Here is a 144,179-nt window from a genome sequence, read left to right as displayed (position 1 = left end):
ACCATTGCATACACTAGCAAGATTTTGCTGAAAGGACCCAGATATAGCTGTCTCTTGTGAGACAATTCCGGGGCCTAGCAAACACAGAAGTGGATGCTCACAGTCAGCTATTGGATGGATCACAGGGCCCCCAATGGAGGAGCTAGAGAAAGTACCCAAGGAGCTAAAGGGAACTGCAACCCCATAGGTGGATCATTATTATGAACTAACCAGTACCCCAGAGCTCTTGACTCTAGCTGCATTTGTATCAAAAGATGGCCTAGTCGGCCATCACTGGAAAGAGAGGCCCATTGGACTTGCCAACTTTATATGCCCCAGTACTGGGGAATGCCAGGGCCAAAGGGTGGGGGTGGGTGGGTGAGGGACTGGGGGGGTGTATTGGGGACTTTTTGGATAGCATTGGAAATGTTTTGAGGAAAATACCTAATTAAAAATAATAAATAAAAAAAGAAAATAAAAAAAAAAAGAAATCATTCCCAAATTATTTCTAAATATGCAGTAGGGTCTGAATAATAACCTACAATTAAATGTCGACACCATTTCATAAACTGCCAAATGTAGGATATTTGATCCAGAATCACAAGGTGCCATTTTCTTAGTCTGGTAGTTTTAAGACAATCTGCTGCAGTTTTGTGGAAACACCCTCAGTGATTCTAAGTCAACTGCAAGCAAATGTTTGAGAAAAAAATAATTTAAAAAGTATGGGCTTATTTTGTCCCACAGTTTAGAGGGATATAGTCCATCATAGTAGCAGGAGTGGCTTTTGCTCTGTTGGTCAATACAATCTCTTTTCTGCTGCCCTGTTTTCACTTCTGGTTAGGCTTATGAGAAGAACCATGCCTTTTATATCCCACAGTTCATACTATGAATAACAAAGAATCACAATGGCATATTTCTTTAGTTTTATTCAAGGTATCTAATGCAGAAAACAAATGAGAGGCAGAGGAAGGCCATGTCTGTGGCTGGGTACATGGTACATATTTAGAGAACTTAAATCTCCTTCCTTTCTCTGAAGAAGGCTTGACTTTCCACTGTGGTTTTTTTTTCCCCCCTTTATTTACCCCGTATTTCTTGTTTACCCATCAATCTGAGCTAATATGCAATTCTATAACAATATCACAGAAGGGGTAATTTGGTAAAAAGTGATGAACTCATCATAGTCTAGAGGCTGGAAAACTTGAGATCAAGGCATCAGCAAGATTGATGGTGAGGGCTGGTAAGAAATGCACTCTGCTAAAGGGGCCAGGGAAAGGATCCAGGGAGCTGAAGGGGTCCGAAGCCCCATAGCAGGAACCTCAACATGAACTAACCAGTATCCCCAGAGCTCCTTGGAACTATACCACCAGTCAAAGAAAACACATGGTGGAACTTGTGGCTCTAGCTATATATGTAGCAGAGGATGGCCTAGTTGGTCATTAATAGGAGGAGAGACCCTGATCCTGTGAAGGCTCTATACCCCAGTCTAGGGAAATGCCAGGGAGTGGGTGGGTTAGGGAGCAGGGGGAAGGGATAAGGGATAGGGGATTTTTGGAGGGGAAATTAGGAAAGGGGATAAGATTTGAAATATAAATAAAGAAAATAGCTTTAAAAAATGTAAATGAAAATATTTAATAAAAAATTAAAAAAAAAAGGAACTGCTTTCTGCTGCTGAGGCAATGCCTTGTTACAGTGCTGTCTAGAAGGCTGTGTGTTAACATGATGGAACCGATTGAACAGGTACAAGAAACAAATTTCCTCAAGCTCATTTATAAGGGAAACTAACTATGCTCATCAATGAGGGAAGGCAGAGGCCTCATGACTCAGCCATCACCTACATACAGAACTCTTTAAAAATTAACATTACGTTTCCACATGAGTTTGTGGGTAGAAAAACAGCACTATCTGCTTCGCCAGCTAGGACAGGAAGTCATTGATTTAGAAGCTCTGCCTTCTTCCTCTTAGACTCTGCAGTATATCCTACAAAGTGGTACATTGTAGCGTGAAATATTAAAAAACAATCCACTCTATAGCTGGCATGGCACTAGCGTGTTCTCATCTCGTGGAGACTCTCTGACCCTGAGCTCTGAAATCTCTCCACCCAGCTCACTAAGTTCCTACTGGCGGGTCTCTATCATGCCAGCCCCACACTTCCAAATTTTCATGGCTTTTGGGGTGTACTTCTTGCAAACCCATGCTTTGCCTCTACCTTTCTCCTTGGAACCCAGTTGAGTTGCCACATGAAAGAAAACACCATACACACCTAATTCAGAATCAACTGGTAACTCAGTTGTTGGGCGCAGCAACTAGCATCCCAATTTGTACGCTATACTAAACTACTCTGGTGGGGAATCCTGGGGATCCTCCATCTAAACCGAGAGCCTCTTGTTAGTTATGTTAGCTACATACTGTCCTCCAAGCTCTCCTCATCCAAAAGCCTCTCCTCTTCCCCTCTCTGACCTAGAAGTCCTGCCTACTCCTCGCCCAGTGATTGATTCCTAGATATCTTGATTTACTAGGGGAAGGTTCACAGGAAGTCATCTGAGAATGCAATTCACTCTTCCTCCCAGGAAGCCCCTCTTGGGGAAGCAGAATTAGCATCAAAATACAAACAGCCCCAGAGCTAGCCACAACACTTCCCCCTTTCTGTCCAATTAAAAGGCTCTTTTATCTCAGATATAAATTGAACATAACTACTACCATTCTGTAATTTATAAAGTACAAAATACACCTAGTCCATCATTTTTGTCAATTAAATAGAGCATTCTGTTATCTATCCTAATGTAAAAAAAGGCTTGTAAATTCATGTTATACCCTGGTTTAGCTTGTATACTATCTGAAAACTATCTTCTCAACTATATTTTCTCAATGTTAAATAGCCTATGTTGGCTATGAGACTATAGTCTTTCAACCCCATCAGAAATCCAAGAACGACCAATATTATCTGAAAATATAGGCAGCCTAACACAGCTTCCATAACTGAGAAATATTATAGAGATAGCTGCCTACCTATACAGCTCCAGTATGTCAGGAAGTTGGAGCATCAGCCTTCAGTCTTCTCGGGATATTCTGAGAGACTCTGAAAAACAGAAATTATTAAGAACTAGCTTATTCTGTCTCGGCAGAACTAAGATGTCCTAACCTGTAACTTGTGTCCTCTCCCGGAAGATACAGGATAGATAGGCAATTTCTGCCCAGTGGCCACCTAACCACAATGCACAGCCTCACCTGGAGGTAGAGATGCTCAGCTGCTTCTTTGAATCCACAAATGGGGAGCTGTTACGAGCAGATATGTCTCAACAACAAGTGAATAAATGTCATATACTGTGGATTTCTGACTGTTGTCCTTTAACCACTTTCAGCTATTTCTAATTAAATTATCTTGAAAACACCCTAACAACTCAAAGCCATAATAATCTCAGATCAGTTTGTAATGGCATTTAGAGAAGGACTGGGTCCATTTGGAAGCATGGGGCTCGCGTGGCAGTGACCCTCTATGAAAACCACAAGATGGGCAGTCACTTGCATGGGGCTAGCCATGGAGGCTGCGAGACTGCCAGGGCTAGAGAGTAGCCGATGTTAGCATGGGATGGTGCCCATTTAATATTTCATGCTACAGTACATAGTTTTCAGTATATTGAAAGAATAAAAAAATAAATAGTCCTTAATTAGAGAACATTTTTCAGGATAGCAAGATGAAGCAAATCATTAAGTAATTGTACCATGCCTTTTACTGATGTAAAAGTTAAGAAACAAAATGGATAGGCATAATTATTTCCCCCAGGAATGAAGTATAAGTAGAAATAATTTATCACAATAGTATTTTGTTCTTACTTCTAGAAACCAGAGTTATTTCTTTTGCAAAGAATGTTCAGTCTCAGTGCAAATTATTGTAATTAAAAAGGTGCATAATGTATATAATTTTTTTAGCATTGTAAATGTTCTGATGCCTCAAAATGCCTTTGGAAGAAAAATCTGGGAAGGTTTTCTGGGGTAGTATGTTTTAATTTGCCAAACAAAATATTGTGTTACCTTGTCAGACTGTGCTAGAACAAGAGTTTTTGTTGGGGTTAAGATATGCCAGCTTCTAGAGAATCTCCTCATATGGTTGCTATCTGGTATCTATCACACACTCAGGCTACTGAGTTGTATACAGGAATGTTACTGGTCATTGGGCACCTTGTACAAAAATAGGTGATTATAGAGGTGATACATATTTATGAAAGTAGGATTTTTAGAGAAGGTACATCTCAAATTGCAATGACTACTTTCTGAAACAAACCACCTATTTTATTAAGTTATAATCAGCAAGTTTGAGTTAGTTTGTGGAATCTTTGCCTACATTATATGTTTCCACCTTACCATTTTATGTCTTACTAGAAAGGAAGGAGTGGGCATAAAGTGCTGTCTTCAACAGCATAGGTCAGGGAACATGAGGGAAATTAATTTACAGCAATTAATTACTTCTTGTAATTTTAGGATAGAGCCTTTCAGACTTCAGGTAACAATTCTAAGGTGTTTTGTTTTGATTTACATTACAATTGTATTTTTCAAACTTCAAGTATTTCCCTGTCTCTCAGTATTTTAATTGAGTTTCAAAGGTAGAAACAAAAATTAAAGTAACAGGCCTCAGCATCGGCGGCAGACATCTTGGTTCCGGGACTCCCCCAAGAGTATTCTGCACAGGTGAGAGTGAGGACCATAGAAGCTAACAGTTTCTGGGACAGGTGAGAGCCACAGAAATTCTGAGGCAGTCCCCTTTTCACACCCCAGACAGCCGGACACCTTCCCGGCCAGTGGATAGATGTCCGCCTGGCCCAGGAGCACTCTGCCTCAGCATTGGCGGCAGACATCTTGGTTCTGGGACTCCACCGAGAGTATTCTGCACAGGTGAGTGTGGACTACAGAAGCTAACAGCTTCTGTGACAGGCCGAAGCAACCCAGCTTCTATGACAGGTCCGCTTTTGGGCCTTCATCTTCAGCCAGGAGGGAGGTCCGAATGCCAGATATCTGTTCACCTTCCCTGTAAGAGGAGAGCTTGCATGCAGAGAGTACTCTGACCACTGAAACTCAGAGGAGAGAGCTAGTCTCCCAGGTCTACTGATAGAGGCTAACAGAATCACTAGAGGAACAATCTCTAACCAGAGACAGCTAAATTAACTAACTCGAGAGATTACCAGATGGCAAAAGGCAAATGTAAGAATCTTACTAACAGAAACCAAGAGCACTCACCATCATCAGAACCCAGCACTCCCACCTCGCCAGTCCAGGACACCCCAACACACCCGAAAAGCTAGACCCAGATTTAAAAGCATATCTTATGATGATAGAGGACATCAAGAAGGACTTTAATAACTCACTCAAAGAAATACAGGAAAACACTGCTAAACAGATAGAAGACCTAAAAGAGGAAGCACAAAAATTGCTTAAAGAATTGCAGGAAAACACGACCAAACAGGTGATGGAATTGAATAAAACCATCCAAGACCTAAAAAGGGAAGTAGACACAATAAAGAAAACCCAAAGTGAGACAACGCTGGTGATAGAAACCCTAGGAAAAAAATCTGGAAACATAGTCGCGAGCATCAGCAACAGAATACAAGAGATGGAAGAGAGAATCTCAGGTGCAGAAGATTCCATAAAGAACATCGGCACAACAATCAAAGAAAATGGAAAATGCAAAAAGATCCTAACTCAAAACATCCAGGAAATCCAGGACACAATGAGAAGACCAAACCTACGGATAATAGGAGTAGATGAGAATGAAGATTTTCAACTCAAAGGACCAGCAAATATCTTCAACAAAATTATAGAAGAAAACTTCCCAAACCTAAAGAAAGAGATGCCCATGAACATATAAGAAGACTACAGAACTCCAAATAGACTGGACCAGAAAGGAAATTCCTCCAGACACATAATAATCAGAACAACAAATGCACTAAATAAAGATAGAATATTAAAAGCAGTAAGGGAAAAAGACCAAGTAACATATAAAAGCAAGCCTATCAGAATTACACCAGATTTTTCACCAGAGACTATGAAATCCAGAAGAGCCTGGACAGATGTTATACAGACACTAAGAGAACAGGCTACTACACCCAGCCAAATTCTCAATTACCTGAGATGGAGAAACAAAAGTATTCCACAACAGAACCAAATCCACACATTATCTTTCCATGAATCCCGCCCTTCAAAGGATAATCACAGAAAAAATCCAATACAAGGAAGGAAACCAAATCCTAGAAAAATCAAGAAGATAACCCCTCAACAAACCTAAAAGAAGACAGCCACAAGAACAGAATGCCAACTTTAACAACAAAAACTAATAGGAAGCAACAATTACTTTTGCTTAATATCTCTTAATATCAATGGACTAAACTCCCCAATAAAAAGACATAGACTAACAGACTGGCTACACAAAAAACCCAACATTTTGCTGCTTAAAGGAAATTCATCTGAGAGAAAAAGATAGACACTACCTCAGAATGAAAGGCTGGAAAACAATTTTCCAAACAAATGGTAGAAAGAAACAAGCTGGAGTAGCCATTCTAATATTTAATAAAATCGACTTCCAACCCAAAGTCATCAAAAAAGACAGGGAGGGGCACTTCATACTCATCAAAGGTAAAATCTTCCAAGAGGAACTCTCAATTCTCAATATCTGTGCTCCAAATAAAAGGGCAGCCACATTCATTAAAGAAACTTTAGTAAAGCTCAAAGCACACATTGCACCTCACACAATAATAGTGGGAGACTTCAACACACCACTTTCACCAATGGACAGACCATGGAAACAGAAACTAAACAGGGACACAGTGAAACTAACAGAAGATATGAAACAAATGGATCTAACAGATATCTACAGAACATTTTATGCTAAGACAAAAGGATATACCTTCTTCTCAGCACCACATGGTACCTTCTCCAAAACTGACCACATAATTGGTCACAAAACAAGCCTCAACATATACAAAAATATTGAAATTGTCCCATGCACCCTATCAGATCACCATGGACTAAGGCTGATCTTCAATAACAAAATAAATAATAGAAAGCCAACATTCATGTGGAAACTGAACAACACTCTTCTCAATGATACCTTGGTTAAGGAAGGAAAAAAGAAAGAAATTAAAGACTTTTTGGAGTTTAATGAAAATGAACCCACAACATACCCAAACTTATGTGACACAATGAAAGCATTTCTAAGAGGAAAACTCATAGCTCTGAGTGCCTCCAAAAAGAAACTAGAGAGAGCACACATTAGTAGCTTGACAACACACCTAAAAGCTATAGAACAAATAGCAGATTCACCCACGAGGAGTAGATGGCAGGAAATAATCAATCTCGGGGGCAAAATCAAACAAGTGGAAACAAGAATAACTATTCAAAGAATCAACAAAAGCTGGTTCTTTGAGAAAATCAACAAGATAGATAAGCCATTAGCCAGACTCACTAGAGGGCACAGGGAAAGCATCCTAATTAACAAAATCAGAAATGAAAAGGGAGACATAACAACAGATCCTGAAGAAATCCAAAACACCATAAGATCCTTCTACAAAAGGCTATACTCAACAAAACTGGAGAACCTGGATGAAATGGACAAGTTTCTAGACAGATACCAGGTACCAAAGTTGAATCAAGATCAGGTTAATGATCTAAACAGTCCCATATCCTCTAAAGAAATAGAAGCAGTCATTAATAGTCTCCCAACCAAAAAAAGCCCAGGACCAGATGGGTTTAGTGCAGAGTTCTATCAGACCTCCAGAGAAGATCTAATCCCAGTTCTTCACAAACTATTCCCCAAATAGAAACAGAAGGTACTCTACCCAACTCATTCTATGAAGCCACAATTACTCTCATACCTAAACCACAAAAAGACCCAACAAAGAGAACTTCAGACCAATTTCCCTTATGAATAGCGATGCAAAAATACTCAATAAAGTTCTCACTAACCTAATCCAAGAACACATCAAAATAATCATCCATCCTAACCAAGTAGGTTTCATCCTAGGGATGCAGGGATGGTTCAATATACAGAAATCCATCAACGTAATCCAGTATATAAACAAACTCAAAGACAAAAACCACATAATCATCTCATTAGATGCTGAGAAAGCACTTGACAAAATCCAACACCCATTTATGATAAAAGTCTTGGAAAGATCAGAAATTCAAGGCCCATACCTAAACATGATAAAAGCAATCTACAGCAAACCAATACCCAACATCAAAGTAAATGGGGAGAAGCTGGAAGCAATCCCACTAAAATCAGGGACTAGACAAGGCTGCCCACTTTCTCCCTACCTATTCAACATTGTACTTGAAGTCCTAGCCAGAGTAATTCGACAAAAAAGGAGATCAAGGGGATACAAATTGGGTAGGAAGAAGTCAAAATATCAGTTTTTGCAGATGATATAATAGTATATATAAGTGACCCTAAAAATTCCACCAGAGAACTCCTAAGCCTGATAATCAGCTTCAATGAAGTAGCTGGGTATAAAATTAATTCAAACAAGGCAATGGCCTTTCTGTACACAAAGGATAAACAGGCTGAGAAAGAAATTAGGGAAACAACAGCCTTCTCAATAGTCACAAATATTATAAAATACCTTGGTGTGACTTTAACTAAGGAAGTGAAAGATCTGTATGATAAGAACTTCAAGTCTCTGAAGAATGAAATTTAAAAAGATCTCAGAAGATGGAAGGATCTCCCATGCTTATGGATTGGCAGGATCAATATAGTAAAAATGGCTATCTTGTCAAGAGCAATCTACAGATTCAACTCAATCCCCATCAAAATTTCAACTCAATTCTAAAACGAATTAGAGAGGGCAATTTGCAAATTCATCTGGAATACCAAAAAACCTAGGATAGCAAAAACTCTTCTCAAGGATAAAAGAACCTCTGGTGGAATCACCATGCCTGACCTAAAGCTGTACTGCAGAGCAATTGTGATAAAAACTGCATGGTACTGGTATAGAAAAAGACAAGTAGACCAATGGAATAGAATTGAAGACCCAGAAATGAACCCACACACCTATGGACACTTGATCTTTGACAAGGGAGCAAAAACCATCCAGTGGAAAAAAGACAGCATCTTCAACAAATGGTGCTGGCACAACGGGCAGTTATCATGTAGAAGAATGCGAATTGATCCATTCCTATGTCCTTGTTCTAAGGTTAAATCTAAGTGGATTAAGGAACTCCACATAAAACCAGAGACACTGAAACTTATTGAGGAGAAAGTAGGGAAAACCCTCGAACATATGGGTACAGGGGAAAAATTCCTGAATAGAACAGCAATGGCTTGTGCTGTAAGATCGAGAATCTACAAATGAGACCTAATAAAATTGCAAAGCTTCTGCAAGGCTAAAGACACCGTCAATAAAACAAAAAGGCCACCAACAGATTGGGAAATGATCTTTACCTATCCTAAATCAGATAGGGGACTAATATCCAATATATATAAAGAACTCAAGAAGGTGGACTCCAGAAAAATCAAATAACCCCATTAAAAAAAATGGGGCTTAGAGCTGAACAATGAATTCTCACCTGAGGAATATGGAATGGCTGAGAAGCACCTGAAAAAATGTTCAACATCCTTAATCATCAGGGAAATGCAAATCAAAACAACCCTGAGATTCCACCTCATACCAGTCAGAATGACTAAGATGAAAAATTCAGGTGACAGCAGATGCTGGCGAGGATGTGGAGAAAGAGGAACAATCCTCCATTGCTGGTGGGATTGCAAGCTTTTACAACCACTCTGGAAATCAGTCTGGCGGTTCCTCAAAACATTGGACATAGTACTACTGGATGATTCCGCAATACCTTTCCTGGGCATATATCCAGAAGATGTTCCAACCGATAAGAAGGACACATGCTCCACTATGTTCATAGCAGCCTTATTTATAATAGCCAGAAGCTGGAAAGAACCCAGACTCCCCTCAACAGAGGAATGGATACAGAAAATGTGGTACATTTACACAATGGAGTACTACTCAGCTATTTAAAAGAATGAATTTATGAAATTCCTAGGCAAATGGATGGATCTGGAGGGCATCATCCTGAGTGAGGTAACCCAATCACAAAAGAACTCTCACAATATGTACTCACTGATAAGTGGATATTAACCCAGAAATTTAGAATACCCAAGATATAAGATACAATTTGTGAAATTCATGAAACTCAAGAAGAACGAAGACCAAAGTGTGGACAGTTTGCCCCTTCTTAGAATTGGGAACAAAACACCCATGGAAGGAGTTACAGAGACAAAGTTTGGAGCTGAGAAGAAAGGATGGACCATCTAGAGACTACCATATCCAGGGTTCCATCCCATAATCAGCTTCCAAACGCTGACACCATTGCATATACTAGCAAGATTTTGCTGAAACGACCCAGATATAGCTGTCTCTTGTGAGACTATGCCGGGGCCTGGCAAACACAAAAGTGGATTCTCACAGTCATCTATTGGATGGATCACAGGGCCCCCAATGGAGGAGCTAGAGAAAGTACCCAAGGAGCTGAAGGGATCTGCAATCCTGTAGGTGGAACAAAAATATGAACTAACCAATACCTCCCCGGAGTTCGTGTCTCTAGCTGCATATGAATCAGAAGATCACCTAGTCGGCCATCCGTGGAAAGAGAGTCCCATTGGTCGTGCAAACTTTATATGCCTCAGTACAGGGGAACGCCAGGGCCAAGAAGTGGGAGTGGGTGGGGGATCATGTGGGGGACTTTTGGGATATCATTGGAAATTTAAATGAAATAAATACCCAATTAAAAATAAATAAAGTAACATGCTGGGTGTGGTGGTGCATGCCTTTAATCCCAGCCCTCAGGAGGCAGAGGCAGGCGGATTTCTGAGTTTGAGGCCAGCCAGGTCTACAGAGTGAGATCCAGGACAGCCAGGGCTACACAGAGAAACCCTGTCTCAAAAAACCAAAAAAAAAAAAAAAAAAAAAAAAAAAAAAAAAATTACACTGTTAACATTGACTGTGATGATTAATTTTATGCTAATCTATATCAACTTAGTAAAATGTCACTCTAGATGTTTCTGTGGAAGTGTTGTTTTAGATGAGAGTAACAGTGAAATAGATCAACTTTGAGTAAAGTAGATTACCTTCCACAAGGGAGGTAAGTCTCACTCAGTCCATTGAAGGCCCCTAGTCTTCCACAGAGGGAATTCTGTTAGTAGATGCCCTTAAAACTCAATATGATGCTTCTTTGAGTCTGTAGCTGCCAGACTACTCGGTAGTTTTTAGACGTCCCCATATCTCCAATCATATAATGTAGTTCCTTAATAAAAATCTGTGTCTATCTCTCACAATACATATATCAAGCATATAGTTGGTTATATTCCTGTGTCAGAACATGGTAAATGGAGTCATGTGAGGAGAATTCTGAGTGCTTGCGAGAAAACTCAAAGAAAACAACACATGTGACTTCCTGTGAGTTTAGTTTCTTCAAAATAAGAAACTGTTCTTGGGATGTTTTCATGCTTTCTCCAGGTGTAGCAGATAGGAGTGTGTTTACTTTGTATTACTCATCATTGCTTGTTGATGTTATTCAATTAAATGTTTATACTTTATATGCCTCTATGGAAAAACATGTTTTTGCCATTTGAAGCTTGTCCTTGTGATTGTATACAGCTTGAATTCATGAGAACTTTCCTCATGTGACCGTTTTTAAATCTTTGAGTGTAAATAAATTGTCTGATGCTCTGAATAAAGTTGGCTATTGCATGATCCTTTAGTCTGCCTCATTTATTGATTCCATTCTCCCAGTTCCCATCGGCTGCTAAAGCACTGACACTCTTAGAGTTCTCCTGATTAATGCAATGGTTACTGGAATCTGAATATCATTAGGAGACGATATCCCAGGGAGATTTGAATTTTATTGATCTGCTTTAATGGCATATACAATACACTAAATATCAAAAATTGAAAAGCTTGCATAAAGCCAGTATCTTAGGAAATTTTATGCTAGAGTAGAATATCACTTACTAGATACACTATAATGAATAGATATTTATTTCTCACAGGTCTAGAGGCAAAGATGTCTATGATTAAAATGCTGCGGATTTGTTGTATAGGTAGAGGTACTCAGTACTTCAAGATGCCATCCCTTGATATGTGCTCAACATGGAGGAATGGAAAGAAAAGGAGACAGACACTGCCATTACATGATATAAGCACTAAAAAAGAAAAAAAAAGAAAACATTAAAGTGCTCCTTTCTGTCCCTTTTAGAGCAAGAGTCAGTTTCTAAGGATAGAGACCTTTTGGACTAATTACTTCCCAGGGCTCAAACTCAACACTTTCACATTGAGAGTTAAATTTCAGCATGAATTTTAGAAGTAAAACATATATTCTCAAACCATTGCATCCAGGAACTATTTTCATTTATTTCTAAAATAAGGCATCTCAGGTCCAAGGAAATTTACCTACACCCCTGCACTGTAGTTACTGGTGTGCTCCAAGAAGAGCAGAAGTAGATGGAAAACTGGCCCTGCATCATTGATGTGATGTCAGGAAGCTACACATCTTAGATACCATGAAGTCATATGAACACTTACTTCCTCTCCCATGAGGAAGAGATGTGATGAAACAGGCAGCAGAGTCAGCAAAGAGAGCTTCTGATTTTCTTTTACCTCTTCGTCAGCCGTGCCCATTCATCACTATTTACATACACAAAAACCTGAGTTCCTTCCTAGATCCAGATCCTCTGGTTGGTAGAAACCATTGCTAAAAAGACAATGGATCATAAATTAATCAATTATTTAATAGTTTTCAGGCATTTGATGAGTTGCCATTATGTTGATCCCTTCTTTTGTGTATATGTAATAGTACCTGCAAAAATACAGGTTATTTGTAGAATGAGCAGATATTTTATCATCAGTATTTTATTATCAGTACAGTAAGTGAAAAGAGACACAATAATTACACATATTGACCCTATATACAGATAGCTAGTCATTAGGCATGTCTTCCTCCTTGATGGGCCTAGTTTCCCATAAGTATGAGTAACAGGGCCCTGTGCTGTTTTACATCTGAGTATCTGTCTTTTGTTCAGAATCAAAAACAAGAATGTAATAATACCATGCCTACATATGCAGCATGCTCTAAGGAGGGAGTGGGATGTACAGGCCAGTCTGTATTTCTCATCCAGGAGGCAGTCTTTGGTTAATTAAATTCAAATAGAAGAAAGAAATACTTCAACAAAATTATGTCTGGATCGGGGAGGAATCATGGGGACCCCCCATACAGGGGTTGGCTTCTCTCCAAGCATCTGTCCCACATCTGCCCCAGGAAATGACTTTCTGTAAGGAGATATTCTAGTGCAGAAATGAAGTCAAAGGGGGCACTGTGGGATGTTTAAAAAAGAAAACGAATTCCTTTAATTTCCTCAGAAAGCAATAGTATACTACCCTTCCAAAAGTAATGGGACCAGTAGAGGAGAGGATTCTGGGAGATGCTGGGAGTCTTTGTCATCAGTGGAGGAACAAGGGGAAGAATGAGGACTGTGCCCTTTTTCAACCTTTGCTTTCCTTCATGAGAACTAGGGGTGGGGGTAGGATTGTTTAACTTGCAAGCTGCCTTTTAAACAATCTGCTTGGAAGGCATTTTGTTTATAACCTGTAACTGTGCCAGCTTCCATGAATTCTTTTTCTTTCTTTCTTTTTTTTTTTAAAGGCTTGACGTGAAATACTGGCTGTTCCTCATCTCAATAACCTCTGTTCACTCCTTCAACTTCTGTTTCTTCCTAGCTTAGATTCTCACAGTCAATTACAAGACAAACTGATCAAACATCTGTTTGTATAATGCTAATGAGATAAAGTTTTTATCCTCTATATTGGGTATAAGGACAAGTTTTTTCAGCACTTTGTTAAAAATATCTGTTAAGAAAAAAGTTCTGAAAGATTTGGGGAATTTTCAGCAATGAAATCCAGAGTTTGGGGCAGTACAATAATGATTTTTTTAAATTAAAAATTAGGAATCTGCTATTTAATTTAATTAGTTCTTAATGTTAGTCTTTCTCTTGCTGATTATTATTGTCTCTGTGAGCAGTGTCAGTCAGCTAAGCTGGGCAGATGTTTTTGTTCCTTCAGCTAATATGTTAATCCATAGTCCTTGCTGTTTACAGCAAATACACTAAAAATGTATTTCTTTTTAAAGATTTATTTATTTATTATATGTAAGTACACTGTAGCTGTCTTCAGACACTCCAGAAGAGGGCGCCAGATCTTGTTACGGATGGTTGTGAGCCACCATGTGGTTGCTGGGATTTGAACTCTGGACCTTCGGAAGAGCAGTCGGGTGCTCTTACCCACTGAGCCATCTCACCAGCCCAAAATGTATTTTAATACTTGCAAGAAAAATCTTTTGTGATTTTAAAACAATGTTTTTTTCTGTAGAAACAAGACAAATATGCCATTTCTTTCTTTTTTTTTTTGTTTTTTTTTTTTTTGTTTTTTTTTTTTTTTGTTTTTTCGAGACAGGGTTTCTCTGTATAGCCCTGGCTATCTTGGAACTCACTTTGTAGACCAGGCTGGCCTCGAACTCAGAAATCCACCTGCCTCTGCCTCCCGAGTGCTGGGATTAAAGGCGTGCGCCACCACGCCCGGCTGCCATTTCTTTCTAATAGCATCATAAAACATCCCACAAATGTGTGAAAAAATTTTAGTATTAATATTTTTTGAGAATTATTACATAATTTTCCTGTATTTATGTCATTTCTATTCTTTCCAACTATCCCTATTGATGACCCCTTTTGCATAATTATTGTTACTTATACACATACATTCATATGTATTCACACATACACACAAAACCTACTGAGTTCACTTAGTGTTTGTATATACATGTTTTTAAAGCTGAATACTTGAAAAATTGATCTCTCTCCTTCTCTGTGTGTGCCTGTGAGCATGCACAGGAATACTTGTTTGCTTGCTTACTTTTATGTTCATGCTCACATCTGGGAATGTGCATGGAGAATGTGTCAGAGGTTAAGAATGAATGCTTTCCTTTATTGCTTTCCACCTTATTTTATCATCTTGTGTTTTAAATTTACTTTTTGGTGCTTTAGTTGAAGTAGAATTACATTATTTCTTCCTTCTTTACCTTCCATCAAATCCCTCAATGTCTCAAGTTGACAGCCTCTTAAAAAATATTTAGACTATCAAAAAGGACTTTCTTTAAACAAACATGGTATGTATTCACTTATCTATCAGCCATAAAGTATAGGATAACCAGATCCAAAGAAACTAAGGAACAAGGAAGGCCCAAAGGAGGATTCGAGAATCCACTGAAAAAGGGAAATAAAAAATAGACATGAGGGGGTAAAGGGAGGGGAGGAGCTGGGTGGGAGAGTGAAGTAGAAACTTAAGGGTTCTTTGAAAAGTCAGTTGTGTTGGATGATGTTTTGCTGGGACAAACATGGGAAAGAGCGTTCTAATGTATCGGACACAGGTAAAAGGCTAAGGCAGACTTGTGAAGGAATGTTTCATTTCACCGAAGTGGACATAAGTGAAAGAATGTTCTGCTAAAGCAAGCATGTGAAAGAACACATGGTGGAGGATTCTTCACTATGGATACACATGTATTGGTCTGCCTTATATTGTGTAGTTGAGCTCCATTCATCAGGACTTTGTAGAGAGAATGTTACCCCAACACTACTGAATTGGGCTTTGGGTATATACGTGTTTACAAATAGACCCAGGGCCACTGATGACCTGCTGATTTCCTGACAATGCAGATGGGAGTTGTCCAAAGAACCATTTCTAAGCAGGTCCACTTCCCCCATATCTTTTCGTTTCCACTACCTTTGGTGGGTGATGGGCTAGAAGGGAGGTTAAAACATTTAAGAACCATCATTAAGAATGGGTTAAGTTTTTTAAAATTTAACTTAGAGGGGAGGGGAGGGAAACAGGAGGAATCAAATGTGGGGAGGATTAAGGGAGGGAGGGAGAGCTGGAATTGGTGGTGGTGGTCATCTCTGGGAAAAGCTAGAAATTTAGGACAATGGAAACACCTAGGAATCTATGAGAGTGATCTTAAGATTCCTAACAATAAGGCCTATGGAACCGGAAATGGCCACCTCCTGTAACCAGCCAAGGCTTCCAATGGAGAGATAGGGACATAACCACAAAACTTTCAACCCACAATTTTTCCTGCCTACAAGATTTGCAGGGATAAAAAGGGAGCAGAAGTTGAAGGAATGGCCAATCAATGACTGGCCTAACTTGAGATCCATTCCATGAGAGAGAGCCCACTCCTGACACTATTAATGACAGTCTGTTATGTTTGAAGACAGGATCCTAGCATAACTGTCATCTGAGAGGCTTCACCCAGGACAGCTGATAGAAACAAATACAGGGACCCACAGCCAAACATTAGGTGGATCTTGGAGAATCTTGTGGAAAAAGGAGAGAAAGAACTGAAGAAGCCAGAGAGGTCAAGGACACCACAAGAAAACTTACAGAATCAACTAACCTCCATGCTTGGAAACTGGCAACCTCAGGAGGTTGGGGAGTGGGGGGCATCTTGAATGTACCAGGGACCTGGGAGGTGAGAGACTCTCAGAAATCAAAGGGAGAGAACTTAGATGAAATGCAATGGGGAGAGGGGACTTGTAGAGTCTACCTCCAGTAGAAAGACAGGGTATCAAGTGAGGGACGGATGGGGCTGCCATCCCACAGTCAAAACTCTGACCCAGAATTGTTCCTCTCTGTTAGAACTGCAGGGGAATAAATGCCTGAGGAAAAGAAGGTCCAGTTACAGGCCCAAATTGGATCCAGCTCAAGGGGAGGTCCCAAGGCCTGAGACTATTACTGATACTATAGTGTACTTACAAACAGGAGCCTAGCATGGCTGCCCTTTGAAAGGCCCAACAAGTCGCTGAAAGAGTCAGATGCAGATACTTACACCCAACCAAATGGGCAGAAGCCTGGGACCCCTGCGTCTGAATTAGGGAAAAGCTGGAAGAGGCTGAGGAGGATGGCGACCCTCTAGGAAGACCAGCAGTCTCGACTAACCTGGACCCCTAGGATCTCTCAGACACTGAGCCACCAGCCAGGCAACATGTACCAGGTGACTCGTATACAAGCAGAGGACTGCCTGGTCTGCCCTCAGTGAGAGAAGATGTACCTAACCCTCAAGAGACTTGAGGCTTCAGGGAATGGGGAGGCCTGGTGGGGTGGGGACATGCTCTTGAAGACCAGGCAGGGGAGGAGGTATAGGATGAGGAACAGTCAAAGGGCAGACTGGGAGGACGATAAAGACTGGACTGTAAATAAAAAATTAAAGAATAATTTTTAAAAGTTATCAATGAATTAAAATGTTAATCATTAATAAAAATATTCAATAATTTAAAAAAGTAAACTTTTGTTTTTTGTTTGTTTTGTTTTGTTTTGTTTTTCGAAACAGGGTTTCTCTGGGCAGCCCTGGCTGTCCTGGAACTCACTCTGTAGACATGGCTGGCCTCGAACTCAGAAATTCGCCTGCCTCAGCCTCAAAAGTAAACTTTTTGTTCTAAGAACAGTTATCAATCATGGTTATCTTTCTCTTCACTGAAAAGTTATAGGAAAGTACTTTCCAGTTGTAAGCCTTGTTGATGAGGAGCTAGGCAAAAGTAACTCGGAGACTGAGGAGGAAAGCACAAGGCATTACAAGTGACCCAGATCAAGTGACAAGAGACCAAAGGCAAAAATGTCTTAAAAAGTCAAAAAAAGTCTTAAATTCTGGGATCATATAATCTAGTCCTCTCTATTTAATTTGGAAAACATGTTATTTTTATGATTGATGGCATCTGTTTGTGTATTTTCCTAATTTTGAAGATAAATCTGTGTTCAAGTCATAACACATGAACGATGTGAAGATATAAAATTTTGATAACATAGAATGTTAAATTTCTGAGACAACCAATGTAAGTTTTCCATTGTACTCCAATTTGCTGCCTAAAAATTACCCAATCTAACGAGTGTTACATCATCTTTTTCATAATGGCAGGTCGAATGGGCTGTGTGAAGCCACACTAGTGAGAGGAAGCAGTAAGAACAGTAAGGAAACATAGCATATGAGAATGGCTGTAAGGCCGGAAGTACCACATTTAGTTGCACATTAAGACAGCAGCATATGAACTGGAACCCTGACAAAGAGTGGGAATTAGCCAGATGTGGAGGAGAAGGGACACCGGGTGAAAGGGAAAGAGACTTCAAAAAGCTCCCAGAGGCAAAAACAAAAACAAAACAGATGGTTTTAAGGTTAAGAGTAAAGTTTGGGTGAATGAGAACAGATTACAGAAAAAGGCAGGTAAGTAAGTTGACAGGTAAGTAGAACCATAGCATGAGATAAAGATGCGTTCCCTGAACCTTAGTTTCCAAACACTCTTTCATATATATTCCAAATCTCCATTTTACCTTTACAGATACTAAACTGGCTGGTTTTTATGTCAATTTGGCACAAGCTTTTGTCTTCAGAAAGGAGACTCAACTGAGAAACCACCTCCATCAGATCAGACTGTAGGCAAGCCTGTGAGCATTTTTAAAATTAAGGATTGATGGAGGAGGGCCCAGACCATTCTAGGTAGTGCCATCCCTGGGCTGTGGTTCTGGGTTCTATAAGAATGAAGGCTGAGCAAGCCATGATGAGCAAGGCAGTAAGCAACACCCCTCTGTGGCCTCTGCATCAGCTTCTGCCTCCCGTTTCTGCCCTGTTTTAAGTTCCTGTCCTGACTTCCTTCAATGATGAACAGTGATATGGAAGCCAAAGACAAGTAAATCCATCCCTCCCCAGCTTGCTTTTGGTCATGGTATAGTAACTCAACCCAAGACAGATACACGTGCCCATAGAGAACTGATAATCTCAGCCTTAACTAGAGAAGCTACTTTCTTACAATGAACTGTGGTAAAGGTAGAAAATTGCAGCTGCTTAAGGTGATGATAATAAATATAGCTAAGTACTCAGTCCTAAACAGAACATTCATATCAGTACTTCTAAGGTTCACAGAACACTGAGGGCAAGGGGGTGGAAAGATAGACAAACAAGGGAGCTGTAAAATAGCATTTTCTGGGCATGACACAGTCATGGTCACAGCAGCTGTGGTTGTCTGCATTGGGCCTGCACAAGATGCTCTGAAAGCAGTCAACCATAAATGAAGGGTATCACATGGACTTAACGCTCACCTGAACTAATGGTTACTGGTAGATTCTGGGGGTAGGGCAGTTGTTTTCAGTTGTATGAGCTTACCAGGCTCCAATGGGTAGTTCAAAATCCATGGTTACTAGATGGTTCTAGTTAAACTTAGTAGGTTGTGGGGCATTGGGCTATACATAGTCAGGCTGGTCTCTAGTCGAGCTGAGGTCTGAACCCCAGAATGGTGATAATTCACCTACATGGCACAGTAGGTGTTCCCTCATGCTTCTGGAACTCTGGCTCCTGCCTAAGTTACCGCCCCTCGCCCCCAGCTCCCACAAGAGAAGCATGGCTAGAAGTCACATGGGCAATGGCCCAAGCTTCTGACCTTCAGGCTAAACTCCTCCCCAGTTACCTAGCAGTAAGATAAGACAGCATACTTTAAAAGGGGCTGTTTGGCCTCTCCTCGCTCTCTCACTTCTCTCATTCCTTTGTTCTCTTACCGCTCACTTCTCTCACCCCTCTCTCTTTGTCTTCTCTCCTCTCCCCCTCCCCCTCTCTCCTCCCCCTCCCCCTCCCCCTATCCTCTCCCCCTTCCCCTCTCCCTCTCCTCTCCCCCTCTCCCCTCCCCCTCTTACTCTTTTTTTTTTTTTTTTTTTGGTTTTTCGAGACAGGGTTTCTCTGTGTAGCCCTGGCTGTCCTGGCACACTTTGTAGACCAGGCTGGCCTCGAACTCAGAAATCCGCCTGCCTCTGCCTCCCGAGTGCTGGGACTAAAGGCGTGCGCCACCACGCCCGGCCCCCTCTTACTCTTTCTCTCTAGCCTTCCCCCCCCCCCACCTTCTCTCTTTCTCCCTGCCTTTCTTTACTAAAGCTCTAAAACCATAGAATGTCTCTGCTCATCAAGGCCCACTGCACTTGGAGGATGGGATAGGCTTTCTCCTAATGAGCCGTTTCTAGTCTCCTGATGGAAGGCCTTCCTGTGCTCCAGTCAAGATCTGCTGTGCTCACTCTCGCTGGTGTGGGAACCTCTCATCCCTCTCTTTCATAACCCGGGGCTTTAGGAAAGTAGCCCTGGGGCTCCCAGGTTGGGCTGCCCCTGGCCACCAACCCCCCCACCCCCTCCCCCAAACAGTGGGTCAGAGGCTTGGATACCCACCCGGGGCTGCATGGAAAGTGTATGGCAGCCCTCCCATGCCTGCCTGACCAGAGCATAGGTGGAACTCTGGCGGGACCATGGGCCTTACCCCCTTCCCCCTCTTCCCCAGGGCCCCCTTTTTTAGTTCCCAACAGTGGGTCACAAGAACCAAACAAAAAAGATATGTACAGGAAATGGATTTGTTAGGGAGGAGGAGAAAGTGATGGAGGTGTAAGGGAGATGAGAGATGTTGGGGAGGTGAGAGTAATCACAATGGATTACATACATATATGTGTTGGCTTGAATAGGCTTGGCCTCTATACACTCATTCAAGTGTCTGTATGTTTGGCCTATGAGGAGTGGCACAATTAAGAGATATGGCCTTATTGGAGGATGTGTGGCCTTGTTGGAGGAGGTGTGTCACTGTGTAGGTAGGCTTTGAGGTCTCCTATGCCCAGGCTCCAGCCAGTGGTAAAGATGGCCTCTTTCTGGCTGCCTGGGGAAGACAATCCCTCTGCTGCCTGTGAATCAAGAAGTAGAACTATTGGCTCCTCCAGCCATCATGTCTGCCTGTATGTTGCCATGCTTTCTGCCATGAAGATAATGGATTGAACCTCGACATCTGTAAGTCAGCCCCAATTAAATATTTGACTTTATAAGTGTTGCCTCGGCCATGTTGTCCCGTCACATAAATGAAACCCTATCTAAGACAATGTATGACACCATCAAAGAACAGATTTAGTAAGTTATAAAACACATGTGTAGAAGTGTGTCATTTTTGTGAAAAGCAGACAGAGGCTTAAGATAAAGGGATTTGCTAGTATTTCTTAACTGTGCTCTGCCTGTGCTCTTATGTCTGTCCTGTTAGGACTAAAATGCCTTGGTGGTTGGCAAGGAATAGCCACAGCAAGAAAACTCACAAGCTGCTCCTAAGCCACAGATTTCCACACCCTTCTATATAACCCATTAGGAAATTCATCCATGGCTCTTATAGGATATAAGCCTTAGCCTTGTTCCCCAGGGGTCGTTGGCAAAAATAAGAAGTGACTCATTTGACAGAATTAGGATCCTAGGTTTTTTGCTTCTATTTTTAATGATATTAGATCCAGAGTATTTAAGTTATTAATGACAAACTTCTGAGTAAGTTACCACAGGAAGAATACCCAACCACAGTTTCTCTGGAGTATAAACTGCACAAAGCTTGCCCAGGTTAGGGGCAAAGTATATATAACAGTTGAGTAGGGTTAGTGACCTAGCCATCCTCTACATGGAAGAGAATGGCCATGCAATATGGCATGTGCTAAGCTAACTCCAAATTAAAGAAGCTTTTAAGAAACACAAATCCACATTGTAATTTGATCCTTTGTCAAGGGAGCCTTGTTACAGATAGATGGAACTGTTCCTTGGACACTGAAAGACAGTACAAAGACAGTGGGAGTCTATCTGATTTTTGATCAGATACAGTCAATAATTTTAAGTCTTTAAATTTGTTTCTTGTTGCCTGTAGTGGTTTGAATAGGTTTGGCCCTCATAGATTCAAGTGTTTCAAGGCTTGGCCATAGTGAGGACACTATTAGGAAGTGCGGCCTTATTGGAGAAGGTCTGGCCTTATTGGAGGAAGTGTGTCATTTAGCTCAAGCTTGACATAGTGTGGAATTAGAGCCTCTTCTCTGCTGCATGCTGAACACAGTCTCCTCCTGGCTGCCTTCAGATCAAAATGTTGAACTTTTGGTTTCCCCACTACCATGTCTGCTGCCATGCTTCCTGCCATGATAATGGACCAAACCTCTGAAACTGTAAACCAGCACCAATGAAATGTTTTCCTTTACTAGAGTTGCCTTAGTCATGGTGTCTCGTCATCGCAATGAAACCCTAAGATACTGCCTTTGTGTTGGGAAAGTGCTACTGAAAAAGTGAGGGAGGAAAAAAAATCTACAAAACAAACCTGGAACTCAGCCATGTTGACTTTCTATAGTGACCAAAACTCTACAGTGTGGTTCAAATGTATCATGCAAAAGGAAATAGAATCAGATTCTACCTTAGGAAAATATAAGGCTGTGTGGCAGTGCATTTCAGTATAAGAAGAATAAGCATTTTAGAACTTTCTCAAAGTTTTGCAGCTCAAAATCTCTTGAATCACCTCGAGCAAGCCAATGTAAATGAGAGATTACGTCATCTTAAACACCTAGTGTGTTGAGGGCCAGGTAGGAACAGATGGAGGGCAACATGCACTGTCATTAAGCTCTTGTCTCTGTGTTCAGGCCTGCTTGCCTTTGCCTGTTCTTCATGATATATTTGTCTAGGCTCCAGTGTCTTCTAGTTGCACATTTCTGTAAAAGCAAGAAGATATAAATGGTATTCAACAACTTGGCTTAAACTACTGCCCATCTTTGATCACTCTGGTAGAAAAGTAAGACGTCTCTTGATTCACCTGACTTAAATATACACCCACTGTAACCAAACACAATAGGCTTGCATCTTGGTGTCGGCAAAGCCTAAACGAGCACAGACAGGTTAGAAGAGCACAGAAGATGTTTCCAAACAATGCTCTCATTAAGCAAAGAAAGCATGGGTTCTGATTCTGCCAGCCTACACATATATAGGAAACTACTTCATGGGCGGAGACATTCCTGAGTGTGCTCAGTCATGTAATACATTTCTGAGCATGCTCAACTCAAGGTCATAGTTTTTAAAAGATGACAGATTTGGGTATGTTGAGTTCAAGATGATGGGAGTACAGGGTAGAAAGGTTGAGGCAGAAGGCAGAGTATACAGAAATGCTTTCATCACAAACTTTTAGCTAGAAAAAGGAAAGGGCACCCTGCAGTATTTGGTATAAAATATTTCCCTCAAAGGTAACTTTCTCCCTTAGGGAGAAACACCATGGCAAAAAGCACTTGCATATAACAGTTCATCATTGAAAGTTGTGAGGGAAAGAACTTAAGCAGATCAGGAACCTAGAGTCAAAAGCTGCTACAGAGGCCATGATACAATGCTGCTTACTGCCTTGCTCTCCATCACTTGCTCAGCCTGCTTTCTTATAGAACCCAAGACCACCAGCCCAGGGATGGATCCATCCACTCTAGGCTAGGCCCTCCCCCATTAATTACTAATTAAGAAAATGTGCTATAGGCTTGCTGAAAGCCCTATATTATGGAGGTGTTTTCTCAGATGAGGCTCCCTCCTTTCAAATGACTCTAGTCTGTGTCAAATTGATGTAAACTGTGTCAAGTTAACATAAAGCAGAGGCTAACATCACCATCCAGAACTTGGTTGACCTGTAAAAAGGAAGTGATGTGATCCTCCAGAAAAAAAAAAAAACTAATCAAGTAATCATGAGTTTTAATGAATTAATAACTAATCAATTAAAGATAACATCTCAGGAAAATAAAACATTAAAGTCTTTTTCATGAATGTATTTATTTACTTTGCATCCTGATCTTAGCTTCCCCTCCATGGTATCTTCCCAGTGCCCCCCTCTCCCCTCACTTTCCTACATACCACTCCCTTTCTCCTTAGAGAAGAAGAGGCCTCCCATGGATATGCCTTGGCATATCAAGTTGCAGTAGGACTAGGTGCATCTTCTATTGAGGCCAAACTAAGCAGCCCAGTTAAGGGAAAGGGATCCAAAGGCAGGCAACAGAGTCAGAGACAGCCCCTGCTCCTGCTGTTAGAGCTCTCACACAAAGACCAAGCTATATATACATCTGTTACATATGTGTAGGGGACCTTGGTCCAGCTCATACATGTGCTCTGGTTGGTGGTTCAGTCTCAGTGGACCCCTAATAGGGGTAGCACACAGAAAGTTTACTTTTAAAAATGGAATAATTTGGAGTTAACTTGTGCACAGTTTGGGTAGTATTTTTTCAATAAATGATAAGGAATAACTTGAAAATAATAAAATCAGTATTGATAGTGGCTTACTAATACTCCCTAAATAGACAAATGAGTTCTAACAAGGTGGACAAATTTCCTATTTTTTGTAACTTTGACCACTTAACAAAACCCCAATACTAGACATGAGACTGTGCAAGGGACTCCCCAAACATACAGCTTATTGTTGTTCCCCTTGGCTGCTTGCGTCTACCCCCCACCCTGGAGGTAGAAGGTAAATCCCTATTGCTGAAGACACCACGCACTTCAGAAACAGGGCCCGAGGGCCCCTAAGCTGTAGTTAAATGCCTATCCCTGAAGAGCAGTTTTTATGGTACTAGAAGGCGCCATCCAAGCTTCCAAAGGAGGGAGCCAATCAGCAGGCCTACCCAGCTATGCTGTCTATGAACCACATCAATGACCAGCAAGGCATATTAGCTCTGGGGGAGCAGTAATGGCATGCTTACTTTGGTCCAAACCAACAACTCTCTAAGTGGACTTAAGACCTATTCAACAAGAGGGTAACAATGGTTGGCACTGGAATCTTACTTAACTACCCATTGCTAGTGAAGTCTTATTTATGAAATAAGAATCTTGAAAAGAATCTTGTTTAGCTTTATACATTTTATAATGCCTTCGGGGTGTTATGATTTAATACCAATACCAAATAAAATCCAAGCTTCCATGGGTTGATTAGATCTAACTGAAGTAAAAATATAAGTAGCAGAATACTTGCATTGTTCCTACAACTAGCAAAAGAATTTTAGAGAAAATTGCATTGGAAGATGAATTTAGATTTATTCTTATGTTGAACCTAAGCGTAATTCATGTAGCTTTCTTCCAAAAGATCAATTCCAGAATAGTTTTTAAATTCAAATCTGCATTGGGTTAAATGAAAGCATACGTTATGAGACAGAGTCACAAGTATCTCCCAGATTTATATGGATTTCTCTTTATTTTTTCCTATCGTCATAACTCAAAAGCCCTGGTTGTCCTCATCAACACAGAACTATTCAGTTCTACACTGCTGGTTGTCATAATGGAGCATGACCTAGCACGTATCTTATTTTTTGGTGCTGGTGGGGTCAAGGAGAATAATTGGCAGTAACTAAATTTACCTCTGTTTCCAGAAAAGCGTTCCATGTAAAACAAATGTTTTTAATAAAAATAAATGGAAATGAGTAGACAAAATACATTTATATTTAGTAGACTATTTCAGTCTAATGGTGAGTGGAGACTGTGTGGAGATAAGGCCTATGTTTACATGGGCCTGAGTCCTGTTTCTAAGTTTGTATATAATTTCATCAGTTCAGGTATTCCAAGGAAAAGGCACCACAGTGTAATAAGAAGTACACTGGGACTAATGTCAGTGATAGAAAAGAAAACCCAAAGCCAATCAACAAATGTAATAAAAGTGTATGAGAATCAGGAGAAAGGCCCAGGCTGTGATTCAGGTCTGCCCCTGTGAAAGAAGACTAGAAAGGGTTAGGTGGACACAACCTCAGAGGAATCGAAGTATAAATATATTGACTTAGCCAGAAGGAGGATGTGGCACAAAGACCCACCAAAGAGCAGGCCTGCATTAGGAAGAGATGCCCGTTAGGAGGCCATGTGTAGGTTTCAGATGGGCATGGCCTGGGCTTCTGAAGACCCTGCAGCTTGAGGCTGTCAGCTAAGCTACCACATGATAAGTAGCTGTTAAGTAGCTTTTTGTGTAACAATCATCCTTTTAAAATTGAAATTAAAATTCTATGTGACAATGTAATTGAGGAAAATATGTAATAAAAATATTAAAAATTAAAAAAAATTCTATGTGACTATAGCTACCTATTTTGCTGAAACTGGAATTTATGATTAGCATACTAATAGTGTACTTCTCAACACTAGTATTAGACTCAATTTAGAAAGGTAAAAACAAAAGACAAGGATATCCACTTGTACCACTTCTATTACACATGGTGTGAGAAGTACTGCCTATGGTGATTAGAAAAGAAACATGACTAAATGGCATCCAGATTGGAAAAGATTAAGTAAAACCATCGTTCTTTACATGATTGTAATATCTAAAAGTTAGGTGCACTTCTATACACAAACAATGATCTATATCACAAAGGGAAATTAAGAAACTTTCACTTATTTTTTGTTTTGTTTTGTTTTGAAACAGGGGCTTTCTGTGTACCCCTCACTGTTTCCAAACTCACAGGTCCCCTACCCCTGCCTCCTAAGTGCTGGGACCATATGTGGCTTGAAAATCCCACTTAGCATAAGAAAGACTGAAGTACTTAAGAATAAAGAACTGATAACACTTTTTAAAAGATGAAAGTAAATAAAAGGATACCCCATGTTCATTTATTAGAAAACCTAATAGTATTCAAATATTCATACTTCCCAAAGTGACTTACAGATTCAGCGCAACACCTACCAAAATCCCAATGACATTTTACAAGTATAGGAAAAAAAAATCTAAAATTTACTGGTAACTACAGTGTGATTCTGAGCAGAGAGAGAAATGCTTGAGAAAGCACACTTTATGATTTCAAGACAGTAATCCAAATACACTCTGACCATGACACTAGCACAGACCAGTGGTACGGGAGAGGAAGAGGGAGCAGACAGACCCTAAGAGCCAGAGATGTTGGGTGACTGAGGAAAGTGTGTTATGAGCACAGCAGGTAGTTGCACATATAAACTCAGAACACTTGTGCCAGCATGCACATATGCAAACTTAGGCTAGAAAAAAAAATTCATCATGGTGAGGGGGTGGGAAGGATGAAGTCCCACCACTAGCTGAGGAGCAATTGGCCAATGAGAGTTGCTAGGAAAGTGAGACTTAACTTTCCATTAATAGTATAGCCCCTGGTAGATTGAGCCAGTACCAGTGGATGGCCTCAACCCCAAGAATACATGGGAAGCAAAACTTGGATCTGATGGGCTTTAAAAAAGTAAATAAAGAGGGCAGAGTGTTTGGGGAGTAGGGAAGGGCATGGCAAGACTGGGTGAGGAGACATGCATATGATCACATCTCTGTTGTCCTTGAACAAAGAGGACACCAATAGATGCACTAATGCAGAATGAGGCAAACTCCCAAGGCCTCACCTATAGATAATTACTTGCAACTGGAGTGCTGAGAGCAGCAGAAATACTTTTCACCAGGGAAGAGGACACCAAGGGGTTATCAATATCAGATGGTCAGCCCTGAAAGCAACATATATATAAACATTATTACAGAATGAGCAGGTTATATTTATATAGTTAGGAACTATATGTTCAATTTAAGAAATAAAGGCCATGACTTTGAATAAGAATGGGGGAGGGTTTGAAGGGAAAAAAAGAAAGGGGGAATGATGTAATTATAATTTCAAAAAATATATTTAAAAATCACATTGTATGACATTTTCCAAGACTAATAAGAATGAGATAAATAAAAACAAACAAACAACAAAAAGACAGTAACTTTGGAAAAATGAATTGGATAATTTTATCAGGTGATGATGTGATGATGGTTACTGGGTATACAACACACACACACACACAAAATCTGTGTGCTTTGCTGGAAAGTGGTGACACATGCCTTTAATCCCATCATTCATGAGGCAGAGGCAGGTGGATCTCTGAGTTTGAGGCCAGCCTGGTTTACATAAGGTGTTTCAGGACAGCCAGGGCTACACAGAGAAACCCTGTTTAATAAAAAGGAAAACAAGACCACTGTGTGTGTGTGTGTGTGTATGTGTGTGTGTGCGCACGCGCACGCTTCATGGCAGCTACTTTGCCACTTACATAGTACTGGCGATCATTTGACTGTGTTTCAATCATAGTCTTGTTATGAACTTGAGGTGCTTCCATCTCTAAAACAGTGTTGTCCTGTGAAGTGAGGTTATCTGCATAAGACTATTGATAATATTTTCTTATTAAATCGTAAAGTCTTATGAAACACTTCAGGTAACATCAAGTTATAAGAAGGGTTCTTTTTCCTAGATCTCATTGGTAGGCAGTTTTAGTGTCTGTTGTCCTGAAGTCTGGCCTACAGTAGGGGCCTACTTAATGTTTGATGAAAGAATAACTGACTGCATAGCAGCAGGCTCTTGTATAATGCAGACTCATTGAATTGCAGTTTGGATATTGAACAACAACAATCTATGATGCTTTATGTTAGTCTTGAGCTACTAAGATGAAAATCTTTATTCATCCTGAAAGAAGTAGGCCTTTATAGGTGCTGGAATCAATGGATAAATAATGATTATGAAAAGAAAAAAACAGGTAAGAGAGAGACAGGTGTTGAGACAAAAAAAAAAAAATGCCCTTTCTGTGTTTTCCTCTATGTGCACAACTCATCTTTTTTTTTTTTTTTTTTTTTTGTTACCAAGCTAGATCACCTCTCTAATGGTTTGTGTTACCTGTCAACTTTACATGATCTATAACCAGGGAGATGGGATGATGGGCATGCCTGTGGGGAATTACCTTGTAACTTGATGTGGGAATATCCATCCTGATTGTGAGTGGGTCATTTCCCTGGGCCGGTAATGTTGAACTGTATAATGGAGAAAGGGGAACTACGTAGTGTGCTTGAATCTGTTCTTTGCTTTTGGATTGAATGCAGGAGGACCAGCTTCTTCAAGCTCCTGTTGCTCCCATCACTTTGCCATGGTAGAGTATACCTTAAACTGTGAGATAAAACATCCTTTCTCTCTCTACGGTTGCCTTGGTCAGAAACAATTGTTTTACAGAGTCCAAGACAATCTCTTCTCCTCCTCCTGGTTGCTAAAACTCTAGGTAAGTTCTGTAAGATTACTATTTGTAGTCTTATTTCATTTCCTTCCTTTATTTAATTTAGGCCTAAATTTGGAAATCTTCACATTTATTCCTTAGGGACACTTGCTGTCTAATAAGTTCCACTTATATTTGGGCCAAGCACACTGTTAAGATTCTGAATAAAAATGTATTTTACTTCTTGGTGACTAGTGCAAAGAGGAGAATGTTTTTGTAAGTCACTCAGTTTAAGAATAAGATACAGCTTATTGACATGATTTGAAAATATTTTAAGAATTATGACAAGATTTAACACACACACACACACACACACACACACACACACACACACACACACACAGTATTCATCCCAAGAAAAAGCCCAGGGGGACCAAGGCTGGATGATGCCCTAGATTTTTCGGACAGCCTACACTGAAACAATTATTTCTTTTGAGCTGCCACATTTGTAGGTCATTAGTAGTAAACAAATTTGTTAATGTTACAAAGTATCAATGTCCTTATCAAATAACACTTAAAATATGGTGAATGTTGAGTCCAGTATCTTTCCTTCTAATGCAGAATAGTCAGGGCCATGAATTGTTGCAAGATTATAAACTGCAATAGTTTACAACATCAGTGTTCTGGCTGATTATTTTCTTTCCAAGCACTGGTCATGTTTGGCTTCTGGTTTAATTCCTTGACTGAGTTCATATATTTGGAGTGCTGTGGAATGACTGATGTCCCTTTACAATTCACACATTGAAGCCTTCCACTCACAGTGAGATGGGCTGTTGAACACAGGATTCCTTGGGAAACAGGTTTTGAACAGGTGGTGAAGGTAGAGCCTTTGTGGTAGGCTCAGTGCCTCAGAAGAGTTGTGAAGAGTTTTCATTTCCTCCTCCCCATGAGGGGCCACGTGAGAAGGTAGAAGAGATTTTGGACTTGCAGCCTCTAGAGCTATGACAAATAAATTCCTATAAATAAAGCCTTCCTGTCTGAGATAACATGCTGTGACAGCATTAGCTAAGTGCCATTGCGATGAACTAAGTGTTGATGTGATTCCTGTAAAATCAGATATCCTAATCCAAATGACCATTCCAAGAGCAGGGAGGACCTAGGCGCATTGGAACAAGGTCTGAGGCTAGGTAATTTCAGGAGCTGGGCCTCAGCATAAACATGGGTATGTGGAGTGGCTTCAGAGCTGGGCTCAGCTTAACCATTTTCCATCAGTCTCAGTGTGCATTTCAAGACGAGACAAAAAGCAGATCTTTCTGTGAATAGCTGAACACTTACTTCTGTTTTCTGTTTTGCTTTTATTGGTAGCACGATTTGATATAATAAAATCTATATCTTTGATAACTCATTGATATAATCAAGGAGATAAGAGAGTACTTAGAAGTTGGACAAACTCCAGACTGTGTTGCTTACACATCTTCAGTTTATCTGATTGCTTGGCAGCTAGATTACAGCTTTAAACTGCACTGACGAGTTCAAGATTAGTGCCTCTCTCAATCCCACGGGGAGCGACTTCCACTTGCTATTAACTTTAACATTCCTTTACACCATGTACATTGGGGCATCTTTGCTCCTCCCTTGACAACTGTTTTCCTTGAAACAAAATCATGTGTTCAATTTTAAATGTCATGTTTTTGCAATTTTTATGAATGTGACCGTTTAACACTTAAGTTCCCCAGTCAGACATGGGGATAACAATAATTCCCTCATCTTATTCTCTCCTTATATTTTTAAGATTACATGAGTCGGCCGGGCGTGGTGGCGCACGCCTTTAGTCCCAGCACTCGGGAGGCAGAGGCAGGCGGATTTCTGAGTTCGAGGCCAGCCTGGTCTACAAAGTGAGTGCCAGGACAGCCAGGGCTACACAGAGAAACCCTGTCTCGAAAAAACCAAAAAAAAAAAAAAAAAAAAAAAGATTACATGAGTCACAGTCAACAGGGCTGCTCCTTAAAGACTGTGTGTCTTACTTTTGTGTTCTTAATGCACTGAAAGAACTGTCTTCAAGGTCGTTGTATTCTAAACGACTAGACTACTTAGAGTTTTCTTAGTACTACCAAACATTACTAATAATACAGGAACCACAACCTGTGACATCATTTCAAAATGGCCAAACAGTTCACGTTAGGTAGCATTTGAAAGAGGCAAAGGTGCAGAAGTCACATGCTGTGCAAATGAGGACATGAGCCCTGTGCCTTGGTTTCTGGTTCCAGGGAAGAGGCCTCCTGTGGAACAGAAAGGCTAAAAGAGACTCCAGAAGTTGCCTCTTTCTTTCTAGGCCCCGTGCCACCAGGGATTTAGAGGTCAAAAGTGCTTTCTTCACACAAACATTAGCTTGTCTAAAACACAATCAACTTGCCTCTTGTCCTGGCCTTTGTGCTGTCTAAGGTAAGACGGACAGAGGCAGGGAGAAAATAGCATTTCTAGGATATAACATCTTACAGAGAATATAAAGGTTTGTTAAAACACTTCGATTCCCAACTCTGATTGGCTAAATATGTATTCTACTTTTTATGATCAAAACACTCCAGTTCCCAAATACAAAACCCAACTTTAAAAACAGGAAGCTAAAATTTCCAATTGAGGTCACTGTTCATTTTTCCCTGCTGCTAAAATAAGCTATAATGAAACATTACTAATAAGGTATATCAGCAGCCAAATCTGAATTCTTTCACCTCTCTTTTTTTTTTTTTTTCTTTTTAAAAAAAAACTATTTTAATGTTATTCTTGATAATCCATTTTTCATGTTTTAACAGCTGTTTTTTACAGTGATCAGATAGATATTTAATACTTTTAGTTAGACTAATGCTTAAATATAGAGTATCAATGTATGCAATTTAAAGTTTTTTTTTTTTTTTTTTTTTTATTACATATTTTCCTCAATTACGTTTCCAATGCTATCCCAAAAGTCCCCCATAGCGCCCCCCCACTTCCCTATCCACCCATTCCCATTCTTTTGGCCCTGGCATTCCCCTATATTGGGGCATATAAAGTTTGCAAGTCCAATGGGCCTCTCTTTCCATTGATGGCTGACTAGGCCATCTTTCGATACATATGCAGCTAGAGACAAGAGCTCCGGGGTTCTAGTTAGTACATCATGTTGTTCCAACAATAGGGTTGCAGATCCCTTTAGCTCCTTGGGTCCTTACTCTAGCTTCTCCATTGGGAGCCCTGTGATACATCCAATAGCTGACTGTGAACATCCACTCCTGTGTTTGCTAGGCCCCAGCATCGTCTCACAAGAGACAGCTATATTTGGGTCCTTTCAGCAAAATCTTGCTAGTGTATGCAATGGTGTCAGCATTTAGAAGTTGATTATGGGATGGATCCCTGGGTACGGCAGTCTCTAAATGGTCCATCCTTTCATCACCGCTACGAACTTTGTCTCTGTAACTCCTTCCCTGGGTGTTTTGTTCCCAATTCTGAGAAGGTGCACAGTGTCCACACTTTGGTCTTCATTCTTCTTGAGTTTCATGCGTTTAGCAAATTGTATCTTAAATCTTGGGTATCCTAAGTTTTGGGCTAATATCCACTTATCAGTGAATACATATTGTGTGAGTTCTTTTGTGATTGTGTTACTTCACTCAAGATGATGCCCTCCAGGTCCATCCATTTGGCTAGGAATTTCATAAATTCATTCTTTTTAATAGCTGAGTAGTACTCCATTGTGTAAATGTACCATAATTTCTGTATCCATTCCTCTGTTGAGGGACATCTGGGTTCTTTCCAGCTTCTGGCTATTATAAATAGGGCTGCTATGAACATAGTGGAACATGTGTCCTTTTTACCGGTTGGGACATCTTCTGGATATATGCCCAGAAGAGGTATTGCTGGATCCTCTGGTAGTACTATGTCCAATTTTCTGAGAAACCGCCAGACTGATTTCCAGAGTGGTTGTACAAGCTTGCAATCCCACCAACAATGGAGGAGTGTTCCTCTTTCTCCACATCCTCGCCAGCAACTGCTGTCACCTGAATTTTTGATCTTAGCCATTCTGACTGGTGTGAGGTGGAATCTCAGGGTTGTTTTGATTTGCATTTCCCTGATGATTAAGGATGTTGAACATTTTTTCAGGTGTTTCTCTGCCATTCGGTATTCCTCAGGCGAGAATTCTTTGTTCAGTTCTGAGCCCCATTTTTTAATGGGGTTATTTGACTTTCTGGAGTCCACCTTCTTGAGTTCTTTATATATATTGGATATTAGTCCCTTATCTGATTTAGGATAGGTGAAGATCCTTTCCCAATCTGTTGGTGGTTTTTTTGTCTTATTGATGGTGTCTTTAGCCTTGCAGAAGCTTTGTAGTTTCATGAGGTCCCACTTGTCAATTCTCGATCTTACAGCACAAGCCATTACTGTTCTATTCAGGAATTTTTCCCCTGTGCCCATATCTTCAAGGCTTTTCCCCACTTTCTCCTCTATAAGTTTCAGTGTCTCTGGTTTTATGTGAAGTTCCTTGATCCACTTAGACTTGACCTTAGTACAAGGAGATAGGAATGGATCGATTCGCATTCTTCTACATGTTAACAACCAGTTGTGCCAGCACCATTTGTTGAAAATGCTGTCTTTCTTCCACTGGATGTTTTTAGCTCCCTTGTCGAAGATCAAGTGACCGTAGGTGTGTGGGTTCATTTCTGGGTCTTCCATTCTATTCCATTGGTCTATTTGTCTGTCACTATACCAGTACCATGCAGTTTTTATCACAATTGCTCTGTAGTAGAGCTTTAGGTCCGGCATGGTGATTCCACCAGAGGTTCTTTTATCCTTGAGAAGAGTTTTTGCTATCCTAGGTTTTTTGTTATTCCAGATGAATTTGCAGATTGCACTTTCTAATTCGTTGAAGAATTGAGTTGGAATTTTGATGGGGATTGCATTGAATCTGTAGATTGCTTTTGGCAAGATAGCCATTTTTACAATGTTGATCCTGCCAATCCATGAGCATGGGAGATCTTTCCATCTTCTGAGATCTTCTATAATTTCTTTCTTCAGAGACTTGAAGTTTTTATTATACAGATCTTTCACTTCCTTAGTTAGAGTCACGCCAAGATATTTTATATTATTTGTGACTATTGAGAAGGGTGTTGTTTCCCTAATTTCTTTCTCAGCCTGTTTATTCTTTGTGTAGAGAAAGGCCATTGATTTGTTTGAGTTAATTTTATATCCAGCTACTTCACCGAAGCTGTTTATCAGGCTTAGGAGTTCTCTGGTGGAATTTTTAGGGTCACTTATATATACTATCATATCATCTGCAAAAAGTGATATTTTGACTTCATCTTTTCCAATTTGTATCCCTTTGATCTCCTTTTGTTGTCGAATTGCTCTGGCTAGGACTTCAAGTACAATGTTGAATAGGTATGGAGAAAGTGGACAGCCTTGTCTAGTCCCTGATTTTAGAGGGATTGCTTCAAGCTTCTCACCATTTACTTTGATGTTGGCTACTGGTTTGCTGTAGATTGCTTTTATCATGTTTAGGTATGGGCCTTGAATTCCTGATCTTTCCAAGACTTTTATCATGAATGGGTGTTGGATCTTGTCAAATGCTTTTTCCGCATCTAACGAGATGACCATGTGGTTTTTGTCTTTGAGTTTGTTTATATACTGGATTACGTTGATGGATTTCCGTATATTGAACCATTCCTGCATCCCTGGGATGAAACCTACTTGGTCAGGATGGATGATTGTTTTGATGTGTTCTTGGATTCGGTTAGCAAGAATTTTATTGAGGATTTTTGCATCAATATTCATAAGGGATATTGGTCTGAAGTTTTCTATCCTTGTTGGGTCTTTTTGTGGTTTAGGTATCAGAGTAATTGTGGCTTCATAGAATGAGTTGGGTAGAGTACCTTCTGTTTCTATTTTGTGGAATAGTTTGTGAAGAACTGGGATTAGATCTTCTTTGAAGGTCTGATAGAACTCTGCACTAAACCCATCTGGTCCTGGGCTTTTTTTGGTTGGGAGACTATTAATGACTGCTTCTATTTCTTTGGGGGATATAGGGCTGTTTAGATCATTAACCTGATCTTGATTCAACTTTGGTACCTGGTATCTGTCTAGGAACTTCTCCATTTCATCCAGGTTCTCCAGTTTTGTTGAGTATAGCCTTTGGTAGAAGGATCTGATGGTGTTTTGGATGTCTTCAGGATCTGTTGTTATATCTCCTTTTTCATTTCTGATTTTGTTAATTAGGATGCTTTCCCTGTGCCCTCTAGTGAGTCTGGCTAAGGGTTTATCTATCTTGTTGATTTTCTCAAAGAACCAGCTCCTTGATTGGTTGATTCTTTGAATAGTTTTTCTTGTTTCCACTTGGTTGATTTCACCCCCGAGTTTGATTATTTCCTGCCGTCTACTCCTCTTGGGTGAATTTGCTTCCTTTTGTTCTAGTGCTTTTAGGTGTGTTGTCAAGCTGCTAATGTGTGCTCTTTCTAGTTTCCTTTTGGAGGCACTCAGAGCTATGAGTTTTCCTCTTAGAAATGCTTTCATTGCGTCCCATAAGTTTGGGTATGTTGTGGCTTCATTTTCATTGAACTCTAAAAAGTCCTTAATTTCTTTCTTTATTCCTTCCTTGACCAAGGTATCATTGAGAAGAGTGTTGTTCAGTTTCCACGTGAAGGTTGGCTTTCTATTATTTATTTTGTTATTGAAGATCAGCCTTAGTCCATGGTGATCTGATAGGATGCATGGGACAATTTCAATGTTTTTGTATCTGTTGAGTCCTGTTTTGTGCCCAATTACGTGGTCAATTTTGGAGAAGGTACCATGAGGTGCTGAGAAGAAGGTGTATCCTTTTGTTTTAGGGTAAAATGTTCTGTAGATATCTGCCAGATCCATTTGATCCATAACTTCTGTTAGTTTCACTGTGTCCCTGTTTAGTTTCTGTTTCCATGATCTGTCCATTGGTGAAAGTGGTGTGTTGAAGTCTCCCACTATTATTGTATGAGGTGCAATGTGTGCTTTGAGATTTACTAAAGTTTCTTTAATGAATGAGGCTGCCTTTGTATTTGGAGCATAGATATTCAGGATTGATAGTTCCTCTTGGAGGATTTTACCTTTGATGAGTATGAAGTGCCCCTCCCTGTCTTTTTTGATGACTTTGGGTTGGAAGTCAATCTTATCTGATATTAGAATGGCTACTCCAGCTTGTTTCTTCAGATCATTTGCTTGGAAAATTGTTTTCCAGCCTTTCATTCTGAGGTAGTGTCTATCTTTTTCTCTGAGATGAGTTTCTTGTAAGCAGCAAAATGTTGGGTCTTGTTTGTGTAGCCAGTTTGTTAGTCTATGTCTTTTTATCGGGGAGTTGAGTCCATTGATATTAAGAGATATTAAGGAAAAGTAATTGTTGTTTCCTTTTATTTTTGTTGTTAAAGTTGGCATTCTGTTCTTGTGGCTGTCTTCTTTTAGGTTTGTTGAGGGATTACCTTCTTGTTGTTTCTAGGGCGTGGTTCCTGTCCTTGTATTGGTTTTTTTCTGTTATTATCCTTTGAAGGGCTGGATTCGTGGAGAGATAATGTGTGAATTTGGCTTTGTCGTGGAATACTTTGGTTTCTCCATCTATGTTAATTGAGAGTTTGGCTGGGTATAGTAGCTTGGGCTGGAATTTGTGTTCTTTTAGTGTCTGTATAACATCTGTCCAGGATCTTCTAGCTTTCATAGTCTCTGGTGAAAAATCTGGTGTAATTCTGATAGGCTTGCCTTTATATGTTACTTGGCCTTTTTCTCTTACTGCTTTTAGTATTCTATCTTTATTTAGTGCATTTGTTGTTCTGATTATTATGTGTCGGGAGGTATTTCTTTTCTGGTCCAGCCTATTTGGAGTTCTGTAGGCTTCTTGTATGTTCATGGGCATCTCTTTCTTTAGATTTGGGAAGTTTTCTTCTATAATTTTGTTGAAGATGTTTGCTGGTCCTTTGAGTTGAAAATCTTCATTCTCATCCACTCCTATTATCCGTAGGTTTGGTCTTCTCATTGTGTCCTGTATTTCCTGGATGTTTTGAGTTAGGATCTTTTTGCATTTTCCATTTTCCTTGATTGTTGTGCCCATGTTCTCTATGGAATCTTCTGCACCTGAGATTCTCTCTTCCATCTCTTGTATTCTGTTGCTGATGCTGGTATCTATGGTTCCAGATTTCTTTCCTAGGGTTTCTATCTCCAGTGTTGCCTCATTTTGGGTTTTCTTTATTGTGTCTACTTCCCTTTTTAGGTCTAGTATGGTTTTGTTCATTTCCATCATCTGATTGGATGTGTTTTCCTGTTTCTCTTTAAGGACTTCTACCAGTTTGGTTGTGTTTTCCTGTTTTTCTTTAAGGACTTGTAACTCTTTAGCCATGTTCTCCTGTAGTTCTTTAAAGTCCTTCTTGATGTCCTCTACCATCATCATGAGATATGCTTTTAAATCCAGGTCTAGTTTTTCAGGTGTGTTGGGGTGCCCTGGACTGGGCGAAGTGGGAGTGCTGGGTCCTGATGATGGTGAGTGGTCTTGGTTTCTGTTAGTAAGATTCTTACCTTTACCTCTCGCCATCTGGTAATCTCTGGAGTTGTTATAGTTGTCTCTGTTCAGAGGTTGTTCTTCTGGGGATTCTGAGTATCCTCTGTCAGCAGACCTGTACAGACTAAGTTCGGCGGAGTCCCGGAGCCAAGATGGCGCTCCCTGCAGGGCAGGTCACTGTTCTCCGGCTGGGAGGGTGTCGGATGTCTGCGGCCCCAAAAGGGTGCTGCCTCAGCGGTTCTGTGGCTCCCGCCTGTCCCAGAAGCCGTCTGCCCCCGTGGTCCCCACTCTGACCTGTAGAGACTAAGCTCGGAGGAGTCCCGGAGCCAAGATGGCGTTCCCTGCAGGGCAGGTCACTGTTCTCCGACTGGGAGGGTGCCGGATGTCTGCGGCCCCAAAAGGGTGCTGCCTCAGCGGCTCTGTGGCTCCCGCCTGTCCCAGAAGCTGTCTGCCTCTGTGGTCCTCACTCTAACCTGTAGACTAAGTTCGGCGGAGTCCCGGAGCCAAGATGGCGCTCCCTGCAGGGCAGGTCACTGTCCTCCGACTGTCTTTCACCTCTCTTAATGTGGTGGTCATAACCCCAAAGACATCAGTTCAGTGTTATAACTTGCATATGAAATGTATTCCCTCAGGCTCAAATATTTGAATGCTTGGTCTCCAGGTTGGTGGCGGGAGCACAGGTTTGGGTGATCATAGAGCCTTTGAAATTGAAGGTATTGCTTGCCTTGAGGTATGTCCTGAGAACAAGCATTAGAGGGTTTTAATCTGACTCTGCTTTGAGACAGATCTTGTTTGTCTTGTTTATACCAAAGATGAGCTCTTGCTGTCCTGAGCCCACCCATTCCAGTAGCTATGCTTTCTCTGCCATGGTGGAATGCTGACTCTGAATGGATAGCCTCATTATACTTGCCTTCTCTAGAATTGTTTCTTTCAGTTTTCATTTTTTTCAGTGATAAAATAGAATACAAATAGATTTCCATGATTATAACAAATGTTAGAGATATAACCTATAAAAGGGGGAAAGGTTTATTTCAATTCACAACTTTGGAGCCTTCAGCCCATGATTGGCCTGTTACTTTGTGGCTGTGGTAAAGAATCGTATGGTGGGATCATGGTACAGCAAAATGCTCTTAGGAAATTACAGAAAGAAGAGAAAATATATTCTACTCTCACCTTCACATGCAAGATCCTACTGACCCAAGACCCCCAGCTAGGTCAAAGGTTTTTCTACTGTCCAGTAGAACCAAGCTCAAAATTTAGTCTTTAGTCATGGAACCTCTAATTGTTATATATAGAGAGGGTCATATAAAAGAGATTAAGGGAAAGATTTGAGAGTGTATCTTTGATGAATTTGGCAGGCCCTGACCTGAATATACTCACAAATGCCATTATATAGGGCAACAGAGAGAGAGAGAGAGAGAGGAGGGGGTAGAGAGAGAGGGGGAGGGGGAGGGGGAGAGGGAGAGAGATCAGACACAAATAGAAAAAAGATACTGTGAAAACAGACACTGGTTGGTATGATATGGCCCAAAACTAAGCGTTTCAATAATATCTGAAGATGGGGGAGACAGAGGAAGCCACTTTCCCACAGAGCATACTGGAGAATTAGAGATGTGCTAGAACCAAGTGAAACATTCCATAATTCTAGCTTTGAGAACATGATACAGTTCTTGAAGTCAACTCCTTTCATGGCAACAATCAAATATAGATCCTTCCATAGAAATCTGCATCTGTTTTCTAAAAACAAGAGGATAAATTTGCTAACTGCATATGACCACTTGTCATTATGGGATGTTGCAAACAGTATGGGTAAACCACAGAACTGACTTACATAACGGAGGCTAGTAGCTGCACATCAAGGCCAGCCACATTGGTTATTTTAGTTTGTCAATGGCCATCCTTTCCCCGAGCCTTCCCTGCACCTGTCTGTGTCCTGACTTCTTTCCCTAAGCACAGCCATGCTGTTGGTTCAGGTCCATGTGAGGTTATACCTAAATTCCTTCTTTTAACTATCTTTAAAACACTGGGTTGTGAGACAATTTGAATTAAGTTCTGCACGTAAACTAACCCATACTTCTCAGGGAACCTTTTCCTTGACTTCCAAGTGTATTTGCCTGTGTCACTGATCTCCTTTATTCTGCCCTGTTAGAAACTGAGTTCCTGGACACTTTGAAGTTGCATTTATTTTGATGGCAATGAAAGATGAATGTATTAATCCTTTAAAGTGCTTGGCCAACAAATGAAACTTTTGTGTTTATCCACCATCATATAACGGAGTACTAGAACGTGGGCATATCACATTTCTGGCCTACCTCAGGCATTTACAACTAAGAGTAAACAAACCATTATAGAACGTTTTATTTTTAGAACAGGAATTCAGTTTGTCCCTCTGGACAATGTTTACTAACTTAATGTTTCAGTTAGTAAAAATGCTTTTCGCCACACATACATGAAGAGCTAAGGTCAGGTCTTCAGCACTCAAGAAAAAAAAAAGCTACACATCAGAGATCCAGTTCTGGGGAGACAGAGATAGGAGGATGAGTCAGCTAAACATCGAACTCTTGGAAGTCTGATGCAAATGAGAGCTCAAGAAAAAGGCAGCGGTACAGACATTTACATTTTCTTTCATCTTGGTTAACTTCTTGGCTTTTCAGAGTCAGAAACTGACTGAGTTCTTTCAGAGGAAAAGTGGTTTAAATAGACAGGGGGAAATGAGACTATCTTTGTAGGAGCAGCAGTTTTAGAAAAAGTTCCTGGAGTCAGGAAATAATGTACTATAGCATGTTACCAAAGGGAAAGGTTAAATGAGACCATCATACCTGCTTCTCAGAGAAGTGTTAGTTTAATCAGATGTCGAGCGTCCCTTCAGGTTTTACAGCAGAGAGAGAAATGATCCACAAAAAGACAAGAATAAAACTCAGTTACATTTTTAGGTACAGGTGTTAGGCCAGGACTTTTAAAGTCTGGCATCAGCTCATATATTTTTGCCATATTTAAGTATTTCACAATTTTAGAAAAACGTTTTTGATAACAACTCAGCCTCATTAAAGCTCAAGACATGTTTATACTAAAGCTGTTTATAAAGTAAATATGGCATCTGTATTTTTGTTGTTGACTTACAGACAATGCTTGACATAAGGGTCTAGGGAAAATGACTGAGGTAAATACAATCCCTGTGGGAATGAGGATTTGTCCTGGTCCTAAGATAACCTAACACTGACTGTTGTAAAGTACAAATGACATCTCTCACAAGGATTAGTTTAGTTGTCTAGAAGTAACGTTCAATAAAAGTTTTAGAATTAAAGGGTATGGACAAGTAAAGCATAAATTCTGGAAGATAAGGGCAGAGTCTGGCTCATCAGAGCAAAGGATCACGAGGTGGTAAACTGTATCTGTTCCCAGCATTCCAGGAGAACAGGCTAAACATCTCATTCCTTTGATGGTATCTGTGAGTTTAACTTTCTTGGCTTCTCCACTGCTTATCTGTGTATACAAACATCTTTTACCTTCTATATAATGACATGCTATTAGCTACATAACCAGATGCCTAAGACTTAAACAAGCCACAATTAGTTAATATTTAAGACCTATAATAAATATTTATTGAACTGTACGGAATTATTTGCTATGCCAAAACTTACTGCTTCCTCTTGGGATAGTAAAAATAATGGTTGTGGAAAAGCTGTATATGTAGTTTTAATTAATGTACAGTTCCATAAAATGTCAAAAGTAAAAAACAAATCCCCCAATACATGGAAAAGCAAATGGAATAGTTACCAATTATACCCAAGGTTCAGGGAGGAAGGACTTAGAAGGCTCTTCTCACCTCCCTTTTATTCAAGATTCTGGCTTTTTATAAATCTCATCACTTCTCATTCCTTAAATTCTATTAATTGCATGTATAGCTCTTGAAAAATTATTTAAATTCAAATCTTCCTTCTTTCTCATTTTAGCTTCCTCAATTATTCTGAAGGTCTGCTCAGAGTATGGAAAAGGCTTTAGTTAAGCATAGTTCTTGTCTAATTTGAACTCTTTTCCACAAATGATGAAGTATGCTAATAGTTTTTGGAGTTGCTCATATAGCAACTATGTTTATTTTACATGAGGAGGTCCAGAGACAAACTGACTTATTTAACAAGACCCAGATTACTAATAAAGTCAGAACTCAGGTGTTCTTCCTTCAAACTTAGTTGTGCTAGATATATTCAAAAGAGTAAAAAATTAAGGCCTAAGTTTGGGAAAGGAGAGAAGAGGTATAGAGATGACAATGAGATGTATTATAGATCAAGCAGAAGCTGAAGTCTTGCTTATATGAAGTCTTAATTAGAAACAACTTGCATAAATAACTGGGCTTAACAGGTACATAAAATGTATCTCCTACCCTGGTTTATAGAAAAATGAGATATATTGAAGAAGTAAAATGTAAAAACAAAATTCTAGGCCTTTGGGCCCAGGCTTGGGAGTGGGGCCTTTGTGGCTCTGTGCTCTGAGGTGTGCTGGTCATAAAACAGATAGTGACATTCCTCCACCCACCTGCTTCCTGGGTTCAAAGAGTGTTCTTTTAAAGAAAGTCACCCTGACCCACCCTGACCATTGCTGGAACCTGCAATGCAAATGTGCTATTGTTAGGGGCTCTTAGATTGTTAGGGGCTCTTAGAAACTGTCTTGAGAAATAACCCTCACAATTACCAGGTATTCCTCGTGACACTTGTGACTTTGCACTTCCTTGTGACTCTTAAGTGGTATTTTTGGTATTTTCCAACAACACCCTCCCCACCTCCTTGAATTGTGGTTTCTTCCTTTAAATACCCCCTTATCCAGCTACTCGGGGCACCAAGGTCCTCTACCCCTGCGTGGTTTATGACTGTGGGCCCGAGAGCGCTCTTGAATAAAAATCCTCTTGCAGTTTGCAGCAAGACCGTTTCTTGTTGATTTTGGGGTGTCGCCTCGCCTGAATCAGAATGTGGGGGAGTCCTCACGTTATGTGTCTTTCATTATCACAATTTAACATTAAGGATATTTGAGTAGTCTATTAAAAGTCTTTGGAACACTAGCAATCCTCCCTCCAAACATAACAGTGTCCAACATTACCTCTTGAGCCTCTACTGTGTACTATGTAATACATTACAGCTGAGAACAAAATTCTAGCTTTCAGTGTTTAATTTCTGCAGGAAGCTGAGAAAGATTTATAAAGTGAATATATCCGACCTCAGTAGAATAAAACCAAACGACAAAGAGGCTTAAGGGTTACAGGAAGAGGATGAAAGGTTCAGTTTTGTGCAGAATGACTGAAATGGCCTCACTGATAAGCTGTTGTTGGGCAGAGACTAGAAAGAAAGTGGAAGAAGGCACAGCATGTGTCTGGGGAGAGTTACAGGCATAAGGGACAATTAAAAGACCTTGTGGAAGTGTGCTTGGTGTCTGCGGCACAGTAACACACATTCTGACGATGGAGCAGACAAGTGGATATGTGGAAGAAGACTAGTAGATTTGCACAATGGAAGGCTGCATCATGTAGGGCCTTCTAGCCCTTATAAGGATTTAGGGTTCTCTTTAGTGAGTGGGAGGATTTTATACTGATGTATGACATGATCTGATTATCTGCCATGTGTCTTGAAACTGATGACTATTCTGGAAAAAGTAGGAGGCTGTCACAATCCTGTGAACAATTAGGATGTCTGTTACAAAGTAGTAGCTGGCAAGATGATGAAAGGTAGTTGGGGTACAACTGTATACTGAGGGCTGATGGATGGGTGCTGAGGGATGAGAGAACAGGCAGTTCCACAGTTGAGTAACAGAACAAGAATGTGGTGACATTTAATAAAATACAGAATATAGCCAGGGGCTTTATTCTAATACTAGTAATTAACAAAACTCGGATAAAGACATTTTGTTGTTGTTTCTTTTGAGACAGGGTTTCTCTGTGTAGCCCTGGCTGTCCTGGAACTCACTTTGTACACCAGGCTGGCCTCGAACTCAGAAATCCGCCTGCCTCTGCCTCCCAAGTGCTGGGATCAAAGGCATGTGCCACCACCACCTGGCGACTATTTTATTTTTTAAAAGTTCAGAGAGAAGGCTTGAGTGCTTATGACATTATACTCCTTTATAATGGCAGGCTGTTTGTTTCTTTAGAAGCTTGCAAGTGCCAGATATCTAGAGCACTAATGAGAGTGCTTAAAAGTTAATTGTCTGACTTGCTTCATGCCTAAGAACTTCATCTGCACATTGCTTGGTCATTTTAACTGTATGACAAGAGAGTTCAGTTGAGGTGACTATTAGCAATTTCAGACATAACAGGCTTGCAACCATGGCTGCCAGTTATAAATTGAGAGGCTTCAGGTACAATATTTTCTACAACATGGGTATCATATTTTGATATTTTATTAAACGTCTTATTTTCATCTTCAACTAGCTAGTGAGATTAAGTCAAGAATGATAATCAAACAGCTATTCCTACACCTATTTGTGTAACACACAGAACATTAACAGAAAAAAAAAAGAGAACACAAAATTGAGTTTCTAAAAATATAATATTTATTGCTGGATCCATTATCTTAAAAGAATCATCCTGGGAAGACTACCATAAACACTAGTTGGAAAAAATCATCCATAATTAGGAATAAATTAGGTTAAGCACTTCTAGAAATGAACTTTTTAATAATACAGGACAGAAATATGATACTCAGCATGATTTGTCTATATTTTTCCCATACAACTTTGATCTGAGAGAGCAACTGTAAGATTAAAACAGAAAACGAAACCTGAATAATTCCAATCACAATTGACATCCCAACATAAATAGGGGAAATCTCACAGGGCTCCACTCCTCAATGAAGAGCTACAAACAGTTGCTGAGAAGAATTGGTCTTCCTGAGAGATGAGCCCCCAAATGGTTATCCAATACCAAGCAGTACTGGATATTGGATAACCAGCCCTAGAAACATTTACATGAGGACAAGCAACACTGGATAGAACTCAGCAGGCATATTTATGTTATTCACTTATATGTATCAACAATGTTTAATGAGGAGAAGGCTGTGAATTTGGGAGCAGACTTGAACATGAATGGGTAGGACAGAGGAGAGGGAGAGGGAAATAATATAGACTTTAATTAAATTAAGAGAAATTAAAAAGGTTGACAGTCACATGGTTCACAGCCGGGACACAGGTAATTCCTTTCCTTGCTAGGTAGCACGCACAGCACCGTAACAAGGAAGAAGCTTCTAGGTCAGTGGCAGTTCCATGTTTTATGACTCAGGTATGCAGTGTCTTCAGCAATAGGTTCTTACAGTCAAATCCTATAGCATAAACAGGAGCACTGGCAATAACCTGTAACGTAAGGATGTGTAGGATCTCTATAGCCAACAACTGCAAAAGAGGTAACTAGTTCCTGTTACAGGGTTTTTTGTTAGTCTGTGGTATCTCATAGAAATGTAACCTAGGAAAGAACCTACTACAATTTTTCTACTAAATGGATATTAAACTGATTTTTTTGTTTGTTTGTTTGTTGTTTTTTAGAGACAGAGTTTCTCTGTGTGGCCCTGGGATTAAAGGCCCGAGCCACCATGGCCTGGCTAAACTGACTCTTATACTTATTAATTAATGCATCTGAATCCTCATCAGAGAAACGTATTCAGTAGATGATTAACACAAAGACTCACAACCAGTTCAGTGCAGATAATAACAGACTGCAGAATACTCATCATCAAACAGGACATCTGCCATTACCTCCACCCCCAATGTTGAGGGATCCAGGATGAAAAGACTCCAAGAGCCAGAAGCAATGGACAACTAGGAGGAAACTACCTGGACACAGCAAAGTGGTTGCATATATAAAATGGCATGCTATGCTTGGAATTCTGATTAATGCTACAAAAACCAAGTATGTCTTAGAGTCCTTTTACGTAGAAGTGTAGTTTCTGCATTTCTAATAAGGTATCTGCAAGTTTAATGAACAGACAACTCAATCATACTGATTTTGGGAAGGGTTAGTAAATGAGAGAAGAGTTGGAAAGACATTTTGGCTTTTGCCCTTGGAAGAGGTTTTCAGCTGATGATTAGTCACAACCTGCTGGATATTTATAAGTAGTGTTTTTGTTAGGAACTAGTATTGCTTGTTGAGCACTGGTTCTATGTTGAGATTATTAATGCTATTAAAGACGTGAAAGGGATTGAGGGGTCTGAAATCCAGAGATTTATACATACTAAGCATTTAAAAAGACTGAGTTATATTTCCCAAAAGGACCAATTTCTAAAACTGGTCCTTTACCTACCTTAAGATCATATAGAAAGAGAAATATTGATGCAATAGACACAGTAAAGTTACTTGGATTTTAAGCCCAGTTTGTGGGATGTTTACAATTCACAATCTATGTAAATTTAGATTTATCTAAATCTTCAGTCCTAGTAAATTCATCTGGAGTTACTTGAAAAACAATTCCCTAAATAGAAATACATTTAAACTGTAAGGACTGGGCATTTAACTTACCCTCAGTGGTTTGCTAGCACAGTACCATACTGTGGTATTTCAGAGAATATAAAATTATTGACAAAGGAATCCAAAACTTCTTTTGTTTGTAGCCAAGATGTGGGTATTTATTATATATGTGGACTCATTAGTTCTGAAGTAGTAGAATTATCATAATTGCTTAGAATGACAAATGTAAATAAAATATGGAATAGTGTAGAATTGGCAATTTGATACTATCTGTTGAGTCAATAAAAACCAAAGTTCATAAGATCTAAACCTTAGAAATAAAAATAATCCATAATTTCATTTTCCACTAAAATATTTATTTAATTGAGGTATCTTATTGAAATAAATAAGCATAGTTTTCCTCTAATACTAATCAGTGTAGATATCTATGTTACTGTCTAATGGAAGCCTATCAAATTGTTTGTCCTAGAACAGCACATGAAATATTCGGAAACAAAATTAAGTTCTTACACAACCCCATCCTAAAATCAGACCACAGGGCTTCTGAACCTCAGTACGGCACACACTTGGAGGAAGAACAGTAGAGATGAAGCCAGGGGGCCTGGACTACTTTGTCTATTTGCTACATATCATAGGCGAGTTTCCTCCTGAGCATTAGATCTTTACCTTCAAAATAGGAATATCATTAATCATATCCATTTCACAGGACTGTTGTGAATATTAACTACATGAATACACAGACAAGCTCTTAGTGAATGTAAAAGAGCTGTAAAAATATTATGTTTAATTTCATATAAAAGAATCAATGTATATCTCCCTTCAACTAAAGAATAAGCACCCAAAAATGTGTCTCCTTCAGCTGACCTGTCACCTATAAACCTGGATAAGAAAATGCACCTTGGCTTAAGCACCAGAGCTCACAGGATAAAGGAGACCCAGGAACTATTTCTAGTACAGTTTTATGGACAGTTAGGTAGGAGCTAAAGAATCTTGAGGGTCACTTGATTTCAACAGCTAAAGGGAAGGAAACAAGAACGTTTATATTCCAACACAAGGCTAGGATACAACAAGCTACTTCTTATTTTGTAATTTCAAAGTCATCTATGAATTCTTCACAGAAGAGAGTTTAACCACTTACGTTTATGCATGTGTGAACACAGCATTTTCTTGTAGTAAGATCAAATACTAGTTAGTTTCTAAGGACAGAGTAACTGAAATGAATAAACTCTATAGTAGGTTTAGATAACTAGTGGCTAAAATGACTAGTTACAGGAACACAGGAAATTAATTCAGTACAATGGTGATTTTTAAAAAGCCGTATTTACAGATACATCATCTTAAAACACACACAAAAAAAATTACTAAAAAGATTAAAGAGATCATTGTAGGTAAATGTTAATACACTTAAAAATGTTAACAATGATACCACTTAAACATAATAGAAAAATGAATTTTTCAGTATTTTAACATTTAGTAACAAAACACAATATAACCACCTAGCGATTTATTATTAGGAGCTAATGACAGTGTTACAGTTTAAACTCATGCAAATAACTACTTATTATATAGTTTAGCATTTTCTTAAAACATTACTGAGAAGATAATGGTGACTCCTATGCTAAAGATGCTGAAGGCCCTTTCAAAAATGTCATTTACACTGGCTGTACACATCAGGTCATACAAAACTAGACTAAGTAACCTTTTATATACTCTGTTTGTTATAACAAACATCTATCTACTAATGGAAAATTATTTAATACCCTTTTTTCTTAATTCCCCTGCCTTATCAGTAATAGATATACAAATGGAGCAAAAAATTAATGTTCCATTAGGAGTATAAAGTTAAAATTCATTGTAAATGGTGTGAAATCGGTATACTGAAAAGGAACCAATTGCCAATTATTACTAGGCTAGAGTATAACAAAATAAATTCATTCAACTTAAAATAGTATTTACTAATATTTACTGATTTTTTGTTTTTAATTTGTAACTCTGCTTTACATCTATGAAAGTTAAGTTCTATCTTAAAATTTTGTGGAATGATTTGATGGCACTTCACTCAAGCTCCTCATTTTCTTTGGTAAACAGGTCTGCCAGGTCAGCCACAGTCAACACAGAGGCTTCAGAATGCTTTCCGGATGAGCTTGTGTGGCTGCAAGATTTTCAGAGGCACAGAGAGAAGATATGGCCAGGAGTTAGAGACTATATGCATGACAATAAAGTGAGGCACAAATCTGCCATATGTGGTCATCACTGAGCCACAAGTAGACAGTAATTGTTACATCTTATCAAAATCAGTGAAAATGCCTAAATAATTCTGAAGCTTTGTCAGAAAATGCTTTCTATGAACAATTAATAAAAAATCAAAACAAATAAAAAACAGAAGATAAAACATCTGACAACTGTTGTCAAGCAGGTTCTAAACTCGCCATTTACAAAGAAGTTCAGTATCATTGTAACTGAAATTAAAATCACTATGTCTGCAGCATGTGACAACAAGAACAAAAATCTTTCAGGTTTAGATGAAAAGCCCTTCGGATGGCTGGCATCTTTCTTGTTACATCAGAGTATGGAATTTCTGGTTTGAGAAGGTTTGTGTTACAAAATACCCTGGAGATGCCCTCCCTTTGAAAGAGCTATCATAGCATCTCTCTTTGGGTGACTTCCAATCCTCCCATTTCACGGGGAGGAGGAAGATACTGGTTTATTTCAAGATGACTTTAAAGGAAAATTACCGTGCAAATGTTAGAAGTTTCCTAATTCAGACTGCTCTGATCATTCTACTACTCTGATGTCTATGGATTTGACACAAATCACCAGCCAAGACTGTAAATTCAGACATGCCTATTGACCCGTGACTGGTAAGCATAAACTATAAAACATTAATGCATGTTTAGTTTCAGACATATCAGACAAAAGGTTAGGTAAGACAGAATAATACATTTCATTTAAAAAGTAATCGAATATAGCAAAGATAAGTCAGCTAATTTGCATATTGTAATCTATTAAATTATCTTAAGCCAAATATAGACTGTCCAAAACATTAACTGGGGCATGCTTTGGATAAAATGCTTTTCTTTGGTTTTTAGAAAAAGTATTTAGTGTTTACATCATTTGTTGTCATCCAGAAGATCTCAAACTCTCAAGTGATGGGAAATCCCACTTGTAAGTTGTTACCTACCTCCTCTCAGCAGTTTTTAGCATTGCCTGCATCCGTTCTTCTATTGTTGCTTTAATTAAGAATCTATGTACAATAGTAGGTCTAGAAGGCAAATAATAATTTTAAGTTTAAAGACCATCTTAAGACAAATGAGTAGAAAATGACCTTATATGCACATGCTACATCCATTAGTCCACTGGTGCCCACTTGTGGCAGGTCTTTATGAGTGTGCTCAGGGACAGGTCAACAGCACATACTGCCAATGTGATCTTCATGAACCAACACTCTCACGAGGGAGACAAGAAACACATAAGAAAATCAGTTGCATGCACAGATTATGTATGGCAAGTTCAGTTGAGAGAAGGGAATTAGGCACTAAGCACAGGAGGAACAGGAAGAGCATGCAGACAGAAAACAAATGTTCATATATATTACTGGGATGAGTACATGGTTGGGAAAAGCTAAAATTATTTCCGGGGCCAACAGCAGACTAGCATGGCACAAGTGTGTTATAAATGCAACAGGTCAACATGAGGTTACAGGCGGGCAGGGTTCAGATCATAAATGGTAGTCCTGCAGGATTTGATCAGGAACTGGATTTTGTAGTTATAAAGAAATGTGCTCTAGTAGTTATACATATTTTGATTTACACTAGACTGTGCTTTGGAAATGCTTTGGCTGCTATGGAGGAAGAGAAGAGATATAATTTGAGGTCATCCTGGCAAGAGGAGATGGATTGTGCTTTTTTTTGTCAGCGGGATAAGAATTAGTCAAAAGATGAGGAATATCTTTGAAATACAAGAATCAAGACTAAAATAATTTGAATATAAGATACAGAAAAGTCCTAGATTCCTGTCTGAGCAAGTATAGATGACAAAAGTCACATTAAAATATGAGGAAAGCTTGGGCTGGCTGAGAGTAGCACAGATGTAGTTTTGCTCTACCTGTGCCAAACTTGAGCTATCTAGTCGATATCCTAGGGGAAATATAAAGTTCCTAGATACATGTACAGATAATAGCTAGCTATACAAAGCTGGTATTGTCGAGGCTCAGGGATACTCCCATGAAGGTTGTCCACCTACGCATACTACTTAATGTCATGGCACTGGGTAAACTAGCAACTAGGGGAGTAAATAAAGGAACCACTAGACCACAGCAAGGAATAGGCCACCAGTCAAACTCTAAGCCTCATTTCAGTGGTACACTCAGGGGCAGCCACCAAAATAGAAAGGGTGACAGAAGAGGACATCAAGTGGGTGGAGGTAGACTGTAAAGGAGTGTCACTTTAAAAACGATTAACACCCAGACATATTCATGTGATATATTTCAAGATGAAGCCTCTTGAGAATATGAAAAGAGGTGGGATTTAGGACAAATCGGATGAAAAAAAGACACTCTTCCACCGTAATAAAGGGACAAACACTATGCTATGCTCTCTTAACCATTACCAGAGCCACATTCTTCTCGCTTGAAAACAATCAGTGTTATTAGGTCCCGTATCCTCTTGCCTAGGCATGGAAAATGTTCAGCACACTTCTTCCATATTTTCCTAGTTTTTCTATTTCTAAAAGAATCATTCTCTAATTAATTTTTTAATTTAAAAAAGGAAATAATTTTTAAACTTATTCTCTTCTTCTTTTACTCTGCAATAAAATTTCTCAAAATCCTATTCCTATGGGCTGCACAGTAAGAGTAGGGAGCCATGGTTACATCAGGGACAGGCAGGCAGCAGGGATGCACCTGCCACTGTTTACCTAGCCGTGTCACTACATAAGCTATGTAATCCTATTTGTGTTTGTTGAACAAAAACTCCTTATAAGTAGTTGCCTATACTGCTCCATTTAAACTGCTTTGGATAAAATAAAATTAATGGTCAAAACTCTAATAGGAAGATTTCTATTTTGACATTTTTGCAGCAGGTAACAGCTAAGCATGTAGGTGTCTTTCCTTTTCCCAGGGCTTTGTAGCTTACATGTGCCAGAATTTATTTAGTTCATGACCCATCACTATTTTTCTCTCCTTTATGATTCCATTCATGCTCATAGCTCAAAAATACCATCACATGCTCCTGATGTCTAAGTGTGCGCCTCCAGCCCTGGCTTCTCTCCCAGTTTCTGAACATACATATCTTGGATAGCTAATAAAATCTCAAACGTATCTAAAGCAGACCTTTGTTCTTGCCACTGAATCTGTTCTATCTCATAGTCTTCCTCCACTCAGCCAAAGGCTTTCTATCCTCCTAGCTGTCTAGGCCAAAGCCCACAGTGTTGCTCACCCACTAACCACTATCAGTTCTACTCCAGAATAAACCCAGAGCCTCAAAACTTCTCACTGATTGTACTGCCATTACCATACAAGCTGCCTCCTATTGTCATCAGGACTACATGGCCTACCTGCTCCCCTTACTCCCTAGCCTGCACACAGTACTCAGAATGATTGCTTCAAAGCTGAAGTGAGATGTGTCCTTCCTCTGCTCACAGCTTCCCAATTAAGGCCCAGTATGATTCCCAAGCCCCACTGAGCTTCTTTCCTACCTATTTCAGTGTAGCATCTGTGGATCCTTTATTTCTCTTTTTCTTTTTAGCATGTTAACAAGTATAGCTCTTTATTATTAAATCGTGTAATTAAGATTTACATGGGTATACAATTTAGAAAATAATTTTAATGGTAAAGAGTGATTTTAAGTTGATGGAAATCTGTTTTTACATGAATTCAAGTATATTATACACACTGTTTTGTTTCTTAAATACAAAAATTCCAAAGAAGTATGCTTAGTCTATAAATCAGATATTCAAATCTACTCTACATACACATCAAAAGAAGTCTCTGGTGTTGTTTCTTTGATTGTTTGTTTGTTTGTTTTTACTTTCACTCACACCCGAAGTATCTGCACTTACTAGATGATGTGATTTTGCTGAGACATCCACCATGTTAGGATTTAAGGATGAGTCTAAATACGATATAACAGCATAAAGATTACCAAAATGTCCTAAAGGATCATTTTTTAAAAAACCAAACCAAACCCAACCCCGGGACACTCTTGACTTACAGATGTCACACTGATTGTTACTGTGTGCTTAGTCATTCTGTCTTAAGATATTAGTATGAGTATAGCTCCCGTCTCTTTCATGCTTTGCTTAGATGTTACCTTCTCAGTGTGGCTGGCTTCCAAGTCATCTGCGTTCTTTACTCTCCCACCAGCTTGAAGTTTGGTCCTAACACAATATACTCTACTTCCTCAATCTATTGCATATTAACTTTTAATACATTATCCTGCATACAACTAGATTAGAAGTTGCATAAGGTTATCTCAAATGCTTAAAACTACACATGGCACATAGAAAGTACCTAGCAAAAGACCACTGAAAGAAGCACGTGGAGACTGATGAACACCAACTATGTAAGTGATAATGGAATGATAAGGCACTCTGAACTGGAGGAGGCTAGAGTGTCACTGGAGAACAACGATACAAACACTAAGGTAGTCTCTTGAAGAAGAAAAGGAAGGCTATATCCTGGGAAGCAACAGCCTTATGGCCTTAGCCTTCTAAGTCTAAGACAAGTCCGCCTATGTTTTAGGAAAAAGCTGGTATAACAAGAGTCAGTGTTGGGGGTGGGCAAGATGACTCAACTAGTAAAAGTAAACGTCAACCAACAACCTGAGTTTGATCCTTAGCACTCACATATTTACTTGTTTGTTTGTTTGTTTACTTATGTTATGTATGCGTGCTCTCCTGCATGCACACCTGTATGCCGGAAGAGGGCATCAGATCCCTTTCTAGACGGCTGTAAACCACCATGTGGCACTGGGAACTGAACTCAGGAGGAAGAGCAGCCAAGTGCTCTTAACCACTAAGCTCAGTCTCCAACCTAGTACCCACATTTAAAAACAAAAGTCAGATGCAGTGGATCAGAGGCCAGTCAATCACTGAAGTTTATCAACAATCCATATTTCTGACTCTGGCATGTAAAACTTCATTTACTACTTCTCATGTTTTACCTCAGCAGTTCCAAACTCTTCACAATCCTAGGAAATGTCAGCTTATCTGCCCTTTAATTCTACATATGCAACTCTTCCACACTTGTTTTCTGGCCTAACTTTAAAATAATCAATCCTCAGCCTAATGTGTTTCTTCAGGACACACATTAGCATACTGTGTTTGTTCATAAAACTTTAAATTTTCTTGTACTTGTACTACACAATGGCCTTTTATGTATGCTTCTAGATGGGATTATGTCATATGATTGGAATCTCCAGTACGTAGCATAATGCCTGACACAGTTTAGATGCTCAGTAAGACTAAATAAGCACTTAGTGTGTGGTTATGTGTGCTTGTGTGTGTGTCTGTATGTCTTCAAACATTCAAGGCCTCTAATACTCCTAAAAATTTAAGTAAGAAACTGAGTTACAGAAATAATCTGGTATTTGAATAAAAAAAAGTACCTATCACATAAAAATGACTATTGGTTCAGATACTGCACTAAATCAAACTATTTTTAACTACACTTAACTAACTTAACTAAACTTCTTGGGTCATTCACTGTGTGTGTGCACATGCCACAGAGCATGCAGACATGTAACAAAGTGGAAATGTGATGGGCTATAGTTAAAATACATACTAAATATCATATATAAAATTATTTTCAGACTATGTATGAGGTAAAAGAAACATAAATCAATCTTATATTTAAATATAGACCCTTTCCTCAAACAGTCCAGGGTGTAAAAACAACCAACCAACCAACCAACCAACCAAACAAAAAGCAAAAACCAAAAAACCCTAAACAATTTCTGGTTCCAAACATTTTAGGTGAGGGAGACAGAATGTGTACTTAAAAAACAGACAGGGTATGATAAACATAAATAAAGAATTTAAACGTTGAATTAGTTTCCCATAACCTGAAGGAAGGTAACAAATGCCAATTTTCGTCCTTACTTGGTCTGTCCAATTCGGTGCACTCTCCCAATGGCCTGCAGCTCATGGGCAGGGTTCAGTATGGGCTCCACCAGGAGGACATGGGTGGCTTCAATGATAGTTAATCCATTAGAGCCTGTGTGCAGGGGCAGCAGCAGAATATTGATGTGGGGATCGTATTTAAATGCTGAGAGGTTCTCCTGAAAGAAGAAAGGTACATTTTAATTTTAGCTGGATGGATTAGAATTAGAGCACTTAGGTTACAGCTCAAGATGAACATGGTAGTGAAGATTAAACGCTAATTCACCAATTTTAGGAACTGGAATGTTGTTATTTTTCCTGATTTTGAAGAGAATCATACGAACACTTTTGCTTTTATAGCATGTAGTGGAAACTACATCATAGATATATGCGATACATGAAAACTGAACTGTATGAATGCAGAGAAAAATGAGGGAAAGGAAAACTATGCAAAGCTCATGTGAGGTAAGATAGGGAGCTACTGCATTTTCACTTATTCTTGTAGGTGGTGTATCTCAGGTTATAGGTCAGACTGTACTGAATTTGATATAAACAAAATTTTAACCACATATACTTTTTTTCTGAGTGTGTGTGTGTGTGTGTGTGTGTATACACAGAAAACAATTCCTGGGTGCAAGGACCCCTTCAAAAGAAATACTGCAAGACCATTTCTTCCTATATTAAAGAAAAAGATCTAAAGACAAAAACGTTTTTTAAAAGACTGTCTTTTAGACAATCTTTAGTTTGTCTAAATCAAAAATATCTACAGTTTTTTTTTTTTTATTTTGTTTTAAGATGTTAATTTCATAGATAATCAAGAACTTAAAACCTTCTTATTGGGTTCAGGACAAAAGATAAACAAAGTCAACCAGAAAACAGCAGTTTCAGTTTGCAACTGATCTGTTAAAAATATGAGCAAAATTTTGACACACCTGGAATGTCTTAATACGACTGATTTGTGTAAATTCCATGTTGTTGTCCGTGAGAGCTTTTGAAATAATATCTAATACATCTTGCCACTAGAACATAAAAGTGAGAAAAAAGTGTTTACACACAGCATTTAGCCAAAGAGATTTGAGAAGGTAATAAATCATAACTAAACCACAGTAACTTTTATACTTCAGTTAAATGAGCAAAACCAAACAAACCCCTCAGATGGAGAATCAACAACACTAGCTCTGTTGGTGTGATGGTTTGTATATTCTTAGACAAGGGAGTGGCACCATTTGAAGGTGTGGCCTTATTGGAATAGGTGTGACCTTGTTGAAATAGGTGTGACCTGTGTCACTGTGGGTGTGGATATAAAATCCTCACCCTAGTTGCCTGGAAGTCAGTCTTCCACTAGCAGCCTTTGGATGAAGATGTAGAACTCTCAGCTCTGCCTGTGCCATGCCTGAATGGATACTGCCATGCTCCCACCTTGATGATAATGGACTGAACCTCTGAACCTGTAAGCCAGCCCCAATTAAATGTTGTTTTTATAAGACTTGCCTTGGTCATGGTGTCTGCTCACAGCAGTAAAACCCTAACTAAGACAGTTAGGAAACGACATTTTCTTTTCCCATCAAATACTAGTTGAACGATAATATAAAAAAAAAAATACAAGCATCACTGAAAATAATTAAAATATAAATAAAAAACAATGGTGTATTTAATGTATATAGTTCAACTTTCTAAATGTAAAACTAGTATTTTACTATATTTATAAATAATACTTTTTTATAGTACATTAACTACTTTTTCTTAAATAGGACATTTCATTTATGAATGAATCTTTGAAGGTTATAAATTCTACTTTTTCAAATCTCAAAATATCTCTAAACGACATTAACATAAAATATAATACATGATAGGAACTGCCTTTATAAAGTATTATCACAGTTCTCTCTATATAAACATAAATGACAGTAATTCCGAGTCTTAGCTCTACTTCAGTATTTATAAGTAGTTCTGAGTTAGTCACTAAGTAGAGGTGGAAGACCAGCAGACTGAAGCAGAAAGTCTTGATTATACCGTTGAGAAAACGAGCGCTTTGGCCCCTGGATCTCTAAGTTGTATTTTCATCAGAGTTCTGACCACAGCTTCCACTTTTGTAGAATGGCTACCCTTTGAACACAAAGAGGAAAATACATTAGAACCAAACAAAACCTAGTTAAGGAAAGAAAATTGGTATAAAACACTTCATTCAAACTATATATAACAGAGCATACAAACATACATACATACACACATAACTAAGCAAATATACATGTGCTTAATTAGTCTTTTTATTTTGTGTTTACTGGGAACTTTCTTTAGTGTCTAATTGCAGAAATGAATGAGTTTATCACCAAGGTGTTTAATAGACAGCTCAATGGGTAAGCAGCATCCTTGGATGAGCCTGATGACCCTGAATTTCATTTCCAAGCCTACAGCATGGAGACACTCATTATCTACATGGTGTCCCCCGACTCTGCACACGTGCCATATCATGTACTTTCTCTCCCCTGTCCCCCAAATCTAAGAATAAGGATTTCCTAAAAGAATTTACATCTAGTTAATTGAACATAAATGCACTCTAGAAAGTCATACAGTATTGATACCAAACACTTTGTTTTATATCTACTAAAATCTGTTACAATAAGGAAGCAGAATGTATATTTAAAAACATTCCTTAGCCGGGCGTGGTGGCGCACGCCTCTAATCCCAGCACTTGGGAGGCAGAGGCAGGCGGATTTCTGAGTTCGAGGCCAGCCTGGTCTACAAAGTGAGTGCCAGGACAGCCAGGGCTACACAGAGAAACCCTGTCTCGAAAAACCAAAAAAAAAAAAAAAAAAAAAAAAAAAAAAAAAAAAACATTCCTCACTACTCCATTCATTTCAGATATTTTAATATTAGAAGTGTAAGGATACAAAGAATAAAAACTCAAGGCACCTTGAAAACTGAAGGATTCAACAATGAATAAAATTTCTTTTGCAGTGGCATGATCATGGACAATGACATATATACAAGATGTGGACTAACACACAGGCATAGAGTCACTTTTCAAGAATTTAATTTCTTTTTTTTTTCATCTTTCAAAACTGTTCCATCACAGGAATATGGAAATAGAAAAGTGGTTTAAAACCTGAGGAATAAACAAATGATGAACCTACCATCAGTGTGTTTAACCTAACCCGTAGTAAATAAACAATCAAGTAACAGCTTTTCAGACCTTAAACATGACCACTACCATGACCTAAATGGAGGTGTGGGGAGGATACCAACCAAATATAAATGGATTCCCACAGCAGCACTTGACCTTTCCTCAAAGCTTTCAATACACTTATTACAGGGAAAAGTACAAGACAGCCAGGGCTACACAGAGAAACCCTGTCTCAAAAAACCAAAAAACAAACAAACAAACGAAAACCACCAAAACAGGTAAACAAGGAAGAAAATTACTCTAATTTAATGGGAGGACAAGATTAAAAAAAAAAAAAGGCTAAAAATCTGCATGCTAAAATAAGGATCTTATATTTATTTCTTTAGACATACAGCCTCTCAATTATATATACAAGGTTTAAAAAAATGTAAAGGGGACCATACTATCTCATACTACTGATTTAAAATAATAATAAAGAGAAACCAGGAAAAGAATACAAGTGATAATTCAGACCTTCAGATAGAGCCACTCATATACCCTGTAACATTACACCTTTTGTTTTTCCACTCAAAAGATGATATCAGCAGGCAAAATAGTAAAATAGTTAATAATAAAGAAATGACCTCAAACCTTTCTATTAAGTATAATAGAGAATAAGCTAGAGTTTTGATAGGAAGTAAACATATAAAAAAATTAACAAAAGTATATCACCATTGAAGGATCTTCAACTCCTTTTAAATTTTTGTTGACTGCAACAAACATCTTTCCCCTGAGCTGGTTCCACTCAGTTAGCAGCATTCCTCAGAAGGTATCCCAAGGCTCTAGCATCTTTAACATCTTGGGGTCTCCAAGTCATCTTCAACTTTACAGCTTCTTGTTTCATGCATGATCTTCTGAGCTCCTCCAAAGGGACTGGGTTACTTCTCCAGACAATCTGTAGCACTTTAGGATTTGTGTGACTTCACTCTGCTGCTGCTTTTCTTGGTAGTTAGCCCATGGTACTGGCATCTCTAATATGCTGGGGTCTTCTGCAGCAACTAGGCTTCACCAATAGGCTCTCTTCATGGTGCCAAGCCCCAAATTCATTGCATGACCCCTTCAGTTCTGACCCTTCAACTGCAACTGAGGCTGCATCTTCCCCATTGGCCTTTCATGGCTTCTCACATGACCCATTCATGTAGGTCTTCAAAACCTACCAAGTTCAGATGCAGTACAAGGTACAACCTTGGCTATCTCTGGAACACAGTTTCTTTGTGCTCTCAGAAAACACTTCCCAGAAGATTTCACTTAAGTGATACTGGTCTCAATCACTGCTAATTTCTTAACTCCAGTTAACCAGCATCAATTGTCCCAGTAGTTCCTTCTATTCCTGACTCTAAAGTCAGGACCACATGGCTGAAGCTGCTGTGTTCTGTTACCTGCTGGGGCTGGAACATGGCCTCCATTATTCTATTACCAGCTTTCTGTTTCCCAGCTCCCTCACTGCCAAAGCTTGGCTATCCTGGAACTTGCTCTGTAGATTGACCTTGAACTCAGAGATCTGCAAGGCTCTGTCTCCTGGGATTAAAGGTGTGTAGCACCAGGCCGTGACTTAAATTTAGGTAGGTGAGATCTTGCCCCAAGGTCACCACTTCCTTAATTCAATTTAATATCCTTGAACACAGGATTCAGCTATGTTCACTTTCTGGTGTCCTTTTAATACTCAAACAATACATTTTATATTTTTCCTTCCCAAGTTTGCTATGCTTATGCAAAATGCTCTTCATCAGATTTAAGCAGAGAATACAGTCTGTGATGGTGTTTCTGAGACTTCCTTTGTCAATGCAATTAATCTGAGTTTCTTCGCCTTAGCCTCAAGCAGACTCTTCAGACAAGGGCAAAAGGCAGCCACATTCTTCATCCACAAAAACAGCTTCTAGGTCACATACTGAAATTCTTCTCCACTGAAACTTCTCAGGCCAGGTCTGTACAGTCAAATCACTCACAGCAACAAAGTCTTCCATATTCCTACTAGGATGGCTCATTAAGTCTCTCCTAAAATATTCCATGGCTTTCCAAATCAAAAGTCCCCAAATCCACATTCTTTCAAACAAAAGCATGGTCAGGCCTATCACAGCAATAATCCAGTCCCTGATACCAACTTCTGTCTTAGGGTTTTACTGCTGTGAACAGATACCATGACCAAGGCAACTCTTATAAAACATTTAATTGGGGCTGGCTTATAGGTTCAGAGGTTCAGTCCAGTTTCATCAAGGTGGGAACATGGCAGCATCCAGGAAGGCATGGTGCAGCAGGAGCTGGGAGTTCTACATCTTCATCCAAAGGCAAAAAGGAAAAGACTAGCTTCCAGGCAGCTAGGAAGAGGGTCTTAAAGCCCACACCCACAGCGACACACCTACTCCAACAGGGCTACACCTCCAAATAGTGCCACTCCCTGGACCAAACATATTCAAACACTACATGCATGAAATGGAAAGACACATCATAGTTGACTTAACTCTGGTCCCTTCATATCTGCTCCTGGCTGCTAAGGTCCCTTATTAAAAGAGAGGCAAGGAAGTAGATATTCAAGATCTCCTTATTGCAGTATCGATACTACTTGATTTGTCTACTTGATTTGAATAAATAAAATTACTCAAATAGAAAAATATTATTGCTTTGTATTTTTAATAACTTCTAATAAAAGTAAATAATGTGGGGGACACACAGTTGGAAGTAGGGCATGCCAGTTCATGATGCTAAACAGTTACATTGAGCAGCATAGCCTATTGTATCCAGCCTTTCTGTTTACAACACCAGGGCGGAAGGAGAGAGTAGGGAGAGGGAGAGGGAGAGGGAGAGGGAGAGGGAGAGGGAGAGGGAGAGGGAGAGGGAGAGGGAGAGGGAGAGGGAGAGGGAGAGGGAGAGGGAGAGGGAGAGGGAGAGGGAGAGAATGAATATGAGAATGTGTGTAAGTTTATGGTCTATTCATTTCCTCCCCTGGGGATTCCAATGTCTCTGCTAACTCCACTTGTAGAATTATAGGTTAAAAGTCCTCAAGAACACCAGAGAAAGCCAACATGATCTATTCACAAACAGAACAAATGACATTTGTGTTTAGACTTCTAACATAAATAAGGAAGCCATATTTTTAGAGATTTTATACCTACTACATATTAATAGATATTTTATGCATGTAAAATAAATGTACAGTGCAGTGTGTCAGAAACACATCTAGTCAAGTTCTATTGTAGAGGAAATATCGCCTTAAAGGCAAAATGAATTCATGATAAAAGGCTGAGAATTCTAAAACTGATCATTCATATTTCTTGGCAAATTTCTTGAAGCCATCTAATAGAGAATGAAGAATGTTAATGATGATTTCATGGATAAATAAATACTGAGTAAAGTTGCCTTAGAAAGCAGCAAGATAATTAGAAAGAAAATTAGATTTAGATGCTTAGAAAATTCTGTGAAGGGGATGAGTAGGAATGGGAGGAGGACAAGAGAGAATTGGGGTTGAATATGATCAAATACATTATACACGCCTATAAAAACTGTTACAAGAATCCCATTACACACTTAATATACTGGAAACCTACTGAAGGCAGAGCTCAGTGGTAGCAGACTAGGGAGATAGTCTCTGATGTGTAGCTTCAGTCTTTCTACTTGTTTCTATGATGAAGAGTTTACATTATAATACTGCACATACTACGGTTCTTTTTTCTGGATATAGATATATCTACAATTACATAATAAAACATGGCTCTCATGCATACTATATGAAGACCACTGACTGCTCTTCCAGAGATCCTGAGTTCAATTTCCAGAAACCACATGGTGGCTCACAACCACCTGTAATGGGGTCTGACGCTCTTTTCTGGTGTGTCTGAAGACAGCTACAGTGTACTTACATAAATAAAATAAATAAATAAATCTTTTTTTAAAAAAAAAATATATATATGTACACATATATTTAAAAATTAAGCATGTTAAAGAGGAATGAGAGAGAAGAATACTTATACTAATTTCTTCATATTTTAAAAAGAAAAGCCAGTAGATTCTGACCACTGCTAGTACTCAAGAAAAAAAATTGTATGTATTGAAGGTCATACAGGTTCTCCCTGGAACTAAAATCAGAAACTGTTCACAGTAATAGAGCAAAATAAGAATGGAGGTAAAGATCAGTTTTTACTTTATGACATTTTCAAGATACTTATTTTTCCATTATTTTATTAATTACTTCTACTAAACATTTAAGAACCATTTTCCTATATTTTTTATCAACTATAAATTGGGTTTTTAGGGGAGAAAGTGGGAGGTCTGTAATTCTAGGACTTTAAATGCATTACTCCAGTGATAAAATTAGGTGTCCATTTACCAGAGTGAGCTGCCTCAGAACCAACAAACTATCTCCTACCATGGGCTACTGTGCGTACAGTACTTTATACTGCCCATGGATGCCCAATCAGTACCACAGAAGAGAAGTTTACCTTTACCAGATATGGGGCATTCACATCTGGAACAGCACAGTAACATTTTATTCTTGTAGTCCTTACTTAGAGTAACTTTTGAAAACTTATATGCATACTATTAGAATTAAAGGCCCTAGGCTACTGTTTTTGAAAATTTCCTGTGAGAAATATAATTTCAATGATGACATATTCACGCAGCTTAGTTTCCTCTACTTTCCAATAAGGAAAAGGATGTTCTTTAGTCAGTAATTTGACCAACTGCGATAGTAACATATTTTTCTATAGCTTTCCTCAGAAGTTTGTAACTTGCACAGGATGTGCAAAAGCTCCTGTGATTGTTCAGGACAAAGTCCGTTCCTATTTTGGTATTTTCTGACTTTCATCCCGTACTTCCCCATTTGGAATAAGGCTAGCTCTTTTTAGAGCCAAGTTGTCATGTCTTTTCCGTTCACACCCATTCACCAAGGTAAAACCCATGCTGCTTCAAACAGCACAGCATAGTGGAGGTTTGAAGTGGTTTGACAGCCCTCACACAGCAGGGGTGCTTGAGAAGCACGCCAGGAACAATGGCTGCCTTCTTCACTCACTTATGCGTTACCTTACGAAGCACAATGGAAACTCTCTCCAGGCTGTGCACAATCTTATTTATATAATTAGGCCTCAAAATTATTATCCAGCTTTTAAAACAATTTGCAGAATTATTTTAGAAGTAAGTTACTACCTGTAAAAAAAATCTAAAAATCATATTTGGATCACAGATAATTTCATAACCATTTTTACTAAGTGCCTATCGCACACCAGGTGCCATGCTTAGGATACAGAAGAGAATCTCAAGAACAATGTCTCTTTACAGTCTAATAGTGTTAATGGTCCAGAAAGGACTGTTGTACTTGAATATGCTTGGCCCTTGAAAAGTGGTACTATTAGGAGGTGTGGCCTTGTTGGGGGAAGTGTGTCACTGTGGAGGTGGGCTTTGAGGGATCCTAGTGTTAAATCTTGGCCCAGTAAGGAAGAATAAGTCTCCTGCTGGCTGCCTTCCTATCAAGATGCAGAACTCTGAGCTTCTTCTCCAGTACCACTTCTACCTGGATGCTGACATGCTTTCTGCCATGAAGATAACAGACTGAACCTCTGAAAATGTAAGCCAGCTCCAATTAAATGTGGTCCTTTATAAGAGTAGCTTTGGTCATGGTGTCTCTTCACAGCAATAAAACCCTAACTAAGACAGAAGTAGGACTATGTTTTTCAAAAAGATAATAAAAGTAATTTACACTTTACATCTTCAGTCTCTATTGTGTGTTCAATTTGTTGTATAGCATGGCCAACTTTCAGCATGACTAAGAGAACTACCCACTCATCATTCAGAACTACAACTGTTAACTGGGTCAATGAATACAAACTTCCTTTTCTCTTTTGACAATTAGAATTTTATCTACATATACTCATTTAAACAAAAAATCAGTACTATTTTCAATTTATCAGTTAACACTGATATATAACATATATGGTAGCTCATATAGGGATATTTAGATGTACACATTTAAATACAATTAAGTATAGATTTGATTTCTGAAGTTATTGTACAATTACTTTAAGCAAACTCACAATTTTATAATTAGTTTTTTTCTACCCAGATGTTTAATGACATATTAGAAAGTATGAACAAGCCAACTTTTGATACCTTGAGGAGAGGTGGAAGGAAAGAAAATGCACTGTGATGCTATACCCAGAATTCTATACATCTTATTGCTGTACTGATTGTCTTGGAATTAGAATATAAATACAATGCTTTCTCTATAAAGTTGCATAAGACTTCTCTAGAATTAGTAGATATGCTTTGTCAAAACCCAAGATAATGAATCATATCCTATCTGCAATGAGCCCAATCTCATTGAGACAGAGTCTGAAAAGCCTATTTCTAAAAGCACACTGGCTGATTATGAGGTACTCACTGTAAGATGATAAAGTAATAGTGCATGTGTGGTGGATGGCTGGCGAGGGAGCTGTTTTGCTACGTCTACCTATGCATAATATTTTGTATTGAATAGAAACTTATGAACTAAGAATCCTGTTCAGTATTGGGGCTGGGTTTATTCCAGCAAAAGTGCTTTGTTTGAAACCTTGCCAAACACAGGACACATGGAACAAGCCACATGGCACTATTTTCTGCCAGGAGGTCTGATTCACCACATCCAAATGCCTTGCAGTTGTTGGAACTTGCAAGGGGAATTTTGTTTACTTTGTAACATGCCCAGTAGGTTCCAAGGTCACTTAGGAATACTGTCACTGTTTCTGTGGATGATACAACTTTTATTTAAGTGCATACACCAAAGGGATACTAGTGATATCAGTATCTTATTTCTATGTTTAATCCACAGGATGCCTTAATCTGTGAAATCTCAAGTTCCAAAAATATCTTTAGAAACAAAATACCAAAGACTATTTATTTCTATTTTTGCATTCTCTGAATACCTTTTATATGATCTCAAGTTATATGATTAAGCACTATGTAAGCCATCATACTGTCTGCTACGTACAGAAGTCTTGTCATGAATACTTAAGAGTGAAATTAAAAAAAAAAACCCTTAAGGTTATAGAAACTTACATAGTCATATTTTCATTAAGTACCAAAATTTGACAATAAAAAACCCTTCAGGTTTAGGAGCTGTAAGGACCAAGTCAGAAGAGTAGAGTAGCCTCTGAAAACATATTAAGTAGATGTTTGAAAGAGCGAGTGACAGACAGTAGAGGATAAATGTGACAGTGTCAACGAGGTGACAGGTAACAACAGGTAGAAGTGGCAGACAGGAATGGTGACAGAAAAGGTAGACAGAAACAAACACAAATGTGGTAGGAATTACAGTGAGGAAGTAGAAGAGGATGAGATTGGCTTATATAATATGTAAAATATTTAATCATGTTTGATAAAGAAGAAATGTAAGCATGTCTGAGTCAATGGTAGGAAAAGCTATCTTTACTAAAGTCTCTAATCTTTTAGTTTTCTGAATAAGACAGTTTAATACATGTGTTCAGACATCCATGAAAGATACATAGCAGCAAGAGTATTTAGTAATATTTCAATACTGACATCTCCTTCCCAGCAGGGCTACACACCTAACTGTACTGGGTATAGGAAAGCTGCCATACAGGAACAGGTGTGTGGGTCTGATGGCTCAGTGACTCAGAGCCACAGCCACGCAGTTTACTGGCAACTAGACCAGCCTCCTTCTAACCCTCCAGCACAGGGCATGGCGGCAGCTCTGCCTCATCTTATTCATCAATACCACTTGTGGCTGTTGGCATACCTGCAACTCCAGCAGAAAGAAGAGAAAAGAAGAGTAAACAGACAGCATCTTTACAAGAGGGAGAGAAACACAAAGTGGAGAACATGGGAGAGACTGGGAAGGACAATTCTAGGAACAGAACACTGACCACCAAGTCTCAAGGCTGGCCGGCCTCTGGGCTGCTCCAATCACACACTTTACTTTGCAACTTCTTAACACATGTTTTTAAAACACATTCATCCAAGGAATTCAGAGACAGACGACATTATCCTTAGATCATGATCCTCTCCTCACTTCTTCCCAAACTGTCCTGTAATTCACACTGTGTATTCATCCTCCCATTTACCTCCTTACAGTCTTCAATGTTTTACTGGCAGAGTAAGTGCTTTAAGATCATCATTATTGGGGGCTGCAGAGATGGCTCAGTGGTTAAGAGCACTGGCTGCTCTTCCAGAGGTCCTGAGTTCAATTCCCAGCAACCGCATGGTGGCTCACAACCATCTGTAATGGTATCTAATGCCATCTTTGGTGTGTGTGTGAAGGTAGCAACAATGTACTCAGAGACATAACTAAAGAATTCTTAAAAAAAAAATACCATCATCATCATCAATCATTTTCCTTTGTGTTCTGCATTTGAATATCAACATTACTTTCTTTGGTCTCGAACACAAATAAATTTGCATTCTCTCCTCACGAGACTCAATTCCCCTCTAACTCTTTTCTTGGTATCATATAGTAACACTATCTTTCATTTGTTCAGCACTTGGGTACCTAATTTAAAATCATTATATACCTCAAATTGAGACATTCATCATATGCTACATATGCATTGTGAGTCTCATCTAGCATTATTTTCTTTTACCTCACTTAAACTATCCCATTCCAGATAAAGATACACACTCACTTACAGTTTGTTTGCTCAATAGCTCAACCTATAACTATTTGAATTTAATGAGATCTCTACTTTTTTTTTTTTTTTTGGTTTTTCGAGACAGGGTTTCTCTGTGTAGCCTTGGCTGTCCTGGAACTCACTTTGTAGACCAGGCTGGCCTCGAACTCAGAAATCCGCCTGCCTCTGCCTCCCGAGTGCTGGGATTAAAGGCGTGCGCCACCACGCCCGGCTGAGATCTCTACTTTTTATAAGCTAATACTCTATTTTTTTCAAGGGTCTAATACAACAGTTTAGTTTTCTTTCCTATATCTTCAGGTTACCCTTTTATTTTTGTGAGTGTGTGCATGTGTGCACACACACATGCCACAGTGCGCATATGGTCAGAGGACAGCTTGGGGTGTCCTCTCCTTCCACCATGTAGGTCTCAGAAAAGAACTCAGGTTCTTGGGCTAGCAGCACGTGCCTTTGCCTGCCGAGTGGTCTCACTGACTCCTGTCTAGTCTTTATTGGAGCTTAAACATGCTTTAGAATCTTTTATCTTGAATACAATGAAACAACAGAGAACTTACTTTCTACACTAGCCTCTGGTTTCAAGTCTTGGTTTATCTGATTTTTCACATCAGAATTCAGGGTATTTCCCTGCTATACCTGCTAATGCTCAGTTATATTAGTGGCCCTTGAACATACCCACCTCTTTCCAACTCCACTGTCTCCACCCTAAATACACCTTAGCCAACTGTGTGGCCTCCTAAACTACACCTACATTTTTTCCACTTTTGTTCTTGTTTCTTTTTCTTTTGCTAACTGATTTTCTTCATTGTAGCAAGGAAGATCTTGGCAAGATTTAGAGCCTGAGTGCCTGCCTTGCCTGCCCTTCCATTTTATTTTCAGTTTTGCCTACTGCTCTGCAGCCACTCACTTCTGTGTTAGGCTTGTCTGTCTTGGTCTGATCACATATTGTGAGTTCTTTTTCAGTCTGGGAACATCCTCTTGGCAAGATCAGTTCTACCTTCTTTCCATGTTGGCCAATCCACTAATTTTTGACATTGTGTTTCTTAACAGTCATTTCCTCAGAAAAGCTCAGATTGGCTTTAATTTTATAATATTTATAATTATAAAAAAAAAAATCATTGTTTAATGTCTTTACTTTTTGCCGTAACTCAAACTCCTCTACATTCCTAGCACCAAACTGTAACATCAGAGAGATCAGCAACCACATCTTGACTGTGTATTATATCTGCAAGGCCTAGAGCACTGCCTGGGCATAGGAAGCATCTAGTAAATATGCATGGAAAGAATGAATGGAAATTCATTCCAACTCTGCAAACAGCAATGTGACTGACACTTTAAATTTACTAAAACTGAAACTGAACTGCTGGTTTCTTAGGAGGGAGAACACTCTAACAAATACCTACTTCTGTCAGTAATTTCAACTTGCTCTCAAATCTACTCAGAAAACACATTCTTAAAATATAAGAATGTCAAGGAATCTGAGGATGAGTCCTCTTCCTGCTTAAGCACTAGTACTACCGCTGCCTACTCTATACAGCTAGCCCCTAATGCCTATTAAATTTACTATTAATTTACCTTTTGACCAAGTCTGATTAGAAAAGAAATTTAAAAGCACATGTAAGAAAAATAAAGAACAAAACACCTAGTGTTTTTTAATAAATGAACACATTTGGGGTAGAAAGTCCAGTGGATCCTATTTGTACGCTGAATTAGTAAATTTTTATTTTGAATAAAACATGAAAAAGTCAATACAAATTCAAGTTTCTCTGTATTCTGAAATGTCAGTACACAGTTTTAAAGAACACTGTGTCGTCTCTGGGATAATCAGCTAATGCTAGAAACCCATCTATTTTTTCCTGGCTTAGACTAAATAAGTAGAAAGCTTAAAAAACAAAGCAAAACAAACAAACAAACAAACAAAAAAACTTTAACAACTACATATTTGGATTAAAAAAACCAAAAACCTTTTTTCAACCTGTTAAATAGTTGACATCGTATCTTGGGCAAGCTAGCCAAGTATTCCAGCACTGAGGTATATTCCTAGTCTGAAACTGTAGTGACGAGAATCAGCATACAGGGCAGGGAAATGCAGTTCTTTAGCTCTCAGTGATGACTGCGCTGACTGTATTAGCTAGCTCTCTCCACAAGGAGCAGGAGATAAAGCCGAGTCTCCAGCTACTGTGGATATACTCAACAGTGGTTTCTACACTCACTGTGCCAGCTTTCTGTAATGCTTCACTTGGCATGCACTGCTTTAATTGTGTATGTTCTTGACTTACCATACCTTCACAGGGATATCATCCTCTTGGTTTGCCTTCTCTGAGGTGAAGACATAGGAGACTTCTTTGTGTGATGTGGTCTGGCGGCAGATAGCACACTTGATGGAGCTTCGATGAGACCCCACACTGTACTGTTCAATTATAATCGAAGTGCATTCATTACAGAAGCAGTGTCCACAGGTCAGCACTGCCCACTGAAAAAAACCATGCATGGCAAGTCATGGTGAGAATGGGTCAATGAGACCTTCCTGTCCATGAACACATACACAGGCAAAGAAGACTTACAACTCCAATTCCTAAGTACCTCATAGTAAGACAATTTTTAGTCTAAGAGAAATACATTTTCATCTTCATTTTCCTTAATAGTCAACTATCATTATTTTGTAAGAAGTTAGTGTTCTCATTTCAGATTTAAAGAAAACATCAGTACTGATTACACCTTCGGTACTTAACAGCAGATAATGAAGAACTGAGAACATCAATGTGGATGTAATATACTCATTGCTACTTAATTTATTAACATACTTACAGTTTCACTTGCTAACACATTTATTCAGAAAATAAGATGATATTTCAGATTTGTTTGGAAAGACACAATAAATTTTTTTGTGGACCCTTTTGTGAGATCATTTGTCTTAAGTTTGATGCTTTGTGGCAATGGGTTTTAGGCTCTTAGCTTATTTTTTCCTGGATTTGGACACATCTGTATTTGCACTAAAAGGGACAGACAGAACTCTGAAATGTGTCCAGGAATCTCCTTAAAAAGATTTCAGATTAGGGGCAGGAGAAATTGGGGTAGACAGTGCAGCTTTCAAATAGTTTATGAAGAAGGTTCATTTTGTTTCAGTTGGGGACACTTTTCTTGCAGCTCCCTAGTTCCATCTATGTAATCAAAGGCTTAAACCAGGATCTTTAGACCTGTCCCACTCAAGTTTGCTTCGCAGAGCAACACTACTGAGTTCCCTGTAGACCTCAAATGACAGTGGAAATGTAGGATAGGACTTTCTCTTTTCACAGGAATTCAGTTCATAAGGTACAGAGCAAGACTGTTCCACCTTTTCTCACAAGAGGAGAAATGACTAAACAGCAGGAATAACAGGGCATTCAGTAAACAGATTCTGAGAACAAATGGCAGCATCTCTAACAGTATCAGCAGAAATGTAGGACACAGAGCCCCTACAGCATGGAACTTTATAAAAGCCCTGACCCAGGGCTAACTGCATGCTAGGCACACACAAAATCACTAAAGAACTCTAAGGCCCAATCCCTTCCTTAATAGTGTTGTTTTTACTTAAATCAGACATTATATACTATTATACACTTTAATTCTGCTGCTCAATAATTAATGTAGCAGTGTTCCTATTAAGATTTACAGTCTCTTTTGAGAATATCTTTCTCTGTAAATGTTGGATTAAAAGTCCCTTTATTCCCAATTATTGCTAATCAGAACAAAGAAATGATATATTTAACTCTGCGCTTAATTCCATAGGGAAAATAAATCCATTGTCTAAAATAGGCCAATTTTCAAATGTTGAAAAGCAACTCAAATTCTGATAGTTTATGCTGATTTACCACACAAAGCAGGAATAAATCAATAGTCAGACAGAATAAAAATTTTCATTGAAGTAAAACTGTGTCATCATGTTTGTAGGCATTTTATATCAATACATACAAGTTACTGCTTATTTCCTCCAATCCCCAAAACAGGAAAAATCACATTTAATTCTGGTTGGAGGTGGTATCTGTACTTTAAAGATGGGATTTGAGACTTTACTGTTGTTAGGAGCTACATCACTGTGCCTCTGTACTAGTAAATTTGTAGTATGCTATACTTTGTTCAATTACCAAATGTTAATGTGGCAAAATTAATGTCTTGTCTAGAAATGTTTACAACTATGCATCTTTAATGAAAAAGATATGGTTGTTCTAGGGTTACGTTTTTAGTTAGGAAAAAGACAGTTCATGTATTTGTAACCTTAAGCATGTCAACTAAGCCCTGACCCTACCTCTAAGATGAGAACGAAAGTCTTTCACAGTTAGAGGAAGGGTATATATTTGTATACATGCATAAGACAAAGAAAGACTCGCTAGGTGTGGAAGCAGTGTACATTGTAAGGTCTTTTATGAAGTCCTGTGATGTTTTATTATAACCTTACCTGTTTTCCCAGCTGTCGAGCACAGATTGGACAAGGCTCTGGATTAATACCTCCTGATGTTTTATCTTGAGACTATAGGAAAAAAGAAGAATCAAAAAACATGTTAGCTATATTTTATATTTAGGATTTGATGCATGCTCTGAAATTCATTTGTAGGGGTATATGCTTGTAATTTCAATCAGAATTATCTAACTAGTGAGATCACCTAATATTGTACATATTACCTAATACTACTATTACTATTTCTGGAATTTATTCAGCACACAATTAAAGAAAGGAAAACCAATTTTTTTTTTTAAACCACAGCTTATAGTGTTACGCTACTATACTTGTGATTACAATAGAAAGTAAATTTAAAATCAAAATATGAACTAAATTTTTGAAAGTTTATCTCAAGACTATACTTTATTGTAAATACATACAAATTACTAACTGTTATGGTGACACAGAACTGTAATCCTAGCGCTTGGAAGATAGAAGCAAATAAATCAGGGGTAATCTTGAAGGTAATCTTGCGGGAGCTCTGACTACATGAGACCCTTTCTCTTTTTGTTGCTGGAAAAAAGAACTTAAAAAACACTTTAAATTTAGAGCTTAGAAACAAACAGCTTCCTAGCTATTATAGTACAAGTGTACACTCATGCATATGTAGCCCAAGAACAGGCGTGGGAAAGGCTGCTACTTAGCACAAGAATAGGCATGGGAAAGGCTGCTACTTAGCACAAGAAAGGCATGGGAAAGGCTGCGATTTGGCACAATTCTGTTTTAACAGTGTTGCCACTCAGCATCCCTGGTTTAATCTAACTAAACAAATAACTGGGAAGCAGATATGATTGATTTGAAAGCTCTGGGTCTAGAACTGTATCAAACTATAATAGATTTTTCAAACACCTCCTTAAAATTCTCATAAAATTTTAAAGAGTTTCAGACAGTCAGCAAGGTAGACAGGCTTTAAAACTGAAGAAAACTAGAGATTTTCTTTCTAATTTCACTAACTAAATATTCTAACACTAAAAAAAACCAAAACCAAAAAAACCCTTTAACTTCTAAGTAGTGATAAAAAACCAGAACTTAAATTCAGTACCTCTAAAGATCTAGAAATTTGCTTATACAGTCATTTAAGAGTTTAATAAATTATTTCATCTTAGTATTAATCTGTTTCAGATCACATGAAACAAATCACCTACAACATAGTGCTTAAAAATAATTAATCATATATTCTTCATAATTTGCAGGTCATCCAGGTACTTTCCTGGCTGGGCTGGGCTGGGCTGGGCTGAGCTGAGGTCTGGAGATACATCGATTCATGATCATGGCGGTTGGTAGGGTATCTATCTAGTCAGGAAGGGGCAGAGGCTGAACTGAGGGTTTAGCAGAGGGTCTGCATAATTATTGTAGGCAGTAGTAGTCTTGATTCATCTAACACAAACAAACAGCCTGTACTATTCATTGCAGGACTGAAATTGTAAGTGGAAATTATCCCTAAAGTGTTTCTTGACATATAGTATAGGGAAAACATAATCTTAAAAGCTATACCTTCTCCAAATTTGTTAGGTAAAGAAGCTGTCCAAGTTTCTTCTGAAGCTGTGATGTAGCAACAGCTTTATCATTCACCAGTTTTATACGATTCTGTTCAACCTAGAAACAAACCAACCCTTTATTCCCTCTCAAAAAGATGGTTCAACTATATTAAACATGCATGATTTTTCTGAATAATCAAATTCATGTCCCGTCCTATGAAATACCATTTATACATTAAAACTTAATTTTACAAGATTAATACTGAAAATATAGTTTGAAAGGACTTTAGTTTTAAGCTGAAGTCAGATTTCCATAAAGTTCTTTTAAAAAGAAGCCTCATGATACATATAGGAAATAGGATAAAAATCACTCTGAATTCTATTTCTGTGCCACTTTTCCCTAATACATGTGTGGGATGAAGACAATGACACAACACACTGCTTGGTGTGAGTGGTTTATCATATAGAGACACTACCCCTGATTGTTCTTCCTCTTCTGCAATACATCAGACAGAAAGAGAATTAAATGGAAGGGGATTTCCTTCTTATTACTTCTTATGTTTGTTGTGCTATAAACTTAGTCCAAAACGTACGTTTGAAGAAAAACATCGCCAGGCAGTGGTGGCGCAAGCCTTTAATCCCAGAACTTGGGAGGGAGAGGCAGGCGGATTTCTGATTTCGAGGCCAGCCTGGCCTACAGGACAGGTTACAGGACAGCCAGGGCTACACAGAGAAACCCTGTCTCGAAACAAACAAACAAACAAACAAACAAACAAACACACACATACAACAAAAAAAGAAAAACATCTCTACCAATTCATAGTTAAGGTAGTATATAACATAAAAATTATCTTAAACCATAGTCTAAATGCTTTACAAAAAGAAATCGGTTTAAGTATTAAATATCCATAAAGGTTAAAAATAAATTATACAGGCAATATTTTTGTTACAGGAAAGACTGGTAGAATTCTGACTGAATCCTGACACAAATGGAGATTATTAGAGTACACATTCTAAATACCTATTAGCAAGACGGAAAAACGTGCAAAAATCAAAGTTATTAGTTACTTTTAAGAAACATGTTTTTTTCAAATTCTGGTAAAACTGAGGCTATAAAATCCTTCTAAAAGTGACTAAGGATATCTATTTGATTCGATGCATAGAAAGTATTCAAAAATAGAAGAATATGCAAACAAAATGTACCCAAATAGTGGACACACTAAGCATGTATATGTATGAAATTGCCCACTTTTATGACAGTAACTATTACTAGAAGACATCGCTGCTTTGGCTTTATGTCTTTTATATATTTTGGATTTTTGCTGGGGCTTTTCTTGTGATCGATTCTCAACTACCTCGTGTGGTTCAATGATGTGATGGACGGGTGGGTTTGGCTTTGGCTCTTTGGGATGGCGCACTCTTAGTCGCTCTGTAGCCATTGCAAGTTCATCAACAGCAGATACACGATTTCTCAGAGTCATCCAGTATTCATGAAGTAACTGATGGGGAAACATGAAGACAGTAGCAAGAAACAAGATTAAAACTGTCCAAAATCACTAAGATGTACTTTGAGCAAAGGGCTTCAAGGAGGCCTACATGTTTTCATTAACCTTCAAGGGAAAGCAATTCTTCAGGCTACGTTAGAGTGAGGATGTATGAGAAAACGACCTTGTATGCTGCTGCAGTTCTCAGGAACAGAACACCTAAGCATTTCATGGGAGACAAAATCTACATAAACCAATACTAGATTTATGTGATTACCACTTTGTTTTTGGCTTAAAACATTTTTATATTATATTCACATATTCAAAATAATTTGCAAATGTGAGATTTCTGAAATAACTGAATAAACTACCCAATTCAAGAGATATTCAAAATAATTTGCAAATAGATTTTTGAAATAATTGACCATAGACTATCCAATTTAAGAGACTTAATAAGACAAATTCCTTAGAAAGCTGTAATATTATCATTCTTTCCTTATTCTTTCTCCTTCAAAGTCAAGCAGGCAATTACTTTTAATCCCACTTTTCACTGGAAAAATGCCATACGTTACACAAGAGTTTTGAAACTTATAAAAATGTTACCAATCACTATATATGTATTTTGATAAGCTGTCTTCACTATCACATTTTAAAGCAGATCCTAGTTGATACATCTAGTAGTACCTCATTGGTTTCCCATTTCTTGTGCAAAGGTATAAAGGAAAGATGCACAAAGATGGAGAGAGGCATGATAAGCACTCACCTAAGCCCAGAGTACACGGCAAGCACAGGCTAGAGAAAACTACAGGAAAGGCAGGGCACTGTACAGAACACTGTCTTCCTCCATGGTATGGTGTAAAGAACTGTGTTCATGTGCATTGCCTTTATAACAAATATGATGGACTAATGAGTTCACCTTTATAAAAGCATCATTCCTCAAAAATGTTTGAACTGGCATTTTAGACAAGATATCTTCTCAACACAAAACTTTTATTTTGTTTTTAAAAAAATACAACAATATCAATATGCAAATTTGACATTACACTGTAAAGGTATTCTATCTCCTATACCCATCTCATACGCAAAGATCAAAATACAACAAATATGAAACTGATTTAATAAAAAAAATATTAGATGCACATCTCACACATTAGAATGCAATGGAGTCACTTAAGAGGAAAACTAAAGGCCAAGTTATGCTATATTCATTGCAATGCTTTCCAGATTTCCAACTTGAGATATTTACAATGCTTCCCATAGTAAATACTGACATTTGGTTGCTATTTCCCATTGCAAAATCAAAATAAATTCAAATGTTAGTTTCAAAAAGCAGCTGTTAAGAATAAGCAGCTTACAATAAAATATACAATTAAATATTTTTACATTTTAACTGCAAGTGTCAGCTTAATAACTTTTTTACTAATTTAATAAAGAGAAAGACACACAGTCTCCAAAGCAGATTTTCAAGTTAATGCAAAAAGGTTTTTAATTTCAGAAGTTTAAAAACAGTGTACCTTATATTCCTTCTTCCATGCCTCAAAGAGATCCATTGAAACACTTCCTTCATCTACATATTCAACATCAAACCTGTGTGATCTTGCAAATGATAATATTGCTTTCATAGATCGCTCCGTCTCACTTACGGCCCACAGACCTCTGGTAGTGGTAGGTACTCTATCATCTACAAGTCCTTCTTCATCTTCTATCATTTCTTCAAAGATTGCAGTCTGGCCTTTGACTCTGAAAAAATATCAGAAACAAGTAATTCTAACTGCTGCCTGCTAGTGAATAACTAGCACTGCAAATGAGCGAGGCCAGCAGGAAACACAGAAAAGCCAGTTCAGTACTCTACAGTAATTTTCACGTTAGTAAGAGCATTTGTAGGTCCTTGAAAAAAATAGTAATCCTGAAAATTGTCTTGTACTTCTATTTTTGTTTTGTTTTATATTTTTGGGGCAGGGTCTCATGTAGTTCAGACTAGCCTCCTAGTCACTATGTAGCAGAGACTGGCCTTGAACGCCTTACTATCCTTCCTCCAACTTTCAAACGTAAAGATCAAAAAAAAAAAAAAAAAACAAAAAAACCTACATGTGTGTGTTTTTGTACTTCATGAGCTCAATCCCTGGTAACAACAACAAAAATAAAACCCTTTAAATCTCATTCTACAAATTACATTCTAAGAATCCTGAGCAACCACAATTACCAGGCATTAAAAACCAAAGAAAAGACTCAGTGGCAACAGAGCAAAGGCCACAATCAGGACACAGACGTGCCAAGTACACCAATCCCAACTCAGCATACGTTTCTGATGAAGAAAATAACAAGAACTTCAGTTTTTTATTGGGTACTTAGTATGTACTAGCATTCCCTAAACGGTTTTGTTTGTATGTATGTATGTATATATGTGTGTGTATATATATATATATATACACACACACACGTATATGTGTATATATTTTTTCTTATTTAATATTTAATTGTACATTAAGTTATTACCTTCACTTCATGGTCAAAGAGGTAATTTGCTCCTGACAGTAGTCAGGGATTTGAGTTCAAATTCATCAAAGTCTAGGACCTTACTACTACTCCCAACTGCTTCTCAATTACAGTAATTACAGACTGTGTCTCATAAACATTTAGGTGTAGCTTCTATGGAGAAAAAAATGGGCATGTTAAATCCCAAAGGATTATTAAATGGATTTAATACAGGAAAAATATACCAAAAGTCATAATAGAAAATACAGTCACATACTCAAGACTTTAAAATGTTCCCTTTTCCTCATGGGTAATAATCAGTGAACTTACGTGTTAAAAAATAGCTTTGATTCATACTCTGTGAACAATTCATCAGCTTTACAAAAGACGCAGCTGAAAGAGATTATCAGAGAAATATTTATAAATATGACCCACAATAACATATTTTTAAAAATAAAAACCCAAAAACACAAAAGCCCCCAGCATTTTGTATTTTATTTTTCTAACAAATAGAGTGTTTAAGAAAACAATGATATGGTTTTCAAGCACACAATCCTTGGTTTGTTTTAGTTTAAAAAAGAAATGTTTACATCTGTCTGAATTAAGATAAAATGGTTCAACTTATGAACAACCATTTCTGAGATCATGCGGGATCCTGTCTAAGTTCCACAGACACCTACCAGTTGAGAGGGAGTCTAGCTGGCCGCAGGTGGCAAACTGTTGCAGACTCAATCACCTCCCGGGATGGAGGCTTCTCCAGCTTCTTCACAGCCTCTCTCACCAGCTTCTGGAACTTATGGAGCTCTTCCATTTGTGTTGTAAGTAAGAACTGAAGACCTCTGCAGTCACGGAACCTTATTCCCAACAGCAGCACAGCACAAAGAAAGTCAGTCAGTTTCTTCAGAAAACGTGTGTCAATCATGGTGTTAAAGAAACTGTCATATTCACACACTTCACTGAGACTTCCCTTTAGAGTGTATCCACTGGTACCTACCAGTACTCAAGGTTTAATAAAATGCAATGCCTGTTACAAAAAGATGACAACGTCTTTGGTAATTCTATTCTTGGGACCTAACAGAGAGGATACTGTATCTTTCAAGATCAGGACTAATATAGTCTAGCTTTCTAAGGTTGGATGACTACAGTCTTCTGACATTCTTTTTCTATTTAAAGAGAGTAGACTATACAGTCTGAAACAAAATTAAGAAGAAAAATGGATAAGAGTCATATTTCTTGTTATAAAAATGTAATTAAGTTAGATGACGTGGTACAAGTCTTTAATCCCAGCAGAGGCAGGGGCAGGGGCAGGGGCAGGGGCAGGGGCAGGGGCAGGGGCAGGGGCAGGGGCAGGGGCAGGGGCAGGGGCAGGGGCAGAGAGAGAGAGAGAGAGAGAGAGAGAGAGAGAGAGAGAGAGAGAGAGAGAGGCAGACAGAGGCAGAGAGGCAGGTGCCAGATGGATCTGCGAGTTGAAAAACATCATGGTCTACATAAAGAGTTCAGGATAGGGCTACTTAGAGACCAGATTTCAAACAAACAAGAATACATATAAAACAACAACAGCAACAAAGAACAGACCTCAAGGCTCTAAAAGGAGAACATTTCATATGGCTAACAGAAGAAAAAAAGATCTCCGTTTTAGACTTAATATCTGTAAACCCTAGATGTTCCTAAGTCCATGGCGGGACACTGGAGCGCATGCCCCTCCTGATACTAAATGACCTGCACGCTGTACACAGTGGCTCAGTTCTGCATTACTGCCTTACTTCTCGGACATAGACAGCTTGTCAGTTTGTTGCTTGTAGTTACTGCTTATTTCATTTCGCACCCGCTGAACAAGTTCCTCATCAACAGAAAATTCCATTGCTCTATGGATTACATTCAGCCACCAAGGAGAATTAGAATGAATCTGAAAAAAAGGCCAAAACTGACCAATTACTGCATATATTAGCATTCAATGGGAAAAGAGATATGAAAAATGAAAAAATACTGATAAATTCTGTTCTCAAAGGATTATAACTGGTAAATGTGTACATACTGCATATATCTATATCACACAGAAAAACACACAAACTGTGTGTATTGGGCAAATACCTCTTTGTATTCATAACAAGAATACTCTACACGAACGATATTTTATGTAAAATTTGTGTATCAAAGCTGTTTTAAAAAGATTTTTACCAAAATAAAAGCTAAGTGTAAAGGGTAACACACTAAAGAAAGGTTAGATCTAATCAATGAACTAGATTCCACCCAATACATAACAAAAGTACAACTGTTACCAAGTAATTAATGAATTAGGAAGCACAACATGGGGAACAATTGATAAAACATTTGAAGTAAAAGCCTATGTGCGTGTGTTGTTTACTGTTAAGATTTTGCTCTGGTGTCATAAAAAAAGAAACTCAGAAAGGACAAGTATCTAGTCTGCAAGAATAACACCTGTGATCCTAAATGTGGGAACATACATAGCTAAGATCAAAGAGAGATTACCGAAGTCTTATGCTTTCTCTAAAGGACAAACTGTTATTTATCCAACATAAAAACCCCCCAGAATTTCAATATAGCAGACTCATCAACATACTAGTCCATCCACTCTAGGAATAGACACCATTAACTGTAAATATACTTGTTGTGCAGTTTGAGTGAGAATGGCCTGCACAAGCTATTATGTTCACATTCTAGGTTCCAAGTTGGTAGAAGTATCTGGCAAAGATTAGGAGATATGGCTTGAAGGAGGTGTGTCACGCAGGTAGGCTTCAAGAGACTCTCTGCTTTCCCAGGATACTTTCTTTGTCTGCCTCACACAAATGGATCAAGACATGAGCTCTCAAACTCTGACATACCAAGGCTTATTGACAGTAAAGGCAACAGCACTCAGGAGCCACTAGACGCCCGCCTTGGTGAGAAATGAAAGGTCTTTCCTACACCTCGGGCCCCAGCAGCCCTCACAGAATCAGCAGCGAATCTGCTCCCTTTCCTTCTCCGGCCAGATCACAGGCACCGTCGCTTTTCTACTATAAATGTGAATGTTCCATGGTTATCTCTGTCTGATGAATTAGTTACTTTTCTGTTGCTATAATAAAAATATTGTATCCAAAGCAAAAAAGACATGAACTCTCAGCTGTTCCGTTCTCTGTGCCTTTGCTCTGCCATCTAACCTTTGAAACCATAAGTCCAGTTAAATAATTCAATTGTTTTCATAAGTTGTCTTGGTAAAGGTGTTTGGTGAAAGCAACAGAAAAGTTAACTAAGATGTCTGTGTCACTCAAGTAACTGCTAAGAATTTGAAGGGAAACAAAAAGTTCAAACAAAACACAAATAAATAGATCCAAAATGCTATTGGGTGACACGTACCTTCTTTTGGAGCTCCCTAATGGACTGCTGCACAGGCTGCAAAGCTTGCTGGGCCTCGGCAACTTCTGTGTTACACTTACTCATATAGTGCTCTCGCAGCTGCTTGGCCTGTGTGGAGATAGAAAGTCAAAAACACTTTCACTCAAGATCTTGATCATAATTTAGTATTGTGTTTCAGGAACAATGTGGTCGCTCCATATAGTTAAAGTTCCTTGATATAAACATAAAATTTTGTATTATAAAAAATATTCTAGAAATTCCTAAAAAAAAATCAAACAATCAAAAGAAAAAAATGGTATGCCGAAGTCACAAAATTTAAAAAGCCTAAAGATTTCTTCCTTATAGAATAAAAAGACATTAACATCTCACCGGTGAGCCTAGATCTTACAGAATTACTTGTCTGCTTTAGTTGTTGCAGTACTTTTAAGAAATGCCATTGTTTAAAAATAACTCTTGAGTTACACAGTAATAAAGGTGTTAGAAGTGAACCTGTTCCTACAAAACCTGTGTGTACAAGTCCTAAGCTCAATGTGACTGCCCCTGGAGAGGCCTGCAGGCTAACTAAGCCATATGAGTGACGCTCCCATAAGAGGCCTTATGAGGAAAGAAGTCCTGGGATGCACAAGCGCGAATGGAAGGCAGTAAGCAAACAGTGACATCTAAATCCCAGTGAGGAGCTGAAGAGAAACTAAACCCAGAGGTTTGAGGATATATATGCTGACTCTGGACTTCAACTTCTACAACTGTTAGAAATATTTATTCTTTAAGCCTCACAGCCTAGTATTGTTATGATATTCCTAGTGGACTAAAACTACCAGGAATAAAAAGTTATTACCACTCTTTCACCTTCTTAAATAACAGTGAACAAAAAGAATTCATAAAAAATATGGTGTACAGAGGTAGGGAGATAGCTCAGTGCTTACAACGCATGCCCAACAAGTTAGAAGACCAGAGCTCAGATCTCCAGAACTCACATGCATGCCAGTGGACATGAAAGCTTGCCTTTAAATCTAGCCTTGGAAGGTGGAGGAAGGATTCCCTGAACAAGATGAACGGCACAACTATATCAGTGAGCTCTGTTTTTGACTGAGAGAAATTGCCTCAAAGAATGAGACAGAAGAGCGAGCCTTCCAGGATGACTCCTGACATCAGTCTTGGGCCTCCATATTCATGCACACACATCTACCAACAAATGAGAGCCTGCATGCACATATGCATGACCCACACATACAGAGTTGGAAAAAAAAGTGATAAAACACACACACACACACACACACACACACACATGACACACCCTTCAGCTTTCAAAAAGGAAAAATTTCTGTTATTTCTGACACCATATATAAACACAGGGGACAATACATTAAATAACACAATTGAAGCATTGAAAGATAAATGCTGCATGACCTCAGACAGATGTGGGACTTAAAAAGTAAAACTCCTGCAAATACAGAACGGTGGTTGCTGGGGACTGCAGAGACAGGGATCCTGCAATACATCAAAGGGCTATACCACAATGACTACTTACCGTATGCTGCTCAGAGTAGATGTGAAATATTTTTACTATAAAAACCAAGCTCATGAGATAATGGGTGTCTTAGTCGGGATTTCTATTCCTGCACAAACATCATGACCAAGAAGCAAGTTGGGGAGGAAAGGGTTTATTCGGCTTACACTTCCATGCTGCTTGCTGTTCATCACCAAAGGAAGTCAGGACTGGAACTCAGACAGGTCAATTGACCCCTTGTCAACTTGACACACAAACACATCACTAGTAAGCCTCAACCCTTACATTCTTATTTATCCCCAAGGTCTAAATAACTTTAAAAGTCCCACAGTCTTTACATATTCTTAAAATTTCAATCTCTTTAAAATATCCATCTCTTTTAAAATCCAAAGTCTTTTTACAATTAAAAGTCTCTTAACTGTGGGCTCCATTAAAACAGTTTCTTTCTTCAAGAGGGAAAATATCAGGGCACAGTCACAATCAAAGCAAAAATCAATCTCCAACCGTCCAATGTCTGGGATCCAACTCACGATCTTCTGGGCTCCTCCAAGGGCTTGGGTCACTTCTCCAGCCATGCCCTTTGTAGCACACACGTCGTCCTCTGGGCTCCAGATGCCTGTACTCCACTGCTGCTGCTGCTCTTGGTGGTCATCTCGTGGTACTGGCATCTCCAAAGCACTGCATGACCCCTTCAGTCCTGGGCCTTCAATTACAACTGGGGCTGCACCTTCACCAATGGCCTTCCATGGCTTCTCACAGTGCCGAGCCTGTGCTGCTGTGTGACCCCTTCATGCCTTCAAAACCAGTACCACCTGGGTGACCCTTACACATTACCAAGTTCCACTGCAGAAGGAGTACAACCTTGCCTATCTCTGGAACACAGCCTCTTTGTGCTTTCAGAAAACACTTCCCAGAAGATGTCACCTCAACGATGCTGGTCTCTTCTTAATCACCGCTAATTTCTTAGCTCCAGCTAACCAGCATCAATAGTCCCAGTAATGCAAAGTTTTTGCTTTAGTAGTTCTGATATCTTGTTAATCACAGCTGATTCTTCAGCCCCAGCTAACCAGAACTACAAAAACTTCACAATAAAAACAGCAATGGCCCTGAAGAGAGTCTTTAATTTTCCCTCTGAAATTTCACAAACCAGGCCTCCATCTTCTGCACTGTTCTCAGCATTATCTTCCAAGCTCCTACACAACATCTGACAGAGCTCTTAACAACGAATGGATCTTCAAGCCCAAAGTTCCAAAGTCCTTCCACAGTCCTCCCCAAAACATGGTCAGGTTGTCACAGGAATACCCCACTCCTGGTACCAATTTGTCTTAGTCAGGATTTCTATTCCTGCACAAACATCATGACCAAGAAGCAAGTTGGGGAGGAAAGGGTTTATTCGGCTTACACTTCCATGCTGCTTGCTGTTCATCACCAAAGGAAGTCAGGACTGGAACTCAGACAGGTCAGGGAGCAGGAGCTGATACAGAGGCCATGGAGGGATGTTCTTTACTGGCTTGCCTCCCCTGGCTTGCTCAGCCTGCTCTCTTAAAGAACCAAGACTACCAGCCCAGAGATGGTCCCACCCACAAGGGGCCTTTCCCCCTTGATCACTAATTGAGAAAATGCCTTACAGTTGGATCTCATGGAGGCATTTCCTCAACTGAAGCTCCTTTCTCTGTGATAACTCCAGCTGTGTCAAGTTGACACACAAAACCAGCCAGTACAATGGGGATATATAATTTATGTTGTTAGCCACCCCATTTCACAGTATCTGTAAGCATGTATAAATGTATGCAATTTTGTCAATAAAAATTACTCATTTTAACAAATACAAAGGGTTAAATATAGTTATCAAATCCATTTTTTTATCTTGCTGATTCCAATAAAAATTCTACTTTGAAGTTTAATATACTTCAACCATATCTACTCTTTCAATGGTCACTTTCTTTTTCTTTGATCTTAAAAAAGGCAAATATTCTGGGGAGACTTAGTATAGCATGCTATGAGGAATTTCTATTAAAATAAGGTATAGTATTATCCTGTTCAGTGAGAGAAACTTGAACTGAGAATTTGAGACATTTACTCTCTTAAAGAAAACACAGCAAGGAAGAGAACATCTGTAGCGTTTCTGTTTTCTGAACTATACTCTTTATAGTCCTACCATGAAATCAAAATGTTTTCATCTATTAAAACATATACATGTTGTATCTACAAACAATCTAACCTATCTGCAAACAGATCACCAGGCAAACAAAATAATAAGGAGTCCAACTTTCTCTGTCACTCCAAACCACCACAGCAATGTTTGGAACATTAAATCACAGGAAAGCATGGTTGGCTACTTTTATTTAAATGTCATGCAAGATACTTCTATAAAGTAAACCTTTATAAATAAAAGAATAACAGTTACCTCTTCTTCAAGTCTGCCATCTCTCAAGGTGGGAGGTATTCCTGGGTGTTTGGCTCCCAACAGCTCCATTAAGTTATGTGTGGCATGCAGTCTCTGTTACAAACACAAAAGGTAAAGCTGTGATGCAGTGCAGCAGACACCGCAGAATCTACACACAGAGAATTAAGTCAAAACTTATATTGTCAAATAGTTTTCCTTTGAAAATATTCCAGTAACATTGCCCCACCACCACCAAGGAAAATGGACATCTAATGTCTTCAATGATAATGACATGAATTATTTTCAATTAAAGATATACATGATTTTCTGTAGCATGGCTATGTGTTAGGGATTAGTCTGGAGCTGCTATGTAGCTAGATACTGGCTCCCAAGATCTGGTTGCACTCCCAATGAGCAGATTCTCACATGCACCAAATGATGTTGTATAAACTTTGCTCGCCAATCTTCTATGATTGCCAATTAAAACTGGCTACAGCCAGTAACTGGGGAGACAGAGGTAGGCGGGGTTTTGATTACTAGGCTGGAAGTCTCAGGTAGGGAGCACAGGAGAGGGAGAAGAACAAAGAAGATAAGAGAACAAGAGGTTTCCATTAGAGGGGATAGACCAGGAGCACAGGGCCATAGAAATACACCCCAAGGACAGACTGAAGGAATAGAAATAACCAGGGCAAGACTCGAACCAGCAAGTAACTTGGAAAGCACAGCTGGGAAATAGCCAGCCTAGTGTAAAGAAACAGTTTAGTGATAATAGCCTAGTAATTGTGCTAAAGCTGATTAAATAAATCAAGTAGGACTATGTATTACTGGGCGGGGGAGGGGGGTGCAGATCATATTAAGAACTAGCAGAGTTAATTAATCTCATTAATTGGTGCCCAATACGGGGCCAAAAGAAGTGGCCCTGAAGACAGACTGATGAAATAAAAGCAGCCCAGGTGAGACTCAAATAGCAAGTAACTAAGGAGTGAGTGCAGCTGGGAAATAGTCAAATTTAGCATAGAAAAATAAGAGTAGGGATAATCAACCAGCACCTGTGCTAAGACGGTTAAATAAATCAATAGGATTACTGAGGGGCTGGCTGGGGCATATTAATAACAGAGCTAATTGATACCATTTACAACAACAGCTCTGTACTCAGGAGCAAACAGAGTATATAGGCATACTTGAATACACCAAGCTTAAAGTATGAAAAGAGGGAAAGTTGGAGTTGAAGAGATTAGAGGAAGGGAAAAACCTCTTTATTTCTGTGTTAATACATCTACCTACTTCCCGCCCTGATGCTGAGTCAGCAACTTGCTAAAGGTTAGAAGCAATGAATAGACCTGAAATGAAATCACAGTTAGTTTTACTCTTAAATTTATATTTTACCTGAGAAGATAGCTAGGGCCTCAAGATTATTAGGTGAGAATTCTGGCCAAATATGATTTGGTGCCAAAATATGATTTGAGACTTTTGGGATTCATTCTATCTGGGCATAAATCACTAGCTATAGTGTTAAGTCTCTATGGAGTCTACATTACTTCAAATGTCTTGACAATTTTCAACATGGCTTCTTAAATCACACAATGTACAGTAATAATAGATTTAATAGTAAAAATGTACAAATGATACTAGAGATATGTGTTTCATCTTCTCTGCGTATACTTGTGAAAGATGAGTTTTCAGTTTTTTCACAAGTAGTTAGAGGGGAAGATATGTGTAGCACTTTCTTCCCGAAGAGAAGTACTAAGCTGACTGGACCACGTAAGGATTCAGTGAGCACCACTCTGCTTGTCAGCAGAGATGAATTAATGAAAAGCAAGAATCAAACTGATCACTCCTCTTTGGATATTGAATTCAAAATTTTAGTACTCAATCTATCTCCTTGCCCCTCTTGCATCTTTATTTCCTTTTTTTCAAGAGCAGAACAACTTTCCTGTTAGGTACTCACATGTATTTAAGGTCACTGTTTAAGGCCTTGCTGCTCAGCTAACCTTTGCTACAATCCTGTCCTTCTTTACTCCTTTCTGCTTTTTTTTCCCGAGACAGGGTTTCTCTGTGTAGCCCTAGCTGTCCTGGAATTCACTTTGTAGACCAGGCTGGCCTCGAAATCAGAAATCCGCCTGCCTCTGCCTCCCAAGTGTTGGGATTAAAGGCGTGCACCACCACACCCGGCTCTTTACTCCTTTCTAAATGGCCACTGTATCACATGGCAAGGTTAAGTTCTAAAGCCTGAAAAGTCAACCTCCCTAGGTAGCAGCCCAGGCTTACCAAGGTTAATGCCTACCTATGTCTTCACTGCTGACTTAGCTGGGATCTTACCTGTACCTTGCTGGAAACACAGTCACTATTATAATTCACACATACATCTCTTGCTGGAAACACAGTCACTATTATAATTCACACATATATCTCTTGCTGGAAACACAGTCACTATTATAATTCACACATACATCTCTTGCTGGAAACACAGTCACTATTATAATTCACACATATATCTCTTGCTGGAAACACAGTCACTATTATAATTCACACATATATCTCTTGCTGGAAACACAGTCACTATTATAATTCACACATACATCATCTCTTGCTGGAAACACAGTCACTATTATAATTCACACATACACCTCTTCCTAAAAGGCCTCTGAGGGTCTAGCACAGAAGAGCAAAAAGGTCAGGTTTATTTACTGTCTTTATTTAGTCAGTTTACTTAGTTTAGCTAAATTTTTTTTCATTTTGATGAAAACTATTTAACAAACATGTTGATGTCAAATGAAAAATTATAAAATTAGCCTACTCTCTGAATTACAAATAATGAAAACTATCTCCCAGTGTAGGCTATAGGCCTCCATAGAGAATATTGATTTTCAAACTCTATTACTCAAATCATTCAAGACAATAGTAAAAAGGAATTCCAGCTCTTACCTCTAGTATTCTGACTCAGTTCATTGTTACCCTTTATTTTAATGTTAACATGTTGAAAAAGTGTTGTTTAGAACAATTTGAATATGTATTTGAAAATTTTCAGGCTACACTCACTTGAAGGGAATCAGTTTTGAGTTTTCCTTTGTGCTCCTCAGACGAACGTAATACTTCTCTGTAGAGCTCCGCTGCCAAGGCATATTCACCTGCAGAGAAAGGACACACGTCACAGCACTCCCAGTGTTAGCCAGTTACCTTTAATCTAAAAAGTCTTACCACAAAAATAACAACTTTAACTCTTACTATGGTTATTATTATTGATTCTTCAGTGCGGGGGATGAATTCGGGGCTCTGCACATGCTGGACAGCAGCCTTACCACCACGGTAATACCCTCAGGTATGGATCTTATTAAAGAATCTGACCTCATATAGGATTACTCCTGTCTTTTTTTTAAAAGGTGATTATGGTTCCTTTATTTCACAGGATATTTTAGTGTTTCCAATTATAGAGATAAATTTGGAATAAAGTATACTTATAATGACTTAAAATCATACTGAAAAACTAAGCTTAGAAAGTAACCTTACTCTTATTAGACATAAAGGTTGCCAGTTAGCATTCATTATGACTTAAGGTTAAGACAAATTTCCTTCATCGATAGTAATATAAAAGTATTCACGACACTCTGGTCAATCTACATCTAATTTTCAGAAAAATAATTAACTTTTATTGATATACATATTTGTTCCTAGAATAAGGCATAAATAATTTTCAATTAAAAACATATAAGCTAAACAAGAACAACAGTAATAGGCAGGCAAACTGGGTGGGAGGAAAGACTAGGAGGCTTCATTCCCACACAAAGAACTAGAGCAACCAAGCACTGGAGGGTGGAAAAATGGTCTTCCCCAGGGAAGAGTTTGTCATTGCTTATCTACTCGGTATGATATAGGCAGCCCTGAGAACAAATACACAAGTAACAATATACATACTGAGAACGTTATAGTTAAGTAGATATTGTGTAAGCATATACACATATGCATGTAACAACAATTAATGAAAAAAAGAAGCAATGATTTTTGAACGTGAGCAAGGAGTAGATAGGAGGGCTTAGAGGGAGGAGGGAAATGGCATAATTGTTATCTCAAAAGTGATGAAATAATTTTTAAAAACAACACTTCAAAAACCAAGAGCTGTCTGTAATGTTAGCACTATGAGGGTTGACGACTGGGTCTTTGAGGCCAGCCTGCACTACATAGCAAGCTACAGGCCAACTGGACTAGAGTCAATCCCCATCTCAAGAACAAAACAAGAAAAACATACAGAAACCAGGCACAAATCTTAGCAGTACTTGCACTTCTGATCACACACATCACCAACAGTTCATGCTTACGCAGTTTTCTGTTTGTACTTAGGAGGACTCACACTTGGAATAGTATCTAGTGAAGCACAGACTGCCAAGCATTCGCCTGCGGGTCAAATCTGACCTGGATCTTTATATAATTTCTCAGTTTAGAATGGCTTTATATTTTTATTCTTTGAGTGCTGGAGATTAAAATCAGGCTCTGTGTAAGCCAGACAGGTAAGCAAACTGTCATTGAGCTACATAGCAAGCCTAGTTTTACATGTTTTAACAGTGCATATGTTTTACAACATGAGAAATTCAACAACCATAAATAAAGTTGTATTGGAGCCCAGCTCTGTTCATTCCTGTACTGTCCACAGCTGCTTCTGCATTGCACAAGCAGGACCGAGTGGATGCTGGGGACCCCTGTGGCTCACAAAGCTGCCAGGTCTTGTCTACTTACTATAAAGAAGGGTGGTGACACCGGCAGGAAGGAGTCATGGTTAATAGCTAGAATAAAGCATCTACTCTTATTTGCTCTCTGAAGAAAATCTCAAAACTAGTACATTATAAATTAAATTTAAAATGGTATGTCAGAGAAGCTATGAAATACAAAGAAGGTGCAGAGGTGTTGCTGATTCTCTGCCAAGAGGAATGTTATTCTTTTCTTAAAATAAAAACTTTAAGTATTCTTTATACTTAAAGAATATTATATTTATATTAAATATAATAGAATATTTATAACTAAAATCAGTTTTCTGTATAGATATGTACACTTCTGTAAATTTGCCTCTTCTTTCACCTAAATTCAAATATATGTACACGTATATATGTAAATACATATATTCCCATATACATACACATAATAGAAAGCATTCTAAAATACATACTTTCACAATACTGAGGACTCAACTAATTTTTATTCAGTTCTATATTGGAGAAAATGATTTTCATAAAAATAAGTCACCTAATATAATGAAGAGTAATATTCAATTATCTTTATGCAGTGAATATTTTTTTGAAACAGGATCTACCTATTAAACCTCAATTAACCTTGAATTCCCATTTTTATGCTCCAACTTTTGTGGTGCTTAGACTGAAATGCCATTCACACATATGGACACAACTAGTTTCTATTTATTTATTTATTTATTTATTTATTTTTTGATTTTTAATATTTTTATTACATATTTTCCTCAATTACATTTCCAATGCTATCCCAAAAGTCCCCCATAGCGCCCCCCACTTCCCTACCCACCCATTCCCATTCTTTTGGCCCTGGCATTCCCCTATATTGGGGCATATAAAGTTTGCAAGTCCAATGGGCCTCTCTTTCCATTGATGGCCGACTAGGCCATCTTTCGATACATATGCAGCTAGAGACAAGAGCTCCGGGGTTCTGGTTAGTACATCATGTTGTTCCAACAATAGGGTTGCAGATCCCTTTAGCTCCTTGGGTACTTTCTCTAGCTTCTCCATTGGGAGCCCTGTGATACATCCAATAGCTGACTGTGAACATCCACTCCTGTGTTTGCTAGGCCCCGGCATCGTCTCACAAGAGACAGCTATATTTGGGTCCTTTCAGCAAAATCTTGCTAGTGTATGCAATGGTGTCAGCGTTTAGAAGCTGATTATGGGATGGATCCCTGGATTTATAAAGAACAATCATTTAATAAACTTCCATTTAAAGGAAGCATTGTAGCTTAGACCATAATTTAAGCAGCTGATCAGGAATGATTCATTATAGAACCTGGTTCATGTTTCTAGAAATACACTGTCTGTGGAAAACTCAAAGTATGTATACGCAACACATTTTACAAATACAAGCCAAAGCCAAATTTGGAAATACACATTTTCAGCCACTTGATGGCACTAACACTTCCACGTTACTTCAATAGACTTGAGAATTCCAAACTCATTTACTTCAAGCATGGTGTTTAAACTCGTAATACCATGTGTTTAAAATACCAGTCACTGAGGATCTGAAAGTACTCGTTATACATCACACATTTCCATACTATAAGAAAGTGTTTCCAGAATTTGAAGAAAGAACACACGTTTGAGTTCAGCCAAGTTCAAGGCCTGCTTGGATTATAGAGGCCTACTTTAGGGGTTGAAGGATACCATTTCTTAGACAGGATGCTAGACTTTAATGACCACAAAGTATTTTCATTACATTCATTATTCACACATTTTCAAAGGAAAGCATACATTTTTTTTTTTCTTTTGGTTTTTCGAGACAGGGTTTCTCTGTGTTGCCCTGGCTGTCCTGGAACTCACTTTGTAGACCAGGCTGGCCTCGAACTCAGAAATCTGCCTGCCTCTGCCTCCCAAGTGCTGGGATTAAAGGCATGTGCCACCACGCCTGGCCATATTTTTTATATGTAGTAGTCAAGTAATCTATAAACCCTAACCACAGTTACTCTATTCAATTAAGTTGAGACTGTAAAAAGCTGATATTAGATATGATACACATTTTCCCAATTTTTGCTTAATTCTGTCCAAGTTGGTATGAAATAAAGTTCAACTGTAAAATTCTTTACCAGAGTTGCTTACCTATTCAGTCTTTAACAGACTATAAGGCCCAGGTAATTTTAATCCCTGGATTACTACTATTACTACTACTACTACTACTACAGAACACACTTACCAAAATGGTTAAAAACATAGGAAATGTAAATTCGTAAGTACTATTACTTGAAAGAGCCTGTCCTAAAAGGAACTTCTGTTAAAGTTGTAGGTGCCATATTTGAAATCAGACCCACTCTAAACCCATATTTTTGTTCTGTTAATTATTGCTAATAAAACTTACACTGTGAGCAAGGTTAACTCACTAAGTATCTGAGGTCACTTCATATTACAGTCCATAACATGAGGAAGATCTGGTTTTCAAGTGTTCAGTGTTTCCTTTTTCATACTAAGAATGACACTTTCTGGGTGAGGCAAAGCAAGGGCTACTCTATACTGTGCTCTAGAGGACAGACATAGATGTGCTGGATGTCAGAGGCCAGCTCAGTTCTCACTGCAGAGAAGCCAGCCATCTTTCTGCCCTATCAGAGCTGCTTCTACCCAGTTTGAATGGCTCACTCTAGTGCTCCTCAAGCGTCTTGCAAAGGAAGACACACAATCCAGGACGGTTCTGCCATGCCAAGGAACAGATAGCAAAGGCTACTTGGAGGCTTAGAACGCTTATTTTGTACTCTACAGAAACTACATATGTCTCTGAACAAGCGATTTTCTGTTGTTGTACATGAGTGTGCAAGTTCATGAGTCTGTGTGATGTATGTGCATGTGTATACAAATGTGTATGGAGCCCAAATGACAATGTCAGGTGGCTGCTGTGGCTCAGGTACTGCCTACGTTATTTTTAGAGACAGCGTCTTTTCACTGGCCTGATGTTCTCCAGGAGCCAGGCTAGATGGCCTGTCTCCTCAATGCTGGATTACAAGGGTGCACCAACACACCAGCAGACTGGTTCTTTTAAGCATGTTTAGGGGAATCAAACTCAGATCTCCATGCTTTCAAGGCAAGGAGCTTTACCACTCCAGGCCCTTTAAATGATGTTTTAAGTTGTTATGTAAATGAGAGCAGCTATAAAATGACCCATGACTGCACATCAAAGTAGACTAGTAGTAACTCTCATGGTGCTTGATGGTGCAGAGGAGGGTTACATGTGGACGACTGATGGAAATGCTATTTATCACAAGGTAGCTCCCTACCTCCAACACACCATGAAGCAAATTTCAACTCATTAGCAAGGGCTATAAACAAAGACACTACCAGCAAGCATAAATGCATGATAGTATACAGTGCTAAGCCCAATGCATAGTTTCTTATGCACATAATTCTATGGTAAAGCTAAATTTATAAATTAATGGAACAGATGTAACGGAACTATAAACATATTTAAAATACACCTTTAGCATTTGGGAGGCAGAGGCAGGCAGATTTCTGAGTTCGAGGCCAGCCTGGTCTACAGAGTGAGTTCCAGGACAGCCACGGCTATATAGAGAAACCCTGTCTCAAAAAAACAAAAACAAAACAAAACAAAAATCTCTTATTTATTTATATGTAGGACCTCACATATTTTGATATTTTGTTCTCATTCACTTCTAAATACTTCCTAGCTTCTCTTTTGAATTACCCTTTATACTATTACTCCCTCCCTCAAATATGTCAAAGTATTTCTAGTTACTTTTTATTGGTATCTATTTTTTTAATTACATTTATTTATTTATGAGGCAGGAGGGGGTGCGTGCCACAGCACACACATGAGGTTAACTTGTGGGTTCTCTCCATCCAAAAGGTGGGTACCAGGGACTGAACTCATATCATCAAGCTTGGCAGGAGTTGATTACCATACCTGATAGCTGTGGTAATTCCACTGTGGTAATAAAACAAGCACTGGAAGACTTAAACCTTATACTTACTGACTTGTTCATACTTTAGATGTGTACTTGAAGAGAGTACACATTCCTCTGTGGCTGGGCAGTGTTCACTTTCACCCAAGACACAACAATATCTGCTTGTTCTGCATTGGGTAAGGGATCACAACACCTGCTACTACAATTATAGATTTGTCTACTGTCATAATAAGTCTATCAATTATTGTGATTATTTAGAAACTGTGGTTTTAGTTGTATATGAAAGATTTGAGATTTTATTTTGCATGTTCTTTTTGGAACATTCTTGGCATACACTCTGATATAAAAACTGAATGTACAATATCAATTTTAAAATCAATTAAAAATATGTCCAAGAATGTATTACAATTTAATCATTTTTCTATTTCTAAGTTTTCTGCCTGTTTTAAATTTTCACTATAAAAGACTAAGATAAATATCTTGTGGGGGAATCTTTGTTCATGTCTTAATTTCCTAAAATTTTCCAATTTACTAATCTTCTCAAGGTAAAAATGTTTGCTTAGGGTACATGTACACTGATTGTTCTGGACATGTTCTGCACAAGTGCTTGCTATGTAATGGAACCCATTAAACTCATAGCAGTAGTGTGTGAGAGCATCATTCTATAATTAACCTTCCTCAACAAGTACTGGAAGAATCAAATATAATAAAGCAATCACCTTCTACCTTTAATGATGTGAATGCCTGCTAAGCCGTTAAGGGCACAAACTAGTTGTCGGTGGGCCTCTTCACATTCCGTTCCACATTTCTTCTGCAGAGATGTCAGCAACTCTTCCATTGTCATGGTGCTAAAAGAAGAAACAGCTTTCAAAACCAGAATTTAAACCTCCTAGCATTACCTCAGCAGGAAAGTCAGCATGTTGGAACGTCAGGGTGCAGTGCTCTTTAGCATTTACACCACCTTCAGCAGCTTTCATCTCCACTTTTAAAATATATTTACGAGTATGTGAGCATCTGAGTATGACGTGTGTGTGTGTGTGTGTGGAGAGAGAGAGAGAGAGAGAGAGAGAGAGAGAGAGAGAGAGAGAGAGAGAGAGAGAGAGAGAGAGAATGAGTATGCACGTGCACACAGACCAGAGTTTTAGGGTGTTGTAAAAACCCTGATATTGTACTGGGACTGCACTCAGTCCTTGGTAGAACAGCAAGAGCTCTGACCTGCTGAACCAGTCCCTTCCCTTTCAGTTTTAGTTATGGCTTATACTTAATTGTTACTAATCCAGCAAGTATTCTCCTACTTGATCTGCTTTCTTTTACATTTATTGAAAAATGAACAATATGATCTATTTGAAATAGTACAAAGATTACAATGTAGGACTGGGTCTATTTAGAATCACATCTCTATAAATTAATTAGACTTATACTTTACTGTAAATTCAAACTTTAGTTTATAAAATAAAAAATGAGATGTTCTAATAGTCATCAGATGTTATTTCCACTAGATAGATGTCTTAAACTACTTTTTAAATAGAAACTATTTCCACAGCAATCTATAATCTGTAAAACTTTTATCACATTCAGCTTATATTGTATGAATTTATCACCTTTGCTATTTCTGCCTATAATATACTCAAAAGTAAGCCCCAAATATAATCATCTTTACAGCTCTTTGACAGCTAAGAGAACTTCTTATAATACCAGGTACTAAACACGGGCCCCCTTTTAAGGTTTAGTCCAATCCACAAAAAAGAATTATGGAACAGGACACATCAAAGAATATAGCTAGCACATCCCTCATGTGGAAAACCAGACATATTATTAAGAGCAAAAATTTTCACCAGGTGTGGGGGTGCCTGCCTTTAACCCCAGTACTTGGGAGGCAGAGACCAGCCTGGTCTACACAAAGAGTACTAGGGCAGCCAGGGCTACAGAGAAAAACCCTGTCTTGAAAGCACAAAAATATATGTAAAGAATCCTCTCTAAACCAAAAATACAACCACAAAACCTGTTATAATAGTCTAAATTTTAAAAGAAATGAAAACAATTTTTATGACTCTTACAAATGAGGCTCCACAGCACAAAACCATGAAACTACTACTACTACTACTTTAACTGCTACCTAGCCAGAAATCCCTGAATCAAATTGGGAGTCAAAAGTGCCTAAATACCGCCCACTACTGCAACATAAATCCCACAAGAGAAGTGAGTTGGTGGTAACACCTCTTCTGGAGTGGCAAGAACTCCCCACGAACAGCCTGTGGATGGCAGCAGGCCTGCCGGAGCCTCAGCAGTGGGTACAGGATGGAGGAGACAGTTCTCCTGTCCAAGCTGCTGAGCTTCAGGGCCCAGTCAGAAATCTTCCTGAGCTTCACTATGGCATCCTGGCAGCACACCTCGTGCTGGCGGTGATAGAAATGCCTCTCCACGGGGGAAAAATGGAGCCAGTGCATTTCTTCAGTCTGAGGTGGAATCTGGATCTGTATTAGGAAGTTGGAAACAATTTAGCCTGGAACTTTAACTGCGATTGCAGCTTTGTTTCCGTAAAACATTTGTTATAGTCAATGAAAGTTTGGCATACTGACTTGGTCAATGACATCTTTCTTTGCAGACCTCCACATTATCTTGGCAATAAAACTGTACAGGTGCTGAGGATTTTTCTTGCAGTATGGATGATAGAGAAGCCGAATCCACCAGTGTTTGACACAATAAGGTTCAATTCCAAGAAAGACCACCAGCCCAAAAAGATCTGTAAAGGAAAAGTCACAGGACACAGGGCTAAATGTTTCTGGATTTATTTTGTTTCTGCATAAGCTCACTCACAAACCCACAAAGCAGACAGAACTCACCATGACGTAGGATGCAACTTGTAGTTTCTTGAATGTGAACATTTTATCCCAGATCAATTTACATTTTTGAGAATCTACTGCCCTCTAGGTTCTGCTTTAATTTCTGGGATACTTAAGATGTAAGAACTACTGCAAAACCTTGCACTTTACTCAAAAACCATCAGTGAAACGTCAGTAGATTTGCTTTGTTAAGACACGTGCATTAAAGCAAGGCTTGTTAAATGAGAAGAACATGAAAAAAAAAAAAAGTAGGCGCTAATTTCATATGATTCAGAGAATATGCTCTGACCTAACATCTCTAATGATCTTTCACCTACTAACTTCATTTCTAGGGAACTAGTGTAAGACAATAATGAAGTACACACAAAACTAAGTGAATCACCACTCTTAACCACTGTGCCATTTCTCAATGCCTGAGTGAAATTTTCTTTATGCTTTTATGTATCATTAGTTGAACAAAACAACACAATATATGCTCTCTTCAAAAGGAATAAAAATTATTCTTTAAAATTTCATGATTTCCAGCCAGAGAAAACCCCATCATGAAGAGGGGAGTTGGAAACACAATCCCTGGAGCCATTGGGTATCAATACCTTCTGGGAAAGGGAGAATAGACCTTGTGAAGTCAACAACTCTCTAGTGCAAGACCACATACCCCCAAATCTTTGGGAGCACAAACTTGTCTTGAAGGATTAAAACCTAGGTGGGTGAGTGAACTGGAGAAGAAATAGGGGAGGCAGGTGAATATGATCAGAATACATTGCATGACTCTAAAGGAACTAATAAAACTATGAAACAGGGCTGGTGAGATGGCTCAGTGGGTAAGAGCACCCGACTGCTCTTCCGAAGGTCCTGAGTTCAAATCCCAGCAACCACATGGTGGCTCACAACCATCTGTAAACGAGATCTGACACCCTCTTCTGGAGTGTCTGAAGACAACTACAGTGTACTTACATATAATAAATAAATAAATTTAAAAAAAAAACAAAAAAACTGTGAAACAAATAAACTACCTATTCCACCATTTGAGGATGGGCAACAAACATTTTAGTTTTAATTACTGTTTAGACAGGGCCTTGCTCTGTAGCTGGATCAAGTGACTCTGGTAGCAGCACATAGGAATTATGCATTTTTATCTGCAGAAATCAGAGATTTATCGTTCAGATCACATCAGTCCAATTGTTTAAGTTCTGCTTCACTGAGGTCCTCTAATTATATCTGCTGGAAATAAATTAACAACCTTATTTTCTAAAGATGCTTTTCTTCTAGCATAATTTACAGATGTGTATGACTTAGAAATTTATCAGCACATTGCAACTTGTTAATTTTCCTTATCCACTTTCTCTATTTCTCTAAGACAACTCTAGTCTAGACCCATAGTGCTAGCATTGCCTGCCTCCATTAACTGCTGCAGCCAAACGGCTGATATCCTAGTATGTACTCTGCTCTCTGACAAATCATTCTCTGTTACAATGACAGTCATCTTTTGAAAAATAAATTCATTTACAAGATTAATTTATTACATTGTATCTAAATCCTTCTAATAGTTTCCAATTTTTCAAAAACTTCCCAAATTTTCAAAATTCGAAGAATAAGAAAAGTACTTTCCTATGGTATCTAATACGTCTATTTTGGTTTTCTCTCTATCTATCCACTCATGAATGATTGCCCTGGCTCTTGCTCTCTAGCCACACTGACACTTGTTTGAGGTCTCCTGCAGTCTTATTACCTTCACGTGTCAGGCTCCTCTACTTCAGAGAACCCTTGCCCTCCCATCACTTAGCAGCGCTGCAGATCTCAACTCAGCTGTCATTTTCTTCAGTGTCCCTTAGATGAAATTTTTCTCTCCCTCATGCTTTCCTTTTTTCTCAGGTTTAAACCTTCTTTGGAACTCAGGTTGAGTTGAGACCTATAGCTATTCTGTGGAATGGTCCAACAACACTTGGCCAATTTAAAGCAATGGGAGTCCTCACTATGTATCTGACCCCAAGAAAACAAACTGAAGCATCACCCAAGTTCCATTTACAAGTTAATTGCTTTAAACTATAAGAGCAAATTCTGAGTAAAAATACACTTAACTAAAGATTCTGACCAAGATTAAGCATAGCAGTACGTTTCCCCATAAGTAAGCTCCTCAAGTATGGTGACCGTGGAAAGCCTGTATTACCTACCTTCCAATCCTCTCTGAACTGGAGTGCCACTGATGCACCACCGATTAATCCCGCTCAAACGCTGGGCCATTTCCGCAGCCTAATGAAAGAAAATTATGAACAAAAACAAAACACAGAACTCAGGTGTGTGTTTCCTCATGAAAATGGCCCACTAGCCGGGCACGGTGGCGCACACCTTTAATCCCAGTACCTGGGAGGCAGAGGCAGGCGCATTTCTGAGTTCGAGGCCAGCCTGGTCTACAGAGTGAGTTCCAGGACAGCCAGGGCTATACAGAGAAGCCCTGTCTCGAAAAACCAGGAAAAAAAAAAGGCCCACGATAGCCCATTTCAGGTAAAAAAAAAAGGCCCACGATGATAGCCCATTTCAGGTAAAAAAAAAAAAAAGGCCCACGATAGCCCATTTCAGGAAAATAAAAAAAGGCCCACGATGATAGCCCATTTCAGGTAAGATACCTCTGCTTTAATTTTGGAGTTTTCACACTGGCTGTTGAACGTCATACTCAATAAGCCATTACCCACCCAACACAGTGGTTCTCATGAGCCACAGAGATGCAGGGCTGGCTCAATCATATAGAGAAGGAAAAATACCCTGACTGAATACACCCCCTTCACCGCTCTGTACTAGAGAGGTGGGCGTTTGTGCTAGGAGATATGACTCATCAATTCAGTTCAGGTTACAGACTGGTCACTGGAGATAGAATAAAGATAAATAACGGGGCTTGGGAGACTGCTTAGTCAGTAAAGTGATTGCTACACAATACTAGGACCTGAAGTTGGATCCTTAGCACCAAAGTACAAAGAAACGTGCACAACAGCAGTTAAATCCTAGCACTGGGAAATGATGGCAGGGTGATCACTGTGTCTGGCAAGCCAGCTAGCCTAGCTGGCTAACTCAGTAAGTTCCAGATCTAATGAGAGACCATCTTAAACAATAGGGTGAAGAGTAACAGAGGAATGCCTGAGGCATACATACACACAGTGATAGCTATAATAAAAATCGATACGTAAGGGCCATTTCCTTTAGCCATTTGCTACAGGCTACTGGAGAACACTTGATTAACCCTTCAAATTAGGTGAGAAGATTTAAAGTTCCCTAAGCATAGTTGGCTTTGAACTGTGTCACACACACAGATATCCAAGTATTCCATACAAAAGTATCATCCGGAGAATTAGAATAATTTCAAAGGATTATATAGTTGGTAACACAAGAGTATTTAGCAACAAATGTTCCAACACTATCAGTACTGTGGGTTAACTGATCCCAACTACTGAACCATTCACGTCCTTCATTCCTTCCTCTGCACTCGTAAGACGTTACAGACTCTTACTTTTACTGTAGGACACTCGACCATCTGAGCTTCATCAAGGCAGATCCTCCACCATTCCACGGCTACCAAGGGGCTGGGAATGGCCATATAGCGCTTCTGGTTCCTCAGGCGACGCCCATCTTCACTATTGCTATGTGGGATATTGACATAGTTTAGTTCTGAACGAAGAACATCATAGGTAATGATAACTATATCTTGTTCTGCCAAAAAATGAGGCTGTAAGAAGCCGTCTTTCTTCACTCCTTGATATACCTGGGAAATAAGCAGCACCAAGAGTTATTACAGAAAACGTTGGCACACGCCAAAGAAATACTCATTTATTTATATTCCTACTGAATTGAGCCCTTTCTAAATTTGCTTTTGGCCATACATGCTATAGACAAATTGCACAACTGTCTAGAGAAAGGTTATGCTTTAGTGGGGAGCCAAGTGACATAAACAACATGAATAGAAATATCACAGAGCAATTGTGACAGCACTAGTGGGACGACCAATCATGCAACTGACAGTTAACTCAGAGGAGCTAATGATTCAGTAAAGTGTCTCGAAAAAAAAAAAACAAAGAACAAAGAACAAAAAATGTTTTGAAACAAATGCTTTCTTTCAACTGGAAAAAAGGGAAAGAATGTGAGCAGATCGGTAGATGGACCGACTCAGGAGGGGTGTGAGAATCCAGTGGTGTGGGAAACAGAGCAATCACAGCTATCATTCATGAGGTATCCTTCCTGTCTCAGAGACTGTATGAAACACTTTCTCCAAATTTCAACAGCCATACTATTAAGTGCTATTTCTTCCTCACACAGAGGACACAGTGATCTGCTCAAAACTAGGAGCTAAGACTAAAAAGAGCTGCTCAATGGCAAAAAACTGTCAGGTCCAACTATGGAAAAACTATACTACTTGCATGGGAGGAAGGAAGGCAGCCAACAATAACAAGCAATGCCCCTGGGCAAGTACTCGACCACCTCATTGAACCTACACAGCAAGCCTATGAGAGGCTGCTTTTAGACCTGAGCTCAGGTCCTAGAAAATGCCAAGGACCAAATAAATATCTGAATTATTCTAATGAGGTAATTGAGGCTCCAAAAGACAGTAAGGTGACAGGTTAAATGGCATCTGCAATTATACTATGCCACCCTGGGACTGTATCTTTCTCTGAAATTACAAATGCCTCTACTAACACATTTTCAACTTGATGATTAAGAATCTTTAAAAAGCCTTAATAATAATATACTCCCAACTTCTGAAATCTGGAAGTCAAAAAAGAATATAGTTTATTCTTCTACTTCTTCTTTTCAATATTCTCTTCAAGCTCTGGTATAACCAGTACTAGTATCATAACAAATAATTTTAGTAATATACAAACAGAGGATGATGGCAATATGGCTCAAGCTAGAATGTTTACCTGACATGCAGAAGCCTCAATTTATTGAAAAAATGAAGTATGAAAACATTTATTAATGAAGTATGAAAGCTCTTTATTAAGAGCTTTGGGGGAAAAAGCATAAAAACAGTAAAATCATACTCATCAAAATGAGCTGGGCATAGTACACATGCCTATAATGCAGCACTTGGGAAGCAGACACAGGGATATCAGGATTCCAACGTCATCCTTGGAGCTATCCTGGGTTACATGAGATCTTGTTCAGCCACGATGAGAACTATCACAAATAAGCACCAATGTACATGTTTTAACCCCTCTTCAGCTGTAGTGCCTTACCAGAACTCGCAGAGACGATGATCTCACATGCCGGTTGATTTCATCCACCCACTGGTGGCAAATGGAGCTTGGAGAGATGATCAGGGTTGCTCTGGTTGATACTGGCTCCATTGCAACAAGACAGTGGGGGCAGTAAAAAGGCTTAACCTTCAGGTTCTTCTCCTCATAATTCACACACTTTGCATGCTGCCACAGGTGACACTTCAGACACTGAACTCTTGGCTTGCGGCCAATTTGATCAAATTCACCACATATACACTCAAAGCGGTAATCAGAGGTTTCACAAGGACTTGAAGTGTTAGACTGTGCTAACTCCTCGGCAGCAGGGTTTGGCGACTCAGCACAGTCTTTTGCTTCTTGGGTTTGCTTGTCTTCAGAGACACATGTATTTTCTGACGCATGAACATCAGTACTTGCACAGACTCCAGCAGCTGGAGCATCACCTTGGGAATCCAGATGAACAGACTGACCCTTTTCCTTTTTAGTTAGTAAAACAGGCTTCTTCAACTTCTTCTGGCTTTTTCCCGCCTTACAGTAATCATAGTAAGGATCATCGTCATCAGAAGTGTTTGATGGCAGGTACTCAGAATCTGCATCCTTGTTCACTGATTTCCTCAATTCCTTCTCAACTTTCCTTGGACTCCCTACTGCCTATGAAAAGTGTTGTTTAATTAACACGTATCAATAAAGTTATAATTGTGAAATTAAACTCTAAACTTTATATACATATATCCTTTACAAACAAAGTCAACAGTGTCTTTACCACCCTTTACCCAAGGACACTTGCTCTTGATAAACATATTCTAATTTATCCTCTGAAAGATCTCTCTCTGTAACCTTCAGAGAAGCAAAGGTTCTACTTGATCCCTGTATCGTACTGATGAGAAAGAAGAAGGTAAGCTATCCCTTTGTTATTAACATTTTCTGATTTAAAGTCTGCTTAAATCAAGCAAAAACAGAAATCTAGAGTACATACAATTCCAAATCACCAAGTACAAATAAAACGAAGGGTGATTACTACTTGCTGCCATCGGTACACACTTTTACCTTTGCCTTCTATGGGTGTCTCTTGTCATTATGGTTTGAACATCAGCTCCAGGCCAGGCACTGTCTCTGAACAGGAAGTAAAAGCACACTATAGAAGTGCCTACAAAGAGCATGTAATAGAGTCAGAGTGTGACAGCCAGGTAGGTGATAGGAAGAGCTCCCCCAAAGTGGGGTCAGAACTGAGGGCACACAGAAGAACCAGGATATTAATACAGAACAATGGCCCCAGTTAGAGGTCCCAGCTCCTGGTGCTGTGCGTGCTTGGGAACAAGCTGGACACTCTCTGCTCTAAGAGATGAAGTGTGCCTATTTTCTCTACTATTTCTTACAGTAGCCAAGCAAAAGCAAGCAAAAGGCTTTCATACTCTAATTTGTCGTCATTTTTTCCTTAATGGTGTTTACATGTACTGTGTCTATTTTTCTAAAAGCATATTGAAATTACTAGCCAAATGAAAAGTTTTATAGAAAAATATTAAAGTTTTACAGGATGACGTCGTTGGGAATATGATAACTTTATATAAAAGACTTGAGGCATTTATACATAGATATATGCAATTTGAGGCATTAACATTTCTAAAGCTGGGAGCAAAGTTTGTAAATGCAGACAGCATCTTAACAATAGACAATTTACCTTAAACTTTAAGGTAAACCAACTAATTTTAGAGTTGATTCCATTGAGTACTTCTCAGGGTTGAATGGTAACTAAAATAGTTGTTACTCTTGTGACACATTCAGAAAGTAGGACTGTTAAGTCGGTCATTGCCACAGTACTTTTTCTCACTCATTTCTGACTTCTGTCTCTAAGCTCTGAAAGCTTCAGTGGCAAGGCAGGACCTAAACATTTATTCTGTAAGGCGTTGTATATGAGTACATGCACTTAATAAATGATGTTACCTGCTTTTTTGTTTTATCAAATACATCTTCTTTGTAATTCTTCCCCAATGTAAAAGTCCCAGAGAAACCATGGCCTTTGATCTGTTTCACGAGACCTTCAAAGATTAAACATTTCAACATCCGCTTCAGAAGACTCCGGTTCCGCTGAACATCATATCTGAATATGGAGCTGACATATTTATAGATAGAAAGAATAGAAACTCCTTTCTTCCCATTCATTTCTTTCACAGCTGTCAGGATCATCACACGTGTAGCTAAATGTACAGTGGATAGACAAAAGGATATGATAATTATTCAAAATAATTGATATGAAATTCAATCTTAATCTTTATTAAGGACTGGGTACAAATAAAAGACTTAATACAACCTACTATTCTAAAGAATATGTAATAAAAATTTACCTTTAATTAAGAAAAATTACTGTAGTAGAAATAATTTAACAAAGCATTATTTAGGCTAATTTGTTAATTTGATGACACAACAATCATTCAAATTATAAAATAACAATCTCTTGAATATCCTAGTACATGTTATGCTACGAGTTCTAAGAAAATTCATCTGCTAAAAAGAATTATAAAAACCACACTTGAAATTAAACAAAACTGAAGAAACTGAAGTGTATATAATAGGCTAAGCAAGTAGTACTGGGACCAGTTCTTTATATTTGATGTAACTTGTAACCGTGCTCTGTGGTAAATACAAACAACTGGAAAAAAACCCCAAAAGCCCAAAATATCAACCTAGTGCTTACTATTAATACCTTTATAAGAATAACATAAACTACAGTAAGAATCACTGTAAGAAGTCACGTGAAGAGACCACACTTACGAGGGCAGTGAACTTTCTCTTTCGGTTCATATTCTGTATCCTGGATTTCTCTATTTTTCACTTTTTCTCTAGGACAGTGAGTTGGGATGAAATAATTTACCACTTTTCCCTGAAATACATAATTTTGGTAGTTGAAATATTTGTTATAATCATCCCTTCTATTAGAAAAATAGAATAAGCCCGGCATGGTGGCACATGCCTTTAATACCAGCACTCGGGAGGCAGAAGCAGGCAGATTTCTGAGTTCGAGGCCAGCCTGGTCTACAAAGTGAGTTCCAGGACAGCCAGGGCTATACAGAGAAACCCTGTCTCAGAAAAAAAAAAAAAAATAGAATATACGCATAATACGCATATGCAACTGGGAGATAACTAAATGTCATTCATTATATATGAATTTTTCACTTTGGAGCTTATAACGAGCCATCATGTTTAATTTGTATACTCTAAATTTCCTAAATGTAGGGAATTTCTGAAAGTAACTTTTAAAGACACAGTTAAAAATAGAATTGAAACATTAAATTTAAAATAATGAAAGTTCAGAAATAAAATATGTAATGAGCTTAATTAAAAATCTCTCAACAATGTTAATACTTTAACTCATCTATAGTGTCTTTTTAAAAGTAAGATTTATTTGTGTTTTATGTGGAAGGGAATTTTGTATACATGCATATCTGTATATCACATGCATGCAGTGCCCACAGAGGCCAGGAGAGGGAGAGGCATCAGCTGCAGCTAGAGTTACAGATGGTTAGTTGCCTCATGGGAGGGTGCTGGAAACCCAGCCTGGGTCCTCTAGGACCGCAGCCAGAGCTCAGGGCTCCTAACTGTTCAATCTTTTCTTCAACTTCCCTATCATAGCTATATATTTATACAAGTTTATAAAAATGTATTTATATGTATATATAAACATATATACAAAGATATATAAAGATTTTTCTTTACTATTTACTATTGAAATCACAAAGGTTCATTATGCATACATGAATTTATGAACATATTATATAAATATTAAAATTGTGGGCCCAGTGGTTCCTAGAGATTCTTAACTAGTTTAGCCTTTGATTGGTAGGCTAAATTCAGCAGGATTTAATGTGCTGGCTTCAGATTTTACTACTGGGAAGTATAGGAAATTATATTTTGTGAACTCTAAAATTCATATATTTATACAAAAACTACTCCATCTAACAATCTATTAATACGAAGCTATCAGACAATGACTAAGTTCTACTTAACAGAATCTGAGATCTGTAATTGAATAGACAGTTCTTCATTCAGTGACAATATAGACCTTTTAGTGTGACAAGATACGTGAACCACCAGCAGGACTCACTGTAAAAGCCCTGCTGGTTAGGGAAGACTGATAAACTCACTCCTGCATAGTCCTCCCTTACTAGTTGGTCTCCATCACTTAAGAAAAACCTCCCAGGAAACCAAAGTCCCATTCTCTGCAGTTACTTGAAGGTCACCAACCATGAATACAAGCCATTTTCACACAACCACAGTAGGGGTTGACTCAAGAACCAAGCAAATGCTCAGTGTTCACTGTAAGGTCTCTTGACATCCTTTGTTCCTACTCTCTGGAGCACGGCAGTATTTCTCTGTACCTCAGGAAGGGTGAGAGCATCCTGCTTGACATCTTGTCGGGTGTGTGTCAGAATCAGAGCCAGAACCTCCACTGTCTTTCCAAGACCCATCTCATCTGCTAAGATTCCACCAAGCAACTGTGGACCCGAATGTGGGAAATCTCGAATGATGCTAAGAGAAAATACAACCCAAGAAGCATTTAAATAAAATCCTGTCTTTTATTAGTATTCCCCAAGAGAACTGAAGAAATGAATGAAACTAAGTTTACTGAAACTTCATTTAGGAGGAAACGAGTCAAAGTTCCAAATCATACCTAACAGGAATAAATAATAACAATAACTGAGCAGACAACTAAGTACATAGAAATAAGAACGGTGCTAGCACTGAATCAACATTTATCTCATCTATAATTAAAGAGTCTAGCAAGTCTAGCAAGATGGATAACTAGGCAAAAGTGACTGCCACCAGTCCTTATGGTAAACATGATAAAACACAGTCATCTTCTACCTTCAATGGTACACCACTACCCCTCCATCCTTGGCCACAGAATAAATATATGCAATTTTATAATATTTTAGAAGGCAGGATTTTCCCTCTATGGTCTTTATGAGTCTGTGATTAAAAATATAAAAGATAATAAATACTGATTCACTAATTATGCTCAAAGTTCATCACATTTCTTAAATCTATAAATTGATAATTAAAAGTATAAAAGCTGGCCTTTATAAAAAAATGACATTACTTGAGACATAAATCTAATCTCTCCTTTACTCTCTCTAGCTCCCAAGGGCTGGGATTAAAGGCATGCCTCACCATGCCCAGTCATCTCTGTCAGTCTTGATAGCTCAGCAGCTTCTGTCTATTATAATTGTATTCACTGAGAAAATGGCAAGTGCTTTTTAATTCTAAGTCTATCCTAACTGTAGAAATATATAAGACTTTTAGTATTCCTCAATACTGAGCACTGTGTTAAATTCTCAGAGTTTTTTTCTGTATATATTTTATAAAAATCAGACATATAAGATTTTGCCTTACCAGCCTGTGTATGGATTATAGTAGAGTTTCAAGCCATCAGGTGTAACAATTTCTCGCCATAAGAAGTGCAGGGAGTTATCTAAAGAGAAGTATAATATATAAGAGCTTTTGTTTTGATTTTTTTTTCTCCTGTCAATAGTGATACTAAGATAAACAAAATGGCACGGGACACTGATTCAGAAGACTCACATCCTTGAGAAGGCTCATCCGGGAAATGCCACAGTTACCTCTCACAGTATTCCTCTAATACTATTTGTCAGTTCCCTTTGCTTTTGCAGACGCATAAGCCAGTAATAGCACAGAAGAACAAAGTACAACAAACAGCTGAGGGGGAAAACTAATATATAGCACCAATTCCAACGTGGTAAGGGTTTTCTGCATTTGCTAAGTGCAGACCTGTGTTTCTATGTGTTTACTATAGTTTAATTTGAGGGCTTTCTGAAAACGAGTAGAAACTGGAAATGATACCCAAGTAAAGGGAGTTGGTCCTGACTGAAACTGGCCTTGGGGATTGTTTCTAGACCTGGTCCCCTCTCTCTGTTTCAGAGAGGAGGGGCTCCTCAGCTGCATGTCACTGCTGCAGTGTACACTCTGTGAACACACACAATATGCTCAACGACTAAGACTACACTGAATAATCAAGAATTACCTTCAGTACAAAACCAATATGAAATTATGTACTTACTTTATACCATTACAACTCAATAATTACATAATCAGTACCGATATCTAAGACTGATGTAATCCTTCCCAAACACTTGCGGCTAAAGTGTGCTCGACCATAGCTAGATAAGATGTATTTGATAGCATTCCTCTACTTCTGAAACAAGGTATTTCTTCCCTCTAGACACCTAATGTCTACTCGGGTTCAAAGCCATCAGGCTAGTCATCCTTGCACTGAACCATCTCACTGAGTGATTCTCCGGAGATGATTTTCTCAGATACGCTCTGTCACTCTGGTGGAAGCCTGACAAGAACTGGTTGTTGACTCGAAGTTTACAGATTTGTTAAAATACATCAAATATTACCTTTAAGATCAAACTGTTTTGTTGTATGTAAGTTATTCCTTATGGAAATTATGTATCCGAAAATTATTTTATTTTAGAGAAAAAATAATATGGTCTACGTGGGACTTTATAGGACTAACAATTTCCCAAACAAATAATAATGAGGAAAAGACTGAATGAGAGCTAGGCAGCAAAACATACAGATTATGAAACTTTACCATAGCATCCAACTCCACAGTTAGATGTTGATTTCAGGATAGGGGAAGAGAATGAGGAAGAATATGAATGAATGAGAATGTAGAAGATAGGGAAATAGAGATGAGGAAGGCAATTTGGAGGAGAAGACAAATGTATTGGTATTAACAGGATAAAGAGCAAGAAGAAATAATACTGCCTATCAATTGATAATTCCTAAAGGAAAACTTAAAAAAAAAGTTAGGTTGCTAGAATACTTGGAAGAAATTATCTGTAGTTAACTAAAGTAAATCTATACAAGAAGAATCAGAACTTGTTAATAACTCATTGTACAGTCATGTAAAAATCTCAGAATTTGTCTACTCATTTAAAAACAGTGCCAGCCTAGTGATGCATACTTTTAAGTCCAGTGCTTAGGAGGCAGAAAAATGAATTCTAATTCGAGCTTCAGGTCAACCTGATCTACATAGCGATTGAGTTCCAGAATAGTCAAGAGTTACACCAAGATTGTGCCTCAAAAACAAAAAAAAAAGTTATTACTAAAGTACACCCCTGCAATGAATCGCTTGGCTTTATTTATTTTGTGGGGAAAGCAAAAAATATAAACTAGGAAAATCAGTCACATTTGCAAATCTGCTGTCTGTTGATAATATTTACTGTCAAGTTTCTTAGGAAAGTTTCTTACATATAATTAACAAAGTTCTAAAAGCAATTCTTTGTAAACAAGTCATGATTCTTCCTCTCCCTACCCCCACCCCCACCCTCTTTCTCTCCCTCTCCTTCTCTCCTTTGAGACAGCAAGGCACGTAGCCCAAACAGGTTGACCTGGAATCCACACCACAGCCTGGGGTGACTTGAGTTCCCCATCTTCCTGCTACTACCTTCCAAATGAAATTACAAGCAGGGAACATGAAAGGAAGAAGTAGTTTAAACTCTTAAAAATAAGAACAGTCACATATTAATTTATCTAGGTATCTATTCTGAAAGACAGAGAAAATTATTCTCCTTTCAGTATGATTACTTGCTGTCACCCCAATACATGCCCCACTATTAACTATCTCTAACGCTGTCCCTCCTGATAAGCCCTTCTTTAAGCATCTTATACTTGCCACCAGAAGGAGTGCTTCTGAATTGCTCTTGTTGTAGCATCCAGTTGACGGCCTCTCTCTGATAAGGTCTCAGGACCGGAATCAATGCAGGGTGCTGGACATCCACTTGGACTGAGTGTGTTTCTTGCTGGTGTGTTTGCTTCACAAAGTGATAGAGCTCATCAATATCCTGACCCTCTGGCTCTCTCTCTGAATCCTCCTCATCTTCTTCCAGCACATCTGTATATCCAACAAAGGTATATAACAGAGTCTGCATTGTAAGCCACAAGCAATTGTTTCTTTTTAAACCCTTCCCATGTGTGTTTTTAGACACTTTTCAATAATCTCTGGATTGGTCTCACACCTAAGAGCCTCACGGCTCAGTTTTCTTCAAGGGGCTAGGAATGGAGATGCATGTGCTACACAATGCTTGCTAACCACTATTCTTTATTCCAGGAAACCCCACGCAGCCAGCCAGCTCCACAGTCCTGTTCTGTGTATTCCATGACTGGAAATCCCTCTTCAAAAAATATTCACCTATGCATTCTTTAAAAGCATTCAAATGCTGCATGCCATCTATTTTCTGCTCAGTGCTCATGTGTTATTTTATACTTTGATTGTAATATATCTGCTCTCTCAATCACCTGTGTACCTGTCACAGAACCTCAGAGACACTGACATGTTCTGTTCTTGTAAGTATTTAATAAATATGGGTAACTGAGTATGAATTTCACCCGTAATTTATAAACTATTTTATCACTTTTATATCTTAACATAAAAAAATCCTTATATGTTTCATAAAAAATCCTGATGCATGCCTTTAAAACCAGCACTCAGGAGGCAGAGGCTGGCAGATTTCTGAGTTCAAGGCCAGACTGGTCTACAGAGTGAGTTCCAGGACAGCTAGGGTTACACTGCAAAACCCTGTCTCAAAAAACCAAAAAAGAAAAAAAAAAAAAAAGGTTCATTAATTTTTCAGGCAGAGAAGGAAGGGCAGGCCTTTGGTAGCAGCAGGAATTAGTGAAGAGACATGCTGAAAGATTAATTAATGTAAGCACGTCAGGCTATCCCATTTTACTACAAATACGAATGCCCTGTAGAAGATTCACACTGTAACTTAAACAAAATGAAAAACCCACACACACTTGAGTTAGTCTTTCAATTTGTGCTCAAAGAGCACAAATGCATCTAATATGCTCAAGGACTAGGAGTGTTATGAATAATCTACAAATTATTTTCAATACAAAGTATCACATAGGATTATCACAACCACACAGAGTAATTATACACTTGTCTCTTACTACTGCAACAACAAAATAATTAATGTCATCAAGCATTGAGAGCTAAGCTTGAAGTTTCCCTTCCCGGACACTGGCAGTTTAGGGGTGTGCTCCAACATAGCTGGCTAAAATTTTTATAACTGAAAAAAATACTCTAGATGTATTTGATAGCATTTCTAATTATGAAACAAGATAATTTCTTTCCTGTAAATCTCTAACTTGCAAAGTCACTATTACTAGTATTGTGAAGTTTTGAAAGAATGAGCTATGGCAACCATGTACCCACTATGTTCAAAAGTAGATTTTCAAAACACTCTAACATGAAAATGTATAGGGCTGAGACTATAGCTCAGGAGTGTAGCCCTTGCCTAGCATGTGTGCAGTGCTGGGTTTGACATCTAGCACATAAGGAAAAAGAAGAAAAAATGTTTAAAAAAAACCCCAAAACCAAAACCAAAACCAGCACCAAAAAAAGCAAGACAAAAGAAAGGAATGAGAGAAGAAAAATTATACCTGAAAACACAAGCACCTTAAATGCGCCATTGTACTTTGGAGAATCAAGCTGTTTCTCCAGCAGCAGAGCTAGGTGCCCCCCAGTCACTCCCCATGTCTATCTGTGGCAGACAGTATTGAACCAGCAGTGCTTTTTGTTTGTTTTATCTCTACCACTGAGCTACATTTACTAATATTCATAGGCCTTAGGTGCATGCTAACCAAGAATTCCATGTCCTGCCAACAAACCACCAAGCCTTTATAGGAATGATGCACCTCTTGAGCTTCTTTATCAGACTGCAAAGGAAAACAGATTAAAGGCCAGCAACAATCTCTGACTATTAAAAATTGTTGCAGAATAGCTAAGAAAATCCATCAACCAGCTTCATAAAATTTTTGTAGGACAGCTAAGAAATAAATACATAAATAAATAGAAATTCAGCTAGTTCAGATGTGTTCTGAGTGGCTTTTAGCTTTTTTTGTCTATTGATTTTACAAACATTTCTGAATGCTGGGCATGATACTAAGCAATTACAAATTGTTATCAGTAAGGTATTTCAGAGTTTGTTACACAGTACTGCATAAAGAGCACTCAAGTTTCTTCATTTTATTACTTGTTTTTCAGGCTGTTATGTGTACAAGTTGAGGAGAAACTGGCAATTCTAAAATGCAATTGTAATTCTTACTTTGGTAATTACCTGGAATAATGAAATTATGTAACTTTTCCATCACTCTCTTCATGAGCTGATTGAACTTTTTCATTCTGGAACCTGCATCACTCATGAAGTCTAGTCTTGTTAGGCCAGCTTCCAAAATGTAAATTCCAACCTACAAAGAATTAACACACATAACGTTTTACTGGGAGTATACAATTCTTTATAAGAACACAGAAAAGCTTTTTCAAGTCACTATATCTTTCTTTCTTCCTTTTTTTTTTTTAATGCATATGGTGTTTGTGTCAGCATCTATATCTGTGTACCACATGTGTGCAGTGACCATGGAGGCTATACAAGGACAGTGGTGACCCAGGGACAGGAGTTACAGATGATTGTTAGATGACATGTGGGTGCTGGGAATTAAACTCTGGTCTTCTGCAAGGACAGCCAGTGCTCTTAACCACTGAGCCAGTTCTCCAGTCTCCAGATTCACTATTTTAAAGGTTTTAACACTGTCTGCTCCACAGGCAGAAGATATACTTAAGTTTTCATAATTTCGTTCAAAGACTCCCTTAAAGGGGACCAAAACACAGTGTGATGAAAACCTCAACTCTACTCACCAAGACACTGGTTTCTAAACCTAATGGGCATCTGAATAATCAGTGAAGCATGGTACAAGGAGGCATTTCCTAGCTCAGCCTTTTGAGGTTATGTTTGGGAGTCCTTATAATGGATCAATCCAGTCATAGGAAGTAAAAGTGGAAGAAAACAGACCTTGACTATGGTAAGTATCTTAACTTACAAGACAATGCAGCTGTTGAATCCTAAGAGTGGAAATATTCACATTTAAGTAGAGACAATGATATTTAGGAGTAAAAGAAATTTAGAATAACTTTTATTTAGCCTCATATGTTTTTATTTTTAAAATGGAAAGTCTATGAAGTAGTCTAAATAGTTTAATTTTTAAGATTTCTAATGGCAAACAATGTATTTTCTTCATTCCTCCAGCTATCCTGGGCTAATTCCCTAAAGACTGAAATCCTTCATTTTTTTTCTAAGAATCCAGCAACATTACACTGGAACAAGTGGCAAAGATTCCATTTCAGAACTGTACATATTTACATTCTGTTCACCTGGAGATGGCTTAAATATTTACATACTTAGCCCAATCAAGGTCAGGGAAAATGGAAGACATTACGACATGGTTTTAAGGGTAGAATACAGACACATAGGCTATGATTTCTTACTTTCCTGCTATCAGCAAAATTCTGGTCCTCAAAATCAGTAGACAGGGAATTGCAAGGTTGAGTTCCACTGTCCAGGGAAGTTAATTGCTGTACAATGCTTTTAAATGTTCTCTATTCTTTAGGTTAGTCAGAAATAAATCTATGGCCATTCCACCCTAAACACACCAGATCTCCTCAGAAATAATAATTAGCCTACCAATATAATTTCTTTTGAGAAATAAGAAAAACATTTCAGTGACACAAAGATGAAACAATTTCTTAGGGTTTTTCTTTCCGCCTTTAGTGTGTTTCAAGCAGTGTCTTACGGTTTTACTGCTGTGAACAGACACCATGACCAAGGCAACTCTTATAAGGACAACATTTAATTGGGGCTGGCTTACAAGTTCAGAGGTTCAGTCCATTATCATCAAGGCAGGAGTATGGCAGCATCCAGGCAGGCATGATGGGGAAGGAGCTGAGAGTTCTACATCTAGTTCCAAAGGCAAACATGAGAAGACTAGCTTCCAGGTAGCTAGGACTAGGGTTTTAAAGCCCACACCCACAGCGACACACCTACCCAACAAGGTCACACCTCCTAATAATGCCACTTCCTGGACCAAGCATATACAAACCATCACAAGTAGCCAAAAGAAAAAAGAAAAGAGATACACTGGGCAAGGATATGTAGTACCACGCCTGGGACTTAAAAACCTTCTCTATGCATCCATGCATTCTTTCTGAATTGACTATCAGAGATTGGGAAGAGGAAATCAAGAAAAGCACAGACAGAAAGACAGAATATGTTTGGGAGACAAATTTTGGAATTTCAGGAGCCAAATAAAAACATAGCGACAAAGGGTAAAATTCAAGACATATGATAGCAAGTTGTAAGTCAGAATAGCAAGGTTACACTTAAGTTTTACGATCAGGAAATTAAGTCATGTTTCAAACATACCATTTCTGAAACAAAATAGACAAAAGATTTGAAAATAGAAGGTATTATAATGCAAGATGGTGAGAACCAAAGCAGGTAACTGAGCACAGAGGCAGGAAGAAAAAATCAGGGGAGTCTCCTTAGGAAAGCACAGCCTGGCTAGTTGGGACTGGCAGGAAGACACAGTTTTACAGTTATTTAAAGCCCCATACAAAGTTATTCTTTGAAACTTAAACAGGGGCTTACTGCTGGGTTTTGAGACTTTCTAAGTTAACATCAATGAATTACCAGTGTAGAACCTTACACAACACCACAGACCCTGAGTACCTTGATTGTGTGAGTGCCGTCTGGTCTCTGGTAGAGTTTTATTCCTCTTCTCTTCTGTAGCCAGGCCAAATCCTGTAACATGTCACTATTGAAGGAGGATTCCACTCGAATTCCCTTGCTACAAACACTGGCTGATCCTTCAAGTACATTTTCTTGTTTATCTACATTTTTACATTCTGAATGAACATAGATCAGGAACTGACTGCTTGACTCTGAAGGACTCAATGTAAAAGTCCTTTCAGAAAAATGTTCAACTAAACTCTCTTTGGGGAGAAGCTGAAGAGCAAAATCTCCCAGAAATGCTTTCCAAGAATGATCCACATGATAGGGAGAAACTGTAACATTCAAAGTCACAGACAAACGGGTCTCTTTCTCAGTGGACTCTAAGATGCTCACAGTCTCCGAACGCCTCTTCTTATCTCTGTGAAGTGCACTTTCAGGAGGGTCTTCATCGATGATGATGCAATCAGAAGAAGAGTCTGCATCTGAACAGGCCTGTTCCCCGACCATCATGGTGAGCGGCTCATTCCTCAGGTCCTCATGCATGTTCCAGTGAAGCTGCTGTTGCCTTTCTTCATCGACCTTCATCGGGGGAGCACGTTTCCTTCGGCTGCTCATTTTCACGATTTCACTTTCTTGATAAGTAAATGTGAATTCTAAATGACAAATGGAATAGCTGATGTGAGGCAGGATAAAGACAGGAAATCTAAGAGAATAGACCCCATACAGTCAAGTCTGGTTAAAGCCTCTGGCTAATTGCAAATCTAGACTCCAGAAAAATTAGCAATGTACATTTGCTGTGAAGGTTACCAACATTGAGGTGATATATCTTTTATAAGGAAATATTTGCAAACAAAAACATAAACATTGCAATATCCAGGCTTACAGCCCAAATGTGCACAAACCTAGGCTGGGCCTCACTCCTCTACTGGATATTTTCTAGGACTCTCACACACAAGACTCTGACTTTCATTCACAGTGAAAATATCCTCATTTCATGAATCACATCCTAACCCAGTTCCTTATCTTAACAATAACCCTGTGATACTAGGCACATTCCTCAGTAGCCCTTACACAAAACTTCAAGTCTGTTATATAACGTGAACTCTTCAAAACAGGTAAATTGATAAGAAGACTTAAGTCAAATAATAGCTGCTGTGCTTTGGCCATAAAAGCTCCTCACAGATTACATGTCAGAACTGAGATGGGGCCTAGGAGTAGGGAGTTTGATGCTGGTTGCCGAGCCTGGGGGACCAGTCTTGTTTCCTATCCTGTCTGTTTTCTTATCTACCCAGGTGTGAGCAACAAGGTGTGACCAAGCTACTGCAACAAGAACACCCCACTGTGTCTTCCCATCAGAAGGGATTGGTAACTGGTCACCTCAAGGAGAAAACTAACAGGTAAGAAACACTTTAACCCTGATCTCATGTATCAAATGTTGTGACAGTTTCACTCATGTTTGGTAGAAAATTTTAGTTAAGAAACAATTCCATTAAAGAAGACAAATTATAATACTATACTTGATGGCCAACAACGAGGAAGACAAACCTCTCACTACATCAGAAATAAATGCCTGACTCACGTGTTAGTTGTACTTAACCCCACACCACTTCTGTTTAATTCCAATGAGCTTGACAATCCCAAAGCGTTAACAAAACTTCGATCGGTCCTTATACAGAGGAGGGAAGAAACACACACACACACACACACACACACACACAAATGGTTTTATGGATTAACAGTGTGATTGGCAGGGAGTAGCACTATTCAAAGGTTTGGACCGACTGGAATAGGTGTGGCCTTGTTGCAGTAAGTGTGTGACTGCAAGAGCTGCCTGGAAGCCAGTATTCTGCTAGCAGGCTTCAGATGAAGATGTGGAGTTCTAAGCATCTTCTGCATCACGCCTGCCTGGATGCTGCCATGCTCCCACCTTGATGACAATGAACTGAACCTCAGAACCTGTAAGCCAGTGCCAATTAAATGTCATCCTTTATAAGACTTGCCTCGGTCATGGTGTCTGTTCACAGCAGAAAAACCCTAACTGAGACAAAGAGTAAAAGCTTAGACAAAGAATAAGGTGGTGATAGCGATCATGGGACCTAGGCAAATACAGGAGCAAAGGCAAACACGTAGGAGAAAAACAAAGACTTGCCACGATAAATTCAAGCTAAGTGGATTAAAAGGCACCACGGTGAAAAGGCAAGACTGTAAACAATACCGATCCTCCCACAGGGTACCTTAACCAGAAACCAACATCTTCATTCACCAACCTAGCGCTACCTGCAGCGACAAAGTGCACACAATGCACAGGAGCCAGGGCGCTTCTGCAGGCGACTGTAATGCTTGTGAGTTCGCCAGCCTAACTTGGCGGCCTCTGCATCCCTCCCAGCTACCTGTCGTCCCACGCACCGCCAGCCTGCAAGGCAAGTTATCCTTGAAGAAGGAGCCGGAGGGACAGCTCGTGACAGGGCCTCAGCACGCAGGCGTGGGCAGCCAAGTACCCGTCCCACGCGAGAAGGGCTCGGCCCACGTCCCGGCTGGGGCCGAGCCGCGGGGCCTCGCAGGGCCGATCACTCCCGCTCCCGGAGCTGCGCAGGAGCCCTCGGAGTTTCCCTGACGCGCAGAGCCAGCCTCCCTCCGCCGCGACTCTAACCCCAGAGCCGGCACGCACCCTCACCTACCTCAGCCGCTCTGCAGGCACCTGTCGCCGGCCCGGCCCTCCTCGCAGGCTGCAGATCCCCGGCCCACAGTCGCCACACACACCTGCGGGAGTTGCGCACGCGCGCTGCACGCTGGGTGGAGCCCGGCACCCGCGCCGGAAGCCGCCAGCGCCAGCTGAGGAGGCCAGCGGGAGCGCTCGCTCCAGGCGAACGCGCAAGACCGGTCGGGACGCTCCGCCCCTCCGGCGTTGGCTTCAAAAAGCACCTCTGCGCATGTCCCGTCCCTGAGGTCCCGGTAGAAGACGGTTGAAGTCTCGCGGTGGTTGTGCCTCTCTCTTTTCCCCGCCTCCCGTAGCTTTAGCAAATGCAGGATGGGCGGGGCCCGAAAGAAGGGGCGGGACCTCTTGTCAGAGAGGGCGGGGCTCTTCGCCAGAGCTGTAAGGTTGATGTGAGTTGTGGTTTTAATAAAAAGGCAGAAACTTACATAAAACGGAATTCACAATGCTGAGCAGTTATAATACCCAAACAAATATACAATTAATCCACTAAACCAAAAGAATTCGATCTGCTAAGGGAAAAAAAAAAAGGCAGAGACGATGTTTTCAAAAGGAACTGAGAGAAATGAAGTCAGAAATTTATTCTTGCCAAGAAAATTACTAAGGCTTTAAATGTTTAAATGTTTTAAGAGAAAAAAACATTATACAGCTATGCTGAAGCAGGCCTCCCAGTATCTTTTACAAAGGGAGAATTCTATCTTCAGTAGACATAAAATTCTCTCGTCTGAGGATTTCAACAGTGTGTTTACCAAGTGCTTTGTTTGTCCTTCGAATTTTTTTTCTGTGGAGTAATGTTTTTTTGTTTGTTTGGTTGGTTGTTTTGTTTTGTTTGTTTTTTGTTTTTTGTTTTTTTGTTTTTTTATCACCAGAGCTAATTCCAGGGGAGGAAAAGGTTCGATTGTTATTTGGCTTTCTGTAAATTCCCTGTTGTGAGACATCTGTTCATGAAAATACTGCGTCTTTCCAGTACCTAGTAGATGGTAAATAATCTAATGATAGTACAGACAGGAGGACCACTTATTGGACACACTCAGATCTTACACGTGAATCCCCACTTTTCATATAACTCAGCTGCCTTGTTTGGAAACAATACAGGTGTGTTGTATCATGTCTAAGCTACGCTTGGATCCAGTCCATAATGATAAATATTGCAATTAAGAAAATCTTAAATTTTTTTCTGGTTTCTGTGTTGTGGTCCAGTAAGTATACATTATGTCTAAACAGTATAATATTTTAATATTTTACTATATTATATATATTATAATAGTTTAAATATTTTACTGATAAAAATGGTAATGCCTGTCTGAATTCTCAGCACAGTACCTTTCTCTTGATAGAGGATTTGCTCTGAAGCTGACGGCTGCTCAGTCAAGCTCCTGGCTGGCAGAAGAGGAGGCACCTATAGAAACTTGTTAAAATTAAAAACAAGTTCTGGTTTGCGAAGAAAGAGACCACTACTCTATCTGGCAACGCTGAGCCGCACAATATGGGTGCTCAGAGCTGAACTCAGGTCTTCTGCAAGAGAGGAGTGATCTCCTAACCTCTGAGCTCACTCTCCGCCATCTCCCTAGAATGTATTTCTTAAACAAAAAGATGTAACAACCAAAATGACTCCTTGCTCCATGGCCGTGAAAAGAATATCAATCTCACTAGACACCTGCACTGAAGCTTTGGGGTAACTAGGTACATTAACCAAGAAGCAATAGTTTGAAAATAATGTATATTTTTTAAATTTTCTGAGCAGTGTATCTCAACAATGAGCTCAAAATATTCGGTGAAAACATTTATTAAGCAGATAATCTGCCATTAGGGGGACGTGCAATACACTTTTTAAGAGCCACAGAACCTTTAGAGCTTTAGTATTTACCTCCAACCTAAAGTCAACAGTTGAATTATTTCCCCAGAAGAAAGTCATCCTGTAATTAAAGTTTAAAGCCACTCACCGATTTCTCCTTAGCTGTGGAAGTCCTATAGGGCATGTCCAACTATATACCTGACAGAGGATTATTTTCAGAACATATAACGAATTAAAAAAAAAATTAAAACAAGCCCTTCAAACAAACTGCATTAAAACCAACTTAATCTTATCCCTGACTAGTTTATACATAAATGAGACTCAGACTATGGTTACTTTATTTGGCTTTGATAATTACTGGAGGTTTACACCCAATCTACCCTTTCACTGATAGCATGACTACCTCCCCAGTGGTGTACTCCAGATACCTACTGTTTCTCCTGGCCACGTGCTCATGGTTCCCCTCCCCTCATGGCAGCTTCCTCCTTCCCTATCTTTCTTCCTCTTTCCTCCTGGTTTCCTCCAACCAGGTCACTCCATTTAACCTACCTCTAATATCTATAAAATCGGATACAGAGAAATAGTTTTAAATTAAGGAACAAGGTTTACACAGCAAAAGTTTGTAACATGAGAAGTCACTCATAGGCCTAGACCTTTGGGTATAAAATTTAGCATTATAATACATAACAATAGACTAAACCTGCACAATTCCCCTTTTTTGTCTAAATAAAAAAGGTTCTTTTTCTTATAATAATGAATAGCATACCCTAGGAACAATTATGAAATTATTATGAAAATTATTAAGAAAAGTTACATTCAAAAAATCCAGTCTGTTTGTATTTGGCAACTCAGGAGAAAGTATTCTATTATTTATTCTATCTTGGTAAGTTCAGAATTCTGTATCTAAATTAATTTTTACCTTAACTTGTATTATGCTCTTAAAATTACCTTCTTAGTCCTAGAACATCCTTTTAAATCCTTAAGCTTATAGTAAGACTATGACTAAGTCTTCAACCCCATCAGAGGCCTGAGAAGTAAATAAATATTACCCAAGTATACAGGAAGCACAAGGACGCATTTCTATATTCCAAAAATATAGAGATGACAGAGACAGCTAACCATTTAGATAGTTCATTTCAATAATGTTGAAGCATCTATCTTCAGCCTTCTGGCACAGAATATCTGACAGACTTTTGACTTTTTGTGAAGCAGGAATTATGAAGGACTTACATAGTCATAAATAACTCCCTTAAAGAAATACAGGAGACCACAGATAAACACAAGACATTAAAAAATAAACACAAAAATCACTTAAAGAATTAAAGGAAAACACAACAAAACTGGTGAAGGACTTAAACAAAACCATCCAGGATCTAAGAATGGAAATATAAACAATAAAGAAATGACAGAGACAATCCTAGAGATAGAAAATCTAGGAACGAGATCAGGAATCACAGGTGCAAGCATCACCAACAGAATACAAGAGATAGAAAAGAGAATCTCAGGTGCAGAAGATACCATAGAAAACATTGATACAACAGTCAAAGAAAGTGAAAAATGCAAAAAGCTCCTAACCCAAAACATCCAGAAAATCTAGGACACAATGAGAAGATGAAACCTAGGTATAGAAGAGAGTAAAGATTCCTTACTTTTTTTTTTAAATATTTTTTATTAGGTAAGATTCCTTACTTAAAGGGCCAATAAATATCTTCAACAAATTTATAGAAGAAAACTTCCATAACCTAAAGAAAGAGATGCCCATGAACATGCAAGAAGCCTTCAGAACTCCAAATAGATTGGACCAGAAAAGAAATTCCTCCTGTCACATAATAGTCAACACACCAAGTGCACAAAACAAAGAAAGAATATTAAAAGCAGTAAGGGGAAAATGTTAACTAACATATAAAGGCAGACCTATCAGAATTACACCAGACTTTGTACCAGAGACTATGAAAGCTAGAAGATCCTAAACAGATATCATACAGCTCCTAAGAGAACACGAATGTCAGCCTAGGCTACTATACCCAGCAAAACTCTCAATTACCATAAATGGAGAGAACAAGATATTCCATAACAAAACCAATATCTTTCCACAAATCCAGACCTACAAAGGATAATAGATAAAAAATACCAACACAAAGAGGGAAACTACACCCTAGATAAAGCAAGAAAGTGATCTTCTTTCAACAAACCCAAAGATTGCCACACAAAAGTAAAATAACATCAAAAACAATAGGAAGCAACAATCACTACTCCTTAATATCTTTTATCATCAATGGATTTAATTCTCCAATAAAAAGACATAGACTAACAGACTGGACACAGGAAAAGGATGCAGAGTTTTGCTGCATACAGGAAACACACCTCAGTGTCAAAGACAGACACTACCTCAGAGAAAAGGGCTGGAAAGCAAATTTCCAAGCAAATGGTTCCAAGAAACAAACTAGAGTAGCCATTCTAATATTGGATAAAATTGACTTTCAGCCAAAAGTTATAAAAAGGAATAAGGAAGGCCACTTCATACTCATCAAAGGAAAAAAATCTATCAAGAAGAACTCTTAATTTTGAACATCTATGCTCCAAATGCAAGGGCACCCACATTCATAAAAGAAACTCTACTAAAGCTCAAAGCACATGTTGTACCCCCTACAATAATAGTGTGAGACTTCCACACCCCACTCTCATCAATGGACAGATCCTGGAAACAGAAAGTAAACAGAGACACAGATAAACTAACAAGTTTAACCAAATGGATTTAACAGATATCTAAAGAATATTTTATGCTAAAACAAAAGAATATACCTTCTTCTCAGCACCTTATGGTACCTTCTCCAAAATTGACCATTTAATTGGTCACAAAACAGGCCTCAACAGATACAAGAATATTGAATTATTCCCATGAACTAAGGCTGGTCTTCAAGAGTAACCAAAACAACAGAAAGCCCACTACACAGGGAAGCTGAACAATGCCCTACTCAATGATAACTTGGACAAGGAAGAAATAAAGAAAGAATGAAAGACTTTTTAGAATTTAATGAAAATGAAGCCACAACTTACCCAAATTATGAGACACAATGGAAGCAATGCTAAGAGGAAAATCAAACCTCTGAGTAACTCAAAAAAGAAACTAGAGAGAACATACACTCGAAGCTTAACAGCACACCTGAAAGTTCTAAAACAAAAAGAAGTAAATACACTCAAAAGGAGTAGACAGCAGGAAATAATCATGCATAGCGCTGAAATCAACCAAGTAGACACAAACAGAACTACACAAAGAATCAACAAAACCAGGAGCTGGTTCTTTGAGAAAATCAACAAGATAGACAAACCCTTAGCCATACTAACCAGAGGGCACAGAGACAGTATCCAAATTAACAAAATCAGAAATGAAAAGGGAGATATAACAACAAAAACTGAGGAAATTTTAAAAATAGCCAGGCAGCGGAGGCGGACGCCTTTAATCACAGCACTTGGGATGCCAGAGGCAGGCAGATTTCTGAGTTCGAGGCCAGCCTGGTCTACAGAGTGAGTTTCAGAATAGCCAGGACTGCACAGAGAAACCCTGTCTCAAAAGAACAAAAAACAAACAAGCAAAAACCCATTAGATCCTACTACAAAAGCCTATATTCAACAAAACTGGAAAATCTGGATGAAATGGACAAATTTCTAGACAGATGTCAGGTACCACATTTAAATCAGGATCAGATAAACCATCTAGACAGTCCCATACCTCCTAAAGAAATAGAAGCAGTCATCAAAAGTCTCCTAACCAAAAAATATCCGAGGACCATGTGGTAAACGTTTAGTGCAGAATTCTATTATACATTCAAAGAGGACCTAATACCAATACTCTTCAAACTATTCCACAAAATAGAAACAGAAGGGACACTGCCCAATTTGGTCTAGGAAGCCACAATTACAATGATACCAAACCACACAAAGGCCCACCAAAGAAAGAGAACTTTAGACCAACTTCCCTTATGAAAATCTATGCATAAATGCTCAATAAAATTCTTGCCAACTGAATAATCCAAGATCACCTCTAAACGATAATTCACCACGATCATGTAAGCTTCATTCCAGGGATGCAGGGATGGTTCAATATATGGAAATCCATCAATGTAATCCACTACACAAACAAACTCAAAGAACAAAACCACGTTATCATATCATTAGATGGTGAAAAAGCATTTGACAAAATTCAACATCCCCTCATGCTAAAAGTGTTGGAAAGATCGGGAATTCAAGGCCCATATCTAAACATAGTAAAAGCAATATACAGCAAACCAGTAGCCAACATCAAACTAAATAGAGAGAAACTTGAAGCAATCCCACTAAAATCAGGCAATAGGCAAGGCTGCCCACTTTCTCCCTACCTATTCAATATAGTACTTGAAGTCCTAGCTAAAACAGTGAGACAAGAAAAGGAGATAAAGGGGATAAAAGTTGGAAAGGAAGAAGTCAAAATATCACTATTTGCAGATGATATGATAGTATTCTTAATTGACCTCAAAAATTCCACCAGAGAGCTCCTATAGCTGAAATACAACTTCAGCAAAGTGGCTGGATATAAAATTACCTAAAACAAATTAGTAGCCTTCCTCTACTCAAAGGATAAATGGGCTGAGAAAGAAATTAGGGAAATGACAGCCATCACAATAGTTACAAACATTATAAATTATCTTGATGTGACTCTAACCAAACAAGTGAAAGATCTGTATGACAAGAACTTCAAGTCTCAGAGGGAAGAAATTGAAGAAGATGTCAGATGATGGAAAGATCTCCCATGTTTGTGGATTGGCAGGATTAATATAGTCAAAATGGCTATCTTGCCAAAAGTAATTTACAGATTCAATGCAATTCCCATCAAAATTCCAACTCAATTCTTTATAGAGTTAGAAAGAGCAATTCCTAAGTTCATTTAGAATAACAAAAAACACAGGATAGCAAAAACTATCCTCAACAATAGAAGAACCTCTGGGGGAATCACCATCCCTGACCTCAAGATGTACTACAGAGTAAGAGTGATAAAAACTGCATGGTATTGGTACAGCATCAGGCAGGTAGATTAATGGAATAGAATTCAAGACCCAGAACTGAACCCACACACCTATGGTCACTTGATCTTTGACAAAGGAGTTGAAACCATCCAGTGGAAAAAAGACAGCTTTTTCTTTTTCTTTTATTAGATATTTTCTTTATTTACATTTCAAATGCTATTCCAAAAGTTCCCTATACCCTCTCCCCACCCTGCTCCCCTACACACCCACTCCTACTTCTTGGCCCTGGCGTTCCCTGTACTGCATATAAAGTTTGCAAGACCTAGGGGCCTCTCTTCCCAATGACGGCCAACTAGGCCATCTTCTTCTACATATGCAGCTAGAGACACAAGCTCTGGGGGTACTGGTTAGTTCATATTGTTGTTCCACCTATAGGGTTGCAGACCCCTTCAGCTCCTTGGGTACTTTCTCTAGCTCCTCCATTTGGGACCCTATGTTCCATCATATAGATGACTGTGAGCATCCACTTCTGTATTTGCCAAGCATTGGCATAGCCTCACAAGAGACAGCTATATCAGGGTTCCTTCAGCAAAAGCTTGCTGGCATATGCAATAGTGTCTGGGTTTGGTGGCTGATTATGGGATGGATTCCCAGGTAGGGTAGTCTCTGGATAGTCCGTCCTTTTGTCTTAGCTCCAAATTTGTCTCTATAACTCCTTTCATGGGTATTTTGTTCCCTATTCTAAGGAGAAATGAGGTATTCACACATTGGTCTTCTTGATTTTCTTGTGTTTTGCAAATTGTATCTAGGGTATTCTAAGTTTCTGGGCTAATATCCACTTATCAGTGAGTGCATATCTAGTGACTTCTTTTGTGATTGGGTTACCTCACTAAGGATGATATCCTCCAGATCCATCCATTTGTCCAAGAATTTCATAAATTCATTGTTTTTAATAGCTGAGTAGTAGTCCATTGTGTAAATGTACCACATTTTATTTATCCATTCCTTTGTTGAGGGACATCTGGGTTCTTTCCAGCTTCTGGCTATTATAAATAAGGCTGGTATGAACATAGTGGAGCATGTGTTCTTATTACCAGTTGGAACATCTTCTGGGTATATGCCCAGGAGAGGTATTGCTGGACCTTCTGGTAGTACTATGTTCAATTTTCTGAAGAACCGCTGGACTGACTTCCAGAGTGGTTGTACAAGCTTGCAATTCTACCAGCAATGGAGGAGTGATCCTCTTTCTCCACATTCTTGCCAGCATCTGCTGTCACCTGAATTTTTGATCTTAGCCATTCTGATTGGTGTGAGGTGGAATCCCAAGGTTGTTTTGATTTGCATGTCCCTGATGATTAAGGATGTTGAACATTTTTTTCAGGTGCTTCTCAGCCATTTGGTATTTCTCAGTTGAGAATTCTTTGTTTAGCTCTGTACTCCATTTTTAATGGGGTTATTTGAATTTCTGGAGTCCAGCTTCTTGAGCTCTTTGTATATATTGGATATTAGTCCCCTATCAGATTTAGGATTGGTAAAAATCCTTTCCCACTCTTTTGGTGGCCTTTTTGTCTTATTGACAGTGTCTTTTGCCTTACAGAAGCTTTGAAATTTTTTATTAGATATTTTCTTTATATACATTTCAAATTTCAAATGCTATTCTGAAAGTTCCCTATACCCTCTCCCCGTCCTGCTCCCCTACCCACTCACTCCCACTTCTTGGCCCTGGCGTTCCCCTGTACTGGGGCATATAAGTTTGCAATACCAAGGGGTCTCTCTTCCCAGTGATGGACGACTAGGCCATCTTCTGATACATATGCAGCTAGAGAGACAAGCTCTGGGGGGTACTGGTTAGTTCATATTGTTGTTCCACCTATAGGGTTGCAGACCCCTTCAGCTCCTTGGGTGCTTTCTCTAGCTCCTCCACTGGGGGCCCTGTGTTCCATCACATAGATGACTTTGAGTATCCACTTCTGTATTTGTCAGGCACTGGCATAGCCTCATATGAGAGGAAGCTTTGTAATTTTATGACGTCCCATTTGTCAATTTTTGATCTTACAGCACAAGCCATTGCTGTTCTCTTTAGGAATTTCCCCCCTGTGCCCATATCTTCAAGGCTTTCCCTACTTTCTCCTCTATAAGTTTCAGTGTCTCTGATTTTATGTGGTGAAAAGACAGCATTTTCAACAAATGGTGATGTAGAAGAATGCAGATTCATTCTTATGTCCTAGTACAAAGCTCAAGTCCAAGTGGATCAGGGACCTGCACATAAAACCAGATAAACTGAATCTAATTGAAGAGAAAGTGGGGGAAAAGCCTCAAACACATGGGTACAAGAGAAAAGTTCTTGAACAGAACACCCATGGCTTATGCTCTAAGATCATAGGTGGAACAACTATATGAACTAACCAGTATCCCCAGAGCTCGTGTCTCTAGTTGCGTATGTAGCAGAAGAAGGCCTAGACAGCCATCATTGGGAAGAGAAGCCCCTAGGTCTTGCAAACTTTGTATGCCCCAGTACAGGGGAACCCCAGGACCAAGAAGTGGGAGTGGGTGTGTAGGAGAGCAGGGAGTGCGAGGGTATAGTGAACTTTAGAGATAGCATTTGAAATGTAAATGAAGAAAATACCTAATAAAAAAATGAAAAAAAAAAAAAAGAATCAACAAATGGGACCTCATAACATTGTAAAGCTTCTGTAATGCAAAGGATACTGTCAATAGGACAAAACATCAACCAACACATTAGGAAAAGATGTTTACCAATCCCACCTCCAATAGAGGGCTAATATCCAATATACACAAAGAACTCAAGAAGTTAGACTCCAGAGAACCAAATGACCTTATTAAAATGGGGTATAAAGCTAAACAGAGAATTCTCAACTGAGGAAACTCGAATGGCCAAGAAGAACCTAAAGAAATGTTCAACATCCTTAGTCATCAGGGACATGCAAATCAAAACAATCCTGAGCCTTGCACCAGTCAGAATGGCTAAGATAAAAAACTCAGGTGGCAACAAATGCTGGCAAGGATGTGGAGAAAGAATACTCCCCCATTGCTCCTGGGATTGCAAGCTGGTACAGCCACTCTAGAAATCAGTCTGGTGGTTCCTCAGAAAAGTGGACATAGTACTACCTGAGGACCCAGCTATATCACTCCTGGGCATTTACCTAGCATATGCTCCAAGATGTAATAAGGACTCATGCTCCACTATGTTCATAGTAGCCTTATTTATAATAGCCAAAAGCTGGAAAGAACCCAGATGTCCCTCAACAGAGGAATGGATACAGAAAATCTGGTACATTTACACAATGGACTACTACTCAGCTATTAAAAACAATGACTTCATGAAATTCTCAGGCAAATGGATGGAACTTGACAATATCATCCTAAGTGAGATAACTCAGTCATAAAAGAACACACACGGTATGCACTCACTGATAAGTGATTATTAGCCCAAAAGTTCTGAATATCCAAGATTCAATTCACAGACCACATGAAGACTAAGAAGAAGGAAGACCAAAGTGTGGATGCTTCAGTGCTTCTTCGAAGGAGGAACAAAATACTCACAGGAGGAAATACAGAGACAAACTGTGGAGCAGAGACTGAAGGAAAGGCCTTCCAGAGACTTCCCCACCTGGGGATCCATCCCACATACAGTCACCAAACCTGGACACTATTGTGGATGCTGGGAAGTTCTTGTTGATGTGAACCTGATATAGCTGCCTCCTGAGAGGCTCTGCCAGAGTCTGACAAATACAGAGGTGTGTGCTCACAGCTAATCACTGGACTGAGTGTGGGGGTCCCTGATGGAAGAGTTGGAGAAGGGACTGAAGGAGCTGAGAGGGTTTGCAGAGTCATGTGGGGAGCAACAGTGTCAACCAGCCAGACTCCCCGGAGCTCGGAGGGACTGGACTACCAACAAAAGAGTACACATGGAGGGACCAATGGCTCGGGCAGCATATGTGGCAGAGGAAAGCCTTATTGGATGTCAGTGGGAGGAGCGGCCCTTGGGCCTGAAGGCGTTCAATGCCCAAGTGTAGGGGAATGCCAGGGCAGGAAGGTGGGAGTGGGAGCATCTTCATAGTGGCAGGGGAAGTGGGGATGACCTATAAAGGGGAAAACAATTGAAATGTAAATAAAGGAAACATCCAGTTAAAAAAGTCTAAAATCTAAAATGTAAAAAACAAAAACAAAAAACCTCAGACAAACAAACAAACAACCCAAAAAATCCCAGGGAAAAAAAGCAAAACAACAAACAAACAAACAGATGATGACCATGTAGAGGAGTTTGATTATAGTTTATCGCTTCTCTCTCTCTCTCTCTCTCTCTCTCTCTATATATATATATATATATATATATATATATATATATATATATGTGTGTGTGTGTGTGTTATATGTATCATATATATATGCTTTTACCATGAAGTTCAGGCTGTCTTACAACTTATTGCCTTCCTACCAAAAAATAAACAAAACAAGGAATAAAACAACAAAACAACAAAAACCCTTATCCAGTTTTAGAACATGCACTAATTATAAAGATAAAATTTACAAAATGAGCCTTATAGTTAGGCAATAGATTATGAAATATTATGGTATATTAAACAATAACAACAATGCACTAGGGTCTGAAGTAATGGCTCAGCAGTTAAAAGCATGAACTGCTGTTTCAGAAGACACCTTGTTCCGTTCCCAGCACCCACACTGAGTGGCTTACAACTGCCTATAACTCTAGCATAGAGGACCTGATGCTTACGGTTCTGTGGGCACTGTATTCAAATGCACACTCAAACATACATGCATAATGCATATCAAAAATTGAAAATTAAATACAACATCCGACCAACATCACTAATCACTAAGAAAATGAACACCAAGCCCTCAGTGAGATAAATAGGTTATAAACAAAATGACTACTTTTTAAATTTTGAAAATTAGGAAGTATGCTTGAAGATGTGGGAAAGAAGAACAATTTGTATCCCATTCAAGGGACTGTAAGCCATCCCAGGCACTATTAAAAACAGCATTAAAAATAGTATAAGCATGTGACCAGCAGTTCCACTCTATACTGAAAGGAAAGGAAATCAGAATGTGGAAGGGATATCTGTGGTCCTATGTTCTTTTTAACATTATTTAAAGAAGTCAGGGTTGAGAATAACCTGAGTACCATGAGTCAATGAATGCACAGCACAGAATTACATTGAAGCACAGTCAGGTATAAACAGGAATACCCCATCATCTGCTGTAGCATGGACAGAACTGGAGATCATTGCTAATGAACTAAATCAGGCACAGAGTCATAGCATTGTATGACCTCACATGTAGAATAGACTATAAAAAGCTGATCTCATAGAATCTAAGAATTAAACAGCAATACTTAGAGCCGAGGGAAGATGAAAGGAAGTGGGATTGAAAGATAAAAAAATGGATGAACACTTAATTATCTTTAGATAAGTGCAGAAATCTCAGGTGTGTTATTGCACAGAAAGGCAACCACAGATAATGATCATGTTCTATACATATGAAGAACCTGGAAGAAAGTGTTTCGAATGTTCTTACTATCTAGGAATAATAAATGTTTGACGAGATAGATGGTTAACCCGACTTAAATATTGTATGCTCTTATGGAAACATCACCCATAAAAATCATTTAAACAAAGAAATTATAAAATTTATAATCACTTCTGTGTAGCAGCATTTAGCATTATAGCAAACTGAGATCAGTAGATATTTTCTGAAGCTTGCTGTAAATATCCCACTGCCAGCTGAGTGCATGCAGAACAGCTCTGTTCCCTGAGTGTACGAGGTACACAGACACCAATGTGTGCTTACATCATGATTCTAGGAGTGTTGCAGACAGGGCACAGGTCCACCTTCACACCTCGTAGATTCTTTCACAGCAGATGCCTGTCTCACATGGGACAGAGTGAAACTGGTGTAGCTCCTTCCTGTTACCTCTGGGTATCCACTTTGCTGTTTATTAATTGACAGAGAAGATATAAAAATAAATCAACAATCAAATTATCCCAGGTAACTCTACTGAAAATAATTCAGAGACAAATGCTGGGAGTCACTTGGGCAGATAATCTCCTATTTATATTCTAATTGATTCTGGAATGGCTAAAAAGCAAACTTGATGCTGTGGTTTGCATCTTAAATAAGGCCTGTGCATTAAAGACTTTATCCTTAGTTGCTGCTATGAGAGCATGGTAGAATCTTCAGAAGTTAAGTACCTACTAGAAGGAGGTTAAGTTATTGGAATATGCCATTGAAAGGGATTGTTGGAATCCCAACTATTTTCTGTTTGCTTCTTGGCTATAATTGGAGCAGGCCAATTCCAGAATGCTCTTTTGCTGTATTGTCATTAAGTCCAAAGCCACAAGGCATGGAGACCACAGGCCAAAACCTTTGGAACTGTGAGTCAAAATATAACCATTCCTCTTTCTAATTTATCTCAGGCATTTTACCACAGTCCTATGAAGCTTACAAATAAATTTGCAGAAGTCAAATCTTTGTTTCCAAAAGCAACAAAGTTATAAGTGCAGACTCCAGTCCTTAAAATTAATTTATACTCTTGACATGCCAAAACTAGCATGAAAACAAATGGAAAAGAAAATAGAATATAAATATACTGTATTAGTTAATTTTCTGTTGCTGTGACTAAACACTATGATAAGAACAACTTACGAGAGTTTATTTTGATTTATGGATCTAGAGGTCAAGAATCCATGATTGTAGGAAAGGCACAGCATGTGGTCCAGGAACAGGAACCTCGGTGATCATATTTCATCCATACACATGGAGTAGAGAGTGAGCAGAAAGTAGGACCAGGGTACAATGCTTATACACCCATCTGTAGTGATGTACTTCCTCTAGCATCCACAGTGATGTACTTCTGAAAGACCCACAACGTGAGGACTCCCTCACGTTCTGACTCAGGAGAGGTGACACCCCAAATCACCCACAAGAAACGGTCTTGCTGCAAACTGCAAGAGGATTTTTATTCAAGAGCGCTCTTGGGCCCACGGTCATACACCACGCAGGGGTAGAGGACTGTGGCACCCCAGTAGCTGGGTAAGGGGGTATTTAAAGGAAGAAACCACAACTCAAGGAAGTGGGGAGGGCTTTGTTGGAAAATACCAAAGATACCAGTTAAGAGTCCCAAGGAAGTGCAAAGTCACAAGAGTCGCAAGGAATACCTGGTAATTGTGCAGGTTATCTCTCAAGACAGTTTCTAAGAGCCCCTAACAATAGCACATTTGCATAGCAATGGTCAGGGTGACTTTCTTTGAATGAACACTCTTTGAACCCAGGAAGCCGGTGGGTGGAGGATTGTCACTATCTGTTTTATGATTAGCATACCTTGGAGCATTAAGTCACAGAGGTCACATTCCCAAGCCTGGGCCTAAAGGCCTAGAATTTTGTTTTTAAGTTATACTTTCACTTCCTCTAGCATCCACAGTGATATACTTCTTCAGCAAGGCTCCACCTTCTAAAAGATCCAGGTCCTCAAATAGTGCCACCAATTGGGGACCAAGTGTTAAATATGTGATCCTCTGGGGAAAGTTTGTCATTCAAACCACCATATCTAATTCTTTTTTCAGCATATATTTAATAGCACAGTAAACAGAACTCAGAGAGTTATGCTGTAAACGGGATTCTCAGCTGCTTTTTAGAATTGACTAAAAGGCCCAATGTATCTGGACCAGCTAAAAGAAATTAAAAAAGAAATGTCTGTGCTTTGCTAATTATCCTGACAATAACAATCTTCTTAACAAAACAACTTTTCAAATAAATGATCAGAAGACACAGAGCAATCTAAGGAGTGCCAGCATATATTGCCTAAATCTTTGGGACAATAGCAAATGAAAGAACAGTTATATCCTTGGTTTCATAACACAGTGATTGCCTAAGATAAATGCATTAATATGCGGTTTGCTGAATCTCTATTGGATCCTGATGACCATTTGCTTCTAACTGTGATACAGTCATGGACTTCGTTACATGGACGGTGCAGTTGGTATTGGGAGGAAAGTTTCATCCACAGTCTATGCTGCCGTCTTTAATTTCCACATTCTGTATGAGTTCTATATGGAACAACATAGCAGGAAAACAGCAGCTATATAAACAGAGACTGTGACCCCAGTCTCTTTCCTTTATTATACCAACAAGAAGAACTCAGCTTAAGTTCCTGCTCTGCCTTTTTATGAAGCACAGGATCTTGTGCAAATCATTTACTCTGACAATTACCTTTGTCTTCTGAAAAGATGAGCTTAGTAATATCCTTCCTACATATACTACAGAAATTTTGAACTATTCATGTGATATAATCACCCTTACCACAAGGAAGTTTGTTTTTAATGCGTTCAGACATAAGTGCATAAAATATGGAGTTCATATGGAAATGACTAGGAAATGATGGTACATAATACATCTGAATTTAATGTTCTTTAAAGCATGTTAGTCATTTGTAAATAGAGTTGTTATGGAATTTTCCACTCTCACCTCATCCTTAGCTGCATCATCCTTCCAATTATAAGTTTGTCAATGAGTTTTTCACTATTTAAAATTCATCTTAATCCATAAAACAGAGGAAAAAAACCCTTACTTTGAAGTGCTATTTCTACTGGAGGGAAGAAAAATAAGATAGTCAAGGAAAGAACCCATGGAATGAATTATCATTTCACAATGAGTTCAACTAGGGCGGACAAGAAAGGCCATCAGTAAGATATGTTCAACAGGGTATGCAGTGCATCACAGAGAAGCAGCTTGGGTCGACTGACGGGGTCTTGTAGAAATTATTTAATCCTGGCCTGAGGTTTCTATCCCGCCTTTGACATTTAAGTTTGCTGATGAAACACACACACACACAACCTTTATATTTACAATAAGCCTTAAACAGTACAAAAGCTGGGCAGTGCCTACCCCCTATGCTGTTAAAATCTACTTTCCTAAGGATCACCCCAAGTTATCACTCACTATGCTTCATCTGGATTACTCTTACCTCCTCAGGCCATGCTCTCTTGATTCCTAACCCATGGCAGCTTCTCCTTCCTCCTCTCCTCCACCTTGCCAAGCCCACAAAACCTAAACCTCACCTGTGTCTCTTCAGCACAGCTATTGGCTGTTGGCATCTTTATTTATCAATCAGAAATAACTTGGAGGCAGAGTCACTCAGCATCTTCCATGCAGACTCTCTGGGCAACCCAGTCTTGGGGACCCAAAATTAGCATTAGAATACAAGCAGCATTAGGCCAAACCACTACAGGATCTGTCTTTCTGGATGAGTCAATCTGGGTAAAACTATTTTCAACAACAACAACAATACATCTTTTTTTTTTTTTTTTCATGTAACTACACTTTAATTAAAATATAAATAAGTATATTTTTAAAGGAATAGTGATGACATTTTCATTTCTTTTCTTTTTTTTAACCATTTTTATTAGATATTTTCTTCACTTACATTTCAAATGCTATCCTGAAAGTCCCCTATACCCTCCCCCTGCCCTGCTCCCTAACCCACACACTCCCCCAACTTCTTGGCCCTGGCATTCCCCTGTACTGGGGCAGATATAATTTGCAACACCAAGGGGCCTCTCTTCCAGATGATGGCCTACTAGGCCATCTTCTGCTACATATGCAGCTAGAGACATGAGCTCTGGGGGTACTGGTTAGTTCATATTCCTCCTATAGAGTTGCAGACCCCTTCAGTTAATTGGGTAATTTCTCTATCTCCTCCATTGGTGGCCCTGTGTTCCATCCAATAGATGACTGTTAGCATCCACTTCTGTATTTTTCCAGGAACTGGCATAGCCTCACAAGAGACAGCTATATCAGAGTCCTGTCAGCAAAATCTTTCTGGCATATGCAATGGTGTCTGCATTTATAGGATGGATCCCGGGGTAGGGCAGTCTTTGGATGGTCCATCCATCTAAGCTCCAAACTTTGTCTCTGTAACTCCTCCTATGGGTATTTTGTTCCCTATTCTAAGGAGGAATGAAGTATCCACACCATGGTCTTCCTTCTTCTTGATTTTCATGTGTATTGCAAATTGTATCTTGGGTATTCTAAGTTTCTGGGCTAATATCCACTTATCAGTGAGTGCATATCATGTGAGTTCTTTTGTGATTGGGTTACCTCACTAAGGATGATATCCTCCAGATACATCCATTTGCCTAAGAATTTCATAAATTCATTGTTTTTATTTTATTTTTTTCTTTCTTTGCTTTTTTTATTGACATATTTTTATTAGATATTTTCTTCATTTACGTTTCAAATGCTATCCAAAAGTTCCCCCCCCCCACACACACTCCCCTATCTACCCACTCCCACTTCGTTTCCCTGTACCCCTGTACTGGGGCATATAAAGTTTGCTAGACCAAGGGGCCTCTCTTCCCAATGATGGCCATCTAGGCCATCTTCTGCTACATATGCAGCTAGAGACCCGAGTTCTGGGGGTACTGATTAGTTCATATTGTTGTTCCACCTATAAGGTTGTAGACCCCTTCAGCTCTTGGGTACTTTCTCTAGCTCCTCCATTGGGGCCCTGTGTTCCATCCTATAGATGACTGTGAGCATCCACTTCTGTATTTGCCAGGCACTGGCAAAGTCTCACAAGAGACAGCTATATCAGGGTCCTTTCAGTAAAATCTTGCTGATGTAGGCAATAGTGTCTGTGTTTGGTGGCTGATTATGGGATGAACCCCCAGGTGGGGCAGTCTCTGGATGATTCAACTTTTCATCTTAGCTCCATACTTTGTCTCTGCAACTCCTTCCATGGATATTTTATTCCCTATTCCAGGGAGGAATGAAGTATCCAGGAGTTGGTCTTTCTTCTTGATTTTCTTGTGTTCTTCTTCTTGGAAGTTGTATCTTGGGTATTCTAGGTTTCTGGGCTAATATCAACTTATCAGTGAGTGCATATCCAGTGACTTCTTTTGTGATTGGGTTACCTCACTCAGGATGATATCTTCCAGATCCATTTGCCCAAGAATTTCATAAATTCATTTTTTTTAATAGCTGAGTAGTAGTCCATTGTATAAATGTACCACATTTTCTGTATCCATTCCTCTATTAAGGGGCATCTGGGTTCTTTCCAGCTTCTGGCTATTATAAATAAGGCTGCTATGAACACAGTGGAGCATGTGTCTTTCTTACCAATTGGAACATCTTCTGGATATATGCCCAGGAGAGGTATTGTGGGATCCTCCAGTAGTACTATGTCCAATTTTCTGAGGAACTGCCAGACTGATTTCCAGAGTGGTTGTACAAGCTTGCAATCCCACCAGCAGTGGAGGAGTGATCCTCTTTCTCCACATCCTTGCCAGCATCTGCTGTCACCTGAATTTTTGATCTTAGCGGTTCTGACTGGTGTGAGGTGGAATCTCAGGATTGTTTTGATTTGCATTTCCCTGATGATTAAGGATGTTGAGCATTTTTTTAGGTGCTTTTAAATTGGTATTCCATTTGGTATTCCTCAGGTGAGAATTCTTTGTTTAGCTCTGAGCCCCATTTTTTAATGGGTTATTTGAATTTCTGGAGTCCAGCTTCTTGAGTTCTTTGTATATATTGGGTATTAGTCCCCAATCATATTTAGGATTGGTAAATATGTATATTTCCCACTCTGTTGGTGGTCTTTTTGTCTTATTGACAGTGTCTTTTGCCTTACAGAAGCTTTGCAATTTTTTGAGGTCCCATTTGTTGATTGTTGATCTTACCGCACAAGCCATTGCTGTTCTGTTCGCTACACTACAGGATCTGTACTTCTGGATGAGTCAATCTGGGTAAAACTATTTCCAACAACAACAACAACAACAATAATAACAACAATACATCTTTTTTTCCTTTTCTCTTCTTCTTCCTCCTCCTCTTCTTCTTCTTCTTCTTCTTCTTCTTCTTCTTCTTCTTCTTCTTCTTCTTCCTCTTCCTCTTCCTCTTCCTCTTCCTCTTCCTCTTCCTCTTCCTCTTCCTCTTCCTCTTCCTCTTCTTCTTCTTCTTCTTCTTCTTCTTCTTCTTCTTCTTCTTCTTCTCCTTCTTCTTCTTTTGTTTAAAAAGGACTGTGTACCTGAATGTCCTCTCCCCTTTCTTCTCTGTGGTTTCTGTAAATGCAGTGGCTGGAAATGAACTGAAGAAGAAAAAATGAGTTTAAGAAGTAGAAGTCAAAGTAATTGTCTCAGCAGTATCATTATGGCTCTTTTAAACTTATAACAGTACAAGGGATACCAAAATAGCTTCCTGGAGAAAACATAAATGTCATCAGTCTATAATACATGATGGGTATTTCTTAGCCAAAGGCACATTGCTCCTCCTCCTCCTCTTCCTCCTCCCTTTCCTCTTCTTCTTCTTTTTCTTCTCCTTTTTTCCCAACATAATTTTTTTATTGAATATTTGAGAATTTAATACAATGCACTGAGATCACACTCATATCCCATCCTCCCCAGGTCTGTTCTCCTATACCTGTGTCCTACTTCACTCCATCCACAAAATACACCAAGTGTAATTTGTGTTGCCCATATACTAATTGGAACATAGCCAAATTCCCATTTGCCAGCCACTTAAAGATAACTGAGTCCTTTCCCACCCCCCTCTAGAAGCTATCATCTGTGAAGAGCTGTATTTCAGCATCATTATCACAATTTCTTAAGGACTCTCTTCAATGGCTTCCTGGCTTGACTGTTTTCTTTTGTTGTTGTTTGTTTGTTTGTTTTGTTTTGTTTTTTAGTGGGGAGCAGGTGGGAGCTTTGTTGCACAAGTTTTTACTGTCTCTCATTCTCAATTAGGAGACTGCATTGATACCATTGCAACATAACACTTGCACATAACAGCCAGCAGCAGCACAGATCATGGACACCAATAAGGCCCACTGCTGTAGCATGGGTCACAGACAACAACATGACCTCTGTTGAAAGCACAGACTACAGATATCAACCTGTGAAGGGCACATTTCTTAAGCTGATAATGAAATGAATCAGGCTACAGAAGTTGAAATCTTTAGCCTACCTTTCCCTCTTTCCCTAGCTGTGTATTCTTGAGCAACACTCTCATCATGGTGAATCACAGTTTTAAAATAATGTACTCACTCTAAGAGTATTCCATACCATATACACACTTGGCTGTAAGATAGAGCATAACTCTCTGTCTGTCTGTCTGTCTGTCTGTCTGTCTCTCTCTCTCTCTCTCCAACGGAAGCTAAGAAAAGTTAAAAAGAAGCTGTGCCTGGTGATCTTTTCCACCTTTGTATATTTACATCTATGGTAAGACAATTGGTTGTGAGGGTGGCTCTGGGGATTGCAACACAGGTTGGAGCATCCCTAGTCACTACCCATAAAGGCCAGCAGCAGTGCTCATGTTATAGTCTCTTCCCAGACACTGCCAAGACTCCTCTGGGGCACAGTTGTGACCTCTGTTAGAAAAGTTGCCTGAGGAAATGACTCGCTGGGCTTCCTTGGCAAGTATGAAGGCATGAATTTAGATTCATATGGCTAATGTAAAAACCAGTTGAGTGTGCCCATTCATTCTTCTAAGTCCAACACCAGGGGAGGGAGGGAGGGAGAGAGAGAGAGAGAGAGAGAGAGAGAGAGAGAGAGAGAGAGAGAGAGAGAGAGAGAGAGAAGCAGAGACAGTAAGTATTGTTGGGGCTTTCTGGACACACTCTAATCTCAAACCAGCAAGCTCCAGATTTAGTGAGCAACTTTATCTCAAAGAAATAAGGGGGTTCTTCTAGCTGGGCTGCTTTGCCTGACCTCAGTGGGAGAGGATGAGGTTTGATATGCTAGGGTGGAGGGATACCCAGGAGGACTTCCACCCTCAGAGGAGGAGGGGCAGTGAATAAGACGTAAAGTTAAAGAAAAACAAAAAACAAAAAACAAAAAACAAAAACCCCCAAAACCCCCAAACCAAAGCAGAAATAAGGGGAAGTGATCGAGGAAGCAGCTCAGTGTTACCTTTGACTCCACAGGAGGGTATGGACTGTACACACACGTACACACACACACACAAACGCACACACACACACGTACGTACACACACACATACACACACATACACACACATACACATACATACACACATGTACACACACACACATACACACACATACAGACACACACACACACGTACACACGTACACACACGCACACATACACACACACCCCACCACCACCACCACCATTACCACCACCACTACCATCATCATCATCATCCATATCATTGGCATTTATCAAATTATCTTATAGACATTAGATATTTAAAACAAAATTATCTTAATCATTTTTGGGGCAAATAAATACCAGTAAACGACAGGCAGCAGGAGTGGGTGGATTGGGGAGCAGGGCAGGGCGCAGGGTATAGGGGACTTTAGGGATGGCATTTGAAATGTAAATGAAGAAAATATCTAATAAAAAGATTTTCAAAAATTATTTTAAAAAAGACATACAGAATTTGCAGACTCTGATCTTTGGATGTAATATTACATTCAGATTTTTCATTCACTGTCTCTCCTAATATAAATAAAATTCATCCAAAACATACCTTTTGTGAGTATATGGAATTCAGTCAAGTAATGCACTTGATAAATGAAATCAGTTTATTTAATCTTTTTATGCTTCCTTTGTGTGCTTTTTGTGATTCATATTCATTGACTAAATTATATGAAGATACTGAGATGAATCATTCTCTGTATTGCAGCCAACACCAATAATAATCTGTGTAGTGTTTTAAATTTTTATATAACTTCACTCGTGCTACAAGACCTTGTTTGTAGATCTTTTTGCACAAGTTATTTTGTAAACTTGAAGTTTTTTATAATTCTGGCATGCTATTAAAAGTCTCAGATGATAATAGATGTTTTTGTTCAGGTTAATTTTCATATTGACCGAGGAAGGTATAACAATTAACTCAGAACTGGAAAATCTTGGAACATTATGATTTAGGCATGAGAATGGTAAGCAGATTTTGTTTACCTGGATCTTAAAAGGGACACACTGATAATTTATGAGCACAGTGCAGATGTGAAACTATCACTGGTTGTTAAAATTAATCAGATTTTCATTTATGTAACAATAAACCTGATGCAATATGAAGTGGTGTCCAAAGCTATAGAAATAGCTATTAAGTTTTTTTTTTTTTGTCCTTGCTTAAGTCTCTGATTCAATCTTATAAATTTGATAATAGCTTGTTTATGGGGTCTTCACCTCCTGATATGTTCAAGGAACACAATAAATACTTAATTTCTTGCATTGTTCCACTCTCCACATTTGATGTAACGTAGTCCAATATGTTAATGATCACTGCATTCTGACCATGAGATTTCATACTTACTTTTAATACCACCATAGCTTGGATTGCTCTAGTTCATGACCCCAGCACTGTGCTGCAAAAGCTTTAACAGTACACTGCCCTAAATTCACCCTACATGTTAACATTATCTTTCTGAAGAACACTTAATTAAACTATTTGTGGTGCTGTGCAATAGCTTCCTATAGCTTCAATATGAGGTCTAAATTTTAGCATAATAAATATGTTTTTAGAGGAGGTGCGTGGAGGCCCACGCTTTGTTAGCACAATCCTCAGAACTCTGAGGCAGGAGGATTGCTATCCATCAATTTTGAATTCTAAACTGAGAACATCTGGTCTACATACCCTCCTCCTTCACCACTTCTCTTCCCAAGTTATTGGGACGTGCCTCATGTCTCTAGAATAGAATTCTCAGCTCCAAGTAGCTCACATATGCTCCACCCACCCCTCAAACTCAAGTAGGTACCACTTCAGAATAGCATACTATGACTTTTTCAATGTGAGTCACTATGCTTCTCTTTTTGTCTCAGTACTCAGTCTAGATGCTTATCATGACATCTTAATACTAGGGTGGAACTGGCTACTACTTATTTTTCCCTTCCTTAGTAGACTATAGGCTCTTTGGGAAAATAAATAGATACTAGCTCTCTTAATTACTTTTCCATTGCTGTGATTTAGATACTGACCAAGGCAACATCTAAAGGAAGATTTTCATTTGGTACTCATGGTTTTAGAGGATAAGAGTCCATGACCATCATGGTGGGGAGCATGCCTTTGGAGCAGTAGGTAAGAACTTACATCTTGATCCACAAGCATGAGCCAGAGTAGGGGGTGATATCACATGGGAAAGGCGTAGGCCTTTGGAACATCAAAATTCTTCTTAAGGGATATGCCTCCTTCATCAAAGCCAGACCTCCCAATACTTCCCAACCATTTCTACCAACTAGGGACCAAGCATTCAAACACATGAGCCTATGAGGACTGTTCTCATTTAAACTACCACATTACCATTGCTTACATTTATTTTTTTACACAGGAAACTGTCTTAGCTTCATCTCTGTTGCTGTGATAAAATACGCTGGTAAATGTGCCTCAGAGGAGAAATTGTTTATCTTAGCTCACAGTTCTGGGTTACAGTGTTTCACAGCAGCAGGAACTGGAGACAGTTGGTCACATGGCATCCTTACTAAAAATGCAGGAAGGAGAAAATGCATGCATACTTGTGATTCTCCCGTCTTCTCCACTATTTCATGGCTCAGGGCATAAGACTACCTACAAGTGGTTCATTCTTCTTCAATTAACTCAATCAAGACCGTCCCTCCCAGATCAGGCAGTTCACCTGTTCTTCCTAGGTGACTCTAGATTGTGCCAAGTTGGCAATTAAAGCAGGGAGTGGAGTGATGGCTCTGCATTTAAGACCACCGGAAGACCTGTGTTCAGTTCCCAACATCTGAATCATGACTCACTACCATCTGTAACTTCAGTTCTAGGGAATCCAATGCTTCTCACCTCTAAAGACCCCTGGACATACAGAGTGCACAGATAGATTCTCAGGCTGACGTAGTTAAGTCATTTAAATCATTCCAAATCTTAAAATATACAAAGTATCTTACATGTATGGTCCTAAAAAATAAAAATTTTAAAGGTTATATATTTCCAACATATAAAAAATACATTCTTATTTCAAATTGAAAGAGTCATTGTGAGAAATTATCTAACTCAAAGGTCAATGCCAAAATCCTGCAGGGCACACATCAAATTCTGAAGCTCCATATTCAGCATCCAGGGCTTATAATGTAATCAACTGGACCCCAAAAAGCTAGGATAGCTCTGCCCTTTGCAGCACATGGATTCTCCCTTACTCAGAATACATATGAATAGGAGCAGTTCTTCTTGGTGCATGTCTCATTGTACTAGCATCTCCAGTATCCTGGCTCTCTACTGTGACTGGGGCTTCACCTCCACAGCTTCAGACCATAGCCTCTTAAAGCTTCACTGCAGGCATTCCAACCCTGCCACTCAGTGCCTAGGCTTAGCTACTTACCAGGACTCCCACAATCTTGTGTCTTTCATGCCTTCAAAGATGTTGCTGGAAACAGAGCTGTGCCAGGTTCTTTGTACTCACCTTGGAGAAATGCTCTCATGCTTTCTGCTTTTAAATGAATTTGGATTCCTTGCAAGATGGAGCCTGCAAGAGCTAGGGCCTTAAGATGACACCTTTCCTTCTGTGCCAGTGAAGTACAGAAGGTTTTTCTACATTTGTGCTTGTCTCTTTATCGGTTAAAGCTGCTTCTTCTTCTTTTTTTTTTTCTTCCAATTTTTTACTAGGTATTTTCTACATTTACATTTCAAATGCTATCCCAAAAGTCCCCTATACCCTCCCACCCCCTGCTCCCCTACCCACCCACTCCCATTTCTTGGCCCTGGTGTTCCCCTGTACTGGGGCATATAAAGTTTGCAAGACCAAGGGACCTGTCTTCCCAATGATGGCTGTCTAGGTCATCTTCTGCTACATATGCAGCTAGAGACATGAGCTCTGGGGGGTACTGGTTAGTTCATATTGTTGTTCCACCTATAGGGTTGCAGACCCCTTTAGCTCCTTGGGTGCTTTCTCTAACTCCTCCATTGGGGGCCTTGTGTTCCATCCAATAGCTGACTATGAGCATCCACTTCTCTATTTGCCAGGCACTGGCATAACTTCACAAGCGACAGCTATATCTGGGTCCTTTCAGCAGAATCTTGCTGGCATATGCTATAGTGTCTGCATTTGGTGGCTGATTATGGGATGGATCTGGAGGGTATCATCCTGAGTGAGGTAACCGAATCACAAAAGAACTCACATGATATGCACTCACTGATAAGTGGATTAGACCAGAAACTTAGAATACCTAAGATACAATTTGCAAAACACATGAAACTCAAGAAGAAAGGAGACCAAAGTGTGGACACTTTGCCCCTTCTTAGAGTTGGGAACAAAACATCCCTGAAAGGAGTTACAGAGACAAAGTTTGAAGCTGAGACAAAAGAATGGACCAACCAGAGACTGCCCCACCCAGGGATCCATCCCATAAAGCTGCTTCTTTAGCACTGCTTGAATACCGTACTGCCTTGAGATTTTTCTCTGCTAAACGCAGGTCCCCAACAACTGGAGCATGGCTGTCCCTGAATATGTTGCCTGCCAGTGGATTCCATTCCCATAATTGAGCAGCTTTGTCTGACCTCAGTGAGAGAGGATGTGCCTAGTCCTACAATTAGTCCTACAGTGATTTGATGTTTAGGATGTATGTGTGTGTGACACATACACACACACACACACACACACACACACACACACAGAGAGACAGAGAGAGAGAGAGAGAGAGAGAGACAGAGAGGCCCAGGGTTCTCCCTTCTCAGAGGAGAAGGGGAGGAGGGAACATCTATATGTGGGGGTCCCAGGAGGGGGGCTGATATTTAGATGTAAAGTGAATAAATACCAATCAACAAACACCCGCTAATCAGTTCATTATCTTTAAATTCAATTTCACTCAGCTTCCTTCCCAAGGACATGAGTAGAATGAAGCCACATTCTTAGCCAAAATATCACATGATTAACCCTTGACTCAGTTTCAGATAGAGTTCCTGTCTACCCTTGAAATTTCATGAGCTAGGGCTCTACTATCTTTGTTTTCTCCAGCATTTGTGTCCGCCAAGTACTCACTAGAACATTCAATTGCTTATAGAATTCAACAGCCTTTCTAGCTCAGAGATTCATACCCTTCCACTTTTCTCCCACAGACAGTTCCAAAGACCTTAAAGCCAGGTGGTCAGATATGTCATTGTTAATGACGTCACTTTTTGATTCCATTCTGTCTTTCTTTCATTTTTATTGCTGTGACGAAATACTCCAATAGAAAGCAAGTTACGCTAAAGAGAGTTTCTTTTAGTTTATATTTCCAGGTTGCACTCTATGTCCACAGGTAATAGCAACAGGAGCTCTAGATAGCTGGTCCACATTGCATCCTCAGTCGAGAAGCAGAGAGGAATGAATGAATGTATTGAATGTAGGTAGGCTTGCTGTCAGCTCATGTTCTCCATTCATACAGTACAGGATCCCCTTGCCTAGGATGTAAAGGTACCCACAGTCGAAGGACTTCCCACTCCAGTTCATATTATCTAGATAATCCCTTTAGGCATGTCCACAGGTCAACCTGATCTAGGCAATGTTGACAATTATAATTAACCATTATACCAACTCAAGTATTAAATTCCAATTCTGTTTCTTTAGTTTAAGGGTAATATCAGAAGAAATATTTATTCTGAACACAGTAAATTCAGCTTGATTTTCTATATTGCAGTATTGATTTCAAAGACTGGAAACATGATTGCATTGAATGAGTAACTCCTAGTGGTTGAAGAGAGGCTGTTGCATGTACATCAACACATTTGACAGAAAAAAAAGAAAGAAAGAAAGAAAAAAGAAAAAAAGAAGTTCCCTGCAAGAACATTATTCATTTCAAATTTGAAGGGGCATTCTCTAAGGAAGTGCAGCTCAATAGAATTATAATCTGAGTTGTACATATAATTTTAGTTTATAGTAGGCACATTAAAAAGTAAATTGGATTTGTTAACACATGCTATTAGCCTATCACCCTGAATTTTATCAGACTAATAAGTACACAGAAACCATTAATGAGAATTTTATTTTATAATTAAAAAATTAAATTATGTATTTTACATTATTTAAGTTATATATTATAATACGTAGTTTAAATATTTAAATTAAATAAATGTATTTTATTAAAAATTTTTGATTGTTAAGATGTGGCAATATTTCATACTTATATCATCTCAATCAAAGCTAACCACAATTAAAACACTCAAGAAGAACTTATATCTAGTAGCTACCTCTTGGCAGGGTGTGTTTAGATGGCTGAATATAACATGTGCCCATAAAACAGGTGTGGTAATTTGAATTAAAATGCTCCTCATAGGCTCTCAGTGAGTGACAGTATTAGGAGATATGGCCTTGTTGGAGGAAATGTGTCACTAGGGGTGGGCTTTGAGGTTTCAAATGCTCAAGCCATGCCCAGTGTCACTCTCTCTTCCTGCTGTCTGAGGATCCAGATGTAAACCTCTCAGCTACTTCTCCAGCACCATGTCTGCCTGTGTGCTACCATACTTCCTGCCATCGCAATAATGGACTAAACCTCTGAAATGAAAACCCTAATCTAATGCTTTCCTTTTATAAGAGTTGCTGTGGTCATGGTGTCTCTTCACAGCAATAAAAATCTTAACTAAGACACTCGGATTGCAAATGTTCCCAGGTTTTCCAGTTATGATCCCAGATATTGAGATAAGATAATATGTTTTCCCCCATGAAGACCACTGATGACTAAGCATTCCTAGAGAGATCAGTATGAAGAACAAACATGAATGGTGTTCAAGAGCTACTAAGTCTCAAGGGGCAAAATGCAAACAGAAACTTCTAAGACAAGATGTCCTGATATGGCATTTCCTAGACAATATTAAATGGTTCTGGGGAAAAGGGCATAGAAGACTAAGTATGTCTAACAGTGAGTTTGATGGCTAGTATTGATCAGCACTAGAACCACATAGGGAATAAACCTCTGAGCACACCAGTGAAGAACTATGGCTATTTGATCAATGTCTGGGCATGCCTGTGGAGTACTTTCTTGATTGCAGTAAGTGAAGTGGGAAGATCTACCAACCTTTTGCTTTCTGTCAATATGCCTTCACTTCTGCCTCATGAGTTTATTTAACCCTTTTTATGAATTAATGTGCTCTCTTGTTCCCACTGCTGCTGCCATCTGTCACTGATATCAGGACCTTTTGTCTCCAGCCTTCTGATGTAAACTGAAGACCAGTGGCTCTCCAGAAGTCCCCCAGGCCCAGATCCAGATTGTGGAGACATCCACCCTTGTGGACTGAAAAGCTACTGCTCCTCTGTTTCTCCAGTGGGAGGAGAGACATTGCTGAACCACCTAGAAGCTATCATGTAGAGCTATCCAATCAATCCCCTTTGAACATATGTTTATTCTATTGGTTCTGTTCCCTAGAGAACCTTGACTACTACAATGGGTTATATAAGTGGAACAGATTTTAACTTGTGATAGTATTTACATTTTTGTTTGACACATGTATTACATTAACCCATTTGTTATTTAACTCACAGCTACCCGCATGCTTCAGTCTCTCCAGTGTAAGGCTTATAGGTATGACCCACAATGGTAGTGTTTAAGAGATAAAAGTAAAAAAAATTTTTTACAAGTAGTTCATGATGTATTTACTTTCAAAAGTTAATTTCCTTTAAAAACTTTTTCAAAAAATAAAATCTGACTTGGATGCCAACCCAATCCCATTTTCTGAGAGGTGTTTTTGTCATTCCAAATCCTGTTGCTATGTTGGAAAATATATCTTTCTAGATCTTTTTCTATTCACCCAACAGCATATATATGTACTTTTGAATACTTGTGGTATTTTTATTGGCTTATGCCATAATGATTTTGCTGCTATTTGCATTTTTCTTTCAATCATTTATTTTACTGTTCTATATTAGACATAAACACACATAGAGACAGTTAGGGTTTAGGCACAAAATAGGATGCCATTCACATGGCTCAACAGACTTTGATGACCCCACAGAGAGGAATACACAGGGTTGAGAGAGCTGATACAGGAGAGCAAGCTACTGGAAGGCCAGTACCAGGAAAACTATGAAGAATTCATCCTTGAAAAAGATGGGGAGGAAATGACATTATTCAGTAAGAACTGGATATTCAAAGGCTGATTACATCTTGAGGGGGTAGAGCACTGAGCAGAAATGATCAGGGAAATGATCAGGAAAAGAACAGCTTTTTTTTTTTTTTTTTTTTAAATATTTATTATATGTAAGTACACTGTAGCTGTCTTCAGACACTCCAGAAGAGGGCACCAGATTCCGCTGCAGATGGTTGTGAGCCACCATGTGGTTGCTGGGATTTGAACTCTGGACCTTTGGAAGAGCAGTCAGGTGCTCTTACCCACTGAGCCATCTCACCAGCCCAAGAACAGCTTTGAGATCTTCTGACTTACTGTTTTCCATGGTTGTCTCCTATTGGCTGATATTATGGAAGGAGAGCCTGTGGTGTTTTTCATCATCTGGTAATGCTGTTGGCAAGGATCAATGTCTTATGGGAAAGCACAGGACAGAGAAAGGCCGAAGATGTCTCTGAGTGTGGAAAAGAAGATGCTAAGCAACTGCCTCCACCGTTTTACTTCCATATTTTAGACACG

General features: G+C 39.0%; 1 protein-coding gene across 3 annotated transcripts; it reads right to left on the bottom strand.

Moving 5' to 3' along the window:
* Positions 1-43,874: 43,874 nt before the first annotated feature.
* On the bottom strand, positions 43,875-114,892 carry Shprh (SNF2 histone linker PHD RING helicase). 3 transcript variants are annotated; one of them, XM_085842630.1, is made up of 30 exons: positions 112,100-112,177; positions 111,240-111,328; positions 109,655-109,784; positions 107,206-107,424; positions 104,895-104,973; positions 103,880-104,030; positions 102,276-102,384; positions 101,448-101,701; positions 99,507-100,157; positions 97,787-98,038; positions 96,459-96,537; positions 94,024-94,187; positions 93,662-93,918; positions 92,171-92,292; positions 85,855-85,943; positions 82,837-82,929; positions 78,923-79,030; positions 77,332-77,474; positions 76,249-76,422; positions 75,899-75,961; positions 74,608-74,833; positions 72,965-73,108; positions 71,626-71,727; positions 70,090-70,161; positions 67,939-68,127; positions 55,902-55,994; positions 54,821-54,907; positions 53,889-54,067; positions 48,973-49,053; positions 43,875-47,943 (listed from the first exon to the last, which is right to left on the bottom strand). In XM_085842630.1, the coding sequence occupies exons 3-30, from the start codon at positions 109,737-109,739 to the stop codon at positions 47,847-47,849; spliced, it is 4,362 nt and encodes a 1,453-aa protein (XP_085698756.1). In that variant the 5' UTR covers positions 109,740-109,784; positions 111,240-111,328; positions 112,100-112,177; the 3' UTR covers positions 43,875-47,846. The 3 variants fall into 3 exon arrangements, 2 of the variants coding, with proteins under 2 accessions (XP_085698756.1, XP_021029876.1); XM_021174217.3 differs by lacking the exon at positions 111,240-111,328 and adding an exon at positions 114,781-114,891 and having other exon boundaries at positions 43,876-47,943; positions 112,100-112,755; XR_015048369.1 differs by lacking the exons at positions 43,875-47,943; positions 48,973-49,053; positions 111,240-111,328 and adding exons at positions 56,802-56,994; positions 114,781-114,892 and having other exon boundaries at positions 54,008-54,067; positions 112,100-112,755.
* Positions 114,893-144,179: the final 29,287 nt, after the last annotated feature.

This window comes from Mus caroli, unplaced genomic scaffold (assembly GCF_978045245.1).
Source record: "Mus caroli unplaced genomic scaffold, Mus_caroli_1 scaffold_9, whole genome shotgun sequence".
Classification (NCBI taxonomy): Eukaryota; Metazoa; Chordata; class Mammalia; order Rodentia; family Muridae; genus Mus; species Mus caroli.
This window is presented reverse-complemented; position numbering and strand designations above follow the sequence as displayed.

Excerpts from the sequence above, each read along its gene's own strand:
- Shprh (XM_021174217.3), bottom strand. The coding sequence starts at position 112,717 with ATGAGCAGCCGAAGGAAACGTGCTCCCCCGATGAAGGTCGATGAAGAA. Across the intron at positions 79,031-82,836 it reads ATGGCAGACTTGAAGAAGAG|GCCAAGCAGCTGCGAGAGCA; the intron begins GTAACTGTTATT and ends ATCTCCACACAG. Across the intron at positions 54,908-55,901 it reads AAGCGCTCGTTTTCTCAACG|TGGCAAGATGTATTAGATAT; the intron begins GTATAATCAAGA and ends TTTATGTTCTAG.